This window comes from Gossypium raimondii, chromosome 11, assembly GCF_025698545.1.
Source record: "Gossypium raimondii isolate GPD5lz chromosome 11, ASM2569854v1, whole genome shotgun sequence".
In the NCBI taxonomy this organism is placed as follows: Eukaryota; Viridiplantae; Streptophyta; class Magnoliopsida; order Malvales; family Malvaceae; genus Gossypium; species Gossypium raimondii.
In genome coordinates this window covers 6562606-6677886 of record NC_068575.1, presented here as the reverse complement: position 1 = coordinate 6677886, position 115281 = coordinate 6562606, and the positions used below count along the sequence as shown (strand labels likewise).

The 115281-nt window shown below is 33.0% G+C and overlaps 4 protein-coding genes, 3 long non-coding RNA genes, 1 other non-coding gene and 2 pseudogenes across 11 annotated transcripts; 7 read left to right on the top strand and 3 right to left on the bottom strand.

Moving 5' to 3' along the window:
- Nucleotides 1-16563: 16563 nt before the first annotated feature.
- LOC105761161 (ABC transporter C family member 3-like) lies at nucleotides 16564-22454 on the top strand (annotated as a pseudogene).
- Nucleotides 22455-39111: 16657 nt separating this feature from the next.
- Nucleotides 39112-44995, top strand: LOC105801276 (ABC transporter C family member 3-like; annotated as a pseudogene).
- On the bottom strand, nucleotides 42996-47748 carry LOC105761165 (uncharacterized). Of its 2 annotated transcripts, XR_008191164.1 has the most exons (4): nucleotides 47285-47717; nucleotides 47137-47198; nucleotides 46457-46591; nucleotides 42996-43010 (listed from the first exon to the last, which is right to left on the bottom strand). It is a non-coding gene; the product is annotated as an uncharacterized LOC105761165 (long non-coding RNA). The 2 variants fall into 2 exon arrangements; XR_001123640.2 differs by lacking the exon at nucleotides 42996-43010 and having other exon boundaries at nucleotides 46296-46591; nucleotides 47285-47748.
- Nucleotides 47749-58188: 10440 nt separating this feature from the next.
- Nucleotides 58189-59045, top strand: LOC105801629 (uncharacterized). The gene is made up of 2 exons (XR_001136019.2): nucleotides 58189-58457; nucleotides 58747-59045. It is a non-coding gene; the product is annotated as an uncharacterized LOC105801629 (long non-coding RNA).
- Nucleotides 59046-65908: 6863 nt separating this feature from the next.
- Nucleotides 65909-71752, top strand: LOC105761166 (ABC transporter C family member 3). The gene is made up of 10 exons (XM_052624266.1): nucleotides 65909-68546; nucleotides 68660-68746; nucleotides 68849-69493; nucleotides 69610-69774; nucleotides 69934-70228; nucleotides 70322-70536; nucleotides 70619-70924; nucleotides 71003-71066; nucleotides 71148-71387; nucleotides 71477-71752. The coding sequence occupies exons 1-10, from the start codon at nucleotides 66177-66179 to the stop codon at nucleotides 71581-71583; spliced, it is 4494 nt and encodes a 1497-aa protein (XP_052480226.1). The 5' UTR covers nucleotides 65909-66176; the 3' UTR covers nucleotides 71584-71752.
- A 2536-nt stretch (nucleotides 71753-74288) lies between these two features.
- Nucleotides 74289-80095, top strand: LOC105761168 (putative DUF21 domain-containing protein At3g13070, chloroplastic). The gene is made up of 14 exons (XM_012578895.2): nucleotides 74289-75000; nucleotides 75846-75943; nucleotides 76049-76142; nucleotides 76349-76426; nucleotides 76620-76723; nucleotides 76881-76962; nucleotides 77284-77423; nucleotides 77502-77580; nucleotides 77691-77754; nucleotides 77940-78031; nucleotides 78311-78376; nucleotides 78764-78880; nucleotides 79273-79452; nucleotides 79813-80095. Exons 1-14 carry the CDS (start codon nucleotides 74476-74478, stop codon nucleotides 80065-80067), a joined length of 1974 nt encoding a protein of 657 aa, XP_012434349.1. The 5' UTR covers nucleotides 74289-74475; the 3' UTR covers nucleotides 80068-80095.
- LOC105761169 (uncharacterized) lies at nucleotides 79941-82099 on the bottom strand. Of its 2 annotated transcripts, none has more exons than XM_012578897.2 (2): nucleotides 81910-82099; nucleotides 79941-81697 (listed from the first exon to the last, which is right to left on the bottom strand). In XM_012578897.2, the coding sequence occupies exon 2, from the start codon at nucleotides 81681-81683 to the stop codon at nucleotides 80310-80312; it is 1374 nt and encodes a 457-aa protein (XP_012434351.2). In that variant the 5' UTR covers nucleotides 81684-81697; nucleotides 81910-82099; the 3' UTR covers nucleotides 79941-80309. The 2 variants fall into 2 exon arrangements, with proteins under 2 accessions (XP_012434351.2, XP_012434350.2); XM_012578896.2 differs by having other exon boundaries at nucleotides 79941-81690.
- A 2800-nt stretch (nucleotides 82100-84899) lies between these two features.
- Nucleotides 84900-87002, top strand: LOC105761170 (uncharacterized). The gene is made up of 2 exons (XR_001123643.2): nucleotides 84900-86585; nucleotides 86683-87002. It is a non-coding gene; the product is annotated as an uncharacterized LOC105761170 (long non-coding RNA).
- On the top strand, nucleotides 84966-85068 carry LOC128035136 (U6 spliceosomal RNA). The gene has a single exon (XR_008191537.1). It is a non-coding gene; the product is annotated as a U6 spliceosomal RNA (small nuclear RNA).
- A 514-nt stretch (nucleotides 87003-87516) lies between the features above and the next one.
- LOC105761167 (protein transport protein Sec24-like At3g07100) lies at nucleotides 87517-94123 on the bottom strand. 2 transcript variants are annotated; one of them, XM_052624310.1, is made up of 13 exons: nucleotides 93872-94123; nucleotides 92310-93402; nucleotides 92065-92203; nucleotides 91359-91549; nucleotides 90733-90840; nucleotides 90424-90627; nucleotides 90076-90307; nucleotides 89820-89969; nucleotides 89445-89601; nucleotides 89183-89310; nucleotides 88761-89083; nucleotides 88489-88677; nucleotides 87517-88302 (listed from the first exon to the last, which is right to left on the bottom strand). In XM_052624310.1, the coding sequence occupies exons 2-13, from the start codon at nucleotides 93339-93341 to the stop codon at nucleotides 88069-88071; spliced, it is 3087 nt and encodes a 1028-aa protein (XP_052480270.1). In that variant the 5' UTR covers nucleotides 93342-93402; nucleotides 93872-94123; the 3' UTR covers nucleotides 87517-88068. The 2 variants fall into 2 exon arrangements, with proteins under 2 accessions (XP_052480270.1, XP_012434348.2); XM_012578894.2 differs by having other exon boundaries at nucleotides 93915-94122.
- Nucleotides 94124-115281: the final 21158 nt, after the last annotated feature.

Sequence of the window (115281 nt, the reverse complement as noted above, 5' to 3'; positions counted from 1 at the left end):
GTAAGCTATTCATGCTATAATTATATATGCATTTAAAATTTTACAAAATATTTAAAATACATTTCATGTTATATCTGAATCAATATTTATTATTTAAAGTGATGGCTACACCCGCCAATGAATCTTAATGACATAATACTAATAATTTGAGAATACAATAATTATTTGAAATATAGGGATGAATTTAAAATTTGATCAATAAATTAGGAATATTAGTTGAAACTTGAAATTAAGTCCTTCGTCCCTCGTTCCTGCTAATTTAGTATTTTGTTAGTTCTGGAAAACTGACACTAAAGTAAAAAAAGACTTTGATAATTAATCCTATATTTTGTGTTTTCAGAGTAAAAAATCACGTCAGTGCGTTTCCCTTCTGCTCTCTCCGCACCCAATCTTGCTCACCACGCATTTCTCTCCTCCAAGTATTTTTCTTGGTCTTTCTTTTTTAGTCTCATTTGTATATAAACACAAAGCCAGAAGCCTTCAAACACTTGAAACCAATCAAAACTTTTATCCAAACACACAAAACCCAAGTTTTTTCTTCAGCCAAAGCTCCAAAAAAAATGGAACTTTTTGCTTCACAATCATCTTTACTAATGAGTTCAGCTACTAGTTTTGATTTTCTACTAATACCCACTTTTCTTCATGGGTTTTCTGCTTCATTACATTTAGTTTTGTTGCTTTTATTGTTAATCTTGTGGGTGGTGAGCAGGGTTAAAAAAGTTAGTAGGGAAGGTTCAAAGGAAAGACAGGTTTTATGGTATAAGCAAACATTAGCTTGTTGTTTTGTTGTTTCAGTTTCTAATGTTGTCTTGTGCTTGTTAAGTTATTTTTATACGAATGGTTGGTCAGAGGATAAGTGAGTGAGTCTTATTGATTATGCATTGAAAGCACGTGCTTGGGGTGCATGTGCAACATGTGTTTACATGCATTGTCAATTCTCCAGTCCTGGTGAACAAAAGAGGTTCCCTGTTGTGTTGAGAATTTGGTGGGGTTTTTGCTTTTCAATTTCATGTTATTGTCTTGTTATAGACATTGTTCTCATCAAAAAACATGTTTCTTTCCCAAGCCAGTATTTAGTATCTGATGTCTTGTCTGTTGTTACTGGTTTGTTTCTATGTATTGTTGGGTTCTTTTTAAGAAATGAGGGTGTTAAATTAATATCTCGTATATTGAGAGGAGATCTATTCTTTTTAGAGAAATTTTCTAAGTGTTCGAACCCCTCAATAGGTTGATATTGTTCTTGAATTAAGGTTTTGTATCTCAATCTTGAAAAAGCTCAAGTCGAAAATGAGATTCATAGAGCGAGAGCACCTTGTTGAATTATGCAGAGATGATAGCATATGTGTCCTTAAATGCCATATGAGGGGCAAGGGTTCAAACTGTCCATTTTTTATATTTTCAATGTGTACGTACATTTAAATTATTTTTTTTTACATAATGACGCCACATGATATTTAATGTCTACAAAAAAAATAGACTAAAAAAATATAAGACAGGCACACTTTAGAAACCAAATTGGAAATTTGAGTATACTTTAATACCAAATTTGGACAAAAAAATTTAGATACCAAAATAAGAAAATAGGTATACTTTAAAAGTCAAACCGTGAATTAAACCAATAAAGTTGGCTTTTTATTTCATTATGCAAAGGACTGTGAGGCTTTCATTTGGAAGCCAAGGCATCGTAAGTAGACTGTCAACTTTTAATCCAAATTTTTAACTGCTATGCTACTTTTTAAGGCACCATTTGGACGAAGAAACAGTAAATCACAAGGCAATGCTGTTGGTTGATAAGTCATTCATTTGCACATAAAAGAGCCAAGACCAAGAGGAATATTTTTCTGCTTAGGCAGAAATAGAACATTATGTTTCTTGTTTCTACCATTTAATAACACTTAACTTCGCAGTTTCTTTGTTTGTCAGTGAAATGAGGCTACTGAATGGCAAAATTAATCAAGTGCAAGCTCTCTCTTGGAGCCTTTATGCATTATGAGCTCTAAATCTGATCAGTCATTTTGGGTTTTTCCCCTAAGAGACCAAAATCATCAGACAAAAGGACTTGGTGGGTTGCATCAGTACCTGATGTTGTTTATGCCTAACTGTCCAATTCTCTAATGAAGAGGGTAAGGTAATGCATGTAAAGAGGTACAGTGGAAATGTACTGCAGCCATAGGTATGCATTTTCTGCCTTCTGTTCAATCATATTCTCTGTTAAAAAAATTGGAATATATAAGCTTGTTATCAATGTCAATCATTTTAAGCTTGTGTTATTGTTCATGATCATCTTTCATTTTATCTAATACATAAACGTTATCTTTAGTTGTTTCATTTGCCGCAGGTCTTGACTTGAATTTCACCATCATGTATTATTCTTTTTTCCTCTGTCATTTCATTAGTATTTGACTTAAATTTATCACTTGTATTTTTAGAGCAAATTTATCACATGCTTTTTGTCATAAAATTCATGCTAGTTTGCGTGTTATTCACAGAATTGGATTGAGAACAGGATCATGATATGGAATTACAGCATGTATGTTATTTAATCAGATATCCGTATGCAGCTGTTGATTAAAGGTTAGTTGAGTTAAGCTTACAACTTCAAAATAGCTCGCGGACCTACGCTCCAACTGATATTATAAAGGCTCGCCGGTTTAAGATCGCAGCCTTCAAAACAGCTCGTGAACCTACATTCCCAACTGATATTATAAAGGCTCACCAGTTTAAGATCACAGCCTCCAAAACAGTTCACGGACCTATGCTCCCAGCTAATATTATAAAGGCTCGCTGGTTTAAGATCGCAACCTCCAAAACAACACTCCCAGTTGATATTATAAAGACTCGCCGGTCTAAGATCGCAGCCTCCAAAATAGCTCGCGGACCTACGTTCCCAATTGATATTATAAAGGCTCGCTGGTTTAAGCCTCAAAAACAGCTCACGGACCTAAGTTCCTAGCTAATATTATAAAGGCTAACCGGTTTAAGATCGTAACCTCTAAAGCAGCTCGCAAACCTGCGTTCTTAGCTGATATTATAAAGGTTAGTTGATTTAGGATCGCAGCCTCCGAACAGTTCGCTGATTTAAAATCACAACTGGTATCGAACAATTTTCTCTGAGTCCGCTGATTTACAAATTCTTACGGGAAATACAGTTTGCGGTATTCTGCATTACAATTTTTGACTCTTGTTCCGCACTATCGGCCAACAAAATTTGTTCAATAAGGTTTCAAGTTAAAACTTATATAGTAAGCCCTAAATTACGCACATCATAAGTGTAAACTTGTTTCAGAAGAGTCACTTTATAACTCTTCTTCGACAAGATGAGGAATAAATTATTATATTAATAATAAAAAGAACTAGACCCGGAATCCAACTCGATTACCTGACCTATATAATAAAATTCTAAGGCACGGTACTAAGGGGGGCTTCCTCTTCCTGTCTGCTCCTGGTTCTCTACTCTTAGAGAATTAAACCACTCAACCCTATCTATTTTCACAATAGTTGATCCAGTGCATCAACACCTTTTGCTAAATAAATTATCACTTAAAATTGCGTCTATCATGTTATCAATTATTTGTGATTTATTATCGAATCACATAAAGTTGCATATGACTTACTTTATTACGCATATATTTATTTGAATATTTAACTCAATCACATAAATTATATGAAAATTTTCAATCGCTTTGATTTGACTCGAACGGATACTTATCTTTAATTTATTTTTTATACTTTAGATCGAGTTCAATATGAACCCTAATATGTGAAGCTGGAAGGTGAGTCTTGTTTACCTGATATATGTATCCTTCCAGTGGAGTGATTAAGAAGATGAGCACAATGACAGGGTCCTTGAGAACATGGTCAATGAGCACAAAAAGAAAAAAAGATGAAGATGAAGGATGCTACAGGCAACGACAAATAAGATTTGATTGATATTTTACTTAAGATTTAGCAATAACGAGATATTGAGTTTTCAATGGAGAATGATAACATAAAAGCAATCATTCGAGTTAATCAGATTTATGTTTGATATATTGATCACATATAATTTTATATACGATTAATAAATCGAATGATGACACATCATTTGAAATGAAAAAATAAATTTAATTTTACTAATTTTAAATGATATATTTTCATTTGATATCTTGACAAGATAAATTATCGTTTCAAATATTAACATTCAATTTCAATTTCAATTTCCAATTCATTATAATTTTATTATTATAGGTCAAATTTAATTTTGATGTTTATTTTTTACATAATTTAATAATCATCCTATCTTATAATATTATTAACTAGAATTATTTCTATTTACCGTATAAAAATGTCTTGAAAATTATTTTTCAATTATAGTTAAATTCAAACAAAAGATTTCATCTACGAACAATAAAAATTTAAAAATATTAATTCTGCTAAATAGTAAATGTTAACTTATTCCAATTTAATCTTATTTAATTATTTTAATAATATATGGACTAAATTAATTCATTTCATAATAAAAGGTCGAATTTGATTAAATTCTTATAATAGAGGGACCAAGTACATTCACATTTTTTCCCTCTATTCGAGCCCTGTTAAAATAAATGAAACTTCAATCAAATTAAAGTTTTATACGATAATCAAATGCTTAAGGATATTTTTTAAAATAATTGCCTCGACATTTTAATAAAATAGTTAATAATATTATGAGTTTAAACTAATTAATAACATTATAAAATATTATGAAATTAAAATCAAATCCGAATTAATCACAACCTTGACCTATTATTATATGATTAATTGATCTCCAAACTTGAAGTTTAATGACATTTTTGGAATAGGGGTGAGTAAAATTTGAAAAAATCGAAAAAATTTGAATCTCAAGTTAATCGAATCGAGTTATTCGAATTATTTGAGTTTCGAGTTCAAATCAAATTAAATTTTACAATTTGAATTACATAAATAATTCGAATAACAGATTGGTATAAATACTTTTTGGTCCCTGTCAAGCTTGAAAATGAGCAAATTGATCTCTCTCAACAAAAATTGCAAAAAAATAATAATTTTCAAAATTTTAAATATTTATAAAATTTCAAAAATATATATAAAACATATAAAGAAAGTTAAAATTAAAATTTTCTAGAATAATAATTTTGGGATCTAAATAAGTTAATTAATTATTCAAATTTATCATACTAAAGTATTTTATTATTATTTTGCTTTGAATTTTTTTCAAATATTTATTGTTTCAAATTTATGTGCTCTAACATGGAATTAGTTATACTATAATAAGATTTTAATTTAACATGCTTAATTTTTTAATTTAACTTGAATAATTTCACTCGATTCGACTCGACTCGATTCGAAAAAAATTTAAAATCGAGTTTGGATGCTAAAATAGAACTCGTCAACTCAATTAATTTAAAAAATTTCCACTCGATTGATTGAATATTCTCCCCTACTTTGAAACAGAAAGTGAGACATCATGCAGCAACATTACACTGGGCAAGTGAGAAACTCTCATGTTATGAAATTGGCTAAGTAACTAAAGCAACGATCCATGAACCGAAATTTTGGAGATCAATAGTGAAAGAAACCTTGAAGCTACACCCACCTGTTCCTTTGAACATCAGACAAAACATTGAGAACTGTAGGTAGGGATGAGCAAAATCTGATTCGATTTAAAAATTTGATAAAAAATTTAAATTTTGAATTAAATAGTTCGAGTTATTTGAGTTAATCAAGTTATTCGGATTAACTCGAATAAAAAATTAAGTTTTTCGGTTTAACTCAAATATGAATTACACAATTCGAGTTATCCGAAAATCCGAATAAAAAAAGACAAAAATACGTTGTTTTGATAAATGTTTATTTTTTAAAAAGTTAAAATTTAAAATAATTAAGTTAAAAGGCAAAGCTACGTTGTTTTGATAAATGTTTACCCATTAAGTTAAAAGGCAAAATCATTATATTGTTCATGTAGTTAAATAATCTTGTAATTTATCTACTAGTTAAATAATCGGTCCATCTAAACGCAACATTAAGTATAAATAATAGAATTCGTTAACTCGAATCGATTTGACTTAAAATTTTTTGACTTGATTCGTAAAAATTTCAAATTCAGTTGGGTTGCTAAATAGGATTTGTCAACTCGACTAATTCGAAAATTTTTTACTCGATTCGATTCGACTCGATCAAATATTACCCTTAACTGTGTGATCAATGGCTATGGCATCCCTTCAAAGTCCAATGTTCTCATTTAATGCATGGGCCATGTAAAGGATCCTTGTTGTTGGGGAAAAGGTGAAGTGTTTTGGGTGAGAGCAGCTCTATTGGTGGTTTTAATGGAGGAAAGCTTGAGTACATGTATATGCATATGCCATTTAGTGGTGGGGAAGCCAAAAAATTGTTTGAATGAGTAAAAAAATTGTTAGAAGGAAGAATGATTTGGTCGTGTTCTCGTACCTTATTCTTTTTTATCCAACTAATAAGGTTTTGTAGAGGTCTTTGTACTATAGCGTGGAATGCATTTTTGGTTTCTACAAGTAAAATATTCTCTTACGTTAGAAATACACTCAAAATGATCATTTATATAACAATTGAAGGAAAAAAAACAGTTAGTTTTATGAGGTGGAATTAATTAAATGACGTGGAATTAATTTAAGATATGACTGAGTTGTTCACTTTTATCTTTTGTACCTTAATTCTGACTATTACATTTATCCTAGCTCGACGGTCCGCCCGAAATATGGGAGGGTTTGGGTAAAAATATAGGTCCGAAATATGAGTTTGGGCAAAAAAAGAGGCCCGTTTTTTTTGCCTGAGCCCGTCCCGACCCGAATATAATAAATATATTTTTATTTTTTAATTTTAAAATATTTCTATAATACTTTTTTATTTTTTATTTTTAAAATAATTTTTTTGTGTTTATTAAAAAATGGGTCAGGCTGGGCCAGGCTCGGGCTTAGGAATTTTTTCTTGAGCCGGGCTTGGACAAAATTTCAGGCTCATTTTCAGGCCGGGCCAGGGCCTAGGACGTGGGCCAAAATTTTTTCTGGGCTCAGCCCGACCCAGCCCATGAACACCTCTAAATTTATCCTGTCCTTTTTCTTTTTATTTTGAATGTAATAAACTCAAAGTGCTTACTTCAAACTATTAAAAGTAAAAGAAGCCATTTGCTTTATCTAAACCCAAGTATTGTAAAATCTCCTAAAAAAAAGGACACCTTCCTTATTATCATAAATCAATTTGGCGATTCCATCGGCAACTTGATTATTCTTCTTGGGAGCATACCTGAAAAACCACAATCTTCCATATTTTAATATATGTTTGGTTCTTCTAACCAAGGTTGAATTTGCATCCGTTGATTGTCTATCTTCAATGACTTTAATCATTTCCATGCTATCCGTATGAATCAACACACTCTCCTATCTTCGTTTATTTAAAATAGTCAGCCCATCCAAAATACACATCCCTTAAGTAATGGTTATAACCAAGAATCTAATTCCCAACCTAATTTCACAACACTCCCCCGACCAATGCATATTCCCCGATTTCATATCTTATTCATCGATTAAATACATCCAGCTACAATCGAGTAAATGAATATGCCACCTCATATATTAAACTTATGTTGTATCATTTAATTGAGTTAATCTCATAAAATTAAAAACTTTTTATCAACTATTACCAAAAATATGATCTTGTTAATTTATCTACCTACAAGGATCTTTATGTTTATTTTTAAAAGTATAAAAACTAAATGCATTCTTCATTATGGTACAGGGACCGATATAGTATTTTTACCAATAATTCCCCAATGGAAAATTGGAAATTTGCTTGGTAGTATATTAATAAAAAAAATGTCATTTGTGAATCCATGGCTTGGTTCAGAATCGAATCTCAACATTGTATCTCCATATTATTATTTTTTTATAGACCCCAAATCATTGATTTTTTTGTCCCCCCGCCAAAAAAAATTTAATAATTGATTTATTTGCATTTTAGCATTTGCAGGGACTTCCATTTTTCAAATATTTGCTTTTGGAAACTGAAAATTGGATCAATTAAACTACAAATATATCCTTCTTTCCTTGATCCCAAAGCAAAGATGCTTTTCAACCAAGGTTGACTGCGCTAAATGTTTTTAAGTTTTAAAATATTATAGTTGAGTCCTTAAACTATTAGTATTATATCAATTACGTCCTTATGTCAATTTAGCTTATCAGCATGGGTTGCAAGGGCAACATTAGAGGAGGACAAGCATGGCCTTGGTCCCTCCAAAGTGAAAAATTGCTCTTTTATTTCCTTTAAAAATAATAAAATTTTAAATTAATTTAATTGTAAAATTTTATGACCCTTCTAAAATTTAAAATTTAAAATTGAATTGTTTATAGTTTAATTTCTCTAAAATTTTATGTTTATATAGTGATAAATTTACATTTTAGCTCTCTCAACAATTTATAATTCAAATCCAGCCCTCCCCCAGGAAATTATTTCTAGCTTCGCCATTGCTTGGTCAAATTATAAACATATGTTTAACGTCATCTTTGGTATGATGTGTTTAAAAAAAAAAGCCCTCTTAAATTTTAATGTTACTTTTTAAAATACGTCAAATATGAACCGATATTGATGGTTAAACTGGTGGAAAGACCTAATTAATATAATACTAGTATTTTGAAGATTAGGTTAAAACATTTTGAAATGTAGGACCAATTTAAAATCTCAAGATAAATTGGGGGATAGTTTAGTGAATTGAACAATTTCAACTATTCCAAGTTTGCTTTGGTGGTTGGAGCAGGCTGTAGCATCTTTGATTTCATCAACTGCAAAATTTGTTGACTATATTTAACTTGTTGGAAAAATTAAACGCCCACTTTTTACAAGGAGATTTATTTAACAGCTAGTCATAGTTTTGCTTGGTAGCGTAGAAAATAAGAAACTACAACTTGATTTTTATTTTTCAATTTTATTCTTAAATTATTAACTGATAAAAAAATTCATGCCATGTTTGGTTCGCTGTAATAGAATAGGAATGTAATCGGTAATTCAATTATTTAGTTGAATAAAATGGAATAATATTCTTGCATTAGGTTAATTGGAATGAAATAATATTCTTGTGTTTGGTTGAATATAATAAATATTGTAATAGCATAAGAAAAATACTGAAATAATCGAGTATGGTTTTGTTATTAAATTTTAATAGCATTATTATTAAATATAATTTAATAATATTCTTAATATGATTATTTTATATTAAATTATTTCAAATATTTTATTTTTATATTTTTGAGTCCAAGTTTTAATTATTAACGTTTATATTTTTTGTTAATATAACTTTTTTAAATTAAATTTAGCTCTTAATCTTTTAAAAGAATTAAATTTAATTATTAATCTTTTGAAAAGAGTTAAAATATTTTTATTTAAAATATTAATTAAAAATTAAAATTTTAAATACGGCAACTCTCGTAGCAATCAAAGTACATTTCATGCTTCTTCTTCTTTAATTTTTATGAAAATTTTTAATTTTTTTAGTTGAGTTTTTTAATTTTTTTATAATTTTAAATTATTTGTTGACGTGGTATATAAAATAACTATTGTTATGTCGATTGTTCATGTGGATTGACACGCGGGTTGTCGTGTCAATTTTATTAAAAATTAGTGTTTTAGTCAATGTAATTTTAAAGAAAAGTAATTTAACTCTTTTAAAGGTTTAATGCTCAAATTTAGTTAAAAAGAAAATAAGAGTTAAATTGACAGAAAATACAAACATTGAGGGCTAAATTAGTTATTATACTTTTTAAAAAACCAAAGAATCCTTAATCAGGGTCAATAGAAATGAGAGTTTAGAACTATTAATGGGTTGGTTCAGGTTCCAATTTCTTTTTTATTGTTGGCAAATTTATAAAATATTTAAAAATATTTTATATTAATATTTATATATTTTTATAATAAATTAAATTTTAAAAATATTTTTATTTAAATTAAATTTAGGTTAAATCAAGTTGGCTTGAAACATAAAAATCTTCGTTTAAGTCCGAATCTAGTCATGTCAGACCTATTAGATCGGGTGAGCTTCCCGGCCCATAAATAGGTCTAATGAGAGTTAATTGAGCTTCATTCTCTCCAAATTTTTGAAAAAGATTCTTAAAAACTTAATGTTTAATTAAATTTACATGTTCGTTTTAAGATTTATACCTTCCTATATATATATATATATATTTTTTTTTTTCATGATAAAATGCCATGAAAGGCAAGTAATCTTTTAAGATTATTACATAAATCCCATACGTTAAAATTAATAAATTATGTCATTAATTATATATTATCCATTTAAAAGGAAAGGTCCTTTGGATTTTCCTTGGTTCACAGGTGAATTAACTTCCTCTTTTCTTTTTCTTTTCTTTTGGCAGTATATAGTAAAATAGTCTATTTTAATAGAAGATTTTAATCACCTTAATAATTAGATTTGAAATTTTAAAATTTAAAAATAGAGGATTAAATTTCTAAAATAAAATATAAAGATTAAATTACAAATGTACAAATAGTACAAGAACTTAACTATATTTTAATATTTACTTTATAATTTAATTAAAAATAATTAATAATTAACTGAACATGAAGCACGTATTAGTTAGTATTAAGAGTTTTTACTTAGATAATATAAAAAAATACGAAAATGTGACATGTTGTAGATTATTTACCAAAATGATATGTTTTCTACAATAAAATTAGGTGTTTGTCAGGCACACCCTGTGAAGGCTTAATCAAGGATTCAAGCAATTACAGTTTTAAAGGAAACTTTTAGTATTTCTGATTCATTGAGTACATGGAGGATGAATTACAAGGTTGAGACAGAAAGGAAGGATTAAGAAGGGAATAGAAAACTCAGTACAGCTGAGGGAAGAAGAGAGGTAGCAGCTATTGCTAAAAAGTGATATCATGCCTCACCTGGTAATACCTACCCTTATTTAGACAACAATACCCAATGTCATTCATCCGAATGGTACCTAAATTGTGGCTAGCCCACCACGTATCCACGTAGGACCACAGGTGTCCTTTTCTCCCGTTGGGGTCTGTTACTTCCTAACGGTTTGCCAGGTGGATCTTCATTGCTGCTTGTGCTTGGCATAGGGGCAGGGTTAAGGTCCATTACATTACTCCCTTCTGCAAGATGAACCTTGTCCGCAAGGTTCGAAGGATTTGGGTCGATGAGGGGTAGAGGAATACTTTGGCTCTCGGGGTTGCCGATGCATTTCTTCAGAACTGAAACATGAAAGACTGGGTGTATGCGAGAAGATGGCGGTAAATCAAGCTTATAAGCCACGGTGCCAATGTGTTTTAGGACTTTAAAAGGACCAAAGTAACGTTGGCTGAGTTTCTGATTTCTGTGCAGGCGAAGGGAAAGCTGTCGATAGGGCTGAAGTTTAACGAAAAGCCAATCACCAACAGCATAAGAGATGTCTCGACGATGTTTATCAGCTTGGTTTTTTTGACGATTCTGGGCTGTAAGTAGATTGTGTTTAAGCTGTTGGAGTATAATGTCACGATTGGACAGGTCATGGTCGAGGGCTGAAAGTTTAGCCGTGCCTGGAATATATCGAATAATTGTTGGTGGGTCGCGGCCATATAAAGCTTTAAATGGGGACATTCCGGCTGAGGTATGATGCGAAGTGTTGTACCAATATTCGGCCCATGGCAGAAATTTAACCCAAGAGTTAGGAATGTCAGCAACAAAGCACCTGAGATACATTTCCAAAACTTTGTTGACAGCCTCAGTTTGTCCATCTGTCTCTGGATGATAAGCAGAGCTCAATGCTCGTGTAGTGCCCTGTAATTTAGTGAGTTCATCCCAAAAAACACTCAGGAATAAAGGATCCCGATCACTAATTATTTTTGTGGGAATTCCATGTAATTTAACCACCCCATTCAAAAACACCTCAGCTAATTTCGTACTAGTAAAGGTACTAGGCAAGGCAAAAAAGTGAGCATATTTGGATAATCGATCCACAACGACAAATATGATCGTCTTACCAAAAGATAGGGGAAGACCGGTGATGAAATCCATGTTAAGTTCCTCGAAAACTTGTGTTGGCAAAGGTAAGGATTGAAGTAAACCGGCGGGGGCCAATTGAGAGGCTTTCATTGTTTGACAAACAACACATTCGCGAACAAATTGTTGTACATCTTTGCGCATGGAGGGCCAGTAAAAATTTGCTGCTAGTCGATAGAGGGTGCGTGATATTCCAGCATGTCCACCGACGACTGAGCAGTGGAATTCTTCGAGTAGAGCTTTACGCAAGGTGGCGTCCGTGGGCACTACCAATCTGTTTTTAAAGAGTAATAATCCGTCATGCACCAAATAGTCTTGAAATTCAGAGTTACAAGCAGCCAGCTGAGCGTGGATGTGTAATAGATCGGGGTGAGAGCTATTTAATTTCTGAAATTCTGCAAGTCGAGTAAATTCTTGAACTGACAAGGTAAGAAGACAGTCTGTCGGGTAGCGAGATAAGGCGTCAGCCACTGTATTTAACTTCCCTGGTCTGTATAATACTTCGAAGTCGAACCCAATCAATTTATAGAGCCAATGTTGCTGTTCTGGTGTTTGTATTGTTTGTGCGGTGAGATTTTTCAAAGCTTTTTGGTCTGTGATGATGGAAAATCGTCTCCCCAACAAGTATTGTCTCCATTTGCCCACTGCTTGGGTAATAGCAAACATCTCGCGATGGTATGCTGGTGCGCCTTGCATTCGGGTGGATAACTTTTGGCTATAGTAGGCAATGGGTTTTTCTCGTTGAACCAATACGGCGCCGATTCCCGTTCCGGATGCATCGGTTTCGATTGTAAATGGGGCTGAAAAGTCTGGAAGGGCCAAGAGAGGTGCACTGCTTAAGGCTTCTTTCAACTGGATGAATGCCGATTGTGCCGCGGGTGTCCAATTAAAATTATTGATTTTGAGAAGGTCAGAAAGTGGTGCTGCGATCTTTGCAAAGCCTTTAATAAAACGTCTGTAGTATCCCGCCAGGCCTAAGAATCCACGGACACCCTTAACAGTAACTGGAATTGGCCAATCACGAATTGCTGTAATTTTTGAAGGATCAACTTGAAGTCCGTTGCCATTGACGATATGTCCTAAGTACTCGATTTGAGACTGCCCAAAAATACACTTGCTTTCTTTTGCGACCAAGTGGTGAGCTCGCAAGGTTTCAAATACGATGCGTAAATGGTTCAAGTGATCGTCCTGTGTTTTACTGTAAACCAAGATGTCATCAAAAAAAATGAGGACAAATTGACGGAGAAAAAGTTTAAAGATACCGTTCATCGTGGCTTGGAAGGTAGAGGGGGCGTTTGTAAGGCCGAACGGCATGACGAGGAATTCGTAGTGGCCCTCATGAGTGCGGAAAGCTGTCTTTGGAATGTCCTCTGGTTGAATCAAAATTTGATGGAACCCGGCAAGCAAGTCTAACTTCGAAAAGATTGTAGCCCCGAATAGTTCGTCGAAGAGCTCATCCGCCGCCAGAATTGGAAATCGATCACGGATTGTTACTGCATTTAAGGCTCGATAATCGACACAGAATCTCCAAGTGCCGTCCTTCTTCTTAACGAGCAACACTGGTGAGGAAAATGGGCTGGTACTCGGCCGAATGATTCCTTCCTGCAACATTGCTGATACTTGTCGCTCAATTTCTTGTTTTTGGAAATGGGGATATCGGTAGGGGCGTACATTGATCGGGGCGGAGTTAGGTTTAAGGTGTATAGAGTGGTCCGTCGGACGTGTTGGGGGTAGGCCGGATGTTCGAGTGAAGACGTCTCGGAACTGGTTAAGTAATGGGGTAAAAGCTGTAAGTGTGTTAGGTGTGGTATAGGACGGATCAAATGATATCTGTAGGCTATAGAATGCTGCAACAGCTCCCACTTCATGGGTACGCCTCAATGAGTTTAGCTGAATCTGCTTAGGACCCAAGCCATGTAGTCCTTGCCAAGTAACTTGCAACGATCCAGTACCGAATTGAAAGGTTGAAGAAGCATAGTCGGTTATGACAGGGCCAAGAGTTGCCAGCCAAGCCACTCCTAAGACTACATCCGAGCCATGAAGAGGTAAGACATAAAAATCAGCAATAATATCAGTACCCTGTATATGTAAGTTCACATTTTTTACTCGCTCTTCACTGTGGATACTCTCCCCATTGCCAACTAATACTGGAAAAGACGCCGATGGATCAATATCAAAGCCTAAAAACTGAGCAACACGGCTCTGAATAAAATTATGTGTGCTTCCCCCATCCAAAAGTATCTGAACTGAATGTCCTTGTATCGTACCCATGAATCGCAAGGTCGCTAGAGAAAGGCAACCAGACATAGCATTGTAAGAAATCATTGTAGTGGCTGTCGAATCTGTGAGGGTGGAATTAATTGTTGGGGTTTCAATAGGTGTGTCGGTGGAGTTTGGACGATCGGTTGGAGGCTCAAGGGGTTGTGGTGATTGTTTGTCGTCGTCACTAGGGTAGGTGTCATCTAAGAGGAATAATTGGGGTTTATTGCATTTATGCCCCCTCACATATTTTTCATCACAATAGAAGCACAAATTTAATTCTCTCCTACGCTGTGCCTCGGCCTGTGTTAATCGACGGGCAGCTGGAGGAATTGGCGATTTAGATTGGTCTGGAGTATGCTTAAGTGGGATTGATGGGTTTGGTAGCAGCCCAGGAGTGAAAGACTTGGGGTAATGGATTTGTTTTAATAAGAGTTTTCGGGTTTCGGATAGTTTAGCCTCTTGTAGGCGGGCCAAACTAATGGCATGGTTGAGTGTAGTGGGTCGAAAAGATAAAACCTCATTTTTTATGTCGGCTCGTAGTCCAGATATAAAACAATCCACAAAAAAGGAAGGGGGCAAATCGGTCGTTAGATTGGAAAGAGATTCAAATCGGCTTTGGTACTCCTCGACTGTGGTTGTTTGTTGAAGTTTTGACAGCAAACCTTGGGGTTCTTCGAGAGTTGTAAATTTGAAACCGTCAAGCATTGCACGCGTGAAATTGTCCCAACACGAGAGCTGCTTGTTAGTTTTCATCCATCTATACCATCGCCTAGCTTTGCCTTCAAAATGAAAAGCTACCATTGTTATCCGAACAGTATCATCTGTATCGTAAAAATCAAAGAATTCGTTGGCATTGAAAATCCACGATTCGGGGTCGGAACCGTCAAATTTCGAGAGCTCAACACGGGCTGGTTTGGGTTTAAATGGGAAATCGTCGCGGTTATAATCGTCATCATTGACTGGGCGCCGGTGATTACCCGTAGCGGAAGATTCGGTGGTGAACCCATCGGGTTTTGCGTGGCGGTCAGGGAAGGGTTGTTTTTCAATAAGGATTTGATTTAGGTTTTGTAGCTGTCGGTTGATATCTTCCATGGTGTTTTGTTGGGTAGTAACGATGGATTGAAGAGAGCTCAAGGCGGTGGATTGGTTGTTGAGGACTGTGGCTTGGGCGGAAAGGTCGTGTTGCAAGGAGGTTACGGTTGTGTCAAGGCGAGCCAAACGGGTGTTGTCTGCCATAGGGAGGAGGAGTAAGCTTAATGAAAGCACCAAAATGTGAAGGCTTAATCAAGGATTCAAGCAATTACAGTTTTAAAGGAAACTTTTAGTATTTCTGATTCATTGAGTACATGGAGGATGAATTACAAGGTTGAGACAGAAAGGAAGGATTAAGAAGGGAATAGAAAACTCAGTACAGCTGAGGGAATAAGAGAGGTAGCAGCTATTGCTAAAAAGTGATATCATGCCTCACCTGGTAATACCTACCCTTATTTATACAACAATACCCAATGTCATTCATCCGAATGGTACCTAAATTGTGGCTAGCCCACCACATATCCACGCAGGACCACAGGTGTCCTTTTCTCCCGTTGGGGTCTGTTACTTCCTAACGGTTTGCCAGGTGGATCTTCATTGCTGCTTGTGCTTGGCATAGGGGCAGGGTTAAGGTCCATTACACACCCCCTATAAAATATAATATTTTAATAAAATAAATAAAATAATAAATTAAAAACAATACTTTTTACCCTTTTTTTTAATTTGGGTTGGTTGTGGTATGATTTTGATGGAAATTAAAAATAAGTCTATTTATTTTAATTTATTATAATTTAATCTTTATAGGTTTTCGAATTTGACTAACTTTTAAATTCGAAAACTTAAAAAGACCAAATTATGATAAATTAAAATAATAGTTAAAATAAAAATTTAGATTAAATTATGAAAATTAAAAGAAATGGACAAACTTCTAATTTTCATAAAATAAAATATATTAAATTTAAAAATATGCCACAATCACCTAAATTAAAAAAATGTAAAAAATAGGAAAAGGGTGCGGCCTGAAATTTTGGGTCACCTTTTTTAGATTAAAATATTATTTTTTAAATTTATTTTTATTGAAATATTATTTTTTTTATAAGTAAAAAGGTATTATTCTCCTAAATAATTTACATATTTTCGTACTCCTTGGAAGACAAGTTTCTGACTACAGAATCCCAAAGTTTTGCAATGATGGTATGCTGAGTTGCTGACGACCATGTTTTTGGCCTTTCTCTTCTTTGATCACCCTCCACCAATCTTGCTCTCCACGCATTTCTCCTCTCCAAGTATTTTTCTTGGTCTTTCTTTTTTAGTCTTATTTATATATAAACACAAAGCCTGAAGCCTTCAAACACTTGAAACCAATCCAAACTTTTATCCAAACACACAAAACCCAAGTTTTTTCTTCAGCCAAAGCTCCAAAAAAGATGGAACTTTTTGCTTCACAATCATCTTTACTAATGAGTTCAGCTACTAGTTTTGATTTTCTACAAAAACCCATTTTTCTTCATGGGCTTTCTGCTTCATTACACTTAGTTTTGTTGCTTTTATTGTTAATCTTGTGGATGGTGAGCAGGATTAAAAAAGTTAGTAGGGAAAGTTCAAAGGAACGACAGATTTTATGGTATAAGCAAACATTAGCTTGTTGTTTTGTTGTTTCAGTTTCCAATGTTGTCTTGTGTTTGTTAAGTTATTTTTATTGGTATGGAAATGGTTGGTCTGAGGATAAGTTGGTGAGTCTTATTGATTATGCATTGAAAATACTTGCTTGGGGTGCAACATGTGTTTGCTTGCAATGTCAATTCTCCAATCCTGGTGAACAAAAGAGGTTCCCTGTTGTGTTGAGAATTTGGTGGGGTTTTTACTTTTCAATTTCATGTTATTGTCTTGTTATAGACATTGTTCTCTTCAAAACACATGTTTCTTTCCCAAGCCAGTATTTAGTATCTGATGTCTTGTCTGTTGTTACTGGTTTGTTTCTATGTATTGTTGGGTTCTTTGTAAGAAATGAGGGTGAAGATATCCTCCTTGAGGAACCCCTTCTAAATGGAGATTCTAGTGTTAGTAATGGTGTAGAGTTGAGTAAGGAAAAAGGGGGTGATACTGTAACCCCATATTCAAATGCTGGTATTTTCAGCATTCTTACATTTTCTTGGATGGGGCCTCTCATTGCTGCTGGCAATAAGAAACCATTAGACCTTGAGGATGTTCCTCAGCTAGATAGCCATGATAGTGTTATTGGGACTTTTCCAAAATTTAAAAACAGGCTTGAATCAGCTGATAGTGAGGGGAATGGTGTTACCTCACTTAAGCTGGTGAAGGCACTGTTCTTTTCAGCTTGGAAAGATATTCTTTGGACAGCTTTGTTTGCATTTACGTACACGGTGGCTTCATATGTTGGCCCATTCCTCATCGACACTTTCGTTCAGTATCTGAATGGGCAAAGGGAATTTAAGGCTGAGGGCTATCTTCTAGTTGCTGCTTTCTTTGTTGCCAAGCTAGTGGAGTGCTTGTTTCAGAGGCGCTGGTTCTTTAAGTTGCAACAAGTTGGACTTAGGCAGAGGGTTGTATTGGTAGCAGTGATATATAACAAGGGGTTAACCCTTTCGTGCCAGTCGAAGCAGAGCCATACCAGTGGGGAGATCATCAATTTCATGACTGTTGATGCAGAAAGGGTGGGTGACTTTAGTTGGTACATGCATGATCCATGGATGGTAGTTTTGCAAGTTGCTTTGGCCTTGTTGATCTTGTATAAGACCCTAGGGCTTGCATCCATTGCCGCTTTCGTTGCTACTGTACTTGTTATGTTGGCGAATATTCCTTTGGGGAAAATGCTGGAGAAGTTTCAGGATAAGTTAATGGAATCAAAAGATACAAGGATGAAGGCAACATCTGAAATTTTGAGGAATATGAGGATTCTTAAACTGCAGGGGTGGGAAATGAAGTTCCTCTCCAGGATTGTCGGGCTCAGGAGCGTCGAGGAAGGATGGTTAAAACGATTCGTTTATACAAATGCCATGACTGCTTTCGTTTTCTGGGTTGCACCATCCTTTGTGTCTGTAGCCACTTTTGGTGCTTGTATGTTCTTAGGAGTCCCACTTGAGTCAGGGAAGATCCTATCTGCACTCGCAACATTCAGGATTCTTCAGGAGCCAATCTACAACCTTCCTGACACAATCACAATGATAGTTCAAACAAAGGTGTCACTTGATCGAATTGCTGCCTTCCTCCGGCTCGATGACTTGCAGCCTGATGCTATAGAGAAGCTACCCAGTGGTAGTTCCAATATAGCGATTGAGATTGCTGATGGGAACTTCTCTTGGGATACGTCATCCCCTACTGCAACACTAAAAGATATAAACTTGAAAGTTTCCCATGGCATGAGTGTTGCTGTTTGTGGTACGGTCGGCTCTGGCAAGTCAAGTTTACTTTCCTGTCTTTTGGGAGAGTTACCAAAGATATCAGGAACGCTTAAGTTGTGTGGTACAACAGCCTATGTTGCCCAGTCACCTTGGATACAAAGTGGCAAGATTGTAGACAACATATTGTTCGGTAAGGAAATGGACAGAGACAAGTATGACAAAGTGCTTGAAGCTTGTACCCTCAAGAAGGATCTTGAAATTCTCTCTTTCGGTGATCAGACGGTTATAGGCGAGAGGGGAATCAATCTGAGTGGTGGACAAAAGAAAAGAATACAGATTGCTCGTGCTCTATACCAAGATGCCGATATCTATCTGTTTGATGATCCTTTCAGCGCAGTGGATGCTCATACCGGATCTCATTTATTTAAGGTAATGTCTTCTTAATGATCATAAGGCATGCATTTTAAGAGTCGCTATAGTTAATTTAGTTGAAATAGTTATGTATGAGCTCTGAGTATCTTGTTTACTCTTTTGATTGGCAGGAGGTTTTACTAAAGAATTTGAGATCAAAAACAGTGATTTATGTCACTCATCAAGTTGAGTTTTTACCAGCTGCTGATTTAATTTTGGTAAGCTATTATTTACATGATTTTCAGTGATTTTCATCATATGTCTAAGATTCAAGAAATAATTTACTAACTAGATGCAACTTGTATTTACATATTTGTTAGGTGATGAAAGATGGGAGGATTGTTCAAGCTGGAAAGTATAATGATATTCTCAATTCAGGTACTGATTTTATGGAACTTGTGGGTGCACATAAGAAAGCTTTGTCGGCCCTTGATACTGTTGAAGCAAGTTCGGTTTCTGAACAAACTACCAGCGAAGGAGAAAGTGATATAGGTACTACTAATGGGAAAGTGCAGAAACAAGAAAACCAAGGTAACCAGAGCTTTAAAGTAGATGATGTCGGACCAAAAGGACAGCTTGTTCAAGAAGAAGAACGAGAGAAAGGACAAGTCGGGTTTCGGTCTACTGGAAGTACATCACAACAGCATATGGAGGAGCTCTTGTGCCTTTAATACTGCTTGCTCAGATTCTCTTTCAGATTTTTCAAATAAGCAGCAACTATTGGATGGCTTGGGGATCACCGGTGTCGGCAGACATAAAGCCTCCTGTTGGGAGCTTTACACTAATCATGGTCTATTTGGCTTTGGCCATTGCAAGTGCCATTTGTGTCTTTGCCAGATCCATGCTTCTTGGTACAGCTGGATATAAAACAGCCACTCTTCTCTTTATAAAGATGCATCTTTGCATTTTCCGCGCTCCTATGTCTTTCTTCGATTCTACACCGAATGGAAGAATCCTCAACAGAGTAAGCATCTAATGTTTTTCCTGTATGGAAACGAAAGATTCAATTTATCTTCATGTTTGTTGGCATTTTTCCCCTTGTTTTTGAAGTATTGTAAACTTTTTTGCTGCCTCTTATAGGCTTCTACAGATCAAAGTGCAGTGGATACGGACATCGCGTATCAAGTTGCCGCATTTGCTTTCTCAGTTATCCAGCTACTTGGAATCATTGCAGTCATGTCTCAAGTTGCTTGGCAGATCTTTATCATTTTTATTCCAGTGATTGCTACCTGCATTTGGTATCAGGTAACTCTTGCTGAATTGTGGCTAAGCAATGCATGAAATCATGAACTTCTTACAAAGCAGCAACATACCTAAAATCTCAAATTTTCTACTTTGTAAAACTCATTTAATCATTGCCTTATTGCTGAACAAAGGAATGCTCATAAACTTGTAATCTCGCAGCAATATTACATATCTTCTGCGCGAGAACTTTCGCGGCTGATTGGAGTATGCAAAGCTCCAGTAATACAGAATTTTGCTGAAACAATTTTAGGAGCAACAACTATAAGGAGCTTTGATCAAGAGAAAAGGTTCCAAGACACAAACATGGTGCTGACTGACTCGTATTCTCGTCCAAAATTCCATGTTGCCGGTGCAATGGAATGGCTGTGCTTCTGCCTGGACTTACTGTCTTCTGTTACTTTTGCCTTCTCGTTATTCTTTTTAATCTCTATACCGGAGGGAATTATCGATCCCGGCAAGTAAATGCAGATTCATATTGGCAGCTTTATTGACTACTAGATAACAAATGTTCTAGGAGAATGACTGTATGCTTTTTTCTTTTCTTTAGCTATTGCCGGGTTAGCTGTGACGTATGGACTCAATCTAAATATGTTGCAAGCTTGGGTGGTATGGAATATTTGCAATATGGAGAATAAAATTATATCTGTTGAGAGAATACTTCAGTACTGTAGTATTCCTAGTGAGCCTGCCCTTGTGGTGGAAACGAATCGCCCAGACCATTGTTGGCCGTACGACGGAGGAGTTCATATTCGTGATTTGCAGGTAAGGGCAGTGTTGTGGTGTTCTATGATTTTGTTTCTAATGGATTGACCGTATTAAATAAACAATGATGGTCTCGATGTAGGTACGATATGCCCCGCACATGCCACTCGTGTTGCGAGGTCTGACCTGCACATTTCCTGGAGGGTTGAAAACCGGTATCGTAGGGAGAACAGGCAGTGGTAAATCAACTCTCATACAAACACTTTTCAGGATCGTTGAACCTGCAGCAGGGCAGATCATAATCGATGGTGTAAACATCTCATCGATCGGGTTGCATGATTTGCGTTCACGACTCAGCATCATCCCTCAAGAGCCTACCATGTTTGAAGGGACTATACGAAGCAACTTGGACCCTCTTGAAGAATACACAGATGAACAGATTTGGGAGGTAGGTTCATTTTAGTTAAACACTGTCTGTTATGATCGGCAATTGAAGTCTAACATCAATCAATATTGTGTTTTAAAGGCATTGGATAAATGCCAACTTGGGGATGGAGTTCGAAACAAGGCCGGCCGGCTCGATTCTTCAGGTTCGATCCTTCTATCTTATAACACACATGAGTTTGTCTTCTTTTGCATAAATTATACTTAGTATGATTATTGTTGTGCAGTTAGTGAGAATGGAGAGAATTGGAGCATGGGGCAAAGGCAGTTGGTGTGCCTTGGGCGTGTTCTATTGAAGAAAAGTAAGATCTTAGTGCTCGACGAAGCTACCGCATCGGTGGATACAGCCACCGACAACCTAATACAGACGACGTTAAGGGAGCACTTCTCCGATTGTACGGTCATAACAATCGCTCACCGAATAACTTCGGTTCTTGATAGCGACATGGTTCTGCTTCTAAGTCATGGTTAGTAGTACAGTATGCTCTGCTCATTAAGATGGATTCTTGGAAGTTCATTTCATTTGAATAGAAAAAAAAAAACATTTGTTTTTGCAGGACTTATAGAAGAATATGATGGTCCATCAAGTTTGCTGGAAAACAAGTCTTCATCATTTGCACAGCTTGTAGCAGAGTACACTGTGAGATCAAATTCTGGTTTTTGATAGAAACTGGATTGAATTAGACGATGATGAAAATTTACTAGTGTTAGTAATTAGTAATGTTTTTAATTTGTAATTGTGGGTGTTTTTCATTGTTTTGTGCCATTTTCTTTGGCTCCCAATAAACGATTTTCCCTTTTTTTGTGGTCCAATTGTTATGTTTTATGTTGCTAAAACTTTTCGTATGTGTTCCATACTTGTATTATACACATGTATATAAACATCAGGGCGATAGCAGAAAATTTTGTTAGAATGGTCGAAATTAAATTGTAATTTTTACGATAGTAAAAATATAATTTTATTATTTTAATAGTCTAACAGGCTTTTCCAACAGCTTCTTGAATCGGGTCAGTTCTTACGGGCCAAATGATCCCATCTAACCAATAAACCTCCATCGGATGCATTTGGTGCGATTGTCACGGGCTTTGAACTGCGGCTCGTGACACTAGCACCACCTATAAAAAATAAAAATTTAATAAAAATAAATAAATTAATAAATTAAAAACAATATTTTAATCTAAAAATGGTGACCTAAATATTAGTCCATTTATTTTAATTCATCGTAATTTGATCTATGTTTTTAAATTTAAGAAGTTAGTTAAATTATTGAGTTTGTATATGGATTTAATAAACGTTGGTCTTGTAGTAAGTAATTTGATGATCAAGTTTAATGATAGTAAATAATTTTGCCTAACTTTTAAATTCAAAAACATAGTAAAATTAAATTATAATAAATTAAAATACATGGACTAACTTCTAATTTTCATAAAATAGAAGTGTGGAATTCAAAATTATACTACAACCACCCCAAATTTAAAAAACAAAAACAAAGAGTTAGCACATTGGGTCACTTTTTAGATTAAAATATTATTTTTATATTTATTTTTATTTAAATAAAATTTTTTATAGCTAACACCACTTGACAGATAACAATATTTAATTTTACTATAAAATCTATTATTCTCATAAATAATATGCAACATGCACATTTTCGTAATTAAATTCTATTTTTTTATTCATGTGTTTACCCCTTGGAAGACAAGTGTCTGGCTGCGGAGTCCCACGTTTTGCATTGCATGGTGTGCTGAGTTGCTGACGACCATGTTTTTGGCCTTTCATCTTTTTCTTTTCTTTTTTTTTTGAATTACAAAAATAAAGTAAAACCCATTAGCGCGATTCGAATTTTAAATAGTTAGAAAAGTAAATATTTTGACAATAACACACAAGATTTGGCATTTTTTGTTCTTTGATCACCCTCCACCAAGTGACATATAATATGAATATGAGTCAACAACATAAACAATCGTTGAAAAGTGTTCAACTTAGTCCTCAAAGTATGACTTGCATTTCAAATTCATCTCTAAAGTTTAAATTGTTTTAATTAAGTCACAAAAATATCAATATCATATCTATTAAATTATTCCATTAAATCACTCATTAACTTCAACATTAAAGGTAGCTCAAATCTAGCAGCAGTATATTAAAACCCCATAGGTCAAATTATAAAACCTTGAATCTATATATTAAAAAAAAAGTAATTCTATTATATTTTATTGATGATTTTAAAAAACAATTAGATGTAGGCTATTCATGCTATAATTATATATGCATTTAAAATTTTATAAAAATATTTTAAATACATTTCTAAGTGTTCGAACCCCTCGATAGGTTGATATTGTTCTTGAATTAAGGTTTTGTGTCTCGACCTTGAAAAAAGCTCAAGTCAAAAATGAGATTCATAGAGCGAGAGCACCTTGTTGAATTATGCAGAGATGATAGCATGTGTCCTTAAATCCCATATGAGGGGCAAGGGTTCAAACTGTCAGTTTTTTATATTTTCAATGTGTACGTACATTTAATTTTGTTTTTTTACTTTTTTACATAATGACGCCACGTGATATTTAATGTCTACAAAAAAAAATAGACTAAAAAAATATAAGAGAGGCACACTTTAGAAACCAAGTTGGAAATTTGAGTATACTTTAATACCAAATTTGGACCAAAAAAATTTAGATACCAAAATAAGAAAATAGGTATACTTTAAAAGTCAAACCGTGAATTAAACCAATAAAGTTGGCTTTTTATTTCATTATGCAAAGGACTGTGAGGCTTTCATTTGGAAGCCAAGGCATCGTAAGTAGACTGTCAACTTTTAATCCAAATTTTTAACTGCTATGCTACTTTTTAAGGCACCATTTGGACGAAGAAACAGTAAATCACAAGGCAATGCTGTTGGTTGATAAGTCATTCATTTGCACATAAAAGAGCCAAGACCAAGAGGAATATTTTTCTGCTTAGGCAGAAATAGAACATTATGTTTCTTGTTTCTACCATTTAATAACACTTAACTTCGCAGTTTCTTTGTTTGTCAGTGAAATGAGGCTACTGAATGGCAAAATTAATCAAGTGCAAGCTCTCTCTTGGAGCCTTTATGCATTATGAGCTCTAAATCTGATCAGTCATTTTGGTTTTTTTCCCCTAAGAGACCAAAATCATCAGACAAAAGGACTTGGTGGGTTGCATCAGTACCTGATGTTGTTTATGCCTAACTGTCCAATTCTCTAATGAAGAGGGGTAAGGTAATGCATGTAAAGAGGTACAGTGGAAATGTACTGCAGCCATAGGTATGCATTTCTCTGCCTTCTGTTCAATCATATTCTCTGTTAAAAAAAATTGGAATATATAAGCTTGTTATCAATGTCAATCATTTTAAGCTTGTGTTATTGTTCATGATCATCTTTCATTTTATCTAATACATAAACGTTATCTTTAGTTGTTTCATTTGCCGCAGGTCTTGACTTGAATTTCACCATCATGTATTATTCTTTTTTCCTCTGTCATTTCATTAGTATTTGACTTAAATTTATCACTTGTATTTTTAGAGCAAATTTATCACATGCTTTTTGTCATAAAATTCATGCTAGTTTGCATGTTATTCACAGATTGGATTGAGAACAGGATCATGATATGGAATTACAGCATGTATGTTATTTAATCAGATATCCGTCTTGCAGCTGTTGATTAAAGGTTAGTTAAGCTTGCAACTTCAAAATAGCTCGCGGACCTACGCTCCCAACTGATATTATAAAGGCTCGCCAGTTTAAGATCCCAGCCTTCAAGACAGCTCTCGGACCTACGCTCCCAACTGATATTATAAAGGCTCGCCGATTTAAGATCGCAGCCTTCAAAACAGCTCGCGAACCTACATTCCCAACTGATATTATAAAGGCTCACCAGTTTAAGATCGTAGCCTCCAAAACAACTCACGGACCTACGCTCCCAGCTAATATTATAAAGGCTCGCTGGTTTAAGATCGCAACCTCCAAAACAACACTCCCAGTTGATATTATAAAGACTCGCCGATCTAAGATCGCAGCCTCCAAAACAGCTCGCGGACCTACGTTCCCAATTGATATTATAAAGGCTCGTTGGTTTAAGGCTCCAAAACAGCTCACGGACCTACGTTCCCAGCTAATATTATAAAGGCTAACCGGTTTAAGATCGTAACCTCCAAAGCAGCTCGCAAACCTGCGTTCTTAGCTGATATTATAAAGGTTAGTTGATTTAGGATCGCAGCCTCCGAACAGTTCGCTGATTTAAAATCACAACTGATATCGAACAATTTTCTCTGAGTCCGCTGATTTACAAATTCTTAAGGGAAATACAGTTTGCGGTATTCTGCATTACAATTTTTGACTCTTGTTCCGCACTATCGGACAACAAAATTTGTTCAATAAGGTTTCAAGTTAAAACTTATATAGTAAGCCCCAAATTACGCACATCATAAGTGTAAACTTGTTTCAAAAGAGTCACTTTATAACTCTTCTTCGACAAGATGAGGGACAAATTGTTATATTAATAATAAAAATAACTAGACCCGGAATCCAACTCCATTACCCGACCTATATAATAAAATTCTAAGGCACGGTACTAAGGGGGGCTTCCTCGTCCTCTCTGCTTCTGGTTCTCTGCTCTTAGAGAATTAAACCACTCAACCCTATCTCTTTTCACAATCATTGATCCAGTGCATCAACACCTTTTACTAAATAAATTATCACTTAAAATTGCGTCCATCATGTTACCAATTATTTGTGATTTATTATCGAATCATATAAAATTGCATATGACTTACTTAATTACGCATATATCTATTTGAATATTTAACTCAATCACATAAATTATATGGAAATTTTTAATCGATTTGATTTGACTCGAACTGATACTTATCTTTTATTTTTATTTTTTTTACATTAGATCGAGTTCAATATGAACCCTAATTTGTGAAGCTGGAAGGTGAGTTTTGTTTACCTGATATCTATCCTTCCAGTGGAGTGATTAAGAAGATGAGCAAAACGACAGTAGAGGTGCTCATGGGCAGGGAGGCCCGGCCAAACGGCCCGCCCGAAATATGAGAGGTTTTGGGTAAAAATATAGGCCCGAAATATGGGCTTGGGCAAAAAATGAGGCCCGTTTAGAAAATGGGCCGGGCCTCGGGCACCACTTTTTTGGCCCGGGCCTGGCCCGGCCTGGCCCGAATATAATAAATATATATTTTTTATTTTTTATTTTTAAAAATATTTAAAAATATTTTTTATTTTTAAAATATTTTAAAATAATTTTTTTAATTTTCTAAATTTTTTTGGTGTTTATTAAAAATGGGCCGGGTTGGGCTAGGCCTGGGCTTAGGAATTTTTCTCCGGGCCGGGCTTGGACAAAATTTTAGGCCCATATTTTGGGTCGGGCCCATCCTAGGACACGGGCAAAAATTTTTTATGGGCCCATCCCGAACCTGGCCCGGCTTGGCCTGGCCCATGAGCACCTCTAAACGACAGTGTCCTTGAGAACATGGTTAATGAGCACAAAAAGAAAAAGATGAAGATGAAGGATGCTACTGGCAACGATAAATAAGATTTGATTGATATTTTACTTAAGATTTAGTAATAACGAGATATTGAGTTTTCAATGGAGAATGATAACATAAAAGCAATCATTCGTGTTAATCAAATTTATGTTTGATATATTGACCACGAACAATTTTATATACGATTAATAAATTAAATGATGACACATCATTTGAAATGAAAAAAATAGATTTAATTTTACTAATTTTAAATGATGAATTTTCATTTGATATATTGACAGTATAATTAACAATGAATTTAAACTTCCATTTCCAATTCATTATAATTTTATTATTATAGGTCAAATTTAATTCTGATGTTTGGAAATTTTAAATTTATTTTTACATAATTTAATAATCATCCTATTTTGTAATATTATTAACTAGAATTATTTCTATCTAAAGTAATTGGTACTATTTACCGTATAAAAAATATTTTGAAAATTATTTTTCAATTATAGTTAAATTCAAACAAAAGATTTCATTTACAGAACAATAAAAATTTAAAAATATTAATTCTGTTAAATAGTAAATGTTAACTTATTCCAATTTAGTCTTATTTAATTATTTTAATAATACATGGACTAAATTAATTCATTTCATAATAGAAGGTCGAATTTTATTATATTCTTATAATAGAGGGACCATTCAAGTACATTCACATTTTTTCCCTCTATTCGAGCCCTGTTAAAATAAATGAAACTTCAATCAAATTAAAGTTTTTATACGATAATCAAATGCTTAAGGATATATTTTTTAAATAATTGCCTCGACATTTTAATAAAATAGTTAATAATATTATGTGTTTAAACTAATTAGTAACATTATAAAATATTATGAAATTAAAATCAAATCCGAATTAATCACAACCATGACCTATTATTATATGATTAAATGATCTCCAAACTTGAAGTTTAATGACATTTTTGGAATAGGGTGAATAAAATTGAAAAATCAAAAAAATTGAATCTCAAGTTAATCGAATCGAGTTATTCGAATTATTTGAGTTTCGAGATCAAATCGAATTAAATTTTACAATTTGAATTACATGAATAATTCGAATAACAGATTGGTATAAATACTTTTGGTCCCTGTCAAGCTTGAAAATGAGCAAATTGATCTCTCTCAACAAAATTACAAAAAATCAAAATAATTTTCAAAATTTTAACTATTTATAAAAATTTCAAAAATATATATGTAAAAATATATAAAGAAATTTAAAATTAAAATTTTCTAGAATGATAATTTTGGGATCTAAATAAGTTAATTAATTATTCAAATTTATCATACTAAAGTATTTTATTATTATTTTGCTTCAATTTTTTTCAAATATTTATTGTTTCAATTTTATGTGCTCTAACATGGAATTAGTTATATTGTAATAAGATTTTAATTTGACATGTTTAATTTTTTTAATTTAATTTGAATAATTTCACTCGATTTGACTCGACTCGATTCGAAAAAATTTCAAATTGAGTTAGGATGCTAAAATAGAACTCGTCAACTCAATTAATTTAAAAAAATTACACTCAATTCAATTGAATGCTGACCCTTACTTTGAAACAGAAAGTGAGACATGATACAGCAACATTACACTGGGCCATGTCTGAAATAGTGAAAAACTCTCATGTAATGAAAATGGCCAAGTAACTAAAGCAAGGATCCACCGTGCGTCGTCAAACAGCCACCACCGTTATACTCCCATCTACTACCACCAAAGAAAGCAAATCAAGCAAAAAAAATCATCAAAGAAAAATACCCACGAAAATAAAAAAAAGGGAGCAAGCAAAGAAGAAAATAGGGAGAAAAGGAGAGCTCCACCGCACGTCGCCGTCGTCGGCCGTTGCACCGCAGACGGAGGAAGCACCTGCAGCAGCAGAGAAATCGGGGGGGTGATCGGGGAGGAAGAAAGAAAGGAAGAAAGAAAAAAAAAAGAAAAAGAGAAAGAAAGAAGAAAGAAGAAGAAGAAGAAAGAAAAAGAAGAAAAAAATAAAATAAAAAATAAAAAATTTTCAACAGTCGGGTCAAACCGACCCGACCCGACCCGAATCGGCCGACCCGACTAACGACCCGACCCGACCCAACAGCTTCAGGCCCAGCTGTAGTAGGCTAGCCCAAAAAAAAAAACAAAATAGAAAAAGAAGCAGCAGAAAAAAAGAAAGAAAGAAGCAGAAAAAAGAAGAAAGAAGCAGGCCATTTTTGGGCAGCCCAGCAGGCCCATTTGCGCAGCAGCCCAGCAGGCCCCAGGCCCACCAGCAGCAACAGCAGGCCCGGCCCGCATGCACCAGCCCAGCAGGCCCAAAAGAAGCAGGGCAAAAAAAAAAGAGAAGAAAAAAAGGGAAGAAAAAAGAAAAAAAAAAGTTCAATTTGTAGGACCCGTTCGACGAAATTCGTGTTTCAAGATCTTTTCGGTAATTTCATTTTTCAATTTTAATTTAATGCTCGAATTTTTTTTTGTTTTAATAATATTAGTATTTTGTGCATTTTTATATTTTTGTATTTATATTTTAAATTTTAAATTTTAAAATTTAAATTTAATTCAATTTTAATTTTAATTTTAATTTATTTTGAATACTTTTAATAAATAAGGCAACGAATCGATTTAACATGAACTCGTTGATTTCATCGCTATGTTGGGTGAATATCACCGGTTCGCGTTAAAATCGATACGCCCTTTTAAAAATTGAAAATATTCAAAAAAAAAATCTCATGGTTTCAAAAAATTTCTATCTTTCAAAATTTTTCGTGTCTTCAAAAAATTTTTCTCGTGTTTCAAAAAAAAATATTCGTGTTTTCAAAAATAAGGCAACGAATCGATTGACACTAATTTGTTGATTTCATTGCTATGTTGAGTGAATACTATCGGTTCGTGTTAAATACGATACTTGCTTAATAAAAAATCGAAAAGTTTGTGTAAAAAAAATTTCCCGTGTTTCAAAAATTTTCTTGTTTTAAAAAATTCTCGTGTTTTCAAAAATTTCAGTGTTTCAAAAATTCCCGTGTTTTAAAAATTTCTGTGTTTTCAAAAATTTTCGTATTTTCAAAAAAAAATTCGTGTTTCAAAAATCCACGTGTTTTCAAAAATTTCGGTGTTTCAAAAATCTTCGTGTTTTCAAAAATTCCGGTGATTCAAAATTTTCGTGTTTTCTAAAAATTTCTGTGCTTCAAAAAAATTTCGATTTCACAAATGTCTGTGTTTTCAATGACTCTAGTGTTTCACAAATTGTCATGTTTTTTTTTTTAATTTGCGTTTTGAAAAATTCTCGTGTTTCAAAAATTGTCGTGTTTTAAAAAAATTTTCGTGTTTCTAAAATTTTCATGTTCAAAAATTTCGTTTTTTTTAAACAAAAAAAAAATTTGTGCTTCAAAATTCTCGTGTTTTAAAATTTTTTTTCCATATTTCAATCGGATTACAATTAAATATTAAATTAAACTTGCATTTTGAAAATTATAACAACATGCGTTTAACAAGATACCAATTTTGGCCGTCGCGAGGGTGCTAATACCTTCCTCGCGCGTAACCGACCCCCGAACTCGAATTTTCTCTGGATTTTTACGTAGACCTAAAATTACCTCTTTTTTAGAAAAGTTTAAAAATAAAATTTTCTTCTAAAAAGATAATTTTATTAGGTGTCCGATCACACCTAGGAAAAAAGATCGGTGGCGACTCATTTTTCAAATAAAATCACGACACTGTTTTCAAATTTTCAATAATTACTTCGACTAGCGCCCATACCGAAATTTTTAGGTCGCTACATAACTCAATCACATAAATTATATGGAAATTTTTAATCGATTTGATTTGACTCGAACTGATACTTATCTTTTATTTTTATTTTTTTTACCTTAGATCGAGTTCAATATGAACCCTAATTTGTGAAGCTAGAAGGTGAGTTTTGTTTACCTGATATCTATCCTTCCAGTGGAGTGATTAAGAAGATGAGCACAACGACAGTAGAGGTGCTCATGGGCAGGGAGGCCCGGCCCGACGGCCCGCCCGAAATATGGGAGGGTTTGGGTAAAAATATAGGCCCGAAATATGGGCTTGGGCAAAAAAATGAGGCCCGTTTAGAAAATGGGCCGGGCCTCGGGCACCACTTTTTTGGCCCGGGCCTGGCCCGAATATAATAAATATTTATTTTTTATTTTTAAAAATATTTAAAAATATTTTTTATTTTTTATTTTTAAAATATTTTTAAAATAAGTTTTTTAATTTTCTAAAATTTTTTTGGTGTTTATTAAAAATGGGCCGGGTTGGGCTAGGCCTGGGCTTAGGAATTTTTCCCCGGGCTGGGCGTGGATAAAATTTCAGGCCCATATTTCGGGTCGGGCCCATCCTAGAACACGGGCCAAAATTTTTTATGGGCCCATCCCGAACCTGGCCCGGCCCAGCCTGGCCCATGAGCACATCTAAACGACAGGGTCCTTGAGAACATGGTTAATGAGCACAAAAAGAAGAAAGATAAAGATGAAGGATGCTACTGGCAACGATAAATAAGATTTGATTGATATTTCACTTAAGATTTAGTAATAACGAGATATTGAGTTTTCAATAGAGAATGATAACATAAAAGCAATCATTCGTGTTAATCAAATTTATTTTGATATATTGACCACGAACAATTTTATATACGATTAATAAATTAAATGATGACACATCATTTGAAATGAAAAAAATAGATTTAATTTTACTAATTTTAAATGATGAATTTTCATTTGATATATTGATAAGATAATTAACAATGAATTTAAACTTCCATTTCCAATTCATTATAATTTTATTATTATAGGTCAAATTTAATTTTGATGTTTGGAAATTTTAAATTTATTTTTACATAATTTAATAATCATCCTATTTTGTAATATTATTAACTAGAATTATTTCTATCTATAGTAATTGGTACTATTTACCGTATAAAAATGTCTTGAAAATTATTTTTTAATTATAGTTAAATTCCAAACAAAAGATTTCATTTATAGAACAATAAAAATTTAAAAATATTAATTCTGTTAAATAGTAAATGTTAACTTATTCCAATTTAGTCTTATTTAATTATTTTAATAATACATGGACTAAATTAATTCATTTCATAATAGAAGGTCGAATTTTATTAAATTCTTATAATAGAGGGACCATTCAAGTACATTCACATTTTTTCCCTCTATTCGAGCCCTGTTAAAATAAATGAAACTTCAATCAAATTAAAGTTTTTATACGATAATCGATGCTTAAGGATATATTTTTAAAATAATTGCCTCGACATTTTAATAAAATAGTTAATAATATTATGTGTTTAAACTAATTAGTAACATTATAAAATATTATGAAATTAAAATCAAATCCGAATTAATCACAACCTTGACCTATTATTATATGATTAATTGATCTCCAAACTTGAAGTTTAATGACATTTTTGGAATAGGGTGAATAAAATTCGAAAAAAAAAAATTGAATCTCAAGTTAATCGAATCGAGTTATTCGAATTATTTGAGTTTCGAGATCAAATCGAATTAAATTTTACAATTTGAATTACATGAATAATTCGAATAATAGATTGGTATAAATACTTTTTGGTCCCTGTCAAGCTTGAAAATGAGCAAATCGATCTCTCTCAACAAAATTACAAAAAAATCAAAATAATTTTCAAAATTTTTAAATATTTTAAATATTTTAAAATTTTCAAAAAAATATATATGTAAAAAATATATAAAGAAATTTAAAATTAAAATTTTCTAGAATAATAATTTTGGATCTAAATAAGTTAATTAATTATTCAAATTTATCATACTAAAGTATTTTATTATTATTTTGCTTCAATTTTTTTCAAATATTTATTGTTTCAAATTTATGTGCTCTAACATGGAATTAGTTATATCGTAATAAGATTTTAATTTGACATGTTTAATTTTTTTAATTTAATTTGAATAATTTCACTCGATTTGACTCGACTCGATTCGAAAAAATTTCAAATTGAGTTAGGATTTTAAAATAGAACTCGTCAACTCAATTAATTTAAAAAAATTACACTCAATTCAATTGAATGCTGACCCTTACTTTGAAACAGAAAGTGAGACATGATGCAGCAACATTACACTGGGCCATGTCTGAAATAGTGAAAAACTCTCATGTAATGAAAATGGCCAAGTAACTAAAGCAAGGATCCATGAGCTGAAATTCTGGAGATCAATAGTGAAAGAAACCTTAAGGCTACACCCACCTGTTCCTTTGAACATCAGACAAAACATTGAGAACTGTGCGTAGGAGTGAGTAAAATTCGATTCGATTCGAAAAACTTAATGAAAAATTTAAATTTTGAATTAAATAGTTCGAGTTATTTGAGTTAATCAAGTTATTCGGATTAACTCGAATAAAAATTAAGTTTTTTGGTTTAACTCGAATATGAATTACACAATTCGAGTTATCCGAAAATCCGAATAAGAAAAGACAAAACTACGTTGTTTTGATAAATGTTTATTTTTTAAAAGTTAAAATTCAAAATAATTAAGTTAAAAGGCAAAGCTACATTGTTTTGATAAATGTTTACCCATTAAGTTAAAAGGTAAAATCATTATATTGTTCATGTAGTTAAATAATCTTGTAAATTTATCTACTAGTTAAATAGCCGGTCCATCTAAACGTAACATTAAGTATAAATAATAGGATTCGTTAACTCGACCCGATTTGACTCGATTCGATTCGATTCGATTCGAAAAAATTTTAAATTGAGTTCGGTTGCTAAAATAGAATTTATCAACTCGACTAATTCAAAAAATTTGTACTCGATTTGACTCGACTTGATCGAATACTCACCCTTAACTGTGTAATCAATGTCTATGCCATCCCTTCAAAGTCCAATGTTCTCATTTAATGCATGGGCCGTATAAAGGATCCTTGTTGTTGGGGAAAAGGTGAAGTGTTTTGGGTGAGAGCAGCTCTATTGGTGGTTTTAATGGAGGAAAGCTTGAGTACATGTATATGTATATGCCATTTGGTGGTGGGGAAGCCAAAAAAATTTGTTTGAATGAGTAAAAAATTTGTTAGAAGGAAGAATGATTTGGTCGTATTCTCGTACCTTATTCTTTTTCATCCAACTAATAGGGTTCTCTAGAGGTTTTTGTATTAGCATGGAATGCATTTTTAGTTTCTACAAGTAAAATATTCTCTTACGCTAGAAATACATGCAAAATGATCATTTATATAACAATTGAAGGGAAAAAAGCAGTTAGTTTTATGAGGTGGAATTAATTAAATGATGTGGTATTAATTTAAGTTATGACGTGAGTTGTTCACTTTTATCTTTTGTACCTTAATTCATTTTGAATGTAACAAACTCAAAGTGCTTACTTCAAACTATTAAAAGTAAAAGAAGCCATTTGCTTTATCTAAACTTAAGTATTGTAAAATCTCCTTAGGAATCTCCTAAAAAAATTGGACACCTTCCTTATTACCAGAAATCAATTTGGCGATCCCATCGGCAACTTGATTATTCTTCCCGGGAACATACCTAAAAAACCACAATCTTCCATTTTTCAATATATGTTTGGTTCTTCTAACCAAGACTGAATTTGCATCCGTTGATTGCCTATATTCAATGACTTTAATCATTTTCATGCTATCCGTATGAATCAACACTCTCTCAAATCTTCATTTGTTTAAAATAGTTAACCAATCCAGAATACACATCCCTTAAGTAATGGTTATAACCAAGAATCTAATCCCCAACCTAATTTCACAACACTCTCCCGACCAATTCATATTCCCCAATTTCATATCTTATTCATCGATTAAATACATCCAGCTACAATTGAGTAAATGAATATGCCACCTCATATATTAAATTTATGTTGTATCATTTAATTGAGTTAATCTCATAAAATTAACAACTTTTTTTCAACTATTACCAAAAATATGATCTTGTTAATTTATCTACCTACAAGGATCTTTATGTTTATTTTAAAAGTATAAAACTAAATGCATTCTTCATTATGGTACAGGGACCGATATAGTATTTTTACCAATAATTCCCTAATGGAAAATTGGAAATTTGCTTGGTTGTATATTAATTAATAAAATCAAAAAAAAAAAAAGAAGTCATTTGTGAATCCAAGGCTTGGTTCAGAATCGAATCTCAACATTGTATCTCCATATTTTTATTTTTATTTCTTTGTCCCCCGATTTATTTGCATTTCAGCATTTGCAGGGACTTCCATTTCTAAATAATTGTTGTTGGAAACTGAAAATTGGATCAATTAAACTACTAATATATCCTTCTTTCGTTGATCCCAAAGCAAAGATGCTTTTCAACCAAGGTTGACTGCGCTAAATGTTTTTAAGTTTTAAAATATTATAGTTGAGTCCTTAAAATATTAGTATTACATCAATTACGTCCTTATGCCAATTTAGCTTATCAGCATGGGTTGCAAGGGCAACATTAGAGGAGGACAAGCAGGGCCTTGGTCCCTCCAAAGTGAAAAATTGCTCTTTTATTTCCTTTAAAAACAATAAAATTTTAAATTAATTTAATTGTAAAATTTCATGACCCTTCTAAAATTTAAAATTGAATTGTTTATAGTTTAATTTCTCAAGATATTGTAAAATTTTATGTTTATATAGTGATAAATTTACATTTTAGCTCTCTCAACAATTTATAATCCAAATTCAGCCCTCCCCCAGGAAATTATTTCTAGCTTCGTCATTGCTTGGTCAAATTATAAACATATGTTTAACATCATCTTTGGTATGACGTGTAACAAAAAAAAAAGCCCTCTTAAATTTTAATGTTATTTTTTAAAATACGTCAAATATGAACCGATATTGATGGTTAAACCGGCGAAAAGACCTAATTAATATAATACTAGCATTTTGAAGATTAGGTTAAAACATTTTGAAATGTAGGACCAATTTAAAATCTCAAGATAAATTGGGGGATAGTTTAGTGAATTGAACAATTTCAACTATTCCAAGCTTGCTTTGGTGGTTGGAGCAGGCAGTCCGCAGTAGCATCTTTGGTTTCATCAACTGCAAAATTTGTTGACTATTTAATTTGTTTGGAAAATTAAACGCCCACTTTTTACAAGGAGATTTATTTAACAGCTAGTCATAGTTTTGCTTGGTAGCGTAGAAAATAGGAAACTACAACTTCATTTTTATTTTTCAATTTTATTCTAAAATTATTGACACGTTTGGTTAACTGTAATAGAATAGGACTGTAATCGGTAATTCAATTATTTGGTTGAATGAAATGGAATAATATTCTTGCGTTAGGTTAATTGGAATGGAATAGTATTCTTGTGTTTGGTTGAATAGAATAAATATTGTAATAGCATAAGAAAAAATACTGAAATAATCAGTACCCTTAGCGAATTTTTGTAAGGTAGATAATTATGGTTTTGTTATTAAATTTTAATAGCATTATTATTAAATATAATTTAATAATCTTCTTAATATGATTGTTTTTATATTAAATTATTTCAAATATTTTATTTTTATATTTTTGAGTCCAAGTTTTAATTATTAACGTTTATATTTTTTTGTTAATATAACTTTTTTAATTAAATTTAGCTCTTAAGTTAAATTTAATTATTAATCTTTGAAAAGAGTTAAATTAATTTTTAATAAAATTTTAATTAAAATTTTAAATTTTAAATACGGCAACTTTCGTAGTAGTCAAAGAGCATTTCATGCTTCTTCTTTTTAATTTTATGAAAGTTTTATAATATTTTTGAGTTGAGTTTTTTTTTTTGAATTTTTATAATTTTAAATTATTTATTGGCGTGGTATATAAGATAATTATTATCATGTCGATTGTTCACGTGGATTGACACGCGGATTGTCGTGTCAATTTCATTAAAAAGTTAATGTTTTAGTCAACGTAATTTTAAAGAAAAGTAATTTAACTCTTGTTAAAGGTTTAATGCTCAAATTTAGTTAAAAAAAAGTAAGAGTTGAATTGACAAAAAATACAAACATTGAGGACTAAATTCGTTATTATGCTTTTTTAACCAAAGAATCCTTATTCAGGGTCAATAGAAATGAGAGTTTAGAACTATTAATGGGTTGGCAAATTTATAAAATATTTTATATTTATATTTATATATTTTTATAATAAATTAAATTTTAAAAATATTTTTTATTTAAATTAAATTTGGGTTAAATCAAGTTGGCTTGAAAAATAAAAATCTACGTTTAAGTCCGAATCTAGTCATGTCAGGCCTATCGGATCGGGTGAGCTTCCTGACCCATAAATAGGTCTAATGAGAGTTAATTGAGCTTCGTTCTCTCCAAATTTTTGAAAAAGATTATTAAAACTTAATATTTAATTAAATTTGCATGTTGGTTTTAAGGTTTATACCTTCATATATATATATATTCATGATAAAATGCCATGAAAGGCAAGTAATCTTTTAAGATTATTACATAAATCCCATACGTTAAAAGTAATAAATTATGTCATTAATTATATATTATCCATATAAAAGAAAGGTCCTTTGGATTTTCCTTGGTTCACACGTGAATTGACTTCCTCTTTTGTTTCTTCTTTTCTTTTTTGCAGTATGTAGTAAAATAGTCAATTTTAATAGAAGATTTTAATCACCTTAATAATTAGATTTGAAATTTTAAAATTTAAAAATAAAGTGATTAAATTTCTAAAATAAAATATAAAGATTAAATTACAAATATACAAATAGTACAATAACTTAACTATATTTTTAATATTTACTTTATAATTTAATTGAAAATACTTAATAGTTAACCGAACATGAAGCACGATAAAATATGTATTAGTTAGTATTAAGGGTTTTACTTAGACAATATAAAAAAATACGAAAATGTGATATGTTGTAAATGACATATTTTCTACCATAAAATTAGGTGTTTGTCAGGCACACCACCTATAAAATATAATATTTTAATAAAATAGATAAAGTAATAAATTAAAAACAATACTTTAATCTAAAAAGGGTGACGCCAAAAGTCATGCGATACCCATTTTCTTATTGACTTTTACCCTTCTTTTTAATTTGGGTTGGTTGTGGTATGATTTTGAATTTCATACCTCTATTTTATGGAAATTAGAATAAGTCCATTTATTTTAATTTATTATAATTTAATCTTTGTAGGTTTTCAATTTGACTAACTTTTTAATTCAAAACTTACAAAGACTAAATTCTGATAAATTCAAATAATAGTTAAAATCGAAAATTTAGATTAAATTATGATAAATTAAAAGAAACAGACAAACTTCTAATTTTCATAAAATAAAAGATATAAAATTTAAAAATATGCCACAATCACCCTAAATTAAAAAATGAAAAAATAGGAAAAGGAGTGCGGCCGGATATTTTGGGTCACCCCTTTTTTTAGATTAATTTTTAAATTTATTTTTATTGAAATATTATTTTTTATAAGTAATAAGATATTATTCTCCTAGGTAATTTACATATTTTCGTAATTAATTAAGTTTTATTAAAGACACTTTTCCAGTGTAAGCCCATTTCTTTATTCATGTGTTTACTCCTTGGAAGACAAGTTTCTGACTACAGAATCCCCAAGTTGCTGACGACCATGTTTTTGGTCTTTCTCTCCACCAAACGGCATATAATGTGATTGTGAGTCAGCAGCATAAACCATCGTTGAAAAATGTTCAATTCAGTTCTCAAACTATGACATGCATTTCAAATTCATCTCCAAAGTCCAAATTATAAACACTTGAATCTACGTATTAGAAAAAGTAATTCTCTTAAAATTTATTGATTTTCTTTTTAGAAACACATTAAATGTAAGCTATTCAATCTATAGTTACATAGGTTTTTACAATTTGATAAAAATATTTTAAATATATTTTATGTCATGAATAAATATTTATTATTTAAAGTGACAACTACACAGGCAAAAGAATCTTATTGTGATAATCTGAGAACCCAGTAACTATTTGAGGTATGTGGATCAATTTGAAATTTTAGCACTAATTTAGGAATATTAGTTGAAATTAAGTCCTTCGATCTGTCCCCAGTTCCTGCTGATTAGTATTTTGTTATTTGTGGAAAACTGACAATAAAGTAAAAAACAGACTTTGGTAATTGATGCTATAGTTTATATTTTCAGAGTCAAAAATCACGTCTTTTCCCGAAGGCCACTCCAGTCTCCAACTTCCTTCTTTACATCCTTTTCTGAGGTTCAGTGCCTTTCCCTTCTGCTCTCTCCGCTTCCAATCTTGCTCTCCACGCATTTCTCTTCTCCAAGTATTTTTCTTGGTCTTTCTTTTTTAGTCTTATTTATATATAAACACAAAGCCTGAAGCCTTCAAACACTTGAAACCAATCAAAACTTGTATCCAAACACACAAAACCCAAGTTTTTTCTTCAGCCAAAGCTCCAAAAAAGATGGAACTTTTTGCTTCACAATCATCTTTACTACTGAGTTCAGCTACTAGTTTTGATTTTCTACTAAAACCCATTTTTCTTCATGGGTTTTCTGCTTCATTACACTTAGTGTTGTTGCTTTTATTGTTAATCTTATGGATGGTGAGCAGGATTAAAAAAGTTAGTAGGGAAGGTTCAAAGGAACGACAGATTTTATGGTATAAGCAAACATTAGCTTGTTGTTTTGTTGTTTCAGTTTCCAATGTTGTCTTGTGTTTGTTAAGTTATTTTTATTGGTATACAAATGGTTGGTCTGAGGATAAGTTGGTGAGTCTTATTGATTATGCATTGAAAGTACTTGCTTGGGCTGCAACATGTGTTTGCTTGCAATGTCAATTCTCCAATCCTGGTGAACAAAAGAGGTTCCCTGTTGTGTTGAGAATTTGGTGGGGTTTTTACTTTTCAATTTCATGTTATTGTCTTGTTATAGACATTGTTCTCTTCAAAAAACATGTTTCCTTCCCAACCCAGTATTTAGTATCTGATGTCTTGTCTGTTGTTACTGGTTTGTTTCTATGCATTGTTGGGTTCTTTGTAAGAAATGAGGGTGAAGATATCCTCCTTGAGGAACCCCTTTTAAGCGGAGATTCTAGTGTTAGTAATGGTGTAGAGCTGAGTAAGGAAAAAGGGGGTGATACTGTAACCCCATACTCAAATGCTAGCATTTTCAGCGTTCTTACATTTTCTTGGATGGGGCCTCTCATTGCTGCTGGCAATAAGAAACCATTAGACCTTGAGCATGTTCCTCAGCTAGATAGCCATGATAGTGTTATTGGCGCTTTTCCAAAATTTAAAAACAGGCTTGAATCAGCTGATAGTGAGGGGAATGGTGTTACCTCACTTAAGCTGGTGAAGGCACTGTTCTTTTCAGCATGGAAAGATATTCTTTGGACAGCTTTGTTTGCATTTACTTACACGGTGGCTTCATATGTTGGCCCATACCTCATCGACACTTTCGTTCAGTATCTGAATGGGCAAAGGGAATTTAAGGCTGAGGGGTATCTTCTAGTTGCTGCTTTCTTTGTTGCCAAGCTAGTGGAGTGCTTGTCTCAGAGGCGCTGGTTCTTTAAGTTGCAACAAGTTGGACTTAGGCAGAGGGCTGTATTGGTAGCAATGATATATAACAAGGGGTTAACCCTTTCATGCCAGTCGAAGCAGAGCCATACCAGTGGGGAGATCATCAATTTCATGACTGTTGATGCAGAAAGGGTGGGTGACTTTAGTTGGTACATGCATGATCCATGGAAGGTAGTTTTGCAAGTTGCTTTGGCCTTGTTGATCTTGTATAAGACCCTGGGGATTGCATCCATTGCCGCTTTTGTTGCTACTGTACTTGTTATGTTGGCGAATATTCCTTTGGGGAAAATGCTGGAGAAGTTTCAGGATAAGTTAATGGAATCAAAAGATACAAGGATGAAGGCAACATCTGAAATTTTGAGGAATATGAGGATTCTTAAACTGCAGGGGTGGGAAATGAAGTTCCTCTCCAGGATTGTCGGGCTCAGAAGCGTCGAGGAAGGATGGTTAAAACGATTTGTTTATACAAATGCCATGACTGCTTTCGTTTTCTGGGTTGCACCATCGTTTGTGTCTGTAGCCACTTTTGGTGCTTGTATGTTCTTAGGAGTCCCACTTGAGTCGGGGAAGATCCTATCTGCACTCGCAACATTCAGGATTCTTCAGGTGCCAATCTACAACCTTCCTGACACAATCTCAATGATAGTTCAAACAAAGGTGTCACTTGATCGAATTGCTGCCTTCCTCCGGCTCGATGACTTGCAGCCTGATGCTATAGAGAAGCTACCCAGTGGTAGTTCCAATACAGCGATCGAGATTGCTGATGGGAACTTCTCTTGGGATACGTCATCCCCTACTGCAACACTAAAAGATATAAACTTGAAAGTTTCCCATGGCATGAGTGTTGCTGTTTGTGGTACGGTCGGCTCTGGCAAATCAAGTTTACTTTCCTGTCTTTTGGGAGAGTTACCAAAGATATCAGGAACGCTTAAGTTGTGTGGTACAACAGCCTATGTTGCCCAGTCACCTTGGATACAAAGTGGCAAGATTGTAGACAACATATTGTTTGGTAAGGAAATGGACAGAGACAAGTATGACAAAGTGCTTGAAGCTTGTACCCTCAAGAAGGATCTTGAAATTCTCTCTTTCGGTGATCAGACGGTTATAGGCGAGAGGGGAATCAATCTGAGTGGTGGACAAAAGCAAAGAATACAGATTGCTCGTGCTCTATACCAAGATGCCGATATCTATCTGTTTGATGATCCTTTCAGCGCAGTGGATGCTCATACCGGATCTCATTTATTTAAGGTAATGTCTTCTTAATGATCATATGGCATGCATTTTAAGAGTTGCTATAGTTAATTTAGTTGAAATAGTTATGTATGAGCTCTGAGTATCTTGTTTACTCTTTTGATTGGCAGGAGGTTTTACTAAAGAATTTGAGATCAAAAACAGTGATTTATGTCACTCACCAAGTTGAGTTTTTACCAGCTGCTGATTTAATTTTGGTAAGCTATTATTTACATTATTTTCAGTGATTTTCATCATACGTCTAAGATTCAAGAAACAATTTACTAACTGGATGCAACTTGTATTTACATATTTGTTAGGTGATGAAAGATGGGAGGATTGTTCAAGCTGGAAATTATAATGATATTCTCAATTCAGGTACTGATTTTATGGAACTTGTGGGTGCACATAAGAAAGCTTTGTCGGCCCTTGATACTGTTGAAGCAAGTTCGGTTTCTGAACAAACTACCAGCGAAGGAGAATGTGATATAGTTAGTACTAATGGGAAAGTGCAGAAACAAGAAAACCAAGATAACCAGAGTTTTAAAGTAGATGATGTCAGACCAAAAGGACAGCTTGTTCAAGAAGAAGAACGAGAGAAAGGACAAGTCGGGTTTTCGGTCTACTGGAAGTACATCACAACAGCATATGGAGGAGCTCTTGTGCCTTTAATACTGCTTGCTCAGATTCTCTTTCAGATTTTTCAAATAGGCAGCAACTATTGGATGGCTTGGGGATCACCGGTGTCGGCAGACATAAAGCCTCCTGTTGGGAGCTTTACACTAATCATGGTCTATTTGGCTTTGGCCATTGCAAGTGCCATTTGTGTCTTTGCCAGATCCATACTTCTTCGTATAGCTGGATATAAAACAGCCACTCTTCTCTTTAAAAAGATGCATCTTCGCATTTTCCGCGCTCCTATGTCTTTCTTCGATTCTACACCGAGTGGAAGAATCCTCAACAGAGTAAGCATCTAATGTTTTTCCTGTATGGATACGAAAGATTCAATTTATCTTCATGTTTGTTGGCATTTTTCCCCTTGTTTTTGAGGTATTGTAAACTTTTTTACTGCCTCTTATAGGCTTCTACAGATCAAAGTGCAGTAGATATGAACATCCCGTATCAAGTTGCCTCATTTGCTTTCTCAGTTATCCAGCTACTTGGAATCATTGCAGTCATGTCTCAAGTTGCTTGGCAGATCTTTGTCATTTTTATTCCAGTGATTGCTACCTGCATTTGGTATCAGGTAACTCTTGCTGAATTGTGGCTAAGCAATGCATGAAATCATGAACTTCTTACAATGCAGCAACATATCTAAAATCTCAAATTTTCTACTTTGTAAAACTCATTTAATCATTGCCTTATTGCTGAACAAAGGAATGCTCATAAACTTGTAATCTCGCAGCAATATTACATATCTTCTGCACGAGAACTTTCGCGGCTGGTTGGAGTATGCAAAGCTCCAGTAATACAGAATTTTGCTGAAACAATTTTAGGAGCAACTATAAGGAGCTTTGATCAAGAGAAAAGGTTCCAAGACACAAACATGGTGCTGACTGACTCGTATTCTCGTCCAAAATTCCATGTTGCCGGTGCAATGGAATGGCTGTGCTTCCGCCTGGACTTACTGTCTTCTGTTACTTTTGCCTTCTCTTTATTCTTTTTAATCTCTATACCAGAAGGAATTATCGATCCTGGTAAGTAAATGCAGATTCATATTGGCAGCTTTATTGACTACTAGATAACAAATGTTCTGGGAGAATGACTGTATGCATTTTTCTTTTGTTTAGCTATTGCCGGGTTAGCTGTGACGTATGGACTCAATCTAAATATGTTGCAAGCTTGGGTGGTGTGGAATCTTTGCAATATGGAGAATAAAATTATATCTGTTGAGAGAATACTTCAGTACTGTAGTATTCCTAGTGAGCCTGCCCTTGTGGTGGAAACGAATCGCCCAGACCATTGTTGGCCGTACCACGGAGAAGTTCATATTCGTGATTTGCAGGTAAGGGCAGTGTTGTGGTGTTCTATGATTTTTTTTCTAATGGATTGGCCGTATTAAATAAACAATGATGGTCTCGATGTAGGTACGATATGCCCCGCACATGCCACTCGTGTTGCGAGGTCTGACCTGCACATTTCCTGGAGGGTTGAAAACTGGTATCGAGGGAGAACAGGCAGTGGTAAATCAACTCTCATACAAACACTTTTCCGGATCGTTGAACCTGCAGCAGGGCAGATCATAATCGATGGTGTAAACATCTCATCGATCGGGTTGCATGATTTGCGTTCACGACTCAGCATCATCCCTCAAGAGCCTACCATGTTTGAAGGGACTATACGAAGCAACCTGGACCCTCTTGAAGAATACACAGATGAACAGATTTGGGAGGTAGGTTCATTTTAGTTAAACACTGTCTGTTATGATCGGCAATTGAAGTCTAACATCAATCAATATTGTGTTTTAAAGGCATTGGATAAATGCCAACTTGGGGATGGAGTTCAAACAAGGCCGCCGGCTCGATTCTTCAGGTTCGATCCTTCTATCTTATAACACACATGAGTTTGTCTTCTTTTGCATAAATTGTACTTAGTTTGATTATTGTTGTGCAGTTAGTGAGAATGGAGAGAATTGGAGCATGGGGCAAAGGCAGTTGGTGTGCCTTGGCCGTGTTCTATTGAAGAAAAGTAAGATCTTAGTGCTCGACGAAGCTACCGCGATCGGTGGATACAGCCACCGATAACCTAATACAGACGACGTTAAGGAGCACTTCTCTGATTGTACGGTCATAACAATCGCTCACCGAATAACTTCGGTTCTTGATAGCGACATGGTTCTGCTTCTAAGTCATGGTTAGTAGTACAGTATGCTCTGCTCATTAAGATGGATTCTTGGAAGTTCATTTCATTTGAATGGAAAAAAAACATTTGTTTTGCAGGAGTAATAGAAGAATATGATAGTCCATCAAGTTTGCTGGAAAACAAGTCTTCATCATTTGCACAGCTTGTAGCAGAGTACACTGTGAGATCAAATTCTGGCTTTTGATATAAACTGGATTGAATTAGACGATGATGAAAATTTACTAGTGTTAATAATTAGTAATGTTTTTAACTTGTAATTGTGGATGTTTTTCATGTTTTGTGCCATTTTCTTTGGCTCCCAACGATTTTTCCCTTTTTTTGTGGTCCAATTGTTATGTTTTATGTTGCTAAAACTTTTCGTATGTGTTCCATACTTGTATTATACACATGTATATAAACATAAGGGAGATAATAGAAAATTTTGTTAGGATGGTCAAAATTAAATTGTAATTTTACGATAGTAAAATGTAATTTCGTTATTTTAATAGTCTATATTTTTATAATTCTTTAAAATTAAATAAAATTTTATATATTTTTAAAGGCCTAAAGTATAATTTTATCTTTTCTAATTTAAAATTTTAAAATTTTAAAACAGCTTGAGGGCCGAGGCCCTTGCCCTGCTCTAATTTTGCCCCTAATGAAATATAAATTTTAAGGAGAAACTTAGAAAAATTTAACATATTTGCATCCAAATCTGAATAAATTGGGAATGTCTAACTTTAAGTTCAATAAACTGCTAATAAACTTTTCCAACCTTCTTAGTCCAAGGGTAAAAGAGTCTTATACATTAGAAAATAGTAAAATGACAATTTTATAATAATTGACAAAAATTGTTAAATTTTATGAGATGAATTTATTTAAATGATTTGACATTAAATTAAAATATAACATGGTATTTTAAATGGCATAACTGTTCACTCAACTTATTATAGCTTAAATTTTTAAACAATTGAATTTTACCCGATCCTTCATATCCTATTCACGTCTTAGATGCAATAGTTCCAAGTTTTTAAACTATAATAGATTGAGTGAAAGTGCCGTGTTATGTTTTAAACTAATACCTCATATATTGAAAGGAAGTTAAATCCTTTCCGAGAAGTTTTCTAAGTGTCATTCATTCCGACCCTCAATAGGTCTTAATTATCCTTAAATCTAGTTAGGGTTTTGTCTCTAGACTCTATAAAGAGCTCAAGTTGAAGATAAGGTTCATTGAACAAGAGCACCTTGTTGGATCATGTAGTTGATCAAGTAGTAGCATATGTGTCCTTAAATGTCATATAAGGGTAAGGACTTTCGAGGTAATCCAATCCGACGAAGCACATCTACTCTAAAATCCCACCTTCAACTCATACTTTATTTAGAGTTAAGAGACAAAATTTTAACTCGACAACCAAAATACAATGTAGATTCTTTTTTTAAGCTGTCTAATATAATTTTACTCGATTTTTGTAAATTCTATTATATTATATTTCACTACCAAAGAAAAAAAATTGAAGGTTGGTTGAAAGTACCATCAAATGTCGAAATGAAGAGTAAAGAGCATGCAAATGTAATCCGTGGAAAGTGGTGGAAAAAACCCCCTATAATTACGATTGTTCGTTTTCAAAGTTACGCTATTTTCAAATTATTTAATATCTGTTTTGGCCCCTGTACTATAGTAAAATTATCATTTTGACTCTTTTACTATTTTTTGGTCACTTTAGCCCCTTGATCATTTCTATTTAAAAAAAATTCTGCGTGACCATTTAAGCTAATCAAATGTGAACATGTAGATAGCCAAAATGAGGAGATAGGAGATGCAATAGATAGCTTACATCACTGTGAAGGCCCATGAAACATTTTACCAGAAGACCCCCCATAGAATGACTTATGATATTTATCTTTTTCCCCCTGATGCTTTATACACTGACTCTAGTTTTGCTGCCAGGCGATCCAATGTGTCTTGCAACCTAAAAGAAAGCTAGAATCAACCATTAGAAAAAAATCTATAAATTGCAAGGAACGACAGGCCACAACCCTTAATTAGAAGGAAAATAATTAAAAAAGATCAATAATATGATTATACCCGTTATCATTTCAACAATCATATCATGGAAATAGTAGGAAAAGACTTTGTGTTTTGTAAAGCAGAAACAAGGTAGTAGAAAGATAAAATGGGTTAAAAAGAGTATGACAAGTTCATAATTGGCGTCGATTGTCCTGCTTAACCACCTCTATCCAGTTCATCAGATCTAATACAAGTGAGGAATTCAATGTCACATTTGTCAAGGGTTATTTGAGCTAGAGAAAAACAATTCTAAAATAAATAACAGAGAAGTTCCTCCTTAAAATGCAAAGATTAAATAGTCACTTGTATCCAATTTATAAAACATTATGACATAGCAGAGGTAAATAGCAACCTGAAACCAAGAAAATAAATTCCATTTCCTCTTTGGTCTATAGAGAACTGACAATCGAAGAACCAAAAGTAATAGACATAATATAAATTATTAACCTGAGAACAGCTGATCTTTTCTATTCCAGCAACCTGCACAACTCGACCTTTAACCCTACAACCTGAATGCGAATGTTTATAATAAATTAAAGAGTGAAACATCACAAAAGAGGCCAACAAAAAAGATAAAAAAGAGTTAGGGATTTACCGAATGTAGCTTGAGAATTGATGCTGATTTCATGATAGATTGACCTGTATTTGACTCTGACTCTAATTGTCGGCGTAGGATAAGGGGACGACCGGTATTATAGGAGAAAATTCCTACACCTACGCGTATTTACACAACAAAAAAAGTAGAAGAAGAAAAAAGATTTCTTTTAAGCAAAGACAGAAAAAGAAACTGAAACAAAGATTCTTCACCTTCTTCAACCTTTTTTTTATCTCTTTATTTCAGCGAACAGCCAATGGCATCTTAGTAAGGCAATGTAAAAGAAAGGGGGGGGAAACAAAGCGCAAAAACCCCCTTACTCCCCTCTTCGTTTTCTTTATCTTTCAACTCCTCTTCCTCCGATTTCTTCTCATCTAGGATTTCTTCTCATCTAGCGTTTCAGTGCAGTGAAATGAAAAGGAAAAAGGTATTGTTGGAAATGGGAAATTTGGGGGATTTCAACTAAACAAAAACAAACTATTATTTGGTGATTTAGGGCGCACGACTAGGGGTGTGCATAATTCGGGTAAAACCGAAAAAATTCGGTTAACCGACCGAATTCGGTTAATCGGTCGGTTAACCGAATTTTTTCGGTCGGGGGTCGGTTAAATTTTTTATGATTTTTCGGTTAACGGTTAATTCGGTTCGAAACCAGTCGGTTAACCGAATTTTCGGTTAACTGAAAAAATTAATAAATAAAATTATCCAACCCAACCCAAACTCAATTACCCAACCCAATAAAACTAAAACTAAAGTTTACCCAATTACCCAATCTAATAAAACTAAAATTAAAAGACAACCCAATTTACTAAAGTCTAAAACCCAATTTACTTTAATAATTTATAAATTTTTAAATTTTAAAATAAAAATAAAAAAATTCGGTAATTCGGTATTTTTCGTAATTCGTTAATTCGTTAATTCGGTAATTCGTTAATTCGGTAATTCGGGTAATTGGGTAATTTTAACCAAAAATAAAAAATACATAATTTTCGGTTAATTCGGTTAACCGACCTTATTAACATAAAAAATTTCGGTTCGGTTAAATTTTTTTTAAAAAAAATCGGTTCGGTTAACGGTTAAAATTTTTGGAAGGTCGGTTAATTTGGTTATAGTAATTTCGGGTCGGTTAACCGAACGAACACCCCTACGCACGACAGAGATGAGAAGAAGAGGGGGTAATGAGCGGGCAACAAAAAATTATTTTTTGGGTGAGTGGGATTTCTATTGCTTATCTTTTGCGGCGTTTTTTATAAAAATGTCACAAAAATATCTCATTTTAAACAAAACGACTCTGTTTTACTTTGTTAAAAATATTTTATTTTGTCTACTAAAAATTTTTAGTTAAGTGATTTTATAAAACATTTATTATTACTATTTTTATAAATTGGATTTTATAAAAAAATCAAGTACTCTCAAAATAAATATCATATATTTTAATAAGAAAATAAATGATTAAATGGTGCAATTAATTATTAAGTTAGAATTATCCAATGTTAATTACGATTTCTATTAAAGATTGAAATGTTAATCACGATTTTATATTATTATTTTCCGATTTAATCTCCATTTTATTAGAGATATTTTTCTTAACTAAAATATAATTATTATACTAGATGTTCGATGTGGAATGATTTTAGTTTTTGTATTTCATTTTATTTGTTATAATTTGGTCTAATCCAAAATAGATAGTTACCTATTCATATCAATCACATTTTTTTTTATTTATTTATCAATTTTTTGTTAAATCTAATATTTAAATATATCAAATGGTTTAGATTAAATATTTTTAAATATAAAAGCATTAATTGATTGTATACTTTTTATCATTTAACAAATCTCAAGTAAATCTTAAATCCTAAACCAGTTAATATATATAAAATTTATCTATTAAGTTCTTAAATAATTTAAACTATAATCATAATTTTAATATATTAAAATTAATATTATCTCTTTTACAACTATATAAGAAATTATTTAATATATAAATTAAAAAAACTAACTAATGTAAACCATAAACCCCTAACCCCTATCCCCTAAATCGTAAAACATAAACCGTAAACCCCTAACCCTTAAACCCCAACCCTTATAACTGTCCTCCATAAGTTTTGTGACCGCATTTAGTATAGTTATTTAATCTTAAAGATATTTCAAAAGATTCAAACTCCTAATTGTAACAGTACTCCTAGTTTCTTCAACTCCAAAAGATTCAAACTCCTCATCCACATCAACAGATGCCGCAATGCAGGTGATTTTTTCTTTTGGAACCTTCAATCCATCATCAACTTTAGGATTTCCTCGCTTCTCCCTAGCACCAATGTCCAAACCTAATAACTTAAAAAAATTCAATCAACAAATGTAAGGCTAATTGGAGGCGAAATACCTAAAAGAAACATTCAACCGCAAGTCGTAATGGTATCCATAGGAAGAAGAAAATAGTAAGGTGTTACAGATAATTTAAAATGTAAAAGTGCCAAGCAAAACCATGGGTCATATTCAGGTTTCAAACAATGAACAAACAAGTTATGAAACTTTTACACATGAACACCTAAAATTCCAATCAATCCTAACGAATAATAAATTCACATATCTACCTTTTTTTTTTTAAATTCACGTCAATATTATAAAATTAAAGAAACCAAATTATACTAAATTAAAATAAAATGATAACAGATCGGGATTAAAACCATAATCAAACCATTGAATCCATCATCAACTTTAGGATTTCCTCTCTTCTCCCTAGCACCAATGTCCAAACCTAATAACTTAAAAAAATTCAATCAACAAACAGAAGGCGAATTGGAGGCAGAAATACCTAAAAGAAACATTCAAATGCAAGCTGTAATGGTATCCATAGGAAGAAGAAAATAGTAAGGTGTTACAGATAATTTAAAATGTAAAAGTGCCAAGCAAAACCATGGGTCATATTCAGTTTCTGAAACAACAGAAATCTCTAACCACCAACAACAAAATATCAAGAAACACTAGGATCCAAACCACACCAACAAAAATCTGCAAAAACCTTAAAATAGTAACCCCTATACCTTAAACTCTAAACCACATATACCCTAAACCAAAAACCTTAAACTATAGTGATAGATCTCTTTTTACGATTATATAAAAAATTATTTAATATGTAAATGAAAAAACACTCAGTAATGTACCCAAAAAACTTTTAAAAAACCAAAAAAATTATTTAATATGATAAATCTGAGCATTAGCGGCGCTTCTTCATAAACGCCGCTAAAAATAGAGTATTAGCGGCGCTTCTTCAAAAACGCCGCTAAAGCCCTGAGCACTAGTGGCGCTTCTTTAAAAACGCCGCTAAAGCCCTAAGCATTAGCGGCGCTTCTTCAAAAACGCCGCTAAAGCCTCGAGCATTAGAGGCACTTTTTAAAAAAAGCCGCTAATGCCCCCAAAAACTCAAAAAACGATTGGACTTAGGTTTTTTGCAGCGCTTTTTGGAAAACGCCGCTAATGCTCATTTTTAGTGGCGTTTTTTAAAAAGTGCAGCTAATACTCGATCTTTAGTGACGTTTTTTTTAAAGCGCCACTAATGCTTGATTTTTAGTGGCGTTTTTTATCCAAACGCCGCTAAAAGCCTGTTTCGGTGTAGTGTTCGTTATCTTGGAATTAAAAAAGTCGTGTTCTTAACTTACGGAATATGACTTCTTTCTAAAACCAAGATAGTCGAATATTTACCTTAAAATAAATAAAAACGGGATTTAAGTGATGATCAATATGGCGTTCATTCTTGTTCTCGAGGATTTAAGGCGTTGTGTCCTAACTTACGGGATTAACTCGAAATAAGCTTCCTTTTTGTAAAAATTAATTTAGTTAAATAATGTATCAAAAAGGGATCGTGTTTTAAATTCTCTTCAAGTTTTTAATTTTCGACATTAAGATATCAAGTAATCAATTAGGTAACAATTTTGGACGTAACGAGGGTGCTAATCCTTCCTCGTGCGTAACCGACTCCCAAACCCATCCCTTGAATTTCGTAGACCAAAAATCACCGTTTTAGTAATTCTAAACTTTTATTAAATTGATCATATTTCGAGGTGATCCGATCACACCTAATAAAAAAGATCGGTGGCGACTCTATTTTCATTTTTCAAATAAAAAGTCGATTTCAAAAAATAGTTTCGACAATGATGATGATTGAATTAGTAATTTTTTTTATTTGTAATTGTGGATGTTTTTCATTGTTTTGTGCCATTTTCTTTGGCTAATAAACTTTACCAGCTTCCTTGGTTTAAGGGAGAAAGAGTAGTATACGTTAAAAAAAAGAAAAGGAAAATGATCATTTTGTAATAATTGACAAAAGAAAATGTTAAATTTTATGAGATAAATTTAATTAAATGGTATGTCAACATTAATTTAAAATATAACATAGTATTTTTTAAAATGGCATGTTGAATCAATTTATCATTGGTTAAAACCTCAAACAATTGAAACCTGAACTTTTATGTATTATCCACTTATTAAATGCAATAATTCAAGTTTTTAAATTATAATATGTTGGGTGAAAATGTCATAGTATGTTTTAAATTAATATCTCATATATTGAGAGGAGATCTATTCTTTTTAGAGAAATTTTCTAAGTGTTCCAACCCTTCGATAGGTTGGTATTGTTCTTGAATTAAGGTTTTGTGTCTCGACCTTGAAAAGAGCTCAAGTCAAAAATGAGATTCATAGAGCGAGAGCACCTTGTTAAATTATGCAGAGATGATAGCATATGTGTCCTTAAATGCCATATGAGGGGCAAGGGTTCAAACTGTCCATTTTTTATATTTTCAATGTGTACGTACATTTAATTTTGTTTTTTTTACTTTTTTACATAATGACGCCTCGTGATATTTAATGTCTACAAAAAAAATAGACTAAAAAAAATATAAGAGAGGCACACTTTAGAAACCAAGTTGGAAATTTGAGTATACTTTAATACCAAATTTGGACCAAAAAAATTTAGATACCAAAATAAGAAAACAGGTATACTTTAAAAGTCAAACCGTGAATTAAACCAATAAAGTTGGCTTTTTATTTCATTATGCAAAGGACTGTGAGGCTTTCATTTGGAAGCCAAGGCATCGTAAGTAGACTGTCAACTTTTAATCCAATTTTTTAACTGCTATGCTACTTTTTAAGGCACCATTTGGACGAAGAAACAGTAAATCACAAGGCAATGCTGTTGGTTGATAAAAGAGCCAAGACCAAGAGGAATATTTTCTGCTTAGGCAGAAATAGAACATTATGTTTCTTGTTTCTACCATTTAATAACACCTAACTTCACAGTTTCTTTGTTTGTCAGTGAAATGAGGCTACTGAATGGCAAAATTAATCAAGTGCAAGCTCTCTCTTGGAGCCTTTATGCATTATGAGCTCTAAATCTGATCAGTCATTTTGGGTTTTTCCCCTAAGAGACCAAAATCATCAGACAAAAGGACTTGGTGGGTTGCATCAGTACCTGATGTTGTTTATGCCTAACTGTCCAATTCTCTAATGAAGAGGGGTAAGGTAATGCATGTAAAGAGGTACAGTGGAAATGTACTGCAGCCATAGGCATGCATTTTTCTGCCTTCTGTTCAATCATATTCTCTGTTAAAAAAAATTGGAATGTAAAAGCTTGTTATCAATGTCAATCATTTTAAGCTTGTGTTATTGTTCATGATCATCTTTCGTTTTATCTAATACATAAACGTTATCTTTAGTTGTTTAATTTGTCGCAGGTCTTGACTTGAATTTCACAACCTCTGTCATTTCATTAGTATTTGACTTAAATTTATCACTTGTATTTTAGAGCAAATTTATCACATGCTTTTTGTCATAAAATTCATGCTAGTTTGCATGTTATTCACAGATTGGATTGAGAACAGGATCATGATATGGAATTACAGCATGTATGTTATTTAATCATATATCCGTATGCAGCTGTTGATTAAAGGTTAGTTGAGTTAAGCTTGCAACTTCAAAATACTCAAGGAGCTACGTTCCCAGCTAATATTATAAAGGCTCACTGGTTTAAGATTGCAGCCTCTAGAACCACGCTCCCAGCTGATATTATAAAACAGCTAGCGAACATACGTTCTCAATTGATATTATAAAAGCTCGCTGGTTTAAGCCTCTAAAACAGCTCACGGACCTACGTTCCCAGCTAATATTATAAAGGCTAACCAGTTTAAGATCGTAACCTCCATAGCAGCTCGCAAACCTGCGTTCTTAGCTGATATTATAAAGGTTAGCTGATTTAGGATCACAGCCTTTGAACAGTTCGCTGATTTAAAATCATAACTGATATCGAACAATTTTCTCTGAGTCCGCTGATTTACAAATTCTTACGGGAAATACAGTTTGCAGTGTTCTGCATTACAATTTTTGACTCTTGTTCCGCACTATCAGACAACAAAATTTGTTCAATAAGGTTTCAAGTTAAAACTTATATAGTAAGCCCCAAATTACGCACATGATAAGTGTAAACTTGTCTCAGAAGAGTCACTTTATAACTCTTCTTCGACAAGATGAGAGACAAATTGTTATATTAATAATAAAAATAACCAGACCCGGAATCCAACTCGATTACCCGACCTATATAATAAAATTCTAAGGCACGGTACTAAGGGGGGCTTCCTTTTCCTCTCTGCTTCTGGTTCTCTGCTCTTAGAGAATTAAACCACTCAACCCTATCTTCTTTCATGATTGTTGATCCAGTGCATCAACACCTTTTACTAAATAAATTATCACTTAAAATTGCGTGAATCGTGTTATCAATTATTTGTGATTTATCATCGAATCACATAAAGTTGCATATGACTTACTTTATTACGCATATATCTATTTGAATATTTAACTCAATCACATAAATTATATGAAAATTTTTAATCGATTTGATTTGACTCGGACGGATACTTATCTTTTATTTTTTACCTTAGATCGAGTTCAATATGAACCCTAGTATGTGACGCTGGAAGGTGAGTTTTGTTTACCTGATATGTATGGAGTGATTAAGAAGATGAGCACAATGACAGGGTCCTTGAGAACATGGTTAATGAGCACAAAAAGAAAAAAACAAAAAAAAGATGAAGATGAAGGATGCTACAGGCAACAATAAATAAGATTTGATTGATATTTTACTTAAGATTTAGCAATAACGAGATCTTGAGTTTTTAATGGAGAATGATAACATAAAAGCAATCATTCGAGTTAATCAGATTTATGTTTGATATATTGACCACGAATAAATTTATATACTATTAATAAATTAAATGATGACACATCATTTGAAATGAAAAAAAAATTAAGTTTACTAATTTTAAATGATGAATTTTCATTTGATATCTTGACAAGATACAAATTATCGTTTTAACTATTAACACTCAATTTAAACTTCAATTTCCAATTCATTATAATTTTATTATTATAGGTGATTTTGATGTTTGGAAAATTTAAATTTATTTTAACATAATTTAATAATCATCCTATTTTGTAATATTATTAACTATAATTATTTCTATCTAAAGTAATTGGTAATATTTATCGTGTAAAAAATGTCTTGAAAATTATTTTTTAATTATAGTTAAATTCCAAACAAAAGATTTTATTTACAGAACAATAAAAAATTTTAAAATATTAATTCTGTTAAATAGTAAATGTTAACTTATTCCAATTTAATTGTTGACACCATTTTTTGACAAAAACGGGGTCGACTTGGGTTTTGAAAAATGAAAACGAAAGTGGAGTCGCCACCAATTCTTTTTGATGAGGTGTGATCGGATCACCTTAAAAAGTGGTTGTTTTTAATAAACGATTTGATTTTATTAAAACAATGATTTTGGTCCACGAAATTCAGAAAAACAGGTTCGGGAGTCGGTTACGTACGAGGAAGGATTAGCACCCTCGTAACGCCCAAAATTGGTACCTAGTTGATTAATTAATGTCTTAGAGTCAAAGATTGAAAACTGTGAAGAGTTTTAAAATACGATCCTTTATTTAAAAAAAATTTGTATAAATCAAATTACATGTTAAGGCCCTCTCATTTCGGAGAGAGAAAATGTCATACCCAATGAGTTAGGGCATGATATTTCACATTCTAAAAAATGAGCTTGTCCAAAAACTCGTGCAAATAAAATTTAAAAGGGTATTCAATTGCTTAAGTCAGATTAAAAAATCATGGCCCAATACGTTAGGGCACAATTTTTCAAAATTCTAAACATTGAATATTATTTTTATTTATTTTTTTTAAAAAATCCTCATTTCGAGAAAACAACGTGTTATATCCAATGCGTTAGGACACAACGTGTCGAATTCTCGAAAATAAGCTTTTTATGTTTTTTTTAAAAAGAGTAATCTCAATTATTTAGATTCAATGAAAGAAATCGGAACCCAATACGTTAGGGCTCGATTCTCTCGAAGATCCTAAATACCGAGTATTACTTATATTTTAAAATTCTTTTTTAATTTGGGTAAAAATTGACGTAATGGAATGACAATTATGACGATATAAGTAAAATAATACAAGCAAGGTCTACAAAATAAAATAAATACAAGGACAAACTAATATAGTACACAATAGCAAGCGTATAAGTAATAAAATTAAAACATTCATTCTTAATAACGTGAATACGAATAAAGAAATAAATAAAGAAAATGAATAAAATTATGAAAATGTAAAAGATATATATATATATATATACACAAAATCATAGAAATGTAAAAATATACATATATGTGTATTTTTAAAATATTTTATAAAACAAAAAGTAAGTAAGCAAATGCATACATATACGTGCATAGAAATATGCATACATATATATATATATATATATATATATATATATAAATTATAAAAGGTACACAAAAGTACATTTTTATATACATGTATTTATAAAAAAATAAGTGCGTATATAGATATATGTAAATGTGCATATGTAAACATATATATGTTGTAAAAATATCTAATATAAAAATATAAACATACATGAGTCATAAAACTAGGGGTGAGCATTCGATCGAATCGAATCGAATCGAATCGAAAATTTTCGAATTAATCGAGTTTTCGAATCTCATTTTATCATCCTAAATTTATTTGAAGTTTTCTCGAATCGAGTCGAGTGAGATGGAATTCGAATCGAATCGAATCAAATATATTTGTTCGAGTTAAATTTTAAAAAATAATTTTGGGTCCTTGTAACCATTGTCACCCATCGTAATAAAATTTGTCCACCTTAATCAAATTTTTATTAACTTTCATCACCTCATAATTTATTTATTAATTTTTTATATCTTGGTTAGCTTATTTGTTTGCTTAGTTGTTTCAATTATCTTCGGATTCTTGTCACTATGTATTTTGGAATTAAAATATATTAAATATAAAAATATGATTTTTTAATAAAATTTATTTTAAAATAAAATTTGAAATTGATACCAATATAAAATTTTAACACGAATATTTTATGGCATAATTAAGAATTCAATTTTAATATAAATATTCAATATGACTAAACAATTCAATAATATAAATAATATAAAATGTGAAATTTAATTTAATAATATAAATAGTATATATAAATAAAATTATTACTATTTATGTTTAGTGATTTTTTGGATAATTTTGATTTTTATTTGAGAGTAAAGGGTGAGAAGTAAAAGTTTAGGGGAAAATAAAAGTTTTGGGGAATAAAAGTTTGAGGGAAAGTAAATAGGGGAGTAAAATTTTGGAGGAAAATATTAAAAAAATTGGAGGGGGGAGGGTTTGGGGTAGATGGGAGGTGGGATGGGAAGAAAATAAAAGTTTTAGGGGAAAAGTGGGAGGGAGTAAAAATTTTGGAAGAAAATAAAAGGTTTTGAGGGTTTTTGAGAGTAAAATTTTGAAAAAAAAATGAATGGAAGAGTAAAATTTTGGTGGAAAATGGATTTTGGGTAGATTGGGGGTTGGGAGGAGGGAGTAAAAGTTTTGGGGGAAAAGTGAGAAGGAGTAAAAGTTTTGAGGGAAAAGTAAAAAAGTTTGAGAGTTTAGGGTAAAACTGTAAAATATTATAGTTGGATATTCGAATTATTCGAATTATTCGAGTTATTCGAATTCGAAAACTCAACTCGATTCGAACTCGAAATTTGAAAAAAAAAATTCAAGTTGATTCGAATAACTCGATTAACTCGACGAATTTTTTTTCGATTTTTTCGAGTCGAATCGAATTTTGCTCACCCCTACATAAAACATAGAAAACATCTACAAGAAAATGTATATTTTAAAAGCATAAAAAAATGTATAGGTATATATATTTATGGAGATAGGATATGGGTATAGATATATAGATATATAAGTTATAAAATATGAAGAGTATATAAGTATGTACATGTATATAGTAAGGCTTAGAATCAAAAGATATGCATGAGCACATGGTAATAATAATAAAAATAAAAATAGTTATATTAATGATATTGTATGAAAGTAATAACAATAATAAAACAATTAATTAAAATAACAAATGGGGGACTAATTTGAAATTAAACAAAGTCTATGGGCCAAAATCAGAAATGGAAACAAAGAAAAGGGTTAACTTGAAACGCGCGAAAGGAGGGCGACCAAAAGGTAATATTCCCACATTGATCAAACGGTGCCGTTCTGGTAAGGCCGTGCGCATGGTCTCTGGACCATATTGAAACAAAAGCCAAAACTTGGAGGCCAAAATCAAATAAAACAAAGGACCATATTGGTACAAAATGCAAAGGCGAAGGGATCTATTGTGAAAATAGCCCCTCAGGTGAAAAACACGCGGATCCCTTTGCTGGAACGGGTCGGGTTTTCGGTTTTTAGGTAAAACGGCGTCGTTTTGGTCCTCAATGCTCAAGCCCAAAACGGCGCCGTATTGTAGCCTGTATAAATGTCAAAAAAAGAAAAAAAAACCAATCTCCCCACTCCATTTTTCAGAAAAAGAGAACTCTCTCTTTGTTCTCTCCATTCCTTCCCCATCCGGCAACGCCGCCGGCCACCAGCACCCTGTCTCCGCCGTGGGCGGTGGTCAGAGTGATAAAAATGGTTTTTGAACCCCATTTCAAAAGCTGAAAGAAGGCCGAGCCTTCATAGACCGAAGGCCAAAGGGAAAGATCCCTGCGCCCTCTCTCGGTCCGTGTAAGGCGACAGAGAACCACCCTCCGACAGTGCGGTCACAGGGCGTCTCCGGTATGTCTTTCTTCCCCCTTTTATTTACTACTTTTGTTTACATATATGAGTAAAAAAACGAAGGAAAGAAAAAGAGGAAATAGATCTATAAAATTGAAAAGAAAAATATATCACCTTGAATGTTTTTCTTGCTTTTTTTTTTTTATTTCTTTCTGCTAATGTGTGTGTGTGTGTGTGTGTGTGTGTTTTTTTTACAAAAATCAAAAGAAGAAGAAAGTTACATTTTTCTTCGGCTTTGATAGCCGATTGCTACTGCTATTGTTGTCCTTTGCTTGTTTTCTTCTTGCAGGTGGCTGATGGGCACAAGTGGGGCAATGGGACATCCGGCGGTGGCCGAAGCTGCTGGTGATGCGACAGGAGTGCGGCGGCCAGGAGCTAGGGTTTCAGAAAAGCTGAAACCCTAGTTTGACTTTGGTTTCTGCGTTTGGGTTTGTTGGGCCTTGGGTGTTGGGTTTGATTGGGGTTGTGGTGTAATGGGTTGGTATTGGTTTTGTTGGTATGGGCCCGGGCTAAAATTGGGCTTGTACATTAATCTTATTTAATTATTTTAATAATACATGGACTAAATTAATTCATTTCATAATAGAAGGTCGAATTTGATTAAATTCTTATAATAGAGGGACTATTCAAGTACATTCACATTTTTCCCCTCTATTCGAGCCTTGTTAAAATAAATGAAACTTCAATCAAATTAAAGTTTTTATACGATAATCAAATGCTTAAGGATATTTTTTAAAATAATTGCCTCGACATTTTAATAAAATAGTTAATAATATTATGAGTTTAAACTAATTAATAACATTATAAAATATTATGAAATTAAAATCAAATCTGAAATTAATCACAACCTTGACATATTATTATATGATTAATTGATCTCCAAACGTGAAGTTTAATGACATTTTTCGAATAGGGTGAGTAAAATTTAAAAATCAAAAAAATTGAATCTCAAGTTAATCGGATCAAGTTATTCAAATTATTTGAGTTTCAATATCAAATCAATTAAATTTTACAATTTGAATTACATGAATAATTCGAATAATGATTGGTATAAATATTTTTGGTCCCTGTCAAGCTTGAAAATGAGCAAATTGATCTCTCTCAACAAAATTACAAAAAATTTAAAATAATTTTCAAATTTTTAAATATTTATAAAATTTCAAAAATAAATATATATAAAATATATAAAGAAAGTTAAAATTAAAATTTTCTAGAATAATAATTTGGGATCTAAATAAGTTAATTAATTATTCAAATTTATCATACTAAAGTATTTTATTATTATTTTGCTTTGAATTTTTTTCAAATATTTATTGTTTCAATTTTATGTGCTCTAACATTGAATTAGTTATACTGTAATAAGATTTTAATTTGACATGTTTAATTTTTAATTTAACTTGAATAATTTCACTCGATTCGATTCGTCTCGATTCGAAAAAAATTTAAATCGAGTTAGGATGCTAAAATAGAACTTGTCAACTCAATTAATTTAAAAAATTTTTACTCGATTCGATTGAATACTCACCCCTACTTTAAAACAGAAAGTGAGACATGATGCAGCAACATTACACTGGGCCATGTCTGAAATAGTGAAAAACGATCATGTAATGAAAATGGCTAAGTAACTAAAGCAAGGATCCATGAACTGAAATTCTGGAGATCAATAGTGAAAGAAACCTCAAGGCTACACCCACCTGTTCCTTTGAACATCAGACAAAATATTGAGAATTGTGTGTAGGGGTGAGCAAAATTCGATTCGATTCGAAAAATTCGATAAAAAATTTAAATTTTGAATTAAATAGTTCGAGTTATTTGAGTTAATCAAGTTATTTGAATTAACTCTTATAAAAAAATTAAGTTTTTCGATTTAACTCGAATATAAATTACACAATTCGAGTTACCGAAAATACGAATAAGAAAAGAAAAAACTACGTGTTTTGATAAATGTTTATTTTTTAAAAAAGTTAAAATTTAAAATAATTAAGTTAAAAGGCAAAACTACGTTGTTTTGATAAATGTTTACTCATTAAGTTAAAAGGCAAAATCATTATATTGTTCATATAGTTAAATAATCTTGTAATTTATCTACTAGTTAAATAACCAGTCCATCTAAACGCAACATTAAGTATAAATAATAGAATTCGTTAACTCGACTCGATTTGACTCGAAATTTTTTGACTCGATTCGATTCGAAAAAAATTTCAAATTGAGTTTGGTTGCTAAAATAGGATTTGTCAACTCGACTAATTTAAATTTTTTTTACTCGATTAGACTCGACTTGATCAAATACTCACCCTTAACTGTGTGATCAATGGCTATGGCATCCCTTCAAAGTCCAATGTTCTCATTTAATGCATGGCCATATAAAGGGATCCTTCTTGTTGGGGAAAAGGTGAAGTGTTTTGGCTGAGAGCAGCTCTATTGGAGGTTTTAATGGAGGAAAGCTTGAGTACATGCATATGTATATACCATTTGGTGGTGGGGAAGCCAAAAAAATTGTTAGAAGGAAGAATGATTTGGTCTTATTCTCGTACCTTATTCTTTTTCATCCAACTAATATGGTTCTGTAGAGGTCTTTGTACTATAGCATGGAATGCATTTTTAGTTTCTACAAGTAAAATATTCTCTTACGTTAGAAATACATGCAAAATGATCATTTCTATAACAATTGAAGGGAAAAAAACAGTTAGTTTTATGAGGTGGAATTAATTAAATGATGTGGTATTCATGTAAGATATGACTGAGTTGTTCACTTTTATCTTTTGTACCTTAATTCTGACTATTACATTTATCCTGTCCTTTTTCTTTTTATTTTGAATGTAACAAACTTAAAGTGTTTACATCAAACTATTAAAAATAAAAGAAGCCATTTGCTTTATCTAAACCTAAGTATTGTAAAATCTCCTTAGGAATCTCCTAAAAAATTTGGACACCTTCCTTATTATCAGAAATCAATTTGGCAATCCCATCGGCAACTTGATTATTCTTCCTGGGAGCATACTTGAGAAACCACAATCTTCCATATTTTAATATATGTTTGGTTCTTCTAACCAAGGCTGAATTTGCATCCGTTGATTGCCCATCTTCAATGACTTTAATCATTTCCATGCTATCCGTATGAATCAACACTCTCTCATATCTTCGTTTGTTTAAAATAGTTAACCCATCCAAAATACACATCCCTTAAGTAATGGTTATAACCAAGAATCTAATCCCCAACCTAATTTCACAACACTCCCCCGACCAATGCATATTCCCCGATTTCATATCTTATTCATCGATTAAATACATACAGCTACAATCGAGTAAATGAATATGCCACCTCATATATTGAACTTATGTTGTATCATTTAATTGAGTTAATCTCATAAAATTAAAAACTTTTTATCAACTATTACCAAAAATATGATCTTGTTAATTTATCTACCTACAAGGATCTTTATGTTTATTTTTAAAAGTATAAAAACTAAATGCATTCTTCATTATGGTACAGGGACCGATATAGTATTTTTACCAATAATTCCCTAATGGAAAATTGGAAATTTGCTTGGTTGTATATTAATAAAATCAAAAAAAAAGAAGTCATTTGTGAATCCAAGGCTTGGTTCAGAATCGAATCTCAACATTGTATCTCCATATTTTTATTTTTATTTCTTTGTCCCCCGATTTATTTGCATTTTAGCATTTGCAGGGACTTCCATTTTTCAAATAATTGTTGGAAACTGAAAATTGGATCAATTAAACTACTAATATATCCTTCTTTCGTTGATCCCAAAGCAAAGATGCTTTTCAACCAAGGTTGACTGCGCTAAATGTTTTTAAGTTTTAAAATATTATAGTTGAGTCCTTAAAATATTAGTATTACATCAATTACGTCCTTATGCCAATTTAGCTTATCAGCATGGGTTGCAAGGGCAACATTAGAGGAGGACAAGCAGGGCCATGGTCCCTCCAAAGTGAAAAATTGCTCTTTTATTTCCTTTAAAAATAATAAAATTTTAAATTAATTTAATTGTAAAATTTTATGACCCTTCTAAAATTTAAAATTGAATTGTTTATAGTTTAATTTCTCAAGATATTGTAAAATTTTATGTTTATATAGTGATAAATTTACATTTTAGCTCTCTCAACAATTTATAATTCAAACCCAGCCCTCCCTCAGGAAAGTATTTCTAGCTTCGTCATTGCTTGGTCAAATTATAAACATATGTTTAACATCATCTTTGGTATGACGTGTTTTAAAAAAAAAAGCCCTCTAAAATTTTAATGTTATTTTTTAAAATACATCAAATATGGACCGATATTGATGGTTAAACCGGCGAAAAGACCTAACTAATATAATACTAGTATTTTGAAGATTAGGTTAAAACATTTTTGAAATGTAGGACCAATTTAAAATCTCAAGATAAATTGGGGGATAGTTTAGTGAATTGAACAATTTCAACTATTCCAAGTTTGCTTTGGTGGTTGGAGCCGGCAGTCCGCAGTAGCATCTTTGGTTTCATCAACTGCAAAATTTGTTGACAAGGAGATTTTATTTAACAGCTAGTCATAGTTTTGCTTGGCAGCGTGGAAAATAGGAAACTACAACTTGATATTTTCTGAGTCCAAGTTTTAATTATTAACGTTTATAGTTTTTTTTGTTAATATAATTTTTTAATTAAATTTAGCTCTTAATCTTTTAAAAAGAGTTAAATTTAATTATTAATTTTTTTAAAAAGAGTTAAATTAAATTTTTTAATAAAAATATGAATTAAAAAATTAAAATTTTAAATACAGCAACTCCTGTAGCAGTCAAAGTGCATTTCATGCTTCTTCTTTTTTAATTTTTATGAAAATTTTATAATTTTTTTGAGTTGAGATTTTCTTTTGAATTTTTTTCATAATTTTAAATTATTTGTTGACGTGGTATATAAGATAACTATTGTCATGTCAGATTGTTCACGTGGATTGACACGCGGGTTGTCGTGTCAATTTCATTAAAAAATTAATGTTTTAGTCAACATAATTTTAAAAAAAAGTAATTTAACTCTTTTTAAACGTTTAATGCTCAAATTTAGTTAAAATAAAAAGAAGTAAGAGTTGAATTGACAGAAAATACAAACATTGAGGGCTAAATTCGTTATTGTACCTTTTTAAAAAAAACAAATTTTTATTCAGGGTCAATAGAAATGAGAGTTTAGAACTATTAATGGGTTGGTTAGGGTCAAGCCTCCACTAGGTTCCAGATTTTTTTATTTTACTGTTGGCAAATTTATAAAATATTTTATATTAATATTTATATATTTTTTATTTAAATTAAATGTCAAATCAGGTTAGCTTGAGATATAAAAATCTTCATCTAAGTCCGAATCTAGTCATGTCAGGCCTATCGGATCAGGTGAGCTTCCCAGCCCATAAATAGGTCTAATGAAAGTTAATTAAGCTTCGTTCTCTCCAAATTTTTGACATTTTTTTTTAAAACTTAGTGTTTAATTAAATTGACATGTTCATTTTAAAATTTATACCTTCATATATATATATATATATTTTTTTTTTTCATGATAAAATGCCATGAAAGGCAAGTAATCTTTTAAGATTATTACATAAATCCCATACGTTAAAATTAATAAATTATGTCATTAATTATATATTAATCCATATAAAAGAAAGGTCCTTTGGATTTTCCTTGGTTCACACGTGAATTAAGATTTTCCTTGGTTCACACGTGAATTAACTTCCTCTTTTCTTTTTCTTTTTGCAGTATATAGTAAAATCGTCAATTTTAATACAAGATTTTAATCACGTTAATAATTGAATTTAAAATTTTAAAATTTAAAAATAGAGGATTAAATTTCTAAAATAAAAGTATAAAGATTAAATTACAAATATACAAATAGTGCAAAAACTTAACTATATTTTAATATTTACTTTATAATTTAATTAAAAATAATTAAGAATTAACCGAACATGAACCAGGATAAAATATGTATAAGTTAGTATTAAGGGTTTTACTTAGATAATACAAAAAAAATGATATTGTGACATGTTATAGATTATTTACGAGAATGATATGTTTTCTACAATAAAATTAGGTGTTTGTCAACTTGTCGATGGCATCACCTATAAAATATAATATTTTAATAAAATAAATAAAATAATAAATTAAAAGCAATACTTTAATCTAAAAAGGGTGACGCCAGATACCCATTTTTCTTATTGACTTTTACCCTTTTTTTTTTTTAATTTGGGATGGTTGTGGTATTATTTTGAATTTCATACCTCTATTTTATAGAAATTAGAAATAAATCCATTTATTTTAATTTATTATAATTTAATCTTTGTAGGTTTTCAAATTTGATTAACTTTTAAATTCGAAAACTTACAAAGGCCAAATTATGGTAAATTAAAATAATAGTTAAAATCGAAAACTTAGATTAAATTATGATAAGTTAAAAGAAATGGACTAACTTCTAATTTTCATAAAATAAAGATATAAAATTTAAAATTATACCACAATCACCTTAAATTAAAAAAATGTAAAAAAATAGGAAGAGTAGTGCGGCCTGATACTTTGGGTCACCCTTTTTTAGATTAAAATATTATTTTTTAGATATATTTTTATTAAAATATTGTTTTTTATAAGTAATAGGATATTATTCTCCTAAATAATTTATAACTCTTTTCTTTTTAGACATTGTCCGTGAGATCCTATATTTTCACATGTACAGATCTGAATTTTGAAGAATAGATTGAGAGTATGGACAATTCAACCTACAAGAACAAAAAATCCACCAATTTGAATTTTACAAAAGATGGATAGATGGTGACCCAGACATTGGGACCACTAGGGGAAGATAATGGAAAATTTCTTTATTCATGTGTTTACTCCCTGGAAGACAAGTTTCTGACTACAGAATCCCCAAAGTTTGCATTGCATGGTGTGCTGAGTTGCTGACGACCATGTTTTTGGCCTTCTCTCTTCTTTGATCACCCTCCACCAAATGGCATATAATGTGAATGTGACTCAGCTGCATAAACCATCGTTGAAAAATGTTCAATTCAGTCCTCAAACTATGACTTGCATTTCAAATTCATCTCCAAAGTCCAAACTATAAACACTTGAATCTACGTCTTAGAAAAAGTAATTCTCTTAAAATTTATTGATTTTCTTTTTAAAAACACATTAAATGTAAGCTATTCAATCTATAGTTACATAGGTTTTTACAATTTGATAACTACACAGGCAAAAGAATCTTATTGTGATAATCTGAGAACCCAGTAACTATTTGAGGTATGTGGATCAATTTAAAATTTTAGCAATAATTTAGGAATATTAGTTGAAATTAAGTCCTTCGTTCTGTCCGTAGTTCCTGATAATTAGTATTTTGTTATTTGTGGAAAACTGACAATAAAGTTAAAAACAGACTTTGATAATTGATGCTCTATTTTATATTTTCAGAGTCAAAAATCACGTCTTTCCCCGAAGGCCACTCCAGTCTCCAACTTCCTTCTTTACGTCTTTTTCTGAGGTTCAGTGCCTTTCCCTTCTGCTCTCTCCGCTTCCAATCTTGCTCTCCACGCATTTCTCTTCTCCAAGTATTTTTCTTGGTCTTTCTTTTTTAGTCTCATTTGTATATAAACACAAAGCCAGAAGCCTTCAAACACTTGAAACCAATCAAAACTTGTATCCAAACACACAAAACCCAAGTTTTTTCTTCAGCCAAAGCTCCAAAAAAGATGGAACTTTTTGCTTCACAATCATCTTTACTTATGAGTTCAGCTACTAGTTTTGATTTTCTACTAAAACCCATTTTTCTTCATGGGTTTTCTGCTTCATTACACTTAATTCTGTTGCTTTTATTGTTAATCTTGTGGATGGTGAGCAGGATTAAAAAAGTTAGTAGGGAAGGTTCAAAGGAACGACAGATTTTATGGTATAAGCAAACATTAGCTTGTTGTTTTGTTGTTTCAGTTTCCAATGTTGTCTTGTGTTTGTTAAGTTATTTTTATTGGTATACAAATGGTTGGTCTGAGGATAAGTTGGTGAGTCTTATTGATTATGCATTGAAAGCACTTGCTTGGGGTGCATGTGCAACATGTGTTTGCTTGCAATGTCAATTCTCCAATCCTGGTGAACAAAAGAGGTTCCCTGTTGTGTTGAGAATTTGGTGGGGTTTTTACTTTTCAATTTCATGTTATTGTCTTGTTATAGACATTGTTCTCTTCAAAAAACATGTTTCTTTCCCAACCCAGTATTTAGTATCTGATGTCTTGTCTGTTGTTACTGGTTTGTTTCTATGTATTGTTGGGTTCTTTGTAAGAAATGAGGGTGAAGATACCCTCCTTGAGGAACCCCTTCTAAATGGAGATTCTAGTGTTAGTAATGGTGTAGAGTTGAGTAAGGAAAAAGGGGGTGATACTGTAACCCCATATTCAAATGCTGGTATTTTCAGCATTCTTACATTTTCTTGGATGGGGCCTCTCATTGCTGCTGGCAATAAGAAACCATTAGACCTTGAGGATGTTCCTCAGCTAGATAGCCATGATAGTGTTATTGGGGCTTTTCCAAAATTTAAAAACAGGCTTGAATCAGCTGATAGTGAGGGGAATGGTGTTACCTCACTTAAGCTGGTGAAGGTACTGTTCTTTTCAGCTTGGAAAGATATTCTTTGGACAGCTTTGTTTGCATTTACGTACACGGTGGCTTCATATGTTGGCCCATTCCTCATCGACACTTTCGTTCAGTATCTGAATGGGCAAAGGGAATTTAAGGCTGAGGGCTATCTTCTAGTTGCTGCTTTCTTTGTTGCCAAGCTAGTGGAGTGCTTGTCTCAGAGGCGCTGGTTCTTTAAGTTGCAACAAGTTGGACTTAGGCAGAGGGCTGTATTGGTAGCAGTGATATATAACAAGGGGTTAACCCTTTCGTGCCAGTCGAAGCGCAGCCATACCAGTGGGGAGATCATCAATTTCATGACTGTTGATGCAGAAAGGGTGGGTGACTTTAGTTGGTACATGCATGATCCATGGATGGTAGTTTTGCAAGTTGCTTTGGCCTTGTTGATCTTGTATAAGACCCTAGGGCTTGCATCCATTGCCGCTTTCGTTGCTACTGTACTTGTTATGTTGGCGAATATTCCTTTGGGGAAAATGCTGGAGAAGTTTCAGGATAAGTTAATGGAATCAAAAGATACAAGGATGAAGGCAACATCTGAAATTTTGAGGAATATGAGGATTCTTAAACTGCAGGGGTGGGAAATGAAGTTCCTCTCCAGGATTGTCGGGCTCAGGAGCGTCGAGGAAGGATGGTTAAAACGATTCGTTTATACAAATGCCATGACTGCTTTCGTTTTCTGGGTTGCACCATCCTTTGTGTCTGTTGCCACTTTTGGTGCTTGTATGTTCTTAGGAGTCCCACTTGAGTCAGGGAAGATCCTATCTGCACTCGCAACATTCAGGATTCTTCAGGAGCCAATCTACAACCTTCCTGACACAATCTCAATGATGGTTCAAACAAAGGTGTCACTTGATCGAATTGCTGCCTTCCTCCGGCTTGATGACTTGCAGCCTGATGCTATAGAGAAGCTACCCAGTGGTAGTTCCAATACAGCGATCGAGATTGCTGATGGGAACTTCTCTTGGGATACGTCATCCCCTACTGCAACACTAAAAGATATAAACTTGAAAGTTTCCCATGGCATGAGTGTTGCTGTTTGCGGTACGGTCGGCTCTGGCAAGTCAAGTTTACTTTCCTGTCTTTTGGGAGAGTTACCAAAGATATCAGGAACGCTTAAGTTGTGTGGTACAACAGCCTATGTTGCCCAGTCACCTTGGATACAAAGTGGCAAGATTGTAGACAACATATTGTTCGGTAAGGAAATGGACAGAGACAAGTATGACAAAGTGCTTGAAGCTTGTACCCTCAAGAAGGATCTTGAAATTCTCTCTTTCGGTGATCAGACGGTTATAGGCGAGAGGGGAATCAATCTGAGTGGTGGACAAAAGCAAAGAATACAGATTGCTCGTGCTTTATACCAAGATGCCGATATCTATCTGTTTGATGATCCTTTCAGCGCAGTGGATGCTCATACCGGATCTCATTTATTTAAGGTAATGTCTTCTTAATGATCACATGGCATGCATTTTAAGAGTCGCTATAGTTAATTTAGTTGAAATAGTTATGTATGAGCTCTGAGTATCTTGTTTACTCTTTTGAATGGTAGGAGGTTTTACTAAACAATTTGAGATCAAAAACAGTGATTTATGTCACTCATCAAGTTGAGTTTTTACCAGCTGCTGATTTAATTTTGGTAAGCTATTATTTACTTTATTTTCAGTGATTTTCATCATATGTCTAAGATTCAAGAAATAATTTACTAACTGGATGCAACTTGTATTTACATATTTGTTAGGTGATGAAAGATGGGAGGATTGTTCAAGCTGGAAAGTATAATGATATTCTCAATTCAGGTACTGATTTTATGGAACTTGTGGGTGCACATAAGAAAGCTTTGTCGGCCCTTGATACTGTTGAAGCAAGTTCGGTTTCTGAACAAACTACCAGCGAAGGAGAAAGTGATATAGGTACTAGTAATGGGAAAGTGCAGAAACAAGAAAACCAAGATAAGCAGAGCTTTAAAGTAGATGATGTCGGACCAAAAGGACAGCTTGTTCAAGAAGAAGAACGAGAGAAAGGACAAGTCGGGCTTTCGGTCTACTGGAAGTACATCACAACAGCATATGGAGGAGCTCTTGTGCCTTTAATACTGCTTGCTCAGATTCTCTTTCAGATTTTTCAAATAGGCAGCAACTATTGGATGGCTTGGGGATCACCGGTGTCGGCAGACATAAAGCCTCCTGTTGGGAGCTTGACACTAATCATGGTCTATTTGGCTTTGGCCATTGCAAGTGCCATTTGTGTCTTTGCCAGATCCATTGTTGTTCGTATAGCTGGATATAAAACAGCCACTCTTCTCTTTAAAAAGATGCATCTTTGCATTTTCCGAGCTCCTATGTCTTTCTTCGATTCTACACCGAGTGGAAGAATCCTCAACAGAGTAAGCATCTAATGTTTTTCCTGTATGGATACGAAAGATTCAATTTATCTTCATGTTTGTTGGCATTTTTCCCCTTGTTTTTGAAGTATTGTAAATTTTTTTGCTGCCTCTTATAGGCTTCTACAGATCAAAGTGCAGTAGATATGAACATCCCGTATCAAGTTGCCTCATTTGCTTTCTCAGTTATCCAGCTACTTGGAATCATTGCAGTCATGTCTCAAGTTGCTTGGCAGATCTTTGTCATTTTTATTCCAGTGATTGCTACCTGCATTTGGTATCAGGTAACTCTTGCTGAATTGTGGCTAAGCAATGCATGAAATCATGAACTTCTTACAATGCAGCAACATATCTAAAATCTCAAATTTTCTACTTTGTAAAACTCATTTAATCATTGCCTTATTGCTGAACAAAGGAATGCTCATAAACTTGTAATCTCGCAGCAATATTACATATCTTCTGCACGAGAACTTTCGCGGCTGGTTGGAGTATGCAAAGCTCCAGTAATACAGAATTTTGCTGAAACAATTTTAGGAGCAACAACTATAAGGAGCTTTGATCAAGAGAAAAGGTTCCAAGACACAAACATGGTGCTGACTGACTCGTATTCTCGTCCAAAATTCCATGTTGCCGGTGCAATGGAATGGCTGTGCTTCCGCCTGGACTTACTGTCTTCTGTTACTTTTGCCTTCTCTTTATTCTTTTTAATCTCTATACCGGAAGGAATTATCGATCCTGGTAAGTAAATGCAGATTCATATTGGCAGCTTTATTGACTACTAGATAACAAATGTTCTGGGAGAATGACTGTATGCATTTTTCTTTTGTTTAGCTATTGCCGGGTTAGCTGTGACGTATGGACTCAATCTAAATATGTTGCAAGCTTGGGTGGTGTGGAATCTTTGCAATATGGAGAATAAAATTATATCTGTTGAGAGAATACTTCAGTACTGTAGTATTCCTAGTGAGCCTGCCCTTGTGGTGGAAACGAATCGCCCAGACCATTGTTGGCCGTACCACGGAGAAGTTCATATTCGTGATTTGCAGGTAAGGGCAGTGTTGTGGTGTTCTATGATTTTTTTTCTAATGGATTGGCCGTATTAAATAAACAATGATGGTCTCGATGTAGGTACGATATGCCCCGCACATGCCACTCGTGTTGCGAGGTCTGACCTGCACATTTCCTGGAGGGTTGAAAACCGGTATCGTAGGGAGAACAGGCAGTGGTAAATCAACTCTCATACAAACACTTTTCCGGATCGTTGAACCTGCAGCAGGGCAGATCATAATCGATGGTGTAAACATCTCATCGATCGGGTTGCATGATTTGCGTTCACGACTCAGCATCATCCCTCAAGAGCCTACCATGTTTGAAGGGACTATACGAAGCAACCTGGACCCTCTTGAAGAATACACAGATGAACAGATTTGGGAGGTAGGTTCATTTTAGTTAAACACTGTCTGTTATGATCGGCAATTGAAGTCTAACATCAATCAATATTGTGTTTTAAAGGCATTGGATAAATGCCAACTTGGGGATGGAGTTCGAAACAAGGCCGGCCGGCTCGATTCTTCAGGTTCGATCCTTCTATCTTATAACACACATGAGTTTGTCTTCTTTTGCATAAATTGTACTTAGTTTGATTATTGTTGTGCAGTTAGTGAGAATGGAGAGAATTGGAGCATGGGGCAAAGGCAGTTGGTGTGCCTTGGCCGTGTTCTATTGAAGAAAAGTAAGATCTTAGTGCTCGACGAAGCTACCGCATCGGTGGATACAGCCACCGATAACCTAATACAGACGACGTTAAGGGAGCACTTCTCTGATTGTACGGTCATAACAATCGCTCACCGAATAACTTCGGTTCTTGATAGCGACATGGTTCTGCTTCTAAGTCATGGTTAGTAGTACAGTATGCTCTGCTCATTAAGATGGATTCTTGGAAGTTCATTTCATTTGAATGGAAAAAAAAAACATTTGTTTTTGCAGGAGTAATAGAAGAATATGATAGTCCATCAAGTTTGCTGGAAAACAAGTCTTCATCATTTGCACAGCTTGTAGCAGAGTACACTGTGAGATCAAATTCTGGCTTTTGATATAAACTGGATTGAATTAGACGATGATGAAAATTTACTAGTGTTAATAATTAGTAATGTTTTTAACTTGTAATTGTGGATGTTTTTCATGTTTTGTGCCATTTTCTTTGGCTCCCAACGATTTTTCCCTTTTTTTGTGGTCCAATTGTTATGTTTTATGTTGCTAAAACTTTTCGTATGTGTTCCATACTTGTATTATACACATGTATATAAACATAAGGGGAGATAATAGAAAATTTTGTTAGGATGGTCAAAATTAAATTGTAATTTTTACGATAGTAAAAATGTAATTTCGTTATTTTAATAGTCTATATTTTTATAATTCTTTAAAAATTAAATAAAATTTTTATATATTTTTAAAGGCCTAAAGTATAATTTTATCTTTTCTAATTTAAAATTTTAAAAATTTTAAAACAGCTTGAGGGGCCGAGGCCCTTGCCCTGCTCTAATTTTGCCCCTAATGAAATATAAATTTTAAGGAGAAACTTAGAAAAATTTAACATATTTGCATCCAAATCTGAATAAATTGGGAATGTCTAACTTTAAGTTCAATAAACTGCTAATAAACTTTTCCAACCTTCTTAGTCCAAGGGTAAAAGAGTCTTATACATTAGAAAAATAGTAAAATGACAATTTTTATAATAATTGACAAAAAATTGTTAAATTTTATGAGATGAATTTATTTAAATGATTTGACATTAAATTAAAATATAACATGGTATTTTAAATGGCATAACCGTTCACTCAACTTATTATAGCTTAAATTTTTTAAACAATTGAATTTTACCCGATCCTTCATATCCTATTCACGTCTTAGATGCAATAGTTCCAAGTTTTTTAAACTATAATAGATTGAGTGAAAGTGCCGTGTTATGTTTTAAACTAATACCTCATATATTGAAAGGAAGTTAAATCCTTTCCGAGAAGTTTTCTAAGTGTCATTCATTCCGACCCCTCAATAGGTCTTAATTATCCTTAAATCTAGTTAGGGTTTTGTCTCTAGACTCTATAAAGAGCTCAAGTTGAAGATAAGGTTCATTGAACAAGAGCACCTTGTTGGATCATGTAGTTGATCAAGTAGTAGCATATGTGTCCTTAAATGTCATATAAGGGGTAAGGACTTTCGTAGGTAATCCAATCCGACGAAGCACATCTACTCTAAAAATCCCACCTTCAACTCATACTTTATTTAGAGTTAAGAGACAAAATTTTAACTCGACAACCAAAATACAATGTAGATTCTTTTTTTAAGCTGTCTAATATAATTTTACTCGATTTTTGTAAATTCTATTATATTATATTTCACTACCAAAGAAAAAAAATTGAAGGTTGGTTGAAAGTACCATCAAATGTCGAAATGAAGAGTAAAGAGCATGCAAATGTAATCCGTGGAAAGTGGTGGAAAAAACCCCCTATAATTACGATTGTTCGTTTTCAAAGTTACGCTATTTTCAAATTATTTAATATCTGTTTTGGCCCCTGTACTATAGTAAAATTATCATTTTGACTCTTTTACTATTTTTTGGTCACTTTAGCCCCTCAACTTTCATTCTATCCATCACTTTAGCCCCTTGATCATTTCTATTTAAAAAAATTTCTGCGTGACCATTTAAGCTAATCAAATGTGAACATGTAGATAGCCAAAATGAGGATTTTGCTATAGTATAGGGCCAAAATGAAAATTTCACTATCATTCAAGGGCCAAAGTGGGAGTTTTGTTTTAATAGAAATGGTGAAAAGGCTAATGTGAGGAACAGAATGAAAGTATAAGAAGCCAAATTATCTAAAAAAATAGAAAGGCCAAAGTAAGAATTTCACTATAATACAAGGGCTAAAACAGATATTAAGCCTTTTCGAATTCAATTAATTCATGCTTTTCCTTTTTTTCTTTTTTCTTTTTTACTTGTCCTGGAGTTTTTCAGTTAAAACTTTTATATAAAAACTTATAATTTATTTTTTAATTTATAAATACAAATATAATCATAATATATATTCAAATAATTATAAATATAATCAAATCAATATAATACACAATTAGACATAATATTGATGTATGATAACATTCAAATAAAAATATCAAAATTTTCAATACCTCAATTTTACTATTTTAACCGTAACCTAGTTAGTAACAACTATTAAATTAGGCTCGAATTTTTTTGTTTAAGTTAGTCCCTGAACTTAATAACTATTCTAATATTAAGGCATGAACTAGAAAATTATTCTCACAACGAGGCTTGAGCTTTTTTATTTTATTTTATCCTAAGTTAGTATTTGGACTTGACAATTGTTCTCGTATTAAGGCTTGAACTTTATGGCTTTTAAAGAAATATCAAGGATTAACTTGGATAAAAAAAAGTTCAGGCATCAAAGTGGATACAATTGTCAAGCTTAAGGACCAACTTGGACAAATAAAAGTTCAGGCCCTAATGTGAAAACAATTGTTAAGTTCAGAGACTAACTTGAAACAAAAAAAAAATTTTAAACCTCAATCTGAAATAATTGTAAAATTTAAGTACCAAAAAATAATTTAATCCTTAGTCTTATAATTATGATTTTAAGCTTACTAAATAATAAATAATATTATTATGTAAAAACATATTGATATTATTAAAATAAAAGTCTATATTTTAATTCTAATCATATTTACTAGTAGGAGAGGAGAGTCAGGTTTAGGGGAGAAATGTAAATGTAAAATCAATGGGGCAAGTTTCGTGATTTCCGAAACTAACTTGCCATCCCACTTGCAGCTAACTAGAATCTTCCCTTCACCAAACGACTCTTCCTTTGAAACCTGAAAATCCTTCTTCTTTTTTTTTTTTTTTCTTTTCTTTTTTTGCTTAAACAAGTTTCGATCTTTTTTTTTTCATTATTGATTTATTCTTATTGATAAAAATGGCACTTGAATCCTCAATTTTCAGCCGACCCACTTTCATTTATTCAACAAAGTCCTCATCTTTCATGTTTTTTAATCGAAATTTGAAGAACCAATCAAAGTTTTTACCCAAAACCAATCACTACCCAACTCCTGTTATCTCCACCTGTTCAAATCCCCAAGCTTTCAAAGCTTTTGGAATCCCCAAAAATGGTAGTTTTGGTCACGTGGGATCGTTGAGGGAAGAAAATGAAGGTGTGGGGAATGATCAAAAATTGGTTTTGGTGAAAAGGGGTATTTTGGTGGCAATGGTTTGTGGTGTATTGGTGTTTGGATGCAAAAGAGTTTTTGCTGTAGATGGAGTGGCTAATGCTGGTTATGGAGTTATTGGGCAGTGCATATTGTTGTTGAGGAATGCTTGGCCTAAGGCATCTATGATTCTTAAAGTGTTTAAGGAACAAGGTCTGGTTTTGACCGCTCTTTTAGGTCTTTCAGCTTTCTTCTCGATGGCAGAGACTGCTATAACTACATTATGGCCTTGGAAGGTAATGATTTCTTTGACCCTGGATTTGATAGCTTTTATACTTATAAATGCATATTTGTTGTTATGGAAATCAAAATGAATAGGATAGGGATTGTTGCAAGTGGAAAAGAATGTAGATGCTTTAGTCAGTTTATAAATACTCTCTTATGTTATACCAACTCTTTATGCCTGTGTTTGACACATATATGGACACAAATATGTAGTATCATCGTCTAAATATATGGAAAAACTTCGAAAAAAATGAGTATACCTGTGTAAGACACGTACTCATATCCAATGCTCACTTATCTTAGTATCATAGATTTTGTCTTTTGATTTTCATTTTTGTGACTGCTATGCAGGCTCCTTTGTGACTTGAGATATCTGGCTTAAGTTAATATAAGATTAAATCTTGATTTGCCATGTGAACATTCTATATGAAATCCATTTCTTTTTATTAGTTTATCATGGTTGAATTTGGATGATAATCATCTCTTCTAGATATGAGCTTAATCATTGTAACTTATAAAAGGAAGCAAATTGTTAATAGTAAGCAACAGAGGAAGAAAGATAGACGGAAGCACCTTAGAGTGAAAAGGGGGAAGAAAGGTGAGTGAAAGAAGGAAAACAAAGAAAGAGAATAATAGAGAAAGACAAACAATTTATAGAATACTCCAGAGAACAACTTAGAAGTATTTACTATTTCAACTATTAAACCTAAGTCTACATTGGTTAAGTAGTATTGCATTTTGGTCAAGCCATCAGGCAAGCCTTTTGAAGTATAGATTGTACTTTTTTTAATTTTCATGTCATCAAACCTTTAAGAATTCTGTCGTTTATTGATCATCTGACGTTACTTTGTGTCAGGTGCGTGAACTGGCTGATAAAGACTCTGAAGATGGTGTTTTTAAAATGCTTTCCAGTGATGTAACACGCTTTCTCACAACCATTCTTATTGGCACCACGTACTCTTCTTTTTATGCCATCACCTTGACCAGTTCCATTTCCATTTTTCTTTTCAGGTTTAGCTTGAAAGTGTTTCTTAATGTGGATTTTATTTCTCTACTCAGGGTGGTCAATATTGGAGCCACTGCTTTAGTCACAGATGCTGCCACAGCTATATTTGGGGAAGCTGGTGTTACTGCAGCAACTGGAGTAATGACCGTATGTACCAATATCATTTTCTTAGATTTCTTTTTGGGGTTGTGTTGCGTCTGTGGCATGCATGCCATCTTTGTGCCTTTCTTATATTATATTTTGTGAGAAGTCATCGAGGTGGTTGGTCTGCACATGAATATAGAAAAGTAAAATAACATATCTACTTATGCAATAAATATGAAAACCAGTTACCTTTTATCGTATGGTGCTAGGTTGCCATATTGCTTCTCACTGAGATTACTCCAAAGAGTATAGCTGTTCACAATCCCACAGAAGTTGCCAGATTTGTGGTAAGTTTTTTTATTCTGTCTTCCCTCATCGCTTGGTGTTTAAATTTTATTACCATCCAGATATGTGTGAAAGCAGCATTGCCTTTCTTTCCTGTCTTTCATTCTTCCTGCTTCATTGCTCTCTTGATGCTTTGCTGTAGTTATCATTACCATTTAAAAATTGGCTGACTAACTGTGGTTAAAATGTTTCTAGGTCAGGCCAGTGGCATGGCTTTCTGTAATACTATATCCGGTAGGAAGAGTTGTGACGTATTTATCGATGGGAATGCTCAAAATTCTTGGTCTAAAAGGAAAGAGGTGAAGAAAATAATTATTTGGATTTAACTTTCTGCATCTTCTAAATCATCATGCATTTTCTTTTTTTTCTTTTTCAATGGTCTGCCAAATTCTCAACATATGTCTTCATTGTGTTATAGGCCTTCTAAATGGCTTATGCATTATCTCTTTATTTTAGTGAACCTTATGTTACTGAAGACGAATTAAAGTTAATGTTACGAGGCGCAGAGTTGAGTGGAGCAATAGAGGAGGAGGAGCAGGTAACCATATATATCACATATATTATAAGTACATATGTATAACTTTGATTGAGCATTTGATTAACACATAAAATTTTATATGGATATTTGCTGTTATCTTCTGTTCTGTAGCACTAGACCAGTAGGTCTTCAATGAATCCAAAACGGATAAGTCCAGCTTAGCTATCTGCTACAATGCCAATGTACAGGCATGCTGCAGTCATTGCTTTCAATGTTCCCTGTTTATACTTGACTATTGGCATAAATCTAAATGAATCATTGATTAGTGCCTCTATCTTTGTTTATGGTTCTGGTGCTCTTATTATTGGAATCCCTGTGCAGGATATGATTGAAAATGTATTAGAGATAAAAGATACCCATGTTAGAGAGGTGATGACACCTCTTGTTGATGTAGTTGCAATTGATGCAAGCTCAACTCTTGTTGAGTTCCACAATTTGTGGTTGACTCATCAATATTCAAGGTAGAAAAGCTTAGTGATTAATCTCTTTGGCTGTTTTCCCTTAAAAACATGCTAAGAAATTTGTAAACTTCTTTGCAGGGTGCCTGCTTTTGAGCAGCGTATTGACAATATAGTAGGTATTGCATATGCCATGGATCTTCTAGATTATGTTCCAAAGGTAAGACAAGTTTCTACTCATAGCTTCTTCTTCATCGATAAGACTTTGTTTGTTGATGTATGCAACAATATAATAGTATGCAGAATTATATAATCTGTTTGATTTTGAAGGGTGAACTGCTAGAAAGTACTACTGTGGGAGATATGGCTCACAAACCTGCATACTTTGTGCCTGGTAATTCTGTTGGTTTCAACCTTTGAATTAATTTTACCTTTTTTCTCACTATTCATTAGGCTACATGGTAGATATTGCTTCAGTTTATTTTCATTCATAAATCCATTTACATATTTTGACAAGGTGTGACTATAGATTATATTCTAAGAAGCTATAACACTTAGTATTCTCAATTTGTTTTGCAGATTCAATGTCAGTCTGGAATCTTCTTAGAGAGTTTCGAATCAGGAAGGTTCATATGGCTGTTGTGCTTAATGAATATGGTGGAACAGTCGGGGTATGCAGTATACTTAATTTAGAATGATTTTTTTTTTTTACATTTTTACTCTTGAATGATTCTTGTTGGAGTTTTTGTTAAAATGCACTTTTTCATGGTTAAGGTGTTTAATCGGAGGCACTTCTGTAGCATGCTTCTGTGCCTGCATAAAATAGCATAATTTTATCTGTAGGGCATAAGTTAACTGATTTACCATGCAACAAGGCAATGAGTAATAGTACATTTCTTCTTTTGGAATCCCACTATATATTCTTGTCTCATTTTTTTTATGCTGAACAGATAGTCACCTTAGAAGATGTGGTTGAGGAGATTGTTGGTGAAATTTTCGATGAAAATGATTCAAAAGTAAGGCTTTTCTATCTCTTTGATTGCTTTATTACTTAGTTTCTTTGCTATAAACTTTATATTCCTAATTATATAGATTTATTCAAAATGCACTTTCCGTTATACCACAAGTGGGGGACGGTTACGATTGTTATGCTTCAAACTTTTTGCTCACTTGATATCTGTTTCTTATATTTATCTTTCAATCTCTTCGCTTCTCAAAAATACTTTTTTTATTTATTATGTTGGCGTTGCATATCTTCACTTCCACAAAATTTAGAAACCAAATGAGGGGGATCAAGTGAGATATTAATAATATGCTATCACTACACGTGTCGACCTTCCAAGCTATGGACTTTATTTTCAAGTTTATATGGTCTTAGGTATTTCTGTTTCTTGCTATGACAGGAGGAGATTCAGAAGAAAACTGGCTATATCGTAATGCGGGCTGAGGGTATCTTTGATGTTGATGCTAATACATCTATTGATCAACTTTCTGAAGATCTAAATATCAAGATGCCAGAGGTTTATTACTGATATAAAGCCTCATGCATAAAATTTCATTTTGTTTACCAGCTTGTGCTAGTTTAGTTGAAATAGAAATGTTCATGAATATGCATTCAGATGTTAAAAAAAGGTCTTAAAATCTATGTTGCTTGGGCTCGATGTGAGTGTTGGATACATGTAGTATTTTCTAAGTTTCAGCGTTTATTTGAAGTATTCTTGGAGGTCAATCCCCATATTTGTGTGTTGGACCTGTGTGTTGAACACAGGTACTTCATGAAAAATGAAGAGTCTGAGCTATATAGCTTAAGAAACTACATACCTCATAGCATGAGGAACTGTATCCACATTTGCGAAGTGTCTGTTTGTCAATTATACATGTATTTTCAACATAATTTATTGTTGTTTTATAGGAACATCAATACGAGACAGTGTCAGGTTTTGTATGTGAGGCATTTGGATATATACCAAGGACAGGTGAGAGTGTCAAAGTAGAGCTTGAAAGGGGTAATCAAGAAGAAGAAGATGAGAATTCCGAAGCTGCATCTGATCGGCAAGACCTGAAGGAAAGGCGTCAAATATATAAACTCGAGGTACAGTTCGAACCCCTCTTGAGATATGCACTTATATTGAATAATGTAACATTTACCACTGTCTTCCCTCAAGTCATTTACTTATAATTGCGTCCTAATGATATTATCTTTATAACTCGGCGTGTTCTACCTTGATGGCGAAAGTGAGGTGATCCATCTCCCATTTCTTTCAGCCAAACCACTCAAATATAGGTATTCTTAGATTTTATGAGACTACTGTCAAAATGGAAGTGAACAACCTTCAAGAAAATGGTCATAGAGCATGTTTGCATAGAGGCTTCGATGAGGCCAAAACTTGATCTTCTATATATGCCTGCATCACTGGAAAATCAGTTTGAGCATATATTGTCTTTGGTGCAGATATTAGCAGGAAATGCTCGAAAAGTAAGTGCCGTTCGATTTGAACGAGTAAACAATGAGGAAGCACTATTAGATGCCATGTCAGTAACACCGATGGTTCCAAAAATCATGAAGAAATGGAGCAAGGATGAAGACTCAAATAATGGTAAACACAATGAAGATACATTTGAAAACAAGCAAGAGGATAACCTCTTGGACGATCATTATGTAATTGCTGATCACAAAGACGATAATGAGAGCTCCAATGGACAGTAATCATATTATACTAATTGTTTTTTGTTTTTTTCCTTTTTCTCATTTGTGATTTCCCCCATGGACACCCCATTTCTAATTCTTACAGCTCCATAGGAAGAGGCAAAAGACTTGTGAAACGGAACTATGAAACAAAAAGAATATATGAGTAGACCAAAATTGTACAAAATTTTCACAGATGAAAGTGCCAATGGCTTTGAGGAGAATGGCCTATTTTTACTTCGATGAAATTGTTGAATTTTTCACTAATCTCTAGTAGGCTCTGCTTGATCGATATTCATCTGTCTCATAGAACTAACCGTCTGATTATCTGAAGCACCTCGGATTCTACCAAGTCTGTTCTGCATGCTCCGAAATGAAGGATGGTCAACTACTTGAGATATTGTCTCATGCTGCAACGTATCATCAAAGAAATTGATAAGTGCCTCTGCAGCATTATCTTTCAGCTCCTCTGAATCATCATGTAACAAATCAAGCAGAAGAGGGACAGCCCCCGATTCGTTTAAAGCCTCTCGATCTGCTTGACTATAGCTCAACTGAGCAATAGCTCCAGATACCGTTTCTCTTACTTCGTTGCTCTGAGAGCTCAAAAGCTCAACCAAAAGGGGAATTGCACCCGAGTTTCGGATGACAGGTACTGTGTGCTTGTAACCTGAAAGATCCCAGAAAACATTAGCAGCTGCAGCTTTTGAATCAGCATTGCCTTCCCTAAGGATTCTCACCAAATGTTCAGCTATTACAACTGCATTCGCTTCTCCAACAGCTAATAGACAGAATGCATCCTCCGCGATCTCCTGACCGACTGATTCGGATCCTTGAATAAGCTTGGCAAACAACGGAATAGCCCCAGATTGAGCAACCAAGTCAATGTAATCAATATTAGCCAAAATCACACCAAGGGTATTGCCAGCGACAACTTTTAAAGCACCGTCTCCAACTCGAAGCAGCTCCATGAGAACATCTATAACACCCAAGTCAACAAGCATACGACGAACACGCCTCGTAATACCGAGTAACCCGACCGCTTGACAAGCTCTTTCCCTAGATAACATGTTACCAACCCTAGCTGCCTCAACAAGAAATCTAAGCCCGCCTAAACTAACAAGTCCTCTCCTTACAACTCTCACCAATGACAATGCACTCAAAATCTCTAACAAGTACCTTCTAACACCATCCATGGATGAACTCAACATGTTCACAATAATCTCCAAACCACCATTCATGGCAACAATGAGGCGATTTTCATTACACAAATTCACAAGGCACCAAATACATTTCAGACAAATTTTTTGAACACTAGCATTAGATTGTGGCAACAACCTTAATATGGAACATAAAGCACCAGATTGGCCTATCTCAGTGGCTAATCTACCATCATCTCCTTGCCGAGCAATACATTTTAAGCAATGAACAACCAGTCCTTGATGAGGACTCGAATTATTTGAACTATCATCCTCTATAAGATTACTAAGAATCGGTATTGTTTGACTCAGTATATATTCTGGGGCTTGATTTGATAGTTTAGACAATTTGATTACAGCTTTTATACGCATGGACTCAGTCCCAGAATCAATCATCCGTTCAAAGTGATTCAATGATTCTTCCCAATTTGGGTTCATCTTTTTCCTGGATTCTTCGTATCAAAATCACCAAATTAGGCTAAAAAAATTCAGATATTGAAAATTCAAGAAGGGGTTTTTGGGGGCATATAACAAAACCAATTCAACATGGGAAAGAATCCAATTTTGATGATTAGAAGGAAGGGGGACAAGCGTATAAAATTATATACAGACAAAACATTAAAGAAAACATGTTTAAAAGGGGAGGAGAAAAGCAGAAAAGTACCGTTTCAGAACCGATGATGAAAATTGAAGGTTTGGGAAGATATCAAAGAGGAAGACAGCCGCCTCTAGATTTGTTTATATGAGCATCAGCTATGTCGACACGAGGCAACCATTTTCATAGTTCGTGAATTGTCTTTTTCGTCTTTCTTTTTCCCTTTTTTTTTTTCCCGAGTTGAGATTTGTTTGTAAAATTGAAGGTGTTTATAATCCTAGAGTTGCTTGGACCCATCATATCACCACTCTTTAGTTCGATTAATTGATCTAAATTAATTAAAAATTTATTAAAAAGGTTAATTTTACTCTAATTGCACTCAATAGAATTAAGAAATAACAATCAACTCCATTAACACTCTATAGGAAAACTGCCTGAAAGACATAAATATAAAACCCGTTTCCCTCTTAGATTCCATGTATTTCAATTTTCGTTAGCAGATATGAAATTGGTAAACCCTTTTACTTTCATACTTGTAAGAATTAATTCATCAAATTGTATTTCATATATAGCAATGCTAAATTGCCAATCCCATTAGGTGGCTATTTCCCTTGTGAGGACAAAACTGAAATCGAATTGGTTGGGATTTGTGTTGTTGGGGCGGTGGAAACTTTGTCAACAGGTAAGTTGAGGCTAAGGCAACTTTATCCGTCGACCATCTGCCCATTCATGAACTTTAACTGATTCTATATACCTTTGTTCATGAACTTGTGGTATTTGGTTAACCCCACGAAAGTAGGGTTGAATTAATATTTCCTTTTCTCCCATTTTCTAGCTCATATATTTAATTTCTAATTTTAAATTACTTTCTCAACAATGATATGTTGAAACATTTATTTCTTTGAGAAAATTATCATGGATGGGAAAAAAAAAAAAAGATTTTCTTCTAAGTTAATAGGACAGTGATAACAATGACATACATAACTTTCTGCAAACAGTAAAATAAATAAAATAATTAAATAATTACCGATTAAAGAAAAACCATCACAACAAAAAAAAAAAAAATTGAGTGGACAATAGTTGGGCCAATTTAGTTATTAGCTAATAGCTAAGATTCTTGTTCTAACTTATGATTAGAAGTTAAGTCTAAGCATGGTTAATAAAACTCTCTGGTTAGTGGTGGTAGAGTGAGAAGCATAGCCCCATCATCAAATTTGACATATGAATCTTTTGGTTAAAGAGGCCCAAATTATTGAAAGAAAAATTGTTTAAATTTTAGGATTGGTTTGTTTAATTGAAAATTGTTTCAGGAATATAATTTCTAAAAAATATTTATTTTTATGGAAAAATTAATATTTCCTTGTGTTTGGATGAATTTGTGTAAAGTAATTTCTATTGTTTGGCAAATTTCCGAAAATATTTAAAAACCGTTTTCAATAAAACAAACATACATTTGAGATTTTCTTATCTTTTATTGTTTGATTGAGTTTATTTTATATCTATAAATTTATATTTACATTTTTTTGTATATATCGCAATGATTTATTTACTTATAAATAAAAACATTAAATTAAATATATAATATTACTCAATTATGAGCTACAGCTATAAATTGAAAATAACCAAAGGGAAAAGATGATTCATGATTGTGTTATGAAAATATTTGAATAATAATAAATTAACATTACATTATATAATAGTATTGTTCAAGTGCATATTTAGTACTACACCACATAATTAATAGTTCACCACATAATAATATTGTCCAAGTGCATTACCAGTACTACACCATATAAAAACATTGATATTTTGACCTTTACAAAATTTTGAAGCCAAATTTTTCTATACTTCATACATTTAGTCAAATTTTGCTTTGAAAACAAATTATACAAAGTATTAATGTGATTCATGAATAATTTTATTAACTTATCTATTCGAAAAATTACAAGTGTACATAAATGAAAATACTACACTTAAGGTACCGGATCCAACACTTTATGACATATTTTAACCTTTATACTACAAAATATTTTTATCAATATATTTATAAATGTAATAAATATTTATAATTAAAATATTAATATTGCATATTTTCAATAATATGTTAATAATATTATTTAAAATTATTGTTTTTAAATTTATTATATATATAATAATATTAAGCTTGATTTAAGTTATTTTATATAAAAATAAAATTATCATAGAGGAGTTCTTTTTCAAAAAATGACTTATGCTTTTCAAAATGATAAGTCATTTTACAGGAAAAAATGCTTATTTTTCATTGACCTGTAAATAATTTTCCATTGACCCAGCTATTTTTTTGTGAAACAAACACATGAGAATACAAAAAACATTTTCCGTAAGTCATTTTCCATGAAACAAACACACTTTAATTCAATTGATTGATATTGATTCGTAGATCAATTGGTTCAATCTCTTTCTCAAAACCAACATATCCATTGATTCTCGATTTAATCAATTTGACTGATCGGTTCGATTCCAATAACCTTAGTAAAACCTATAGCTATATCTATACTATAAGATTTCCATAAAATAAGAGTTATATTATTATTAAGGTAAGTATTTGATACACTGATAATATATATTTTTATTTCATAAGTAAATTTATTTATTTAATATTTTATTATACCCTCATAGACACTTATTTACTTCCTGACCCTGGTTGTGAAGTTTACTCAGCATACAAAATAATTTCCTTTTATGTTATTTTTATTTTTTATAAATTAATAAAGAATTTACATTTGATAAAGTTTCAACCAAAAACTTCATAAATTTAAAATCATTAATTTTATCATTTCAATTGATTTTAAATAAATGTTGAATAAATATATTTATTATATAAATTTTAGCTAATCAAATTTAATAATATAAAATTTAACAAATTATTAGTTCATATTTTAGCAAATGCAAATCTTGCATAGTCAACAAAAGGCCACATTTGTATGCTACGACCATAAGCCCATGGCCTTTGTTTTAAGCCCATACATTGGGATAAGAGTGAGGTAGGCTGGTTCATGATTTAGTTGGTATCCACTAAATATCCCACATTGCTTAGCGACAAAATAACATAACCTTTTATATAGCTGAAGCGGCTGACAGTGGTTGTCCCTTCGGGGACATCCGATAAAATTGGAACGATACAGAGAAGATTAGCATGGCCCCTGCGCAAGGATGACACGCACAAATCGAGAAATGGTCCAAATTTTTTTTAATTTTTTTCTTTGAATTTTACGATTTCTTTCTGGGTGTTTTTAGTTTCTGTTCTCTGTTTGCTTTGGTTTTTTTGTTTTTCTGGGTTTTTTTTTTGTTAAAAAAAATCTCTGTTTTCTTTGCATTTTCCGATTTTTCCTGGGTTTTTTACAACTACGATAGCTGGTAAATGTAGTAAATGTTATTTTCTCTATTTTGTTTGCATTTTTCGATTTTTTTTCTGGGTTTTTTACAACTTCGGTATCTGGCAAATGTTAATTACTTGTATTTGGCTATGTCTAAAGGAGACTTTCGTTTTTTTCGAGTTTGACAGCTGATTTCTTTATAAATGGGTTGTGGAATCATTGATCAAATAATTTCCCTTGAGAAATCACAGTTGGCCAAATGAGAATGATTGGGAAAATTTTGGGTTTAATATGGTGCTTGCTGAAAAGTATTATTTTATGTTATGAATGCTGATGTTCAATTCTTCTTGTGTAGAAATTGGACTTTATTTATTTTGTTTTTATCTCTTTCCGTTGCCTAGCTACTTGATTTTCTTTCTATTCAATAAAGCAATGCAATTTGAGATTTGTGCTATTGACCAGAATTTCTATGCATCATATATGCTAAAAATTTGTAGTTTGAAGTACCATATAATATAGTGAAGGATTAAATTGGGTTTGGCAACCATTGATGAATGAATTTGAATAGGACAGGTCCATAGTGTTGCTCCAAAGCCTGGAAATGATGCCAGGCGAATCACTTTTGATAATAACAATTTGAAGCCAGGAAATGATTGTCAGTTTCTCACTTTGAATCCATAAAGGTTGTCCCTTCAAAGAAAATCTTGGTGTTCGACTTCATCGATTTTACTCACTTGATATTGCAAATTAGAATGTTTTTCCAGGTTGGGTCTATTTTACTCTATTAAGTAGTAAATTAGATTCAAGATGTCTTTTTTGGTGTTTTTTGAACAAGCTTCTGTCTTCTTCTTTTTTTCTAACTCTGATATGTGGTGTAATTGGGTTAAGAGATCCTTTTACAATTTAATTAAAAGATTTTACGTTGCTGGTTTATGCTTGTCGTACAAGTAAGTATGAACCTTTATGAATGTTGAATATTATGGCTTCATTTATGGATTGAAATTATCATTTTTATCTCATGCCTTTATATATATAGTCACAACATATTTGTAGTCTATCAGTGCTAATTGTCTGGCACATTTATAAGAATTGAGGAGCGAGTTTTAATAGGGAGGCACAAAGATTAAAGGTCAAGGTGACAACTTGACATGCTCCCATAGAGGGAGTCTTTGCAACACCTGAAAGAGCATATTCATAGGTCATCTAAACTCTGATGGTGTGGTTCAGGAAATCAGTCGTCGTACTAAATCTTTTATTTCGAAGCTGCTTGGTTAGTGATTCCTACCCCTAAGTGGAGACATGGAAAGCACGTACAAGCAGGGTTGGCACCTTCAAAGGTTGAAGTCTTTGTGTGGCAATGAGTTGGCTAGACATGGGATTTGCGTTTCGGTAGGCGCAGCAATGTATTCATTCCTGTAACTGTGAAAATGAATTGGTTTCATAACTTAATTTTTTCTTGTGGAATGTGGATTGGCTTGTACGGCAGGAACGCTGTTGCTATGTGGGAGACCCCATGTCGTTCATGGTTCTTGGTATGGCCGGATGCTTGCCTTTCGCTGCTGAGTGTAACAGAGGAGTTTGGAATGTGATGTTACTTGCAATTGTTTTGGTCCATACGGCTTTACAGGAACAACATTAGTTTTAGTGGTGAAATTGTGGACAGTTCTGCAATTGTTTTAATGACTGTTAAAAACTCAGACTTGCCTGCTGGATTTTTATTATAGGCCAAATGTGGTGATGAAAAACAACATTGAGTGAGCTTTGTTATCTATTTAGAGTTTTGACCTGGTCTGACTTTGCATTTTATTGGGGTTGCCAAATGGTAGAATTGCTATTTTAGGTCCTCTAACTAAGTAAAACATTAAATTTAAGCATTTTAAGTCTTTCATAAAGTGATTTTAAAAAAAAAGTCTTTCATTAAATGAAAAATTTTAAATTTTGGCCCATCTAAAAAATAAATAATTTAATTTTAAAGTATTTTAACGCAATCTTTCTTAGCGTTGGTCCTCTCAAAGTTTTATAACTTTACTTCGGTCCCTCCCTAAGTAAAATTCTTGACTTTGTCCTTGGATTCAATGTAATTATCAAATATCGAGAAGAATCCAATAATTATTGAATATCGAGAAGTCTCAAACAACAAAAGAAAAATATTATTATATACTATATTAATCTTTAATTTATCATTAATATTACTATATATCAACAATGGACTAGTGTTAAAAGACTTGTTGAATTTAACCATTTACCAAGAAATAAGAAAATAAAACATAGCATTTAAAATTCCAAAGTATGTTAAACATTTGGTAATTGGTCACCTCTATAAACAAAAACCCTAAAGTTTTTTTTTTCTTTTAAAAGGCAAAAATTGCTGGGAAAAATTTAACTGTCTCGTACAAAAATTTAACCTGTTGTACATTTTACCCATGAAAACATTGCAATCTCTAATCCCCTAGTTATTGATACATGTAATAAAAATATTTTCAAAAAGAATAAAAAGGTCTACCCAAAATCTTCAGGTTAATCTGTTCTATGTATTCAACACACAAGATTTGAGGGGAACCCCCCGGATTAAATACTGATGAACAATTTATGACATGCGATGGGAATAGATCGGGAAGATGATGAACCCCAGCGGAATTGAAGTTGTGAGAAGCAAAAGCAAGTTATGGATGCCTTTCAATTGATGTTTTTCATAAAAAGGAGCTCCCAACCATATATCAGGCCAATATTTAGAGTGAATAAAGAGCTATATCGTTTCCCGCTTACTCGAAGAAACTGCTTCTCATGTCTATCCCGGATTCAAGGAGTGGTTGTTGAGCTTAAGCTGAGGAGACTGGATGAAATTTAGCAACCTCTAAAACTACCAGTAATATCATGTGTTTTGCTGGACTTGCCGATGTATTTGCATTATCCAATCAACGTAACCACTGGTGCCACCCATCTGGTCCTCAAGAAGATTTACGAGAAGCAGCAAACCTTCCTTGGGTTGTTCACCTTGTCTTACAAGATAAGGAAGTTGATAATATGAAGGGTCACTCTCTCTTAGTTTCTTCAATATCCTCATCAGCCTTCTTGACATTTCATTATCATGCTCACTAAGGATAACCTGAGTAGGAAACATAAAAGAACCCGGTGAATTAAGTACAACCTCATCGTGGCGCAGCACGCTGAGAAAAGGTCTTAATCTTTCAGAAATACAAAGGAACCAGCAAAACAAGAAAAGCATATTCAGTAAAATTCTATTCAACAACCTCGTCGCCACAAGAATAGCTTCATTAACAAGAGATTGTACCTTTGATAATTCTGCTGCAAAATCTGCCCCGAGTAAATTCTTAGCTACATCAGGCGAAAGCATTCTACCAAACCATATGACAAAGCGGAAGCCATCATCATATAAATAGAGGCCTCTTGAATCTAGGCTTTCAGCAACCAAAGGCAATCTCTTCATAATGTTTTTGAAATCGTCAGTTTGAGCAGATGGCTGCAAATATGAGACAGAAGGGATGTTCAGTTCGCAAAATCTGCATCTTTATTGAAATTTATCCAAAGGTTCAAGATCTTCACCTTCAAAAGATACTCATCAATTCGAATCAAGCTAGGGTATAGAAGCTTCAACAACCTTTTAACAGGCAATGCCATCATGGTGAAACCTGCTCCACAACGCTCATCAAGTTGAGCATCAGCATATCCTCCTTTTAGAGGTACTGATTTAGAGAGTGCCAATCCATACGAACACAGGAACTTTAGAGAATCTGGATAAATCATCCTAGATCCCAAGCGATGCTGCACAGCATAGAGATTGCGATATTCTCTGAGTGCTTTTACAATCCTTAGTTGCAAAGAATTTCTAGCGTCTTCAAGTTTATTGGTCAATGTTTTCTCAATTGCTGCAAAACATCAGGGGATTAGAAAATAAAAGGACCCTTTGAAACTGAAATCGGCTAAAACAAAAAGCATCTCTTGCACAGGGCTTGGTTAACTTTTACCTAGCCTACAAAATAAAGAAAAGATGGCACCGGTGTCAGCCTGTCGGTACATCTCCCCTAGATCTGTAACAACAGGGGCAGCTGCTGTATGCACTCTGATGCGCCTCTCTCCGCAGGATGCAGTGTATCTTTAAATTGTCAAAGAATCATTAGTAACCCATATCCTTTTCCACTTTCAAAAGTAACCCGCGAGTTTCAGCAAACAAGCAAATAACCCAATAAATTAACATTGATACAGTAAAACAACCCGCTTAAAGGATACAGTAGAACAGCTTGGAGATATACTGTCTGAGTTGTAAGCAGTGTCTCCTCAAGGGATAACTGCACTGCATATGCTTTATCACAATCTACAGTCGGAAGTGCTAATAAATCTGTGGACCTCTGCATAAAGTTCCCATGATAAGATGTACATCGAATTCCTGGTGCAAGTACCAATGAAATGGATCAACTGCTTTGTAATCACAAAATCGTAGGGGAAAAAACAAAAAAATATATAAATAGTGGTTCTATATGCACACCCATTTCAACATATATTGAGGAGAAAAAAAATCAATAATCTAAACAAACTGTATTGGGATTATGGCTTAATAGCATTGTATTACAAATGGATTCAAATAAATAAAGAGAATCAGAAAACCTTTTCCACATCTTATGCGCATAACTGCTTCCCAGGCAGTCTCCCTAGTAAGATCTCTGACTAATTCATGCCTCAATTTCTCACCATGAATGCTTGATTGGAAGTTCGGATAATAATATACCTGACCTCCAGTATACTTTGCCAGGGTTCCTACATTGAAATTCAAAAAAGAGACTTGAAGTATCATCAAAAGCTCCTCTATACTTCAATGTTATTTTTAAGCCCAAAGTCAAAAGGAGGATATGGATTTTTGTACCTAAGGAAGCTATGTCAGTGTATTTATCACTAAAAGCATAAACATTAACCCCTATCTGGTACTTTGTAAGATCAGCTGCCATTTGCTTGTAGAAGGAACCTTCCGGTAATCGCAATAAATGTTCCTTATCAGTTCCATACGCACGAAGATCATCTCCACGCAACTTCAAGCGTCCAACTCCCAGGGAAGGCAATGTGTTCTGGAAAATTAGCAACTTACCTCCGAGTTGACTCTGCAATAAAGCGATGGTCAAACAACTATTATCAAATGCAACCATCAGCAAGATACTAAAAGGTGTCCCATTGTTGGTAAAAGATCATAATAGCAAAGATGGAGAAAACAACACACCATAACCATGAATGCTGCCTTAACTGCAGGACCAAAAGCAGATTCCACATTCACATTGTCCTGAAACATAGACGGCAAGCTATCCAGGAATGTTTCAACAACATTTCTTGATTCAGATAAGTTGACAAGGAGATCATCTGGCAATGGGACAAACATATCATCCAGATCTGAAACTACCATCATTTGAGGCTGTGCAAGAGACGACTGCAGAGATGAAAACCCAGAAGTTACTCAGGAAAATTGGGCTAAAATGGAGAAAATATGAGGCGTCTCAGAAGAACTTTTCTACTGATTTCAAAAGTTACTTGCCTTCATGTTGTAAAAATGAATCGTGCTGTCATAAGTAATAAAACCAATCTGTGTTCTGGGGAAACCAGGCAGCTCATCCAAACACGAACGGATAGTTTGAGCAACAACCTATACAGATTCTAAGTCAGCAGAAACCATTAACATGCGTGTATAATAAGGAGAGACACTGGAAAGAGCAACATAGCCTATCAAAGTTCTTTTTATCACCACAAGGCCAGAGCAGAACCTCTGCACACAAAATCATTTATTGAATCAACTATGACCCAGCAATACAGACAACAACCTGATCAAAATATCTAAACAAGTTTTACAGTGTTGGACAAACCCTGTAATGATAGCAGCAAGGCTAATTTCATAATTCTTTTGTCTTTATTGATGCCATAAGAAGTCAAAATAATCTTGCAGGCCCTACTTCATAGACATGTTTGAGACCACAGCCAGCCCATCTACCACTATCAAATAGCAAAAAATATATGACACTCACACACTAGATAACTCAAGCCAGCATTTTATGTAGAATATCTGAAAAGCTCCGATATTGTGCACCAAAAAATAGCCTGATCAAGATTTATTCACATTGCAATACGAGATGGAAAATAATCAACTTCTTTAAAGGAAGTGCTTACCCCAATCATGCCACTTCTTACTGCAGGTAGTGAAACATCAATGAGAAAAAAATATAGTGGCGGCATTGGTGGCCGATTCATGTAATCAGTTGGTGCAACAAATTCCACACTGCCTTTTAGAAGTTCAGGCCGCTGATCCAAATCAATTCTTCTGCCAGTGGCATCCAAGTTGGCAAAATAGTCACCAGGAACTGAACATGGAAGTTGAATCAAATCAGCAAAAATACTTTGTAATTCCAAATATTACCAGGCAAAAATATCAAATTCTGCCACACGATATTACCAATTGGATACAACTGAAAATAAAACAAAATTACATTGCAATAAAGAACAGTTAGTTAATATGCTATATTAAATTCCATTCTACAACCGACATTAGCTCAATTGAGAACATAAAATTTTCATTTGCACTTTAACAATGATTTGAGATAGTTCAAAGTAAATGTAGAGGTAGATGGCCAAAACAAGCAAGCTTGCGGAAAACTGACATATACTGTTAAAGCAAGTCAGTATAAGGGAAGCATGAGCTCATTGCCCTTCAATAGAATTGAACATTCCAAAGAGGAAAACGAGTGCTGATAACATATAAAAGAACCTATGGCATGGAAAAGGATTTTGTACACATTAGCCACAACTAAGTAACTATTTTACTTTCAACTTTCAACCATTGAGACATATTTTTGCTTCCTAAATTAAGTGAGTTTACCATCATTTAGTAAAGCGCAGATGTTGCAGCGCCACTTTCTTCCAGCATCTGTAAAAGTGACATAGGGATTCACATATGCGTGACATCTTCTACAGCGAATAATGCCAGTTGAAATGTAATTAATGACTGGCACTTCCTCCTGAATAGGAAAAAAGGTAATCGACGGGAAAAACATTAGTCTTCAACAAAATACACTTATTGTAAATCTAAAAAAGGAAATTATTATTGAATCTTGAGACACTTACCCCTTCAGGATCCTCCGCAAGAGGACAGACAACAGCTCCAAGAGTCAAATGCCATCTTGAAGCTAAAGACTGAGAAGATGGTATGCCACTTGTAGTAAGCCTTAGGTATCTGGGATTGCAGTTCATAGGATACATCTTGGTGAAAGAACTTGGCTCCTCATCACCATCCAACGGCCTAGGAAGTGTTCTATGATCGCATCCAGGATCAATTGATCCAGGCAAAGATGCAAGAGAGAGTGAACTAAAATCTTCTGTCAAGCTTTGGATGCCACCAATAGGAGGTGCAGAGCTAGGATGCTGCATTTGGCCCCTTGACTGGTAGCCCAAGGAAGCAGCTACTGGTGGGGGAGGAGCATAACTTCCTTGCTGACTAGAAAAGGGAGAAGATGATGCTGGTGGAGGAGGCATAAAACTTCCTTGCTGAGCAGGAAAAGGTGAAGGTGCTTGTGAAACTGCAGGTTTCTTGCTTGGATATCCAGGAAAAGGTGGCTGGAAATTGGATTTGGTGGCAGAATAAGATGAATCTGGAGGGGAGAAAGTTGGCTGAATATTGGGTCTAGGCCCCGAAAACAATGAACCTGTTGGAGGTTGAGGAACATTCACACCAGATGGAGAAAAATTTACAGATTGTGGTGAAGATCCCATTGGCACTGGTGGTACTTGTGATTGTGGAGGGAAAGAAACAGATGAAGCAGATACTTGACTGGCACGAGGTTGAAATGGTGGCTGCCCCTCGGGTGGTGCACGTATAGGGGGGGATTGAGCTGTTGAAGGAAACGGTGATGTTGGAAATTGCTGATAAGGTCCCCCAACAGGTGGAACAGATGTTATGGGTGGAGGTGGTACTGACTGATCGCTAAAACGAGCTAGCGGTCTAGGTCCAGCTGATGAGAAAGGAGTCATAGTTGGGGGAGCACTTGGTGGGGTAGGTCTAGATGATGAAAAAGGTGTCATAGTTGGCGGAGCAGAAGCAAAAGGGCCAGGGGGAGGTCTCATGGGAAAATTCGGACGACCAGGGTTTTCAGTCCCCATGGTTTTCAATAATATGTCTATGTCTATGTCTACTACTTAAAGAGTGATCGCACAAGTAAACCTGCCAGGAAAAGTACAACTGGATTGATAAATTAACTTCCAACTAAAACAGTTACGAGTATGATGATTTAAAGATCACATATAACATAATTGAAAATTGAAAAGAATCTGATTTTCTTCCTTCTTTTTATCAAAATCTATACAGTTTCAAGCATTCAGTCTTTGCAACATAACTATAATACATAGACTAAAAATGAAAACAAGCTTCCAGCACACTAGAACAATCAAAATTCAATTCCATTCCAACAAATTTCCACAAACTTAAACTCTTTCAAACCAAAACCAATCTAAATTCCACTAAAACAGTTCAAATTAAAAAATATAAGTATAACCACCCATTAACTGAATTTCAATCAACTAATCCAAATTCAATTTCCTTAGCACCAGCTTAGCTTCAGTTTTTTTTTACTAAAAACTACTCTTTTTCAAGACCCAAAACTACCATTCTCCCAAATAAGCAAAAACCTTACATTGTCCCAACGAAAAGGAACGTAAAACCAATCAAAGACTAACCGGCGACGTCGTATTCAGCAGCGTACAGCTTCAGCAGCAGGGCCAGTGAAGATCTTGCCGAGGATTTTCAAAAAAAAAAAAGAACTGGAGATCAAATTAATAGGAATTTGTCCAAGCCAAGATCTAAAAAGAAAGAAGGATTTGTTGAAAAATTGAAATTACAGATCGATAAAAAGGACGTTTAGAAACATATTAAAAGAACATGAAGCGTATCTTTACGTCCTTCTTTGATGTAATTTTATATATGTATATACAGTACATCCTTTTTTTACTTGGGCTTTAAAATATATTATTTTTATTTAATTTTGGGTAAACTATCAAAATAGTCACTTTTGTTTGACTCATGTTACATTTTAGTCACTTATGTTTGAAATGTTATGTTATGTTATCGTGCTATAATGTTTTGGTCACTAAGCCGTTAATTGCCATTAACGGTGTAACGTAAACTGACCTGCCATATTAAATCAGCATTTCAAATGAAAATTTTAGGTTAAATTATATAATTGCTCCTTATATTTTTTCATTTTGAGCTTTTCCGTTCGGTTCGAGATTCGAATCCGGTAATGGTTCCAGCCCTATGAGCCTTGCAATTACGCTTGGTGATTGCTATTGTTTATTGTTATTGTCCACCTCATCTTTGCATTGGTTCACAGATAATATAGAGGTATTCGTACGGATCTCCCGGGGCTTAAGGCTTCCTTTGGCATCAACAACGGCTTTGCTATCCACAGAGAGGCTCGGAGCTTCCTTGAAGAATTTCCATGGCGACCTCGCGCTACCTTCTTTGTACTCGAAAAGGGGAAGGGGGAAAGGTGACTTGCCCTGATTACCAGTAGGTGTGGAAAGTTTCGATGCCGGAGATCAGAGCTCCGATGTAATCGGAGATTGCTTCGAATGGTCCGGTGACACTGTTGCTCGGCCTTGTGGTTGCTTCTCTAATTTTCTTGATATTGCTAGTGTCTCAATAGTCTTCACTTGCTTTGTTGTCTTTTCACTCACCTGAAACGAATTTAAAAAAAATGATAAAACAATACAAACCAATGTAAAAAAAGAAGAAGACAAATGAAAAATAAAAACCAACTGGTGTTTCCATAGGAGGGAGGCGCTTAGGGGAGTAAAGGCATTTTCTAGAAAGAAGCGGGTGACGATCAAAGATATAAAGGAAACCAGCCATGCATCCCATTTGTTTCCCTATTTGCTTCTTGAGGAGTTGCATTGAGGGATTGACCCTCATACAACTTAGAGTCCGATGAATTCTCTTAAGGGGTTTTCTCAAGGAATTGCACTGAGAGTTGACCACGAGGAGTGGTCCTTGGGTTTGGTTAGGAGTAGGCATATAACAAATTGTATGTGCTTGTTTTATGTGAGTGGTCTTATATTGGTTTGTTTTTCAAAATAAACTCTCTTTTATGTATTTGCAACATGAAAACACAAAGAGAATAACTAATTAATCATTAATGGAAGGAAAACTCCATTATCCAATTCAAATTGACAGTCATGAAAAAAATTAAACTGTAGAAAAAAAAGAAATGAGAGTTTTCGATTGGTTCAAACAATACGAATAGAGAAGGCCATACAATAATAATTTTAACAACCTAGTGACTTATATGAAAACTTCGAATAGTTAAGTGACTATTTTGTAACTTTTGAAGTTGAGTGACCCAAACATAAACTCATTAATAATTTAGTGACCTTGGAAGTAGTTTGCCCAAAAATCAAATCAGGGAGACAAACGATGTCGTATTGATAAATGCAAAATTAAACATTGGGCATTTCTTTTTTCCTGTTCAAAGAAAGCCAAAGCATGGAAAGAAGCAAGTATTTTTGAACAACAATGGCTGCTTTGGATTCATCAAGCTCTTCCACTGAAACTGACGTTGAAACAAACCTTAGCCCTGATCTTAATTCTTTAAAAGCTATAACCCCAAATCCTCCTATTTCCAATCCCTCGCCATATGTCTTTTCAAATTCGCAGGAGACCCCGCCGTTGGTGCCTTAATGGGTTCCATCTTCGGTTACGTTTTTTTTTTCCTTTTTGACTTGATGTCTCATGTAATAGCCTGATTTTCAGTGGTGTCAGAAACAAAGGTTCGAGACCACCAAATTTGACGAGTAAGCTCGTAAATTTTAATATTTAGTATTTGCGAGACAAATGTGGTTTTAAAAAGATTTCTGAATTAGTAATTTGTATTTTATAAGGATTTATTAGGTCAAGTGTTTTAGAAAATGAGGTATCAAGACCTCGATTCTATAAACTAAGCTATAAATATTTTTATAAATATTTATGGAGTGTCATTAAGGTAGTATTAAAGTTTTGTTAAAAAATTTTAACATTTTGATAGTTAATTAATTAAAAAGACTAAATTGAAAAAAGTGCAAAACTTACTAATAAAAGAAATAGTGGTTAAATGGCTTAAATGGTAAATAGGAGGATTTAAAGAGAAAATAAGCCAAAATGAAAAGGCTGAGGCGGCATAAGTAGTGAAAATAAAAAAAATAGCCATTTAATGGCAAAATAGTAAATAAAGCAAAATTAAAATTACAAATTGAAATTTTAAAGGTTTCTAGATAAAAAATTCTTCAATTCTCAGCCAAAAACAGGCATAGGAGAGCTCCTTAAGCTAGTTTTTATCAAGGACTGTATAATAGTCTAGAATATTTAAATAAATTATTAATTGAGAAAAACTAGTTCATTTGATAGATTAACTAGTTAAGGATTAAATTACAAAAGTTGTAAAATTTTGGGGTAATTGTATAAATTTAAAAATTGAAGGGTATTAATTATGAAATGAATTGGAACTGAAATATATGCTAATGTATGAGTACATTTATATTTTAGATCAAGAACCTGTAAATACTCGTAAAAAAAGAATATTAGCGAAATAGTCCTTGAACTTCTGCAAATATTACAATTCAATCCAGATAAGTTCGTATGGTTAAATTTTAATATATAAATGTATATTGAATTGATGAATGGTATTATGTATTTATTCATATCTATTGTTGAAAGTGAAATTTTGTTAAAGTTATGAATTTAAATCGAATGTTCGAAACGATTGGAACGCGGGATTTGAGTACATTCTGCACTCGGTGAATTGACGGCATTGGAGGAAAATATGGAAAATTACCCAAGTAAACCGAGGTTCAGCATTTGTTACGAAATTTCGTGTTTACTTTTCGTTTAGCTCTCACGAGCTTCTGTTTAACTCATATGAGTTTCCGTTCAGCTTTATTGAACTTCTATTTAACCCTTATGGGTTTTTGTTCAACTCTTACGAGCTTCCGTTCAACCCTTATGGGTTTCTGTTTAGCTCTCATGAGCTCCTGTTCAGCCTTCGGGCTTCTGAAAACGATGTACTCTTATTCATAAGTCGTTCACCGATTTGGGAAGGCTTGGTAAGTGAATATGTAATTGAAATTGAAAAACATATTGTTTGTTATTGGTATTAACTTGAAATAAGTGTATTCATCGATTGAAGTTGTCATTGGTAAGGAGTTTACATTGAATGAATTTATTTAATTGATGTGTTATTGTAGGTTCGGTAAGATTTATGTTTAACCTATCGAACTTACTAAGCTTTCTTAAGCTTACTCGAGTTGTTTAATGTCTTTGTAAATTTTCAAGAGGTTGGAAGATCGATCAGCACATCAAGTCATACTATCCAGCTTATTTCGATAGTTTTTGAAACGTTCAATATGATTTATATGGCATGTATAGGGTTTGTGTGGATTTAATTAAAGTTTGTCTTGTGTGAATGTTAATAATTGTAATTTTGCTTATATATATATATATGTTGGGTTGAAAATGAGACACATTAGTGATGTTGATGTGAATGATATAGGTTTATTGTATTCAATTTGTGGTTAACTAAATAGGTAAGTATAGGTATTTGTGTATATATAAATGATGTTATGTTATGTTTAAAACATGATTTTGACTTGTTTTGATTGTTTGTTGGGACATATTGATGTGTTAAAATGTTGTGTTTAGGTTAATATCAAAATGGGTGAGAAATGTGGCCTTGAAATGACCTATTTTCGTCTACATGGGCGTGTGTCCCCTGCACATAGGAAAAATTTTGAAATTTTGTGAAAAATTCTCTAAATTTCCCGTTTAATCCCGATTTATTTCTAATGTGTATTTTTGGGCCGCGAAATCTCATACAAGGGACAATATGAGTGATTTATGATTATATTTTGGTATGTATGTTACATGATGTGAAATGTTCGTATTTGATTTGGAAAGGTCGGTAATGCTCCGTAACCCTATTCCGGCGACGAACAAGAGTTAGGGGTGTTTCACCTCATATCTCTATTCTTTTGAAAAAAAATTTCTCGGTGATTGATATTATTCGTAAATGGAACTTTGAATACAGAATCATATAGCGTTTCTCTTCAAAAATTTGGCTTTGTTGTAGGAGATTTTTATCATATTATTACGCACAAACACACATAATATTAAACTTGGAAGTGGAAGTTTAATGTGGTTACGGGAAAATGGTAGCCAGTTGAGTGGATGAGATGGTCATAACGTTGAAAAATGGAATTTTCAGCATCTTAAATTGTAATTTGGATTGGATAATTTCCTTAAAACAAAGCATCAGAATTTGTATAGCAGTGACTGCGGTTCATCTATGATTAGGGATGTAAGTGAAACAGCCTTAATAATTCATAAATAGTTCGATTTCTATTCGTTTCTCAAGCCAAAGAATAGAATATGAACTGGATTTTGAAGCGTGTTTGTTTAAGGAACCAAATAGGAATAATGCATGTTCAATTCATTCATGTTCAGGATAAACTTGTTTATGTTCGATTGAAGTTCGTTTAATAAATTATATAAACCTCGTTTAGAACTCATTTATTGTTTGATTATTATATGAATAATCTTTTATAAAAGGTAAGAAATATGTTTATTGTTTGAAGCTTTAGATGACTGAGAAGTCGGATTGTAGGCTTTTTTTCGTGTTCTAGGTTGCTGCATAGTGCATGTTTAATGCCCTGAATTTATTTCTTTTGGTGGCAATTCAAGGTTAGGCCGCTTAACCTATAGTCACTGAGCAATCATTTTCGGCAGGTTCGGGGCTTTTAATTAACATTCTGGTGCAGCTCATTTGTCTGCTTAGAAATCAGGTCTACGCTTTCTTTAAATTTCCCATTATGCATTTGTTGCAGGTTCAGGATTGATTAAGAAGGACTTCAAAAGCTCCCTTGTGGAGGCAGGTTCTCATGCCAAGGTATAAGAATCTCATGATTGAGAACAATGTGATTAAATTTTTGTTTTCCCCCTCGAGTGAACAAATCTCTAGCTTCTCTTATATATCTAATTTTCCCTTTTACAGACATTTGCAGTTTTGTCGGGCGTACACAGTTTGGTCGTTTGCTTTTTAAAGAGGCTGCGGGGAAAAGATGACGGTATGCCTCATAAAAAACACAGCAACACCGCCCTTTTTTCATGATCGGTATGTTTATATACAGTAACACTGTCTTTCTCTGCAGTTACTAATGCCGGCATAGCTGGATGTTGCACTGGACTTGCTCTAAGTTTCCCTGGTACGAGAATCTCAAGGTTCAATCGTTTGCTTACAGGGTTCCATTTGAACCTTATTTTTTTCATTGAAATGGTTTTGCAGGTACACCACAGACACTTCTACAGAGCTGTCTCACATTTGGGGCATTATCGTTTATCCTCGAAGGGCTTAACAAGCAGCAACCAGCAGCACTGGCACATTCATTTTCTGTGAGAAACAAGAACGAAACTCGCCCTTTGGCACTCCCTATTTCACTCCCTCTTCCAGATGAGCTAAAAGGACCTTTTTCTTCTTTCTGCAAATCCTTAGTAAAACCAAATAAAGGCAGCTCTAGGTCAGCTAACTGATGTGGGGTGCCATCTTTATGTTTTTTGTTTTCTGTATATCGTTGCGAGTGCGAGTGATGAGACTGTACACGCAAAGTTTTGTTGCAGAAATATGAAATTGTTTCTTTTATGTTGCATTTCATGTCTGTTCTCGATTCAATTATATGATTGCTTGAAAGTAAAATTTTCCATTTTAATGTATGGGAAGGAAAGGGATATCCCAAGCATCATATGCCAATATGGTAAGATTCTTACAAATTGATTTATTACCATATCTCCATATGTTAATAGTTATTGTTAAAGATATTACCAAACATGCCTTATTTGAATCCCAAATCATTGATTTGCTTAAAAAGCTATCTATACAAACCATATCTGCTATTTATCTCCTTGTAAACGTTATCCTTTTTCATATCTGGTCAAGAAATTTATTCAAAAAATTTCAATGGACTCATCATCTCAATTCACTGTAACACCAAATCTTCGTTTTATTTTCTTCTTAGTTTTATCTTTTCAAGTGTTCATTACTTTAGTTTAATTCTTTTCTTTTGGTTGTTTGCAGAGTTTCATCCTCAGAGTCGATATTCAAACTCCGGGTTGGGAGAATACCATGATCAAAGTCCTCAAGGGAATTCCAGGTATTCCGAATATGATCTCCATTGACGACTGATATAATATATATGTACTTATGTATATATAGTCCCGTGATGCAGATTCTTTGTTGTTCTTCTTACAGGCGCTACTTTCTCCATTGATCCAAACGGTATCACTCGTGTTTCGGGTAAGGTAGACCCCGGAAAAACTCTGAAACTGCTAGCAAAAGCAGGGAAACATGCTCAGTTGTACTGCATTGACTCTAGAGATGGAAACCAAGTATCAGAGAGAAGAAATTATGGGCATCAGTTTTTGGATGATCACCATGGAAGATATTGGCAAGCTAACCATCAATATTACCACCATCCTTATGATCCAATTCCGCGTCCGCCTCAGTATCTTCCTCAGCCTCCTATGCTGCCTCCGCCGTTACACTATTTTGACAGTGAACCAGCTCAGTGCACGATTATGTGAATGTTACTATCAGACAACACTGTCATGTTTGTCTTTTGTTTTTTACAAGTTAATAATTGGATCTTCGGTACTTTATTATTAGTAGTTGTATTATCCTTGGTGAAGGTTTTTTTTTTTTTTTTACTTCACTATTTTGTTTGAAATGGTAATGGAGTATGTATAATTATCATGTGTTGCTCTCGGATTCTTCGTTTTCTTGTATAAAAAATAAATAAACGAATATATTCGTGTTAAATATATATTTGATTTTTCATGATATCAACAAAAGAAAATAAAAAGAATATGAAATTATTTTCACCTTTGTATATCAAACTAATTTCTAGCTAGCATCTCTCTTTTCATGCAAGAGATGAAGCAAGTTACTTCTTGCAAATTAACTATCGAGTATAACTTTAATTTGTGTTGTTATTATTATAGATTCAAATGCGCTTAAATCGTAATCTCCTGCTTGTCTATTAATTTAACATATTAATCTATGGTGATACTTCTAGTTGATTTGCGGAAAGCGAAAGTTGAACTTAAATCCGATTTTTAAAATCGAAAGATATACATTAATTATTAAATTTTATTAAAAAGGACGGACTCTTCCAAAAAAAATCTTTAAAGTGTCGTCCAATGAACAGTCAACTGAACTCAATAATGTCCAAGTATTGTTACTTAAATTTCAGCCATATGATAAAAAAAAATGTCATAATTATTAAATCATATACGTACTAAATGGAATTACATATCTAAAGTAAATGTATAGTTTAGTGATTGAGTCCTTCGCAAAGAATATATAGTGATTGGGATAATAATATCAAATCATGGAAAACAATAAATCTAATTATGATTAAATAGGTAACTAGACAAAAATTAAAAGGAAAAAAGTTATTATCTTAAAATTAGAGAAAATCTCTCCATGTTTCAACACTTTTCTTCCTTATTTATTACATCATATAATTATCTAATTTGGGTAATGATTATTTTACCCTTCACGATTCTTTAAAATTTTATCCTTAATCACTACTCACTTTGGTAAAATTAAGATTTAGTCTTTCGTATTTCTTCACTTATTTAATATAGTCCTTGCACACCAATTTCACGTCATAATAAATTGGGTTATTTTTTGGTCTTTTCATTTTTCTCATATTTATGCTTCAACTCCTCAAATTTTGAGTAAGTGTACTTGAACCTCAAACTTTTTACATTTTTACGATTTAATCCTTACTTTAGTTTAGTATACTGCAACATACTTCTCAATTCAACTTTCTTTGATACTCCTCAACCTGCTAGTTGGTTCTACCTGAAATGCGTTGGGGCGCAATAGTTGACTGGACGTCTAGGGGTAAAGCATTGTTTCGGTGCAGGCTGCGAGAGTGGTACCAGATCGAGGCAAACTCTGAATACTAGATATGACCTCAAAATAACAGGGATCGAGGTTGACCATTGAGACGATGGGGGTATCACTTTCATTTCCTTATTTTACTTTATCCAAAAATCAATTATATACAATCTAGATTTATTACTGCTTTTAAAGTATAACAATTTTAGAAGTGTTACGATTAGAGAAAATCACTCCATGATTTTAGAAATAGTAAGATATGAATTTAAATTTGTAACCGTAGAAAATACAGTTGAAATTCACAATTAAGTATGCTGATTTAACTAAACTAATAAGGCTCTCCTTTTTAAACTTAAGCAATAAAATAAGTAATTATTTGGTATTTAAAAAATAAAAATAAAAACGAAATAAATGAGACACACGCCGGTTAAGAATCTATAAATTCATGGTCTCATCCCTCTTTGTTTCATATTAGTTTACCAGTGAAGATAACCCCTTTACCAAGGCACCATTTCATCGACATGTTTTCATCATCAGAACAGTATTTGGTCAGTGTCTCCTCCTCCTCCTCCTCCTCCTCCTTTTAGATCACCTTTTATTGACTTTTCTTTTTTAATTTTAGAGTTTTGGTCTAAGAGTTGACCCCCAATCTCCAGGATGGTATGAAAGTCTGACCAAAATTCTCAAGACAATCAAAGGTATGCCTTTGTTCCCATTTTTCTTTTCATTTTACAAATGCTCGGATTTGATTCCTGAATTCGTTATTATCACATTTTAAAGGTGAATTGATTATGATATTATTTGTGTAGGAGCAACTTACACCATCGATGCGGAACAAGGGATGGCTTTTGTTTCCGGCCGAGCAGACTCGAAATCGATCCTCAAAAAGTTGAGAAAATCGGGTTTGGAGGTGGCTTGGATCAAGACCGGGAAGCCAAATATTTACAGCAGCCACGGTCATGGATACTATCAAACTAATCCATATCTTCAATACCCTTATCAATATTGTCATCCATATGGTTATTATTAGAGCTGTTCATCATATACAAATCAGATTTCATTTTTTTTAGTCGATTTGTCTATGATTTTTTATTTGATCTTTTTTTTAGACGAATCCGTTTTATTATTAGGATTCATAACCGACATAGTAGGTGGAGTTTTTTTTTTCTACTTCACTATTTCTTTTGAAATGGAAATGATAATGGAGCATTGTAGCATTCTTGTGCATGACTTGGATTTTCATCTTCTTGTATAATTTTTGAATACATGAATTTCATTTATACATATATATAATACTCACATGTGATGCAATATTTAAGTTGGAGTAACACTATTTTTCGGATTTACTGATTGAATCACTATCAATAATTAGGGCCATTCTCCAATAGTTTAATGTCATATCAATATTTTTATTTTAAAAAATCAAATCCAAATGGAAATTCTGAAATTGCTAATGTGGCTTTAAACTATTGGAAAGAATTAATATCCCTATTTCATACTATCTTTTCTTTCAATAATTATGCATCTATCTTTTATGTAAGAGATAATGCAAATTTCTACCTGAATCCAATCCAAACCATGAATTAAGCTCTCAAAGGATAAAGGATAATTACTTGCAAATGTCTCTAAATCGTCTACTAGTCTAACAATGGTAATACTTGCAAATCAAGTTATCTTAAATTTAATGAGCAAAAAGTCAGATTTGAATCAATATTATTTGAATTGAATCGGATTGGTCAGTTGGATCAATTAATCTAGGAATCGGTATAGACTAACTAGCACTTGAACTTATTTCTCTATTTTTAATGAATTTTTAATGATGTGTTTAATTAAATCGAACAAATTGATTTGATCAATCAAATAAAAACACATGATTTGTTGGTTCAACTACCACTCGACATCGATAACCTTAATTTAAACTCTACTCGTTTAATTATGCGATACACATCAATTATTTAATTAAATGTATAATGTATAATGCAAATACGAGATAACTTGTAATTTTAAGTTGTTCGATTACATAATATATCAATAATTAACATTAGGAAAAAGATTATAAACAAAAATGGTAAATGTTAAACAACATTTCGTATCTCTTTGTGTAATTAATATATTAATGATTCAGTTATTGAATTTATCGGTATAATGATGTATGTTTTGAATCGATCCGATATCTTTATTACATTGATCTAAAATATTATATATATTAATATTTATTTAACGGTTGAAAGTTTCTTTTACATAAAATAAATAGCTAATTTTTAAAATTTATGTCAAATTGTCATCCATGATCTATATGAATGGAATGTGAAATATGATGATTGAATATAAAATAAGGGAGGATCCACTTACACCATTGTCGTATCCTTTTATACGATTAATATTTTAATGACCCAACTATTGAATTTTTTATATAATTGTACTTGTCATGTATGTAAACTTTTAAGACTAAATTTATTTCGGAGAAAATTAACATGTTTACTAATTAGAGAAAATCAATTATAGAAAATCCCCTAGTTCAATGATGAAGTTGAGTTTATATGAATTTCGAGTTTTCATAGTTTCATCTTATGCTAACCATGCACGGGCTTTCAATTTTGATTTTATTTTAGTTTAAGTTTTATCATTTGTGGGTTTTATATAAGCAATTTTAATTTAATTTAATTTTCACAAATTAGTAACACGAGTACTGATATAACATTATTTTATATTTATATATTGCATAGGGGTCGAGACTTGTTTAGGTTAATGGGTCCAAATTCTATTATCTCATCCCCACCCTAAACATTGAAATGATAGAAAAAGAAGGTAGGGGCTTTGCCCTCCAACCCTTTAAAATTTAAGAAATTACGAGTTAATATAATGATAAAATTGCTATAATTTATTTCTAGCCTCTCTAAAGTAATTTCCTTACTTTGCCTATGTCAATAATTGTATTTATTCAATATAATAAGAGTTAATTGCACCAAACAACTACAAATTTTAAAACATTCTAATTATATCATCAAACTATGAAGATTATATCAATCGAGTTCTTTTATTATTAAAACATTAAATGACACGCTAAATCCTATATAACTAAATTTAAAATGAATTAAAAAAATATTGTAGCATTACTTCTAAAAGTAAAAACTAAAAATAAAGTAAAATTAAAAAAGAAAAAAGAAGAAGAGAGAGTATAAACTATAAAGCATTCATCAAAGTTTTGAAAACCTCAAAACCAAGAGTTTTAGAACATCCATTTTAACAATATTCATTTTTCTTAAAATTTTCATTTTAGATTATGTCGCATAAAATCAAGAGTATAATTTAAAAGTTAAATTAACAAATTTTGTAATAGAAAGACTTGATTGATATAACACTAGTAGTTTGAGGATGAAATTAAAATGATTTGAAATTTGAGTATTAATTTAAAATAAAGGTCATAGTTGAAAATATCTAATACAATTTTTCTTTTGGTAAGAATGGAAATTTAGTACAAGACTAAATTATAGAGGAATCATTATTCTCTTGTACCTAACCGTGGTGCTTGCCGTTTGTCTTCTTCCACGATGTGTCTCACAAACAGTGGAGGCTCTTCAAGAATAATCAATCGACTTGCATCATTATCAGCCTCTTTTGCAGTGTAGTCAGTAACCATGTTGCTCTCTCTCTCAACATGCATCGAAATCTTACTTGTCAATCATTTTTGCACTAGGTACGAGTCATCCTAACTTCTACAATATTGCTAGTCGCTGCGAAGCCATTCCAAATGATATCAAATAGAAATGCATTATCACTTTCCAGTCGAAATCCTCGTGCCCATGCTAGCTTTAAACCTTCAAGGACATCCCTAGCTTTTACTTGGAAAATGTCCAGCATTCCTATTCTCATTTCAAATCCCACCACCCATTCTCCTTCTGATCGTCTAAAGACTTCACTTACAGCGGCATGCAACCGATTCACCGAAACCGACCCATCGACATTGATTTTGATCCATCCAGGAGCTGGGGGTTACCAATGCTTCTGAGTCACGGAATTACATGCCCAATGCTCCATATGTCCACTAACAAACAACGATTTTGTCCAGACTACAGCCGAGGCAATTAAATCTCGACTGCTGCTACTGGATTGATTGAAAACAAAATCATTGCAACTCTTCCACAGAAACCAGCTTGTTATTGAGAAAAAATTAGCCCACTCTCCATCGAAGGATGACAACCTACCTTCATTCTTGACATTCCATGCAAGCCATCGTTCGAGCGGTAAATTAAAGAAGAAACTCCATGTGTGAATTGGTAACACAGCTTTCCAAACTGTATGCGCAAAGCTGCAATCTCTTACAACATGGATCGCAGATTCCACAGCACACCCACAACGCTCACAACGTGAGAACATAGTCATACCTCGCCTCGCTCGTTCCTCATTAGTTAAGAGGCGACCACGAGCCAATAACCAGAGGAAGACACGAACTCTCTGTGGCGCCGAAACCTTCCAAATGGACCTAGGGACAAAGAGATTTTTATATGATTCTGCTATAGAGAAATTCCCTGTTGATGTCCACCGCCACGTAATACGATCTGTCCGGATTTTTCTGGTAAAAGAATCGAAGTTTCATTTATATATTTGAACTAAAATCAAAGTTTTTATAACATTAAATTAAAATTCATATTTCAAATTACATATGGTATTAATTTATTGAAACAATCAAAAGGAAATCTGTTTCCTTAGTTATTATCATTAATTTATTCCCCATTATAATGAAAAGAAACGAAAAAAGAAAATCATCTAGAATTAAGTCCATTAATTCATTGCCTCAGCTCCCTTTGTTTCTTATTTAATCTCCAGTTAACCCCTCTTCAAAGGTATCATTTTCATCAACATGTTCTCATCATCAGTGCAATATTTGGTCAGTATTTTGGTTTCTTCCTTTAATTCTTAATCATTTGAATAAATTTCATGCATACAACTTACTACTTAAATCACCATTGATTGATTCTTTTTTAGAGTTTTGGTCTAAGAGTTGATCCCCAATCTCCAGGATGGTATGAAAATCTGACCAAGATTCTCAAGCTAATCAAAGGTATTTTCATTGGATTTTTATAAATATAATCTTGGGTTTTTTAGGTTTTGGAGTTTATAGTTGATTGGAATCTTATTAGTGTAGGAGCAACTTACACCATTGATGCAGAACAAGGAATGGCTCTTATTTCTGGCCGAGCAAACTCGAAATCGATCCTCAAGAAGCTTAAGAAATCGGGTTCGGAGGTGGCTTGGATAAAGACTGGGAAGCCGGATACTTACGGTAGCCATGGTCATGGATACTATCAAACTAATCCATGTCTTCAGTACCCTTATCAGTATCCTCAGCACCCTAATTACCATTACAACACCAACTATGGTGATCCCTATGTTCCCAACCCACCACATTTTGAGCCATATGGTTACTATTCCACTCGTTACTATTAGAGCTGTTAATCATAGGCAAATGGGATTTTTTCTTTTAAAGAAAAAATTCATTTGTGATTTTTTTTTTTTTGATTTTCTTTTTGGATGAATCTTTTATTTATCTGATCGATGAATCTGTTTTATTATTAAGATTCATATTCGATGTATCATATTTTATGACATTAAAGTCCTCGAATCCGTTTATTTTTAGGATTCATATTGATGTAAACTAGAGTTTTTTATGATATTAATGGAACTCTTATGTTTACATAATCTATAATAAGGACTTGATTTTGTTTATATATATATATATATATATATTTGTTTTTTTTTTTTGTGAAGTAAGTTTATACTTTGTTTTCGTTAATAAGAAATGGTTTTTTCTTTAATTTCTTCTTTTTGTTTATCTATTAACTGGAGTTAGGTTGACAAGAGTCTTTCTTACCTTAACTAGTAGTCAAGGGTTTGGTCCTCGTCCTAGGTGTAGAGCAGTTTTAAAACTCGTGACTGACATTTACTCCATCAATGAGCTTATAGAATATAGACATCAATTAGTTACTGAACTCGTTTAGATAGATACATTAAAAAATAAAAAAATAAAATAAAAAACTTGGCCAGCTTTGTTATTTACCCTGAGTTTTACATTACAGCATTTTGGTTTTTCTTCATTTATACCAAGCATAAAATGGAGTAGTATTGACTAGATTTTAGTGTAGTTGGTTTAAATCTTAATATTGATGATAAATCATTCATCGAAAATTAAGTTTAAAAAACTGGACTGAATTGTCTATTGATTCTTAGATTGATTGGCATGGGTATTGTTGTCAATGTAGAAGAATATGAGTTTGAGTGCACTGAAGTTTATTATCCTCCTATTTATGAATTTATGAGTTAAAGAGAGACTATAGGTAATTTTAGACATTATGTAAAATAAACATATATAATCATAACTTTATTTATAAAACAAAGTGAAGAATTTGTGATGAATAAGGAAATTTAAAGTTTGATGGAAATTATTAGTCCTTAACACGAATTAAAGAAGCGAAGATCTTAATTAATTTTGTTAATTAAGCCCCAATTAAGTGATGCTGTTTATAATTAGAATTGAGTGGAAACGATTGGATAAGAAAATCACGTGGATTGAATAATGGAGAAAATCTCTCAAAAAAATCCCAATTAAATGGTTTAAATTTGGTAACTACTTTCGTCTAATTTTTTTATTCAAGTTAATTTTTGAATTTAACAATTGTTTCGATATTGGGACTTAAAATTTTTTTATTGCCCCTGATATTTCTTTGAAAACCTTAAAGTTTAGGCCTCAATATGAGAATAATTATCAAGTTCAATCTCCAATGCGGGAATAATTGTTAAGTTAAACCCCAATATTGAAATAATTGTCAAATACATGTACTAATGTAGAAATTGTTACTTATTTCAAGCAGCAATATGAGAACGATTATCAATTTCAGTGATTAATATAGATCAAAAAAAAGCTTAGACCCCAATATGAGAGTTTGTCAAGTTTAGACCAAAAAAACTATTACTCTTATTTTTTTATTCTTCATGTAATGTCTTAACTTTTTGCATTTCCATACTATAAACTATGTTTGATCTTTGTAATCCCTAATATATTTTCATTAAATGTAAATAAAGATATATTCCCATTATACCTGCTCCCAACACGAAGGCCCGTCTCAAAAGTGGGAGGATTTTGGTAAAAAAAAATAGGCTCAAATGGGCTTGTTCAAAAAAATAAGGCCCATTTAGAAAATGGACCAAGTCTCGGGTAAGGCTTTTTCAATTCGGTCTAGCCCAAACATGTAAAAAGAAAACTTCAGTTTTTTTTCCCTATTTTATTGTTGTTGTTTTTTTTTTTTCACTTTTTTGCTATCATTTCACTATTATGTTGTTATTATTATGTTGTTATTGTATAACTCTTGTTTTATTATTAATTTTGTTACTATTTTAAAGACATTTGCTTGTTAAGTTGCACCAGTCTTAGTGTTATTTTAGTATACATATATTTTTTTAAATTTATTTTCAATTTGTTAGGAAATATTTATTTTAATGTTTTTAATATTTTTGATGTATTATATTTTTTTTAAAAAATTATATAAAAAATTAATACGGGTTGGGCCTAGCCGAGCCCGAGTTTTAACATTTTTATCTGGGTCAGACTTGGAAAAAATTTTAGGTCATTTTTCGGGTCGAGCCAAACTCGAGCCTAACAAACGAGCCTAAAATTTTAGTTGAGCCCGACCCATGAACACTTCTAATTCCCACCTTAATTTTTTATTAACATATTTAACGTAATAACAACTAACTTTAATTAAAATGAATACGTGTAGGCTAGCAATCAACGATATTGCTAAAACGTGAATTTTAAAGCATTATTCATTTTAATTAAAGAAGTATGGAACAATTTTAAAACTCATGGTTAGTATGTATCTTTTTAATGGAATTACAGAATGTAAATAATTAGTTACTGGGTTTGCTTAGATAGATACATTGAGAAATAAAAAAAATACATCGCCACAAAAAGAAAAAGTATATATAATTAATTACAAATCCATTAAAGAACTTCTAGACTTGATCATAGCGAGGCCATTCGTCTAAACCCGAAAGCCCATTCGAAAAGTGAGATGATTTGAATGAAAATATAAGCTCAAAGAATAAATTTGAAGAAAAAATCAGACCTTTTTTTTAAATGGACTAAATCTCGGGTAATTTTTTTAAATAAGGGCTTAATTGAAAAAAAAAATTTGGTTGAAACGCTATAAACTAGGGTTGGCCACGTGTTTAAAGTCTAAAATAGTACTTAGAAATCTATAACTTGGGATAATTGTAATAAATTAGGAATTAATTATCATGTGCTACAGTTATATTTTTATAGAAATAAAAAATTAAAAAATTAAATGAAATTTTTTAATTTTAGGACCGAGCCTGCCAGCATCCTAGATACTCCTATGATTTACATTTGTAACCGACAAATCATGGTACCACGTACGTATTGGTTTTGAACAAACTATTCGGTTTTGACTGGATTTTAATAATTTTTATTTTTAATATTTCATTTAATATTTTTGGTATTAATATTTCATTAAAGTTATTTATATTAATTAAAAATTTATAAATTTTGACCAAAATTCAAAACCGGTAATAAATGGCAAAATTCAATTGGATTAAAGGAAAGTAGAGTGATCCGGCCAAAAAAATTAAGAGAGTTTGTAAAAATATAAGTTCGAAAAATGAGTTTAGGTAAAAATTAAAGTCTATTTAGAAAATGGATTGGGTCTTGGGGTAAGGTTTTTTTATCGGCTCGGTCTAAATTTGCAATAAAACTCCCTGCTATTTTGCTGCTGCTTTTCCACGTTTTGATGTTATTTTCCCAATTTTTACTATTATTTTACTACTATTTTACCATTATGCTGTTATTATTTTGTTGTTAATATTTAGATATTATATAATACTTGTTTTATTGTTAATTTTGCTATTATTTTAGAGGTATTTGCTTATTAAGTTACATTTATCTCAGTCTTATTTAAGTATAAAGACGTTTTTTAATTTATTTTCAATTTATTAGAAAATATTTATTTTAATATTTTTAGTATATTTGGTGTATTATATATATTTAAAAATTATAAAAAAAATAAAAATTAAAAAAATTAATACGAACGGACTGAACCGTACTCGAATTTTGACATTTTTATCCAGACCAAATTTAGACAATAATTTAAACTCATTTTTTAGATTGGGCCGAATCCAAACCAATTAATCAAGTTTAAAATTTTGTTAGGTATCGATTTGACCATGAATAACTCTAAAAGAAAGTCGAAAAAAAAAATCAAGCACTATTGAGTTATTTTTGAAATCTATATAGATAGAAAAACATGTCAATAAGATATACATAGGCAAGCTTTGATGGTGCCATGTGTCGATCAAAGAAAGCCAATTAATTTAAATTTTTAAAGATAAATCTTAAAATTATACATGAATTTTAATTTAATGTATAATTATATACATGAATTTTAATTTGGTAAAATTATACATGTGAAACTCTAATATTGATTCAAATGTATATCTAAAATTTTAATTTTGATTTAATCATACACATTTAAAGAAATAAATACATCAATTTATTTTTATATTGGATAAATATAATTATTTATATATGCAATATATAAACATAAAATAACGTTATTTTAATAATTACATTAATATTTATAAAATTGAATCAAATCAAAATTTTATGTATAAAATTACATAAAATTAGAATTTATATATACCAGTATACATTAAAATTTATAATTCATAAAGTTAATAATATATTGATTAAGGTGGATTTAGCATTATTTTTGAAAAGTATTTCTGAAAAAAAAAATATTTTTGGGATAAAATAATGCTAAATTTTTCAGTTAGTAGGATTAAATTGAGGGTAAGTGTTTTTACAGGAAAAATATTAAAAAAAGCCCAAATTTTTTTAAATTTACCGAAATGGGCCCGGTATTTTATTATTTACCGGAATGGGCCCCTTTCCCCTAAATCGCCTCCACGTCAGCGCGATGTCAGGGGATGTGTCAGCAAATCGCGGCCACATCAAGCGCGTCCTTGAGAGAGTTATTTGTTGCCACGTCAGCAAAGCGCGATGACGTGGCCGCGATTTGCTGACGTGGCGCGTCCCTGGGGACGCGATTCGGCCGTCATTCCCACGTTAGGATTTTTAGGGTTTTTAGATTTTTAGGGTTTTGAAGAGAAATTAATTAATTAATTAAATTTTATTAAATTTTAGGATTTAAGAATTAAAAATTAGGGTTTCGTAATTAAATTAATTAAAATTTATTCAAAATTGGATTACGTTTCGTGTTTATGGGTTTTTAAGATAAAATCAAAGCAGGACGATTTATCAGAAGGATTTTTGCAGTCACGCCCACGCAGTATGCCGCTTTTACTACTGATCGGTCTGGAAAAATAATTTCGAGTTGACGTTTCTGAGCAAATAGTATAAAAACGCTTCAAGCAGGATGCTATATGCGAAGAATTTGTGAAATCGCGCCCTCCTAGACGCGCTTTTGCTACAGTTGGTCCTGGAAGAAATAATTTTGAGTTGACGTTTCTGAGCAAATAGTATAAAATCGCTTCTACCAAGATGCTTTATGAGAAGAATTTGTGAAATCGCGCCCACGTGGACGCGCTTTTGCTACAGTAGGTCTGAAAAAATTATTTCAAGTTGACGTTTATGAGCAAATAGTATAAAAAACGCTTCAAGTAGGATGTTATTTGAGAAGAATTTCTGAAATCGCGCCCTCGTGGACGCACTTTTGCTACAGTTGGTCCTGGTAGAATTAATTTCGAGTTGACGTTTCTGAGCAAATAGTATAAAATCGCTTCTAGCAGGATGCTTTATGAGAAGAATTTATGAAATCGCGCCCACGTGGACGCGCTTTTGCTATAGTAGCATGTATGGGCTGAGGCTATAAATGAGGCAAAAAATGTTCTCAGAATGCATAAGTCACAGCAGAAATAATTTAGAGAGGCTAAGAAGGTTAGAGTTTCAAATATGAGTGAACGTATTAGTGCTATTATTAACTACGATGGTGAGGTTTGCCACACCGAGAATGGTGTTATTTTTTTGTCGGAGAATACGGTGCGATTGGTTTTTAACCAGAACTTAGATTTGACAGAACTTTGTAAAAGAATTAGGCGCAAAATTTTCGGAACGACGCCAATGAAAGTTCTGTCTATCACGTATCGATTTTGTTCTTCTGTTGATCCGGTGACATATGACTCGTTCGATATAAAAGGTGCTCGTAGTTTGGAGGCAATGGTGCAGACTCATCTTGCTAGTGGAGCACATTATATTGAGTTATATGTACAATTTACATTACCAAATGATGTACTTGCAACCGGTGTTCGAGATGTATACACGACCCCTGACCGACACTCGGTTAGCAGGTTACAAAATACGAAACAACCCATGTTTGGTAGCGGTGTCGAATTCACATCCCCTGCAAGACACTCTGTCAGTGGATGGGACATGTACGTTGGTGGTTAGATGTTTGATGCTGGAAATACGTACTGGGAACGGCATCAAGTTCTAGTGGGTGGCAATCTACATCCAATTGGGGACATTATGAAATGCCCAAAAGAAGGGATGATGTACTCCCTACGACGTCAACCGGTGAGGGGACCTCGTACGCTGCAGATGATTGTGAGTTAGAAGATGACTCTGATGTGGATCCACCTCGAGAGCTCGGGCCCGATGGTGCAGAAGTTGGCTTATTTTCTGAACCGGAGCCTATTCCAACAGAACCTGAAAATGCTGAAATGAGTTCAGATGAAGAAGAAAATCCACGATTCAGAGCATACTCACCTCCAGCCTACATGCATAATGTTGATTTGTCTGCAGATGATGCGTTAGAGTTTCCCTACCACATCGGTTGCGTGATCGTACAAGTTTGGGGGTAGATTCGGGTGAATTTGAAGTTAGTAATCAGTTTACCAACAATGATAGTTTTATTGGTGCTTTGAAACAACATAGCATCAAAAACGACGTTAACTACCACGTCGTTAAATCCAAATCTGATAAGTTTAAGGCAAAGTGTGCGGTGCAAGATGGCACATGTTCATGGAAAATCTACGCCTCGTTAAGGAAAAGGACAGGGTTGTGGGAGATTAAAAAGTACAAATGTCCACATACATTTCTTTGCAGTACTGATGATTGACGGTTTCTGAATAATACTTTTATTATGTAATGTTGCATTATTTAATGTACTCCATTTATAGGTGTTTCACAAGATCATCCCAAGATGGATTCAGCTATGTTAGCTAGCTTGATACTGCCCAAGGTAAAAGGAAATCCCAGGACTTCAGTGCCGGTGTTAATTGCCAATATTCGTAGCCAAATGGGGAACACGCCCTCTTACCATGTATGGTGCAGTAAGGTAGTTCAAGAAATTAACAGGGCCAAGGCGAGGGCAAACACCATGCACACAGTGTGTCACGATCGAGACAATTTATGGTTTCGCGTGACAAAGTTTGACAGACCGCACCAATGTGTTGTTGGCAGGCAATATCGTGTACACTTGCGAAATAGGACTTGTGACTGTGGGATGTTTGATGCATTTCGTTATCCATGCGCTCATGTTATTGCAACTTGTCAGAATATCCGTCTAGATCCGATGAGATATGTGGACGAAGTGTACAAATTAGAAAACATGTACAGCGTCTGGAGACATGTATTCCCACCGGTCTCAGATGAACGTAAGTGGCCGTTCGTATCTCTTGCTCCTTTTAAGCTGTTACCGGATAGAGAATTACGCCGTAAACGAAAGGGTTGACCTTACTCGACTAGAATACGTAACAATATGGATATCCGAGAAACAGCCAGTCAACAGAAGTTGTGCGGATGGTGTAGGAATCCAAGCCATACAAGTCGATCATGCCCTGATCGGAATAGTTGAATGTAATTGTAAATAAATTATATTTTTTTCAATTATTTATTGATAATTGCATTAATTATTAGTAAAATTATCAACTTATATCAAATTATTAATTGTTAGTAACATTATGTGAATGTAAAAATATTAACAGATAATTGTATTAATGGTTAATTTAGGTTTTACGATTTAGGGTTTAGGTTTTTAGGTTTTAAAGTTAAGGGTTTAGGATATAGGGTTAGAGGTTTTAGGTTAAAA

Bases quoted from the DNA above. Each gene is read 5' to 3' on its own strand.
- LOC105761168 (XM_012578895.2), top strand. From the start codon at position 74,476: ATGGCACTTGAATCCTCAATTTTCAGCCGACCCACTTTCATTTATTCA. The intron at 75,944-76,048 runs GTACTCTTCTTT...TTCTCTACTCAG, and splicing joins ACCATTCTTATTGGCACCAC to GGTGGTCAATATTGGAGCCA. The intron at 76,427-76,619 runs GTAAGTTTTTTT...AAATGTTTCTAG, and splicing joins CAGAAGTTGCCAGATTTGTG to GTCAGGCCAGTGGCATGGCT.
- LOC105761166 (XM_052624266.1), top strand. From the start codon at position 66,177: ATGGAACTTTTTGCTTCACAATCATCTTTACTTATGAGTTCAGCTACT. The intron at 69,494-69,609 runs GTAAGCATCTAA...TGCCTCTTATAG, and splicing joins GTGGAAGAATCCTCAACAGA to GCTTCTACAGATCAAAGTGC. The intron at 70,229-70,321 runs GTAAGTAAATGC...TCTTTTGTTTAG, and splicing joins GGAAGGAATTATCGATCCTG to CTATTGCCGGGTTAGCTGTG.
- LOC105761169 (XM_012578897.2), bottom strand. From the start codon at position 81,683: ATGAACCCAAATTGGGAAGAATCATTGAATCACTTTGAACGGATGATT.
- LOC105761167 (XM_052624310.1), bottom strand. From the start codon at position 93,341: ATGGGGACTGAAAACCCTGGTCGTCCGAATTTTCCCATGAGACCTCCC. The intron at 91,550-92,064 runs GTAAACTCACTT...TTCCATGTTCAG, and splicing joins CTGCGCTTTACTAAATGATG to TTCCTGGTGACTATTTTGCC. The intron at 89,602-89,819 runs GTTTTCTGATTC...TACTTGCACCAG, and splicing joins GCGCATAAGATGTGGAAAAG to GAATTCGATGTACATCTTAT.